General features: G+C 43.3%; 2 protein-coding genes and 3 pseudogenes across 3 annotated transcripts; 1 reads left to right on the top strand and 4 right to left on the bottom strand.

Moving 5' to 3' along the window:
- LOC133749123 (serine/threonine-protein phosphatase 4 regulatory subunit 2-like) overlaps positions 1 to 133 on the bottom strand; it is a 1406-nt pseudogene extending 1273 nt beyond the window's left edge.
- Positions 134 to 26670: 26537 nt separating this feature from the next.
- LOC133751650 (TATA box-binding protein-associated factor RNA polymerase I subunit D-like) lies at positions 26671 to 29683 on the bottom strand (annotated as a pseudogene).
- Positions 29684 to 42537: 12854 nt separating this feature from the next.
- On the top strand, positions 42538 to 69181 carry MFSD1 (major facilitator superfamily domain containing 1). Of its 2 annotated transcripts, XM_062212517.1 has the most exons (16): positions 42538 to 42794; positions 44519 to 44571; positions 45511 to 45623; positions 47775 to 47817; positions 48135 to 48202; positions 50483 to 50591; positions 54374 to 54476; positions 57066 to 57164; positions 57648 to 57759; positions 59495 to 59551; positions 59872 to 60028; positions 61546 to 61643; positions 62306 to 62418; positions 64639 to 64686; positions 65568 to 65625; positions 67468 to 69181. In XM_062212517.1, exons 1-16 carry the CDS (start codon positions 42632 to 42634, stop codon positions 67469 to 67471), a joined length of 1398 nt encoding a protein of 465 aa, XP_062068501.1. In that variant the 5' UTR covers positions 42538 to 42631; the 3' UTR covers positions 67472 to 69181. The 2 variants fall into 2 exon arrangements, with proteins under 2 accessions (XP_062068501.1, XP_062068506.1); XM_062212522.1 differs by lacking the exon at positions 67468 to 69181 and having other exon boundaries at positions 65568 to 65629.
- Positions 69182 to 80522: 11341 nt separating this feature from the next.
- Positions 80523 to 92762, bottom strand: LOC133751643 (proteinase-activated receptor 4-like; annotated as a pseudogene).
- Positions 92696 to 94094, bottom strand: LOC133749118 (S-adenosylmethionine decarboxylase proenzyme-like). The gene has a single exon (XM_062178284.1). It carries the CDS (start codon positions 93774 to 93776, stop codon positions 92772 to 92774), a length of 1005 nt encoding a protein of 334 aa, XP_062034268.1. The 5' UTR covers positions 93777 to 94094; the 3' UTR covers positions 92696 to 92771.
- Positions 94095 to 144179: the final 50085 nt, after the last annotated feature.

Below are 144179 nucleotides of genomic sequence, written 5' to 3'. Positions count from 1 at the left end.
CATTAAATGCAGCGACAATTTTCAGCATTCTTTCCTTCATTTCATCAAAGGGAATATACTCGACATCAGGGTTGGGAGGACCTCTTGGTTCAGGAGCTGAAGTTCTGAAGTCATCCATCACTATCTTCAGTTTGAAAATAAAATAGCCTTTAAATTGGGACCAGTGAATCCTTCCTAAATAGTCCAAACCCCAGGAGATCCAAGAGTCAGAATGTCAGCCGACTCCCCAGGCAGGCAGTACACCATCTGTGACAATAGGTGGTATACATAGAGATTGAATTGTTTCCCCAGTCTTGGCTACACGACAAAGAAACTGATGCAGGACAGGACAAACTTCCTTTTTACCCCCCTTCTCAAAATCTTTCAGCGCCTCCTGCCTCCTCTCCACGTTCCTGGCTTTCCTGAGTCCCTCGCAGCCTCCACCTCCCTCCGTGAGCCTCCCTGGGCCTGGAGAGCCTTCCCCCTACCCCCGACGCCCTCCCCATCCCTCGCACACACTCTGGCTTGCCGCGACCCGGGGAGAGGAGGTCGCCACCAAAAGGGAGCTGGGGAAGCCAGCGAGAGAGCAGCACCTTTCTGAGCCGCTACCAGGAGCCCTCCAACATCCGAAAACTTTTAAAATTTAGGCTTGATACATTGAGTACTAAATAAAATACAAATAACCATGAATGTTCTTTTCTCTGGGGAACCTCTTAGAAATAAAAAAAAGTAATTGTGTCTCTGTGTGTGTGCTGGAGATATGTGGAAGTACTGAGTGAATTACGGTCTCAAAAGCGGGAATATAAGCTTTTCAGATCTCAACCTTCACATTTCCTGCTTTCTGGAGGGTCAGGGCTTTGGCCCAGGATGGTTGTGTGGGCATCGTCTCCAAGGCAATGTCTCTGTCTGCAGTCCATGGAGAGTAGGCTGTTTGGTTTGATGAAGAAGGAGCAGTACTCATTTTTGAGGACTTTCACGTTGATGTCAGTTGCTGACAACTGGGGCTCCCGGTTGAAAGGGCAATTGGAAGTTTTCAATAAAAAAGTCTAGTTATCTAGTGAGGGAAGGGAAGAGTGATAAAGCAGTGGCAGGAAGAAGCCAAGAGAGGATAGGAGAAGCCAGGCACCTTCAACCTGGGACAGTGACCGTGAATGGCAACCTTGGCCTAGAGGCAACCTCAAATGGGTCACTTCCTAGGAGGCAAGATGGATTGCAGTGCTGGCCAGGATGATCCAGGATTTACATTATGGGGATTTTACATTTTGCACTACTCGGGAGTCCAGAGGACCACTGCTACTGAAAGGGAAATTGGACACTGGCTGTGTCAGCTACTGTGCTTTAGACAGTGTTTCCTCTGGCAGAGCAAGTTTATCTGTACTGATTTTTTTTCTTCTTTTTTTTTTCTTAAAGATTTATTCATTTATTTATTTGAAAATCAGTGTTACACAGAGAGAGAAGGAGAGACAGAGAGAAAGAGAAGTCTTCCATCCACTAGTTCACTTCCCGATGGCTGCAATGGCAAAGGTGCGTTGAAACGAAGCCAGGAGCCAGGAGCTTCCTCTGGGTCTCCCACATGGATGCAGGGGCCCAAGCACTTGGGCCATCTTCTACTGCTCTCCCAGGCCATAGCAGGGAGCTGGATTGGAAGTGGAGCAGCTGAAACTCGAACCGGCGCCCACATGGGATGCCGGCAAAACAGGTGGCGGCTTAACCTGCCACACCACAGCGCCGGCTCCTGTACTGCTTTTTTTCAAAGTTATCTTTTCCATGACAACCCTGTGGAAAGCTGAGAAGGAAAAAAGACTTTAAGTGAAGTAATGAAAGCAGAAGGGACATCGTACAAGTCAGCCACAGAGGCAGCCTTGTGAAGAGTGAGGAGTATGTGACAATGGCAGCCCGGGGGCCTTCATTTCCCAGTTGGGGGGAGGGATGTCACATGACAAGTGAGGAGGGGACTTTTCTTTGCCTACTAGAAGCAATAAGTATTGAGCTGGAATCTGACTCAATTTCTGAAGCAGGGAGAGAATCTCCGGCAGCAGAACACTTTAGGAAGCCCAGTTATCTTGACGTTCCGCTGCTCTTTAAACTGTCTGGTTGTGGTAGCTGAGTTCCCTTTAGGACTTTAAGTCTATGGTTATTTGTTTCCTTTTTGGAGAGCAGAGATGCATGGATTGAAGTAATCCAAATACTGATGAGTGCTAGGGAGTATGATACAAGAGTAAACATTTACAGTCCTTGGGATAGAATTTTGCAGGCTAATTATATCTTATCCCAGAGTGGTAGGAGTGAGCTCAAATCTTACTTTCCTAAAGGATGGTCGATGTTATACTACTTGTTCGTGTGTCAAGTATTTATGGGGAGACTGTGATGCACCTGTGTTGGGCATTTCTGTTAGGCGAGCCAAACAGACATGGGCCTTGGAGACATGGAGATCCCAGCATGGTGGGGGAGGAAGACATGACTCAGGTCATTAGTGCATTATTATATATTGTAGATTCTTGAGGGAGAGGCATTCGGTTCTAGGAGAGGTAACCTATGGGGCAGGAAGTCAATGAGGAGCAGACCTTGAAGCTGAGATGGGCTGTGTCATCTGAGGGGTGAGACAGGGCAAAGGGGAGGGGAGGAAAGAGACCTCTGCATAGTGGGAACCACCAGGGCAGAGCCCATGGTGGGAAAGTGTCCATTTCAAATGCTTGAGAAGCTCCTAGAAGGCCAATGTGGCAGGGGCAGGAAGTGGAAGATGAAGGTGGGGGAACAGGATGATCTGAATGTTAGTGTCATCCCAATTCAAATGTTGGAACCCAATCCCCAATGCACATAGTATTGGGAGGGGGTCTTTATGGAGCCTTCATGGGTGGAATTAGCTTCTTTTTAAAATTTTTTTAAAGATTTATTTATTTATTTCAAAGGCAGAGAGTTACAGAGAGGCAGAGACAGAGAGAGAGAGAGAGAAGTCCTCCATCTGCTGGTTTATTCCCCAAATGGTCACAACAACTGGAGCTAGGCTGATACGAAGCCTGGAGCCAGGAGCTTCTTCCAGGTCTCCACATGGGTGCAGGGGCCCCAAGGACTTGAGACATCTTCTATGGTTTCCTAGGCCATAGCAGAGAGCTGGATCAGAAGTTGAACAGCGCGGGCTCAAACTGGTGCCCATATGGGATGGGCAGGCAGAGGCTTTACCTGTTACGCCACAGCCTGCCCTAGGTATTAGCTTCTGTATAGAAGACACCTGCAGGAGCTTGTTTGGCCCCTCTGCCACATGAGGTTATAGTGGAAAGACTTTGTCTGTAAGAAGGGAGGCCCTTCCCGCTCAATCCGCTGGCGCCTTCGTCCAGGAATTCCTAGTCTACAGAACTGAAAGCAAAAATTTCTGCTTGTTTGTAAGTCACCCAGTCTCAGGTGTTTTCTCATAGCAGCCCACAGGGACCAACACAGATACCAAGTCCTGAACACCCTCTGAGGATTAGGCCTTTGTTCTAAGAGTAATGCGAGGTCATTTAAACACTCAGGCAGAGGCATGGTGTGGTCACACTGCGCTCTAAGACTTGCAGTGAGCATTTGGGAACTGGCAGAGTGGATGCTGGAAGCTCAGTGAGGAGAGAGGACGGAGGACTGTTGTCCTTGGTGCTGTCAGGATGGCTTTCCCTTGTCCCATGCAGTCCACAGCACAGAGGGCACTGGAATACGTGATGTTTGTGAAAATGACCTTGTTCATCATCTCAGTGGGCTGGGGCCTTGGCAGGGCTTTGAGGGGAGTCTAAGGTTTCAAAAGCTCCCAGAAGTGTTAGATATTGTTCTTATTTATTGATTCAGGAGGGTATGGCCTAAATAACAACCACCATGTGCTGCTACACCCTGCAGGCTTTTGGGCAGTGTCCTGTTTGAGTGCTCTCCAACCCTAACTCCACTTTGCCTGAGAACTTGATCCTACAGAACCCAAGGGGATATGGCTTTGGGCCATGTATTGAGCAATTTTAATACTTTGGGAAATTCACTCTATTTCCTCTTTACTGACATGAAGAACTGTTACTTACATCATTTAGGGATTAGCAATGTATTTTTTGGAGATGTCCAGGTAAACTGACAGGCTGTCTTTAAACCTTAGTGGTGAGAAGTAAAATTATTTTTCTTGGGTAGGATCATTAGTGGAACTATTTATTACAAGTAACATGGGACCAAACTCTGGAAAATACAGCTAGTTTTATGAAATCTAAGTAAGATTTAGGATTACGTTTATTCTCACATCTTGGGTTCACCCACTGAAGCAGTTTATTGTGGGATAAAAGGCAGTTTGTTTTCGCACTAGAGAGGGATTCTTATCCTATCAAAAGATATCAAATTCACACTTTCTGCTATCTTGGAACCTGTGGAGGCCTGCTGGGAACTAAATGGCAAATATGTTTGCAAGGCCATGGTCCAAGGCCACTTTTACTTGCTTTAAGTGTGATCTCTGAAACCAGAGGGAGCATACGGTTACTGAAATTGAAAGTCTTTATGCCTTAGGTAAAAAGGAATTCTGTTTGAGCAAGAGACATGTTTATGTATGCAAAGAACAGCGCAGAAGTTCCTGGCAGCAAACAGAACAAAGTCAGAATAATCTGGAAAGGTAACTTGTGCCTTGCACAGAGTGGCATGGCTCATGCCAAATTCTGAAGCTATCTTCTCACTAAGGTCATTGGGCATCGAATCTGTGTGATGCTGCATCCCTCAACTGTTTAAATTCACTGAGAAGTAAATAAATAAAATTATAGATTTGTTTCCTTGGTGGAGGTGATATACCAAATCCCTATGTGTTGGAAGGCCAAGCGGCGGATGTGCAGCTTTGAGGTAAGGACAACACAAGAGGGTGCTTCCTCCTCCTCCTCCTCCTTCTTTTTGAAAGGCAGAGTTAGACAGTGAGAGAGAGAGAGAGACAGAGACAGAGAGAAAGGTCTTCCTTCCGTTGGTTCACTCCCCAGATGGCCGCTATGGCTGGCGCTGTGCTGATCCGAAGCCAGGAGCCAGGTGCTTCCTCCTGGTCTCCCATGCAGGTGCAGGGGCCCAAGCACTTGGGCCATCCTCTACTGCCTTCCTGGGCCACAACAGAGAGCTGGACAGGAAGAGGAGCAACCAGGATAGAACTGGCACCCCAACCAGGACTAGAATCTGGAGTACTGGCGCCGGAGGCAGAGGATAAGCCTAGTGAGCTGCGGCGCCAGCAGGTCCTTCCTTCTGACCTGCCCTTTGCATCATGTAGGGCAGCCTCCCTGCAAGGCCCTTCCACCTACCAACTTCTCCACTTCCCCTGTGGGTCTCTGATGGGCTGCTCTGCCTTCTCCAGGCGAGCCCTCCCTGAGGGATCTTTTATGGGGGGTCCCATAGGTATCCATTGTGAGGTGATGTTCCTGGTAGAAGTAAGAGTCATCCTTGGAAAGAGAACAAACCAGTATGCTGAGCAGCTTGAAATTAAAACAGTGAGAGAAGTAGGTCCTGAATTTTATGAAGCAGTGTTAAAAGAGATAGGAGTATTTAATCCCCTGAAAGGAAGGTTAGGATAGGCTTGCTCTATTCTAGATATAGGAAGGATTAGTTTGAGATGAGATAAGGAGTAACAGGGTTGAACTAAGAGATCATAGCACCTTCAGCTAGGAACGAAGACTCCACTGAACATCCTCTGGATACCTCAGCGAGAACCAAGGGCCCAGTGTCAGCTCTCTGAGGTGGATTTTCAAGACTGATAGGAAGATGTTTGGAGAACATTCTGAGATCGCATCATTGTTGCCTCTGTAATCAACTGGAGGGTGACTGATGAAAGCTGGGGAACCTGGATGACTCTGGCACACGAGGAACCCTGAGAATGGAGGATTAACTTGCATCCTTGGGAAAGGCCCCACCTTCTTCCTCATTCTTGAGGTGTGGCCTCTGTTAGAAGAAAGGAGGCTGACTGGAAGGATTGTTGAAATGTGTGTATTGGGCTAAAAAGCAAATCTTTGGGCCCAAATGCTTGGAAATCCTTTATTTCCCTATTCAACTTTCCCTCTTTTTCTTCCTGGTGTCCACCTTAATATGCATCCTCCATATGCTTCGCAACTAACGTCTCCATTTTCACTTTGAGCAAACCACTATCTCTTGTCTAAATGTCAGAGAAACAACCAAGACCTTTTCCTGCCATCAAAATCACAAACTGACTTGCCCCTCCACGCTTTTCTCCTTTTGTTGTGATGGAAGGGGTGTCTCTCCTCCTCTCCAGGCTCAATCCCTGTGCGGGCACTCTGGCTCCTCTCTCATCTGGCTTTTCCAGTCTTCCCCCTTTCTAGAATTTTCTCTCTCACATATCTTTCCTGACCCTTTCTTCTGGCATAATTTGAAGCATATGTAAATGTTGCACACATCCAACCAACCAACCACCTCTGATGTGCAGAAACTGACGTGTTTATATCCTTTTAGCTTATATTGGTGCAAATTTTTCGAAAGCAATTTGGCAACATCTAACAAAATTTAAATGTGCATGTCCTTTGAGCCAATTCCATGTCTATGAGTAAATCTTAGAGGTGCACTTGCACATGGAGACATAGCCAAGAATGTTCACTGTAGCACTGTAACAAGCAGAGCAAAAACTGGAAGCCATCCATCAGCATGTGATTGGATTGCCATGCAGCTGTCAGATCAGAATGTACTGGAGCTGGATATTGCTGGTGTGTATCAGTCAGAGTTCTTCAGAGAAACACAACCAACAGGGGATTCATCTACCTCTCAATCAATAAATCATCTACTCATCAATCTGTCTATTATTTATCCTTACTGGAGCGTTCTAAGCAGAAGGGGGTCATCTTTCCCACCTTTGTCAGGAGGATCCCTGAAAAGGTTCTCTACACCTGAAGCTTTCTAATGCCACGTGAGTCCAACTACTTATACTGTTAATATAACATACTCAATAAAGGCGTAAAGCTTAGAAAACAACTGGAACATGTGCCTTACTGCTGAAGAGATCAGGTAGTATCGTCCTCTGGATGATCTGAACCTCAATGGGTTCCTGGAACCCGCCCAGCCTGAGGGGCTTCCATGGCTCTGCTTTCCTCCAGGACCCCAGGAGAGGGAATTCTTGTCATCCTGCAGGAGGTTCATCTCCACTCTAAGGCTTCCTTTCCACAAAAGCCCTCAGCCATGCCCTTGGCCTATCTTGCCTGCACTGGAATCTTGAAGTCCTTAGTAACAGAGAGTGCAGGGGGCTACCTCCTGAGCACGTCAGCCTGCATCCAGTGGGACCTGGCCGCAGTATAGCTTTTCCAGCTGGCAAGTGCCTTAGAAGCACACATACCATCTTGCTTTCCTCCCCGACTAAGTGAAACTGCACCATGAGATGCCTGTGATATTTGCACCAGCCTTTCATTTGACAACACCATAAATAACCCTAGGGCAGCATTGTCCAATCCATTTTTCTACAAGGATGCAAATGCTCTATGCTATCTGTGCTGCCTAGTGTGGTAGCCAACAGCCCTATGTGGCTATTAAGCGTTTGAGAAGTAGCAAATATGACTAAGGAACTGAGATTTAAATTTTATTTTACTTAAATTGATTAAAATGTGAATAACCACATGCAACTAGTAGCTGCTGAATTTACAGGGTTCCTCTGGGCCTTGACCAGACTGACTTGGTATTGGTTGAGCACCAGTCTTAGAATGTCAAAATGAAATGTGCTTAATATTTAAGTGGAGAGCTAGAATTTATCAGCTGTATTGCTTTTTTAAAAAAAAAATGTCTACTTATTTTGCTCAGTGTGTTTGAAACAGCAATAGAGAGAGGAGCAGTGGTGGTGGTGGTGAATCTTTTTTTTTTAAGATTTATTTATTTATTTTAAAGTCAGAGTTACACAGAGAGGAGAGGCAGAGAGAGAGAGAGAGAGAGAGAGAGAATCTTTCATTCTCTGGTTCACTCCTCAATTGGCCACAACAGCCAGAGCTGCACTGATCTGAAGCCAGGAGCCAGGAACTTCTTCCGGGTCTCTCATGTGGGCTCAGGGGCCCAAGGACTAGGACCATCTTCTACTGCTTCCCCAGGCCATAGCAGGAGCTGGATTGGAAGTGGAGCAGCCGGGACTTGAACCAGCGCCCATATGGGATGCCAGCACTGCAGGTGGCAGCTTTTACCCACTATGCCACAGCGCCAGTGCCACAGCGCCAGCCCCAGTGAATCTTCTAACTGCTGATTTACTATCCAGATGCCTGCAACCACTAGGGTGGGGCCAGTTTGGAGCCAGGAGCTTGGAACTCAATCTGAGTCTCTTGCATATATGACAGAGGTCCAAACACTTGAGCCATCATTTGTTGCCTCCCAGGCTGCATTTTTATTTTTATTTTTATTTTTGACAAGCAGAGTGGATAGTGAGAGAGAGACAGAGAGGAAGGTCTTCCTTTTTGCCGTTGGTTCACCCTCCAATGGCTGCTGTGGCCGGCACATCGCACTGATCCGAAGCCAGGAGCCAGGTGCTTCTCCTGGTCTCCCATGCGGGTGCAGGGCCCAAGCACTTGGGTCATCCTCCACTGCCTTCCTGGGCCATAGCAGAGAGCTGGCCTGGAAGAGGGGCAACCGGGATAGAATCCGGCACCCCAACCGGGACTAGAACCCGGTGTGCTGGCGCCGCAAGGCGGAGGATTAGCCTGTTAAGCCACAGCGCCGGCCCCAGGCTGCATTTTTAGGAAGCTGGATTGGAAACAGAGGTTCTTGGTCTTGAACTGGCACTCCAGTGGGGTGTCTGCAAGTGCCCCAAGCAGATTCACCCACTGAATCACAATGCCCACCTGGTGTATTATTTTTAAATGAAGCAATTAATCTACCAAACAATGTTCAACACCCCACCCCCGCATTGACTTTCTTAGCTTTCACACCATTTCTGTGCTGACGCCTTCTGAATCCCTGTCTACAGCCCAGATTGTGTTCTGAGCTCCAGACTCAAATACTCAGCCATCTGACAGACATCCGTCTATAGTTGTATGTCTTGCAAGTTCAGCTGAATAAATCGTCTTCCTGCCTTCCCCAACCTGCTCTTCTTCTGTGGGATCCGCTCAGAAAATGGCACCTCCCTTCTCCCACTCGCTTGTTCTAGAAGGCTGTGACTTGATTCTCACTGCCCCCTCCTCTCTCATTCACCACATCCACTCCTTCACAATCATCTGAATTCAGCCTGCTAACACATTCTGGAATTCTGCTTTATAATCTCCATGGACACTGTATTGGTTCAGATTACTCTCTGGTGTTCTTTAAATGCAAACCTGATCATGTCCCTCCCCTGCTTAAAATACCTCTGTGACCTCACCTAACATGATTCCATTGCTTCGCCCTCTTCTTCCCTTCCCCCTCCTCATCAGCAGCTGCTGTGTCCCCTCCAGGTTTACCCAAGCACATCGCAGCATCTCTCGCCATCTGGAGACCTGCTGCTCCACATGTGGGAATACTCTCCTTTACCACCGCTAGGTTTGATGATTCCTCATCATCTCTCAGGTGTCAGCTGGCAAAGGCTATTTTCTCTAGGGTTATCTGGGCCATGTCCTCCTGCTCATGCTCCCAGATGATCTTGAGACTTCCAGCTGTCAGCTCCTTGAAAGCAGAGATTTTGTCTGTGTTGGGTTCTACAGCCCTAGTAGGTACTCAGTGCTCTTAGAATCCTTCAGTGGAGCAGAGCTGGGTCAGGGTTTTGGGGGATTTTTTTTTGCCCTGTGAGATCTTCAGTTGCTTTCTGCTGGCCAAGAGATGTTCCAACACACCAGGGCATGCTAGAGAGCTATGTGGCTCATGGGAAATGGAGGCGGGAGCCCTGACCCCTTGGGCTTGGCCTCACAAAAGAGATTTGGAAAGAACAAAGAGAGAGGCCTTCTTCACCCCTACCTGAGACCCAGAGCCTCTAGGTTGAGCAGCAGAAGTTCCCAGGGCAAAAAAAGGAAGTGGAATCTATGGAATGGACTAGTGAATTTGAACAGAACACAAAACAGACCTCCCCAACATTTTCTCACATGGTGGTATGGTGGTATGGCTTATGGCCACTAGTTATAAAGTTTTTATATTTTCTTCACTTAGAAATATGTATCAAGGACTTCTGTGGGTCAGGCTCTCTGCTCTGGATGCAGGTGTTAAAACAGAGCACTCAACATACACACAAGCAACCAGGTCCTCAGAAGTAACTATCCCACAGGATGCAAGAGTCTTTGAAGATCCCGCTCCTCTTGTAGTTATCTTGTTTTCCACAGTCAGGGAGCTTTAAATGCCAAGGGCATGTGTTCTGATAAAAGGGAAATATTTACCAAACTGAAAGAGCATCACACCTCCTGGTGTCTGTACAACAGTAAATAAAATCAAAGTACTCAGGGCTAAAGATACCCATTTGGTCAAGAGTTACACTTTGAAGTCTGAACACATTCAGACAGAGGCTGGGGATTCTCCTGTCAGGTTATTCCTCCTAGAACAAGGACAGGCTGTTGTCACATGAATTGGGGGGGCAGCACAGGACCTGGTGGATCCCTGAGGCTATGGGAGTGAAGGTACAGAATTTCAGAACCAGAAAACACCCAGAAGGCACCCAGAGCTGTGAAGAGTTCCTCAGCTACTCCCGGGTAGTGGGCTAATCCTTATTGCAGAGGGTGGAAGAGCCCAAACAGGGAGAATCAATTGTCAGATTGACACCTGCAGTCCCCAGTAGGTGAGTTGCCCAGGCAGCTGGCAAGTGCCCCCCCCCCCACACACACACACACTGGGTAGGAGGGAAACAGAACTGGTATTTCTCTGCTTTAGAGCTAAAGTAGCAAGATAAACATAAGAATGCTTGTGGGAAGCCAACAAAATTTGTGCTTTGTTGACTTTGGTCAACAAAATGTCATTTGGTGTGACACTTCCTGTCTGCAAACCTCAGGGTAAATACAAGGCATGGGAAAGACTCTGAGGATTTGCAGCCAGTGATGGGAGACTCTCGCTCCTCCTGGCTGCCCCCATGCAGGGCTTGGGTTCAAGGCCTATGATTGCTCCTTCCTTTGCCCCACAGCTTGGCTGTTGGTGGTCACAAGTTTAAATTTCCTTTTATTCACAGATTGCTTCCCCAAATGGATTGTAGTATCTCTGAAGGCAGGGAGTGCCCTTGCATATTAGAGGTGCTCACTTCAGGCAAAGCAAAATACGCAATCGTCATTCAATTTCAGAATGAACCAGAAAGAAGTGTGAGAGTTGAACAGTGTGGCTCCCTACGCATTAAGCATTCAGTCAGGAGCTGTGAGAAATAACGGGCTTGTTTGTTGTTCTTTCATTCACTCACACATGTGGTGAGTGCCCGGCACTTTGGGTCAGGAGAGGTCACTCACAGTTCTTCACACTGGTAGGAAAAGCAGACGCAACGAGCCCAGGGAAGAGACCCTCGGCACCTACACCCCTGTATCCGCATCTGCTCGCTCTCCTTCCTATTTGTTATGCCACTTCTGGCTTAGGATAAAAAAGGAGGAACCAGTTCAAACGAAGTTCAGAAGTTCATCGTGTGTGTTTGTGTTTCCTTAGAGCGCACACTTGGCAATCCTCAAGGGAGGCCTTTGGCTGACCCTGATAAGCTGGAGGAAAGAATCACAAATGTCTGGTGCTTGTTGACCAGACAGCTCTCTGCGGTCTGGCAGATTTTACCATTTGCCACCCTGCTGGCCCCACTGGGAAAGTCAAGTCTCCCTTTCAACTGGCCCTGCTGCTGCTTCTGGGTGTGTCCTCCACATGTCTGAATGATACACATTGGGACTGACTCTGCAGATGTAGATGGACGCTCCTGATTTTGTCCTGTGAAGAACTTAGTTCCTCCCCTTTTTCAATGGAATTATATTAATGAAATTATGATGCTTTTATTAAATCAACACTCAAATTAACATTGTTGTGATTGTTGGAGATATTTTTTTCCCAGCTAAGGCATGCAGTGTACCCTGCCAATGTTTCCTTTGTTATTCAACTTTGCTTTCTCATCTTGGAGTTCAAAAACATCTTGTGTTTTGATGTACAGCTCTCCCTGATTCTCCTGTCACTCTTTGCCACAACTGCTGCTCTCCTCTTCGAAGAGTTCAAACACATCAGGTAACCTATTGATTTTTACATTTTATTTAATTAAAAATATTTTCAATTTATTTATTTGATAAGTGGAGGAGAGAAAGGGAGAGATCTCCCATCCTGTGCAAAGGAGCCAAAGCCAGGAGCCAAGAACTCGACAGAGGTTCTTCCACATAAGTGGCAGGAATCCAAACACTTGAGGCGTCACCACCACCTCCCAGGGGCTGCATTAACAGGAAGCTTGTAATCAGGAGCCAAAGGTGGGCATCAGACCCAGGTATGCTGATGTGGGTCACAGAAGTCTTACCTGGCATTTAACCACCAGGCCAAATGCCTGCTCTGATTTTCTGTTTCTGACACACGTTCTCTGGAGCCCACTGGCTTCAGCCCTGATGTGTCATCCACCGATCTTTAGTGGGATCCCTGTTTCTTGACTCATATCTTTTTCCTGGTTTGCTCATTTATTTTCATAAAGTTTTTCTTCACTATCTTTTCAATAAAACATGCTTGGAATCTACTGGATTCCTTTTCCTGTTTTTTAAAATTTTTGTATCTGAGAGCTCAATTTTGCTCTATGAACAGTTTGATCCTTTTCATGGGCGTGGTTATAGTCAATTACCTTGCTGAAGATGTTTATTATGGCTTTCCCAAAAGTGTATGGTGTTCCTGAGCCATCCTGGTTGCCTCAAACGTCTATGTGTGACTATGATCTCTAGTGGTCTTTAGCCATGAGTTTTTTTCTCTGAGGAGCTCAGTTTCCTTGACAGGAAAGGCCCAGCCTGGTGACCCTAGGTCTCAGCTGGGCCTCCAGGACCTCAGATGCTACAGTGCCAGGTTGCAGGTGCTTCCTGCCACTGCACAGGCTGACCTGCCCTTCATCCCTTCTCCAGGACATCTGTTGAATGAGAGAGATGCCTGGCTCGGGGGATGGAGATGTGCTCTAGGGTCCTGCCTCCTTTTAGAACAGCCTTTTAACCAACTCCCCAGCTGCTGAGCAGTTCCTGGAGCCTCCAGTGCTGTGGGGCCAACCTGTTAGCTTCCTGCAGCAAGCCAGGCCTCTGTGTCGCTCATCACTTGCCATTTTGTTCACAGTGCTCCCTCTCTCCATTCTTGTTGCTCTTTCAGCTGTGTCCTCGAGGGATTTTTCTTTGTTTTTGGCTTTTGCCTGCAACAATTTTCCTGCACTGTAGTGAATTTTGGGTAGGGAATGGAGTCACAAAAGGGCATTCAGTCCACCATATTTACTTGGCAGATTATGCCGTTGTACAATGGAGAAAAGAAAAGAGAAGCACTTGACATGGATTCACCCAGTTTGAAAGTGTTGCTGTCTCGAGGGCTGGCTCACAAGCCTCACTGCACTGGAGTCGCCCTGTGAAGGTGAGCCGTTGCTGCTGTGGATCCCCTGATTGAATACAGAAACCAAGCGCTCACTGCCGTGCTGTCCATGACCTGGCAGCTAAAGGGCAGTGGGAGAGCACCATGGGCTTAGTGAGCTCCAGGGCAGTGGTTCTTGTTCTGGCTGCAAGTGAGGATCATCTGAGGATCTTCCAGAATTCCAGGTACCTGTAAGTTGTCCCAAAACTAACTGAATCCTAATCGCAGGTACTAGGTCCTGGAGTGTCTGAATTTTTCTGAAGCAATGGCCCACCTTCTCACATGAGAGAAAGAATCCTGTAAGGCTTGTCACTGTTGATTGTATTTTTTGTTGCTTGCAGCTCAAAGCATTCCTGACTGATCTGCGTGGGGCTCATCACAGCCCAAGCAAGACATCGAGGCAGGAAAGGTAGGCATGGGGCAGGGGATGGGCTAGACAAATAGCCACAAGAACATGCAGCCAGCTGAGGCCTCTTGGGGCAGCAATGGGGGTCCAGGCGCTTTCCCGGCTTCTGGAGCCACCTGCTCCGCTCCACAGGCCCCTCCTAACTCCTCCCCGATCCAGCCCAACAAACCCTCCCAGGTCTCAAGGCAGGCATTGGGGTGGGGCTCTCTGGCAACTCCTAGAGGCTCTGTCCTTGCTTCATGTTAACTCTGTACATTATGCTCCAAAGCTCACTTTTGGATTCACAAAGTTTTTTTTTGGAGTCACCGAGATCAACACTGATGATCTTAGATCCTTTTTCAGTTCCTTCTTGGGCCACTGCATAGGGAAGTGGACAGAAAAGTCCCACAGATTAGACTCTCAAGATAATAGCTTGTTACAGCGATTCACACACCCACATTCAGCCCCAGCCAGTGCAGAACACAGATTCACTCCTGGAATCTACTGGAGGCAGCTGATGTGAACCTGGGGGAGAATGCAGGGCTGCGGAACTTCCTGGTGAGGGAGCCCAGGAGTAGAGGCAGGCCAGACTGGCTCCACCTTGCAGCCCCTCTCCAGCACATGCTGCAGCTCCTTCCTAGTAGATACACATTTAACAAAATGGGATGGAAGCCCAGCTCAACAAATATTTGCCAACAGACAACAGGATTTAGGTTCAGCAGAAACAAGTTAGAAAAGGCTCCATTAGCACTGCCCCTGCCTTCACAGCAGCTGGGGTATAACCACTGCATTTGTTCTTTGGAGATAACATGCTAAAGACATGCAAATACCCCCAGACTTCGAGAGCTCAGCGGCTTGGTCTCGCTCTTCCTACCAACCTCTCTGATCGTACTGTTCGGAGCTTCTCTTTTCCTTAAATAAAACGTCACTACTTCTACTCTTGCCATTGTGTCCATTCTCATAAGTCTTCAACACCACCAGGACAGGAACTCATTGCACCAATTTTCCTTTAACCCTGGGGATAAGGAATAGCATAGCCGGGAATGTTTCTCTTGTCTTGGGGGAGGAAGCGCCAAAGCCCCGTGGAAGAGAAGCAGCGAGAGGGAGAGCAGCCAGGAGACCATGTGGATGGGGGCACAGAAAGGAGTGCACAGGTGATCCCTGAGCAGCTCTTTGTACTGAAGAAGTCACAAAGGCCAGCCCTCTCTCAGAGAGAAGGCTGATGGACCACACACACCCCCAATCTGAGGCGGGGGGAAGGGAGACAGTCCTCTTATCTGCTGGTTCACTTCTCAAATGCCCACAACAGCCAGGAATGGATTGAGTGGGAGCCAAGAGCCAGGAACTCAATCCAGTCTCCCTTTGAAGGGCAGGAACCCAATCACTTGAGACATCACAGCTGTCCCCCAGGGTCTGCACTAGCAGGAAACTTGAGCCAGTGGCCAAAGGTGAGTATCCAACCCAAATGCTCCTATGTGAGATGCAGGAGTCTTAACCGCTAGGCTAAATCCCTACCCTAGACTCCACCTCTAAATGAGGAAGCAGCAAGGTTTGGGATGGGTGTGTGGAATCAGAAATACTGTGTGGCCGTTTTTGGAAAAATATATCACACCACAGCAGATGCCCTCCTTTAAACGCCCAAGAGTGGGTTATCAGACTCTCCCGGGGCAATGTGAGATTCCCATCTAGGGACCAGCTGAAGGGAAGGGCTGGATCTGACTAGGGTTAAAAGATGTACGTGGGGGGTAGGAGAGATCAGGGTGGCGACACCTGGGGTGCAGGAGGGTTGAAGCGGAAGTGATGTTGTGCCTTGACATGGAGGCTGCTTACCCTCGTGGTCACTGGTTTCTTTGTGGTGAGCCCTGCTCCACCTCACACAAGCTCCTTTCTCAGACCCACACTTCTCTCTGCTTGCACATTCCTGTCATCTGCTACCTCTCACTCATTTCCACCCTGCTTCCAAGTGACAAGGTGCTCCCTTTGGGGCCCCACAGTGCCCTGAGCACCGCTCGTTGGGTCTATTTGCCTGCACTGTAATAGTTTGGCTCCTTTTCCTTCTCTAGCATCAGGGCTGTGAGCTCCTTGAGAGTAGGACCTGCAGTTTTGATCTCTATATCCTACGTGTCTAACCAAGTGAGAGGCCTACAATGATGTTTGTTGAATGAATGCGTGAGTGAGTTTTCCAGCACTCATTAAGTGCTGGGTCTATCTAACACAGTTCCTTCCATCAAAGGCCAGCAGTGGCCATGCTGGCTCCTCGCTGCTCTGCTGCCCAGGAAGAAACTCTCAGTGTTCTTGAAGCTGAGGATATTCTCTTCTCTCTTCTAAAGCACCTGCTCACTTGGCTTCACGCTGAATAGCTTGAACATCTGAACTTATTCTGCTACTGAGAGACACGATCTGTGTGATAAGCTGTCTTTTCACAACCATCCAGTTCTTGTCTTCCTGTTTTTCATTTCGCCGATGACAAGGTGCTAGCAAGAGAGAAGACTAAGAGTTGGAAGCAGGTGAACCAGCCCTGAGTCCCTGCTTATCCACTAGCAGTGCGACCCCAAGAGCAGACCCTCCCAGCCTGCGCTCTAGGCGTGTACCCCACTCTGTCAGTTCTTCCCTCTTGACATGCTCAGTTGTGCTCTCCTTGTTGGCTCCTTTCTCTTATAGCATAATTAACTGTGAACAGCTCTTATTTTAACTGACTTCTGTCCATTGACTGAAAGTTCCTTTCTAAACATTGCTCTGCTTTCCTTTCATACCCAGGTCTCTTAGGAAGCACCAGTCTCTTTCTCATGGACACTGTGCCTGGTTGTCTTCCTTCTACTCTCTCCCGTGTACCTGTGAGTGGCCGTCTGCTCCCCTGGGTGACACATTTCTTTCTAGGGATGCATGCATTCAAGTCTACTTGGCTTGAGAACCATTCATTTTTTTTTAAAGGATTTATTTAGTTATTTGAAAGAGTTGCAGAGAGAGAGGGTGAGGGAGAGGGAGAGAGATCTTCCATCTGCTGGCTCACTCCCCAGATGGCTGAAATACCCAGGGCTGAGCCAGACCAAAGCCAGGAGCCAGGCGCTTCATCTGGGTCTCTCACATTGGTATCAGGGGCCCAAATACTTGGGGCATCCTCTGCTGCTTTTCGCAGCTCATTAAGTAGGGAGATAGATTGGAAGTGGAGCAGCCAGGACATGAAATGGTGCCCTTACGGGATGCAGGCGTCCCAGGTTGGGGCTTAACCCACTATGTCACAATGCTGGCTCCACCATTCTGTTCCAATGTGGCAGGTGTTATTTTTCCAGATTGGCAGTGGGATAGGGATCATTTGGTTTACACAGATGCAGATTTTTGGCTCCTCTATGGTATGCTCATACACTCGTGCACTAGCTGAATGGAGTCGAGCCACAAGAGGTGAGGGTGGAAGACTGAGTAACCTGGCAGCTGGAGAATGGGGAACACTTGATTACCACTTCGCCAACACCTTTGCTCTCCCCCACTTTCTGGAGCAGCGATATTACTTGAATATTAAGTCGCAGGCTTGAGTACTGCATCATTCCCTTTTCACCAACGCTGGGTGAAATCAACCAAACCTCCAATAAGCAGTAGGATTACTGGAAGCTAGAATGATTTCGTTTCCCCTAGTTAAGGAGTGGCTGAAGGCCAGCTTTAATATAAATGCTGCTTTGTCACTCAGCAATGGTATAGGCAAGTATTAGGGGTGCTATTGCATCTTTCCACTGTTCGTAGCCTGTTGTCCATTGATTCTTCCCATGTCCTTCCTCAGATGAAGGTGTGGTATCTGCCTGTTGGACTTGGGCACAGTGTGGCTTTTAACACACAGGTTCTTGCTCTGAAACCACCAGAGTGGTAAATCTCAAGCAAACAGTGCTAAGTATTATTGTCCTTTAGGCACTGAACATTTGGAACGTACTGCCAACCCAGACACTTTGAAGAGAAGATTCATAAGTGGCATTTCCTGTATTTACAAATTACTTTTTTCCACTTCACAGGAAAATGTTTTCCTTTATTCAGCCTGAGAAAATTACATGGCGTTTGTTACATGATAGTTGTTTTGGCTGAAACTTCTAATTAACTGGGAAGCAAGAATGTGACACCTCACTGTTCCTTTCAAATGTGTATTTGCTTCTCCTTTTCATTTTCTAGGTCATGCATGAAATATTTGAATTAATCATGCCATATTGTTTTTCCAAAATGCTCAATATCCTTGGGTGTTTTTATTGTCTGAAGTGAGACAGTGAAAGAAATATTCTTGTTTTTAACAAAATCCCCCCTGCGATCACCAAGGAAACAAATAAGATTCCAACACCCAACATTAGTATGTCTGTGTCCCCAAAATACTTCCTGTTCATAAGCAAATCACCATTCTGCCCAGCCAAGGGCATCTCATATGTGGCTCTGCAGTGGTTCAAGCAAGGAGTAATCAGGTCCGAAAACCCGAGCTGGTAATTAGAGGGAGGTGAGTTAAGGAGCACAGCGTGAGACCACAGCCAGAAACTATACTTTTCCAGAAGTCTTTGCTCTCCCTGGTGCCCTCACTGAAGGATAAAAGTGCTATTTTATTTTTTTTTCTTTGGACAGGCAGAGTTAGACAGTGAGAGAGACAGAGAGAAAGATCTTCCTTTTTCTGTTGTTTCACCCCAAAAGTGGCCGCCACGGCTGGCGCGTTGAGCTGATCCAAAGCCAGGAACCAGGTGCTTCTTCCTGATCTCCCATGTGGGTGCAGGGCCCAAGGACCTGGGCCATCCTCCACTGCCTTCCCAGGCCACAGCAGAGAGCTGGACTGGAAGAGGAGCAACCGGGACAGAATCTGGTGCGCCGACCGGGACTAGAACCCAGTGTGCCGGCGCCGCAAGCAGAGGATTAGCCTATTGAGCTGCAGTGCCAGCCAAAAGTGCTATTTAAAATCAGAATGACTGCTTTTGTCTCTTAGGAGATGGCTATAATTTATTTGGCGGTATGTAATATAGCACTTAAACTTTTTCTGAAGTTTTGGGAATGGCTGGATATCAGCTTTTTAAGTCCCCTTTGGCCAAAGAGGAGGAAAAGTGGGGGACAGTTCCACCCAGATTGTTGAATTGGAAATTTCAGGGGGAAGTGCCCAGGAAAGGAGAAGAAATGCAGAGATGAACAGAGAGATGAAGGGGGCGGGGCAAGGGAGGTCAGTGGGAGTCCCCCCCAGGGCAGGGGTGGCCAAGGGCTTCTTAAGAACAAGGATTCCCAGTTTTCAGTTTTAGATCGTTTCCCTTTTGTTGTTGTCCTGGAAACTTCATGGAGATTCTTGTGTCTGGCAAATTTGTAGAGGTGGATTTGGGGTTTGGATAGAAGGAATGTGAAATGAAAACACAAGGCAGGGATACCACTGGGGCCATCGTACACAGCTGCCCCCACCAGCCTGGGGCTCTTGATGGGATCTTGGCTCTTCCCACACAGCCTCATCACCCTTCTGTGTCTCCTCAGAATGGATCCTTTCCCCTCTTACCCCTTCTAGCTGCATTCAGTCTTTCGCATCCCTTTCCCAAGACATTTGCACCTGCCATTTCCATTTTCTCTTCACTCATCTTTTTAAGTTATCTTCCAATTTAATTTCATCGGATCATTTCCAGTGTTGTTACATAGAAGCACAAAAAGCTGCGTTTTTCTTTTAAAAGAGTTGTATTTTATGGGGTTGGCATTTGGAGCAGTGATTAAGATGCTGCTTGGGACACTGCCGCCCACATTGAAGGGCCTGGGTCTAAGCTCTGCCTCTACCTCCAATCCAGCATTCTGCTAACCTGCACATTGGGAGCCAACAGGTGATGGCTCAAGTACTTGGGTCCCTGACACCCATATGGGAGACCCAAATTGAGTTCTGGGACCCTGGCTTTAGCCTGGTCCATCTCTCATTGTGGCAGGCACTTGGGCAAAAGAACCAGTGGATGGAAGATGTCTATATACCTGTATTTGTCTCGTAAGAACTCAGAGACAGGGTGATTTGAAGACTGGTGAAGGGTTTAATGTTCATCTTTAAGGCCCAAGCTCACCTTCTTTTAACTACCATTCTTGGTATACTGGCTTTCATCCACAGCTTTGTCTCCTCATAGTTGTAAGCTGACTACCATAACTCCAGACATCAGGCGTTATAAAACTATGTCAAAAGGTGGAGCCAATGGTAGCTTTTTCTCATGTAGTCTTTTTAATCAAGTAGGAAAGCATTTCTTTTTTTTTGTTTTTTAAGCTTTATTTGGTTGAAAGTCAGAGTTACACAGAGAGAGAAGGAGAGGCAGAGGCAGAGAGAATGAGAGGTCTTCCATCCGCTGGTTCACTTCCCAGTTGGCTGCAACGGCCGGAGCAGTGCTGATCTGAAGCCAGGAGCCAGGAGCTTCTCCTGGGTCTCCCACAAAGGTGCAGGGGCCCAAGGACTTGGACCATCTTCTACTGCTTTCTCAGGGTATAGCAGAGAGCAGGATCGGAAGTGGAGCAGCTGGGTCTCAAACCAGCTTCCATATGGGAGGTGGCACTTCAGGTGGTGGCCTAACCTGCTATGCCACAGCACTGGCCCCGGAAAGCATTTCAAAAAAGCTTCTTATCAACCTTCCATGAGACCATTATCAAGATTAGTTTAGATGTCCTGGCTGCAGAGGAGGCTGGGAAAATGAGTGTGTATTATTTTAATTCTTTTTAGTAAAATATGTCAGCAAGGAGCTGGGCATTACCTTTGACTCCTCCCCTTTTCTTACCCTCGGTTATCACACTGATTGTCTATCTTCTAAAGCCACCTCCTCCATCCTCACGTCCTCCCTGCCTCTTGCCCACGGCTGAGCCACTAACAGTGCTTTACACAAAGCAGTAACTCAATTTGCCCAACGAATGAATGAGCACTACTCACAGAAAACACACATCTTAAGGTAAACAAAGACTACCCTCTTGCCATACAAACTAGTGCTTTTCTGATGCTCAGGGACCCACCTGGCTTTGATCTGGGAGGCTGCGGGAGGGGTATGCAGTGAAGCCTGTTATAAAGGATATAAAGTGTTTCTACTCTGTGGGTCCTACAATAGCCAGTGTGTCTCTCCTTGTGCTCGGCTAGAGGAAGACACAGAGGATGCTGCCCTGGAGGTCTGAATAACTGCAGGGAGAGAAGCTCTGAGAGCCAATTTTTGATTCCCAGGTGGATTGGCCATCTAGAGTTTCCAGTGGACTTGATGAATCAGAGCAATGCAAAAAAGCAGGACTTCCAGTCCCTGGTTTTATAGTGCCTATAAAAAATGCTTTACAGTTTCTGCTCAATTTTATGCTGTTAAACTAAACATTTGACATCATATGGCACTTTAAGCACATTGATTTATGGTAAGTCAGCAATTGCATCTGTAATAAAAAGTCCAAAGTATGGGTTTTAAAAGTAATCTACTGTATTTATTATTGACATAAACAGTTACCTGCAGTCCATTTGAACATCATCTTAGATTTAACTCATGTATTAAAGATATTATGTTTCCCACTCAGCAAGGTCATCACCAAGGTGAAAACTGTATGTGGTTGAAAATGAAAAAGATCAAACATATAATGATAAATATTTTAAAAATAAATGATATATAGGAGTTCATCTTTGTACATTCTGGATTAATAACCACATTCTGTATATTTGAGTTTTTTATGCCCACCCCTCCCCCAGCCTCCAACCGAGGTAACCACTAATCTCTTTCCCATCTCTGTGACTTTGCTATTTCAAGGGTTTTATGTAAATAGACTCATGTGCCTGCAACCTTTTGAGATTGGCTCTTTTTTCCTTCCCCCCTCAGCATAATTCCTCTGAGATCTGTTTAGTTTTACATGGATTGTCTTGTGCTTGTTTGAACAGGGTAGTTAATAGCAAGAGTGGTGTAATTCACCTAATTTGAGAACTACTTCAAGAGAAACTAAAAAGGTAGTCTTTAGACCATATTACAGCAAGTTTGTACAAAAAATGAATTTAGCTAATACATGTGGTGGTCGGCAGCATTTAAATTATTTTTAAAATAAAAAAACAATATTTCCCTAATACTAACTTAAGAGATGATTTAGTTGACTACTAGGAAAAAATGGTGAAAACAAGTGGAAAAGGATTCAGGTTTATTTATTTTGCATGAGCAGTATTTTTGCATGTTTAGATCAGCCTATGTGTATCCAGTCAGCTTGAAAGTCACAGGAATATGAAATCTGCATTGCCCTAAGACACAATTTGGATCGTCTTCTTTGCCTTGTCACTGTATTCTTTCTACTTTTTTTTTTTTAAGATTTATTTATTTATTTGAAAGAGATACACACAGAGAGAAGGAGTGGCAGAGAGAGAGGTCTTCCATTCATTGGTTCACTCCTCAAATAGCTGCAACAGCTGATGCTGCACCAATCCGAAGCCAGGAGCCAGGAGCCAGGAGATTCTTCCAGGTCTCCCATGTGGGTGCAAGGACCCAAGGACTTGGGCCATCTTCTATTGCTTTCCCAGGCCATAGCAGAGAGCTGGATCAGAAGTGGAGCAGCCAGGATTTGAACTGGCACCCATATGGGATGCCAGCACTGCAAGTGGCAGCTTTGCCCACTAAGCCACAGTGCAGGCCCCTCTACTGTTCTCAGTTGAAATCTGGAGGGGGCCACATTCAAGCTTCTAAGAGCTTGTGGAGTCTCAGAGGACATCCTTAACTCTCCCGGCACTAAGTGTGATATCAGGTGTGAATTGTTGCCGGCCAGACAAGCTCATCAGTGATGGGGCCTGGGTTTGGACTGGGGCTCATCACAGGTGGTACTTGTTGTCAAGAACCTACCCCAAAAGCAGGTGTTCAGCATAAACACTATTGTTTTTAATCAACAGTTTTGGTGCAGGGAGCCCCTCATAAGGCTGAGAGCACTCCTGAAATCTAAGTTCCCAGATGCCAGCCAAGGGCCAGCCTTGCAAGGCTTTTGCAGGCCTTTTCCAGGATAGTGCCCCGGCTGCTGTAAAGTCTTTTCTGTACATAGCCTACTCGGTGTAAAGCCTCAGCCTATCAGTTTGAGCTTCGCCTCCCTGACACCTGTGTTTTAGAGCCAGGTGATTATTAGTAGCTAACTAACATGGCAGAGACAAATGACAAGTTAACTGACTACACAGACTTGCCTCTTTCTCTCAGCATGACAATGACAACAAACACAACTATAAAACCCAATGAATAAAATCCAATACTTAGTGTTTTCCAGGGGCTGGCATTGTGGCATAGCACGTTACTGCTCCTCTGCTTATGATCCAGCTTCCTGCGAATGTCCCCGGGGAGTGAACAGTAGATGATAGCCCAAGTACCTGGGCCTCTGTCACCCATGTGGGAGACCCGTGTGGAATTCCTGGGTCTTGGCTTAGGCCTGGCCCAGACCTGACTGCTGTAGCCATTTAGGGAGTGAATCAGTAGATAGAAGATTTATGTCTCTCAGTCGCCCTCTCTCTAGCTCTGCCTATTGAATAAAGAAATAAAATAAAATATATTTTTTTCATTTTCATTATTTTTTAAAAGCTTTATTTGGAAGTCAGAGTTATAGAGAGAGGGAGAGCCAGAGAGATCTTCCAGCTGCTGGTTCATTCCCCGAATGACCACAACAGCCAGAGTTTGGCCAGGCTGAAACCAGGAGCCAGGAACTTCATCCAGGTCTCCTATGTGGGTGCAGTGGCCCAAACACTTGAGTCAACTGGACCCCACATGAGATGCTAGTGTTGCAGATGGTAGTCTTATCTGCTATGCTACAGTACTGGCTCCAAAAGAAATCTTTATTTTTTTAAGAATACTGTCTGAAAGATGAATTTGCATTTACTATTCTTTTTTTTTTCCTGAGATTTATTTTATTTATTTTAAAGACAGAGTTACAGAGAGAGGTAGAGGAAGAGAGAGAGGTCTTCCATCCCCTGGTTCACTCCCCAGATGGCCGCAACACTGGTGCACCGATCCGAAGCCAGGAGCCAGGCGACTCCTCCGGGTCTCCCACGCTGGTGCAGGGGCCCAAGCACTTGGGCCATCCTCCATGCTATCCCAGGCCATAGCAGAGAGCTGGATCGGAAGAGGAGCAGCCGGGACTAGAACCAGCACCCATATGGGATGCTGGCGCTTCAGGCCAGGGTGTTAATCTGCTGCGCCACAGCGCCGACCCCTGCATTTACTATTCTTAGTGAAGTCTGCATTGTGGCTTAAGATGATAATGATGTATGGAACATCCCAATTGGCAAAGACATTTAAAATATTGCTGATTTCCCTTTAAACTTTCACCTTTGAAAATTCTCTTTTGCAGGTGTGTGTGTGTGTGTGTGTTTGGTCATTACCATAAAGCACCAGTTCTTTGTTACATGTATATACTTGGAAACCAAATAAATATACCTATAGTAGGGCTGTGTGCTCAAAATAGTTTTACAAACAGGAAATTACTACTGTGGGTTATACAATTATTACTACGTGGGTTATACAATTTTAAAACTGGAAGGAATCACAGAGACCTCAGTAAACTCTTAAAATATTTAAATAAGGAAATTGAAGTCAGGGAGGTAAAACTGAGCTGTGCAAGGTGACACAGAAATGAGCCGTCGGGTCAGGCTGGCACTTGGGCCCCCTTGACCCAGGCAGGAGTGTTGGGCAGATCTGGGGGTGAGAGCCACAGTTCTTTCGGGGAAGACATGACTGGGCTACCTTCCTCGTGGCTTTCGTTTCTGCAGAACCCGTTTCCCCGACACCCTCTCTCTTCTCCCCGCCACAGCTTCCTCGACTGGAGAGGGCAGAGAGAGATTTATGCCCTGTTCTCTCTCTGGTGGGATTTTCACCTTGGTGGGTACCTGAGACATTGCTGGTCGGACACTGGCAGGCAGTGCCATCACTCAGAGCTGAGGCATCCATGCAGAGTTATTCGGTGTCTTACTCCTTTCCAAGTTGGGAGGTTGGAGTTGGAGAGAAATGAGCTTGGGGCATCAGCACTCTAATAATCATGTGTGTATTCACAAGGCTTCCCTGGTTTTAAGCATTTCCATGGTCTCCATATTTATTATTTGAAAACCATTAGATTTTGGGGTCATTTTGTAACCAGAAAATAATGGATGACGTTACTTATTCCGTTTACAGCTGGAGAAATCAAGGTTTGGGGATGATAAGTGGCAGAAGTGAGTCCCTAACAAAGGGCTTCCGAGTGTTTTTCCCACTGGAACAGGACACGCCTATGACTCCGCAGTGTTATTCAGTCCTCGCAAAAGGGATGGCGGCTTGATTTCAGGTTAGTGATTTTATATTAATCCCATCTCTATTTCAGTTTTCTTATTTAAAAATTTTAAAACTTCATTGACATTTCTATGATTCCTTCCAGTTTTAAAACTTTACAACCCGCAGGTAGTAAGTGCCTATTGGTGAACCAGTTTGAGCACACAGTCCTAATCTAGGTGTATCCATTTAGTTTCCCAGTATATACATTGTACACACATTGTAGAACTGGTGCTATATAGCATAGATATGCACGCTCACAAAAGAAAATTTTCAAAGGTGAAATTTTAAAATGAAATAAGGAATATTTTAAGTGTATATTAAATATGCAATGTTTACTATTTTAATTGGGATCTTATATATATCATTATCAATAGCTTAAGCTACAATGTAGACTTCGATAAGGAGAGTGAATGCAAATCCATTTTTCGGATAGCATTCTATGTGTGCATGTGTGTATATATGTGTGTTTTAAAGATTTATTTATTTATTTGAAAGGCAGAGTTATAGACAGGCAGTCAGAGAGAGAGAGAGAGAGAGAGAGAGAGAGAGAGAGAGAGAATCTTCCATCCATTGGTTCACTCCCCAAATGACCACAACAGTGAGGTTTGTTCTGGGCCAGGTGGATGCTGGGAGCCAGTAGCTCCAGCCGATGAGGACCACTGGCCTGGCATTTTGCGCACTGCCCACGGCCTTCACCAACATGGGAGGATGATGGCCTGGGTTTTATTCCCACCGGGGAGCCCTTGCCCCCCAGGAGTTCTTCTGAAGCTACCGCCTGGCCCGGTGCAGGACACGCACCAGTTCTATTCCTTGAACATGAAGTCTTTCTTCTCTCTGCTCCCGAGTCCTGGTCACCAAAGGCCAAGCTTCTTTTACAGTTCTTTTGTTTTATCCACTTGAGAAGGTACTTCAAAAAGTTTGTGAAAAAATGAAATGAAAAGATACGCTTATTTTGAAAACAGTGGATAGTATTTTCATTACATACATTTTCCTTTCCTTTCCTTTATTTTTTTTTAAAGATTTATTTATTTGTCTGAAAGGCAGAGTTATAAAGAGGCAGAGGCAGAAGCAGAGGCAGAAAGAGAGACAGATCTTCAGGGACCGGTGCTATGGCATAGAGGGTAAAGCTGCCGCATGCAATGCTGGCATCCCATATGGGCGCCGGTTTGAGTCTTGGCTGCTCCACTTCAGATCCAGCTCCCCACTAATGCGTCTGGGAAGCAGTGGAAGATGGCCCAAGTCCTTGGGCACCTGCACCCATGTGGGAGACCCAGAAGAAGCTCCGGACTCCTGCCTTCGGATCGGCTCAGCTCTGGCCACTGTGGCCATCTGGGGAGCTTTTGATTTTCTATAAACCAGTGCAGCTTATTGTTTATACTGTATAACATAAGGCAAAATTATTTAAAGTTAATAATAAATTTTATTTAAGGAAGTTCCCATGTTGCAGTTCCTTCCACTGTCCAAAGTCACCTAGTTAGCTCTTTTAAATCTTCAAGCCCTTTTGAACAAACTGATGCTTAATTCACGGTGTCGTATCAACCCTGATTCTTGACACACACACGTGTGAATGGCTGTACTTTTTTCCTAAGCCATCACTCAAAAATAAAACTTATTTAAAAATGTGTCGGGGTATCCCGATACATTAAGATGCACCTTCAACTCCAGACTTGTTCAAGACAAAAGCCTTCGTTGAGTTTCTTGTTGCTGTCTCCTTTTCTGTGCAGTGTTTTTGATCTTTGAGGCTCTCTTTTTACATGAAACAGCTTCTTTCACATTCTTTTGTTCTGAATTCACATTCATCAGTTTTGGGAATTCAGAATATATGATGAAACAACTACTGTCTACCAATTTGATATCACATTCCTCCTGTTCAGGGTGTGCTGCTTCCTCATCCTTTGCTACTGGTTCTTCAATAGGAGATACAGATCCATCATCATCCAAATACTTGTATCTACAACTATCAAGATCTTCTTTTTCTAAATCATCACCAACATCCATTTGTTTCAGAGATTCTTTCAGGTGATATTCATACTTCAATTTTTCAATGTAATTAAAAAATCCTCTTGCAACAGCTTGCTCAAAGGTTAAAATTTTCCTGCAAGTTGATGGTTGAGTTCCATTCTCTGATTCTAAAAATGAGAACCTAGGTCCTTTGTCTTTAAATTGGTTTTTAACTACATGTAATATTTTATTGTTTTTCTGTCCTTTAGGTCTGCCTACTGGCCTTCCTGTTGCCTTCTATTTCTGTTTTCTTCTTTTACGTTTTTTTTTTTCTTAAATTTTTCAATAACTGCTTCATGGAAATCTTCATGGAAGATTTCTCTCTCTTTTTCTCTGCCTCTCTGTAACTGTGCTTTTGAAATGGATAAACAAATCTTTAAAGAGAGAGAGAGAGAGAGAGAGAGAGAGAGGTCTTCCATTTGCTGGTTCACTCCCCAAATGGTCTCAGTGGCTAGAACTGGGCTGGTTGGAAGCCAGGAGCCAGAAACTTCTTCCAGGTGGATTGGAAGTGGAGCAGCTGGAATTCAAACTGGTGCCCATATGGGATGCCGGCGCCACAGGTAGTGGCTTTACCTACTACGCCACAGGCCAGCCCCTCTAATATGCATTTTCCATGAACTTTTTGAAGTGCTTTAATCCTAAGTCAGTATAAATGGCAGGGTCAGTAGGAGGCGTCCTTTCCCAGAGTGGGCTATTAGGACAGATTGCTCCTCCCTCTGGCCACACACCGAAGGGCACCTGGGCATTATGTGGGTCCCTCTGGGCTACTCTACCCAGCCTGCTCTTGATAGAGTTCCTACATTTCCCAGATCTCTAGCTCATAGTTGTTTTTCCTTTTTTCACTTTCATAGCTAGAAAATCATTATCTGTAACATGATGGTTTCTATGAGGATTATATTATGTAATATTAGGAAAGTGATTGAAGCAATGTCTGGCACAGAGTTAAGACTCAATAGTGTTAATTATTATTTCTGCCTATAAGGGTACTACTAAAAGTTCATGGAAAAGTGGAATTAAAAGTCTAGGGGCCAGGCCGGCGCCGTGGCTTAACAGGCTAATCCTCCGCCTTGTGGCGCCGGCACACTGGGTTCTAGTCCCGGTTGGGGCGCCGGATTCTATCCCGGTTGCCCCTCTTCCAGGCCAGCTCTCTGCTATGGCCCGGGAAGGCAGTGGAGGATGGCCCAAGTGCTTGGGCCCTGCACCCGCATGGGAGACCAGGAGAAGCACCTGGCTCCTGGCTTCGGATTAGCGCGGTGCGCCGGCCGCAGTGGCCATTGGAGGGTGAACCAACGGCAAAAAGGAAGACCTTCCTCTCTGTCTCTATCTCACTATCCACTCTGCCTGTCAAAAAAAAAAAAAAAAAAAAAAAAAAAGGTCTAGGGGCCAGCACTGTAGTGTAATGGGTTAAGCCTCTTCTTGCAATGCTGGCATACCATATAGGTGCTGGTTCAAGTCCTAGCTGCTCCACTTCTGATCTAGCTCCCAGCTAATGGGCCAAAGAATGCAACAAATGATGGCTTTAAGTGCTTGGGCCCCTGTACCCGCATGGGAGACCCAGACAAAGCTACTGGCTCTTGGTTTCAATCTGGCTCAGCCCTTGTTGTGCCATTTGGGGAGTGACTCAGTGGATGAAACATCACTCTCTTCTCTCTCTCTCTCTCTCATTTTGCTTTTCAATAAATAAATCTTAAAAAAAAGATAAGTTTAGAGGTGAACACTTGGCCTGGTGGTTAAGATTATTATATCCCACATCAAAGTACCAACGTGGCTCAGGGTCCTGACTCCGGCTTCCTGCTTTAGCCTCAGGAAGCGGTGGTGATGCCTCAAGTAATTATTTCCTGCCATCCATGGGGGAGACAGGATTGAGCTCCTGGTTCCCAGTGTTGGCCTTGGCCTGGCCTTACCCACCGGATGCAATTGGGAAGTGAACCAGCAGATGGGAGCTCTGTCTCTCTCTTTCTCTGTTTCTCAAATAAATAAACTTAACAAATTTATTTTGGTACAAAAGAGTTTGACATACATGTGTAGCGGTTTCATAATACACATTTTCCACAAACTTTTAAAGCACCTCATTGTGGATAATCCGTATAATGGCAATAGATCCTTCGGAACCCTTAGCTGATTTTTAGTTTTAGTTTTTGAAAAATTATTTAATATTCTAGGCAAAACCACTATTCCTTGGGATGAGTTATGAGTGATTCGCCTATATGGTCAACTCAGACATTCAAGGTAGGTAGACAGACTTAGGGGAATGAAAGGCAAAGATGCAATAATTCAATGTCTTCTTCTACTCTCCATACAGTTTATTCTTTCCTTTAAAAACTCTGTAAATCCAAGATTTACAGAGACTTCAATTACAGAGAGGCAAAGGCTGGAAAGTTAAAAAAGCTCAAATGAAACATACATTAACCACAGGGCCTCGCCAACACGGTGAGGCAGGAGAGCCCTGTGGCCATGGGCCATTTAGTAGTGGAAGGAAGAGGCCACTTCTAGGAACTCCGTCAGGAAGTCCACTCTTCTGGCGACCTTGGATCAAGGGGATAAGCAGCAACTCAAAGCTCTTTAGCAACTGGAGCGAGGGCCGTAAGCCGCAGCAGTCTGTGACAGCAGATGATGACGTGTGGTAGAACTTCCGCAGTGAGAGAGGATGCTTCAGAATGGAGATGGTTTCGTAGCCACACATGGCTAAGGGTTGCCGTAAGGAGAAAGCTAACTGTGCTATCAGAACTCACTGTCTACCATTTGTCATCGACGTTATTAGGCCTGCTTGTGTTTACTGGATATTGAGCTTATTCCAATGGGAAATTTGGTTATTCTCAGCTAATCTGTTTTGGACTTTATCAAGGCTCTTATAGCTTTTTTTGACAAATCCTAATAACATTTTTCTTCTGTGGCTCTACTGATAAATTATCTACTTAAAAGTCTCATCTAGGGGCCGGCACTGTGCCGTAGTGGGTAAAGCCACCGCCTGCAGTGCCAGCATCCCATATGGGTGCTGGTTCGAGTCCTGGCTGCTCTGCTTCTGAAACAGCTCTCTGCTATGGCCTGGGAAAGCAGTAGAAGATGGCCCAAGTCCTTGGGCCCCTGCACCTGTGTGGGAGACCTGGAAGAAGCTCCTGGCACCGGATCAGCACAGCTCCGGCCGTTGCGGCCAATTAGAGAGTGAACCTGTGGATGGAAGACCTCTCTCTCTCTCTCTCTCTACCTCTACCTTTCCTTCTCTCTCTGTGTAACTCTGACTTTAAAATAAATAAATAAATAACTCTTAAAAAAAAAAAAGACTATCATCTAGTGGGGCTGGCGCTGCGGCATAGTGTATTAAGCTGTGGCCTGCAGTGCCAACATCCCATGTGGGCACCAGTTCGAGTCCCAGCTGTTCCACTTCCAATTCAGCTCCCTGTTAATGGCCTAGGAAAGCTGTGGAAGATGACCCAAGTGCTTGGGCCCCTTCACCCGTGGGGGAAACCTGGAAGAAGCTCCTGGCTCCTGGCTCCTGGCTTTGGCCTGGCCTAGCTCTGGCAGTTGTGGTCATTTGGAGGGTGAACCAGTGGTTGGAAGATCTCTTTCTTTCTCTCTCTCTCTCTGTCTTCCCTTGTCTCTCTGTAACTCTGTAAAAAAAAAGTATCATTTAAATAATATTTTATTAATTTTAATAACAAACATCATGCCTGATATCAATGACAACACAGTTGTAATCTGTAAATTTAACATTTTCTTTCTTTTTGATTTGATAATTACCTGCTTTTTGAAATAATGAAAATTAAATATATATGGGTTAATACCCTAGTTACTAAGGTTTCTGGTTCCCTTTAATCCGCAAGATAATTGTCTGGCCCTTAAGGTCATCTTCACCTCTTTTTCTCTTAAAGCATCAGTGCTCTATACATTCATTTAAAGATTAGTGAGAGCGAGAGAGCGAGTGAGAGAGAATGAGAATATCTACTATTTGCTGGTTCATTCTCCAAATTCCTGCCAGAGCCAGGGCTGAGGCAGGCTGAAGCAGTGGCCACAAAGTTTTCCATTTGTATGTCAGGACCCAGCTACCTGAGCGTCATCACCAGCTGCGTCCCTGGGTGTACATTAGCAGTAAGACTGAGTGGGAGCAAAGCCAGAACTTAAACCTAGACGTACTGCAGGAGTCCTAGCCCCTACACCAAATAGTCACCACTGGAGTGGACTTCTGGGGAGAGTTATTGTCCTAAAATAAATAAACTGAGGGAGAAATGCTAGAATCTATCTCTTCAAGTAACACTAGAGTGACATCCACTGGTCAAACAGCTGTAGTGGCTGCATGACAGAGAGGTCTCTGATCAGAGTGCCACTAGAAAATTTGGGACAGGTGCTCTATTAGAGCATAGCTAAACACAGCCATCCAAAAAGCAAATGACTTCTACCTTTAAACATTTATATCCATTATTGTAGACAGTTCTCTATGCTATTTCTGGAGATCTACACCACATATGCCAGTTTCGATTGGCAGACATTCAAAAACTTGGCAATACATGCTCTTGGTGAGGCTGCGGGAAAACAAGTATTTTCATAATGCAAAATGTGACAGCCCCTCCATAGGGAAATTTGGCTATACTTAAGAAAACTGCATGAGAGTACTTCTTTTTTTTTATTAAACTTTTATTTAATGAATATAAATTTCCAAAGTACAGCTCATGGGTTACAATGGCTTCCCCCTCCCAAAACTTCCCTCCCACCCACAACCCTCCCCTTTCCCGCTCCCTCTCCCCTTCCAATCACATCATGATTCATTTTCAATTCTCTTTATATACAAAAGATCAGTTTAGTATAAATTAGGTAACGATTTCAACAGTTTGCCCCCATATAGCAACACAAAGTGAAAAAAAAAATACTGTTGGAGTACTAGTTATAGCATTAAATAAGAGTGTACAGCACATTAAAGGCAGAGATCCTACATAATATTTTTTAAAAAATTAATTAATTTTCTATGCCATTTCCAATTTAACACCAGGTTTTTTTTTTTCATTTCCAATTCTCTTTATATACAGAAGATCGATTCAGTATATAATTAGTAAAGATCTCATCAGTTTGTACCCACGCAGAAACACAAAGTGTAAAAATACTGTTTCAGTACTAGTTATAGCATCACTGCACATTAGACAACACATTAAGGACAGATCCCACATGGGATGTAAGTACACAGTGACTCCTGTTGCTGACTTAACAATTTGACACTCCTGTTCATGGCTTCAGTAATCTCCCTAGGCTCTAGTCATGAGTTGCCAGGGCTATGGAAGCCTTTAGGGTTCGCTGACTTTGATCTTATTCTGATAGGGTCACAGTCAAAGTGGAAGTTCTCTCCTCCCTTCAGAGAAAGGTACCTCCTTCTTTGATGGCCCCGTTCTTTCCACTGGGATCTCACTCACAGAGATCTTTCATTTAGGTCTTCTTCTTTTTTTCTTTTCCATGGTATCTTGGCTTTCCATGCCTACAATACTCTCATGGGCTCTTCAGCCAGATCTGAATGCCTTAAGGGCTGATTCTGAGGCCAGAGTGTTGTTTAGGACATCTGCCATTCTATGAGTCTGCTGTGTATCCCACTTCCCATGCTGGATCTTTCTCTCCCTTTTTGATTCTAGCAGTTAGTATTAGCAGACACTTGTCTTGTTTGTGTGATCCCTTTGTTCCTTAGACCTCTCCAAGCCATCGAATGTGAACTGAAATTGATCACTTGGACTAGTGAGATGGCATTGGTACATGCCACCTTGATGGGATTGTATTGGAATCCCCTGGCACATTTCTAACTCCATCATTTGGGGCAAGACTGATTGTGCATGTCCCAAACTGTGCATCTCCTCCCTCTCTTTTTCCACTCTGAAATTTAACAGGGATCACTTTTACATGAGAGTACTTCTAAAAAGTTCATGGAAAATTACAAAAAAGTGCGTGGATTTAAAAAATATTTTGCAGCAAAATAAATATGTTTTAATTCCATTTGAAACCCCCTGTATATGCATTTATCATTTGACCCACTAATCCCCCCTTCTCACTCTCTTTCTGTCACACACACACACACACATAAGATTTATTTATTTATTTGAAGTCAGAGTTACACACACACACACACATACACACACATGGCGGGGGGATATCTTTCATCCATCCACTGCTTCACTCCCCCAATGGCTACAGTGGCCAGGGTTGGGCCAGGCTTGAAACCAGGAGCCAGGAGTTTCTTCCGGGTCTCCCACATGGGTGGCAGGGACCTAAGTACTTGGTACATCTGTTTATTCCAAAATGGGAAATTTGGTTATTCTCAACTAATCTGTTTTGGTCTGCTGCTTTCTCAGGCCATTAGCAGGGAGCTGGAAGGGAAGCAGAGCAGCCAGGACTCGGACCAGTGCCCATATTGGATGCCAGTATCATAGGTGGTGGCTTTACCTGCTATCCCACAATGCCAGCACCCAGTACTCCCACTTAAGCTTGAAGACACACTTCCAACAACATAAAAATACATAAATAACATTGTTTCTTGCAACATGACATGTAGTCATAAAATATTATACTACCCAAATATAAAAGAGTGGCTGGAGAGACTGTAGTGCATACACAATGAAGTCCTGTGCAGGTTCAAAAAACTAAGAAAGAGCTATACGGATGGGTATGAAATGTTTCTCAGGACATATTGTTAGGCAGAAAGAAACAACTTTAAAAACTGACATCCATATCAATGCTGTCTTTTGACGTAACCCAAGACACGACCTGAATTTTTGGTAGTTGATGTTTGAGATGGCAGATATGGGTGGGAGGCATTTCCAAGACCTGAGGCCCAGTCCTCCCGAGGCCCAGTCCTCCCGACAAGTCACCGAAGCAATCTATTTGGGGCAGGTCACTTCTCGTAATGGGTAGATTTAGATAAACACATGTCCCGAGCAGGTAACAAACACGTGTAGATGGGTGTACATGTGTGGACTGAACTAGACATTGACTGGGGCACCTTGCAATCTTCTTAGACAAATCAGGCAGGGTGGATGGCAGCAGCCAACCGAGGTCTGGGAGATCACTCACATCAAGATTTTATGCTGTTTGTTGACGTATGTGTTCCTTTAAATTTCTGCCTCATTTCTAGTAGTGCCTCTTTTTAAATTATTTGTTTGTTATGTATTTATTTCAATTTATGAGGCAGAGCATTCCCATCTGCTGGTTCACTCCCCCAAATGCTGCAGAGGCAAGGTTGGGTGAGGCCAGGTGCTAGGAACTCAACCCAGGTCTCCCTGGCTGGTGGCAGGAACCTAATTGCTTGAGCCATCAGTGCTGTTTTCCGTGGTCTGCATTAGCAGGAAGCTGGAATCAGGAGCGGGGATAGAACTTTTATGGGATACAGGTGTGTTAACCATTAGGCTAACCACCTGCTCCTAGGAGCCCTCTTTTCTGTGAAAAGATGAGTTGGCATGAGGTGCACGTGGTGTGCGTGTTGGGGGGATCTTACTACTTCCCAATTATAAAACGTTTCCGTAGAGGCGTGAGCACATTTCCGTTCTCATCGCTAAGATAACATCGGGTTCTTTGTTTTTATGTTAGTTTCTCAACTCGTCCTCTTTCCTCTTTAGACTTTGAATTTCGGAGGGACGTTTTGTCTTAGCGTTGTATGATAGTACTCATTTTATGTACTCATTTCTCCTACTAAGTTGCAGCCCTTTTAAAATTTTAGAAACATTCAGCGGCCGGTGTGGCAGAAGCCGCGTGCGCTGCTGAGACCCCCTCGGAGGGTTGACGAACTCTCCCGTCTGGAGACGTCTCTCCTGCGCCATCTACCGACAAAGCTGGACATCGCGCTACCTGGCCAGGAAGTCGCTGATAAGGGATCAACCAGGAGCTGAGACGGTTGTAAACCAATATCCGCTTGAGGATGTCCATTTGTGGGGTCTCATGGCTGTTCCTCCAACACGTCAGTTAACATTTTAAAAAGTTTTTTGCTCATCCTTTGGATTTTTGATGCTCGACATGTAATTATTACATTTGTACACTTTTTTTTAATTGCCTAGTTTATACTTTTTCTTCTACCAAGCTGGAGGAGCCCTTTAAAATTTTCCAATTCGGAAAATGTAACATTACCTGTTCTTTCCTGACTCCCTGCAGCTCAGTCTATTTTTGAGATTGGTGTGTAAGACAGGTAAATGTATGTATAGGTAGACTTACGGGTAACTGCATAGTTGGAGTCATTCAAAAAGAGAAAGAAAAGAATTGGACATAGATTGAAGGAAGAATGCATACACAGGTAAAAGCCATTCATAAAAGCGAGACATACTTTTATCAAAATTCAAGTCTTTAGGGAACAAATTTAATCACCAGTGTTAGGAATTGGGGCAATTTAGGATGGCATTTCAGGCTAGGCATAGTACCTGTCTCTGCTCACATCACGCCGGCCATTCTTCTCCTTGCTCACCAATTTATCTTTGGGAGTAGACCACTTCTCTTTATTTAGCTACTTTTCTCTTTTTAATATTAAGGTTAAGATATATTGACATATAAGAATTGTGCAAGGCTGTAGTTAAGTCCTTACATACTTAACATTGCTTCTAATTTATCATAGGAATTACTTCCCCAAAATGTTAATCACAGATGGATTGAAAGTATTTGGGCAATGCGTTTATGTAAGGATACTACCTTATCTGTGTACTGGAGACCCAAAAGGGTTTATTTTTGTGGAATTTGAAACCCAAGAACAAGCAGCAAAAGCTATTGAGGTAGGTCCAGATCCTAAAATGAAAGAGAGTAAAAAATTTAGCAAATGTTATAAATAGTAAAATTTACTTGGAATCATTTCAGTTTCTTTTTCTAAAGATTGATTTATTTGAGAGGCTGAGTTACATAGAGAGAGAGGGAGAGAGAGAGAGGTCTTCCATCCACTGGTTCACTTCCCAAATGGCTACAACAGCTGGAGCTGGGCCAATCTGAAGCCAGGAGCCAGGAGCTTCTTCTGGGTTTCCCACATGGGAAACCAAAGCACTTGGTACATCTGCTGCTGCTTTTCCCAGAGCATAGCAGAGAGCTGGATTGAAGAGGAGCAGCCGGGACATGAACTGGCTGCTCATATGGGATGCGGCGCTGCAGGTGGAGGCTTAGCGCACTGCGCCAGAGCACCAGCCCCTCATTTCAGTTTCTTAACAACCCACCGGAAGAAACACCAAGAAAACCTGGCGTATTGGCAAGAACAGCAAAAGAGAAGCCCATTCTGGCCCTAAGAGTATCTGGTAAGTGTTTCCTTGATATTTAAAAGGAGGCGTGAAAAAAAAAATACAACTAATGATAGCATTGTTGCAGCAGAAGAGAAAAAGGAAAAGACGAAGAAAGGACGCATGAAGGAGGATAATGTCCAGACCAAAGTGTCAGCACAGGCCCAAGCATGGAGAACACAGTGAAAGGCTTGAGGGCTACATCCAAGGGATCTGAAGTAGAAACTGCTGAACCCCAGAAGCAACCCTCATTGAAAAAGGAAAAAAAACAAAACAAAACAAAACAAAAACAAACAGGATAGAGTTGAAACGTGCAGCCTGCCTGAAGTTAGAACAGAGAGGAGAAAGAGAAGTAGCTCTGAAGGTGTGAAGCCTAGTTCCCAAGTCAGAAGTAAAGAAAATGGCCCAGAAGTTTCAAGGAAAGCAGAGGTGTCACTTTGGTATAAGCCTAAGGTTGCATTTCACTACTTTCACAATGAATGCCTTGACGGAGTTTCTGATTTCTCTAGATTTAGGATTCTTCGCAGAAGAGGAAAAGGATACCAGAGACATTAAAGATGGTTCTCCCTTAAAAATGAAAAGGAAACGCAAGGAAAAGCACTAACAGAGACACAAAATGGGAGAAGAGGTAATGCCCTTGAGAGTACCATCGAAATAACTATGTGGTATAAATTCTATCGTTAGACACTGAAATCAGTCCCTATGTAGCCACTTTTCAAAACAGAGAAAAAAAAAAAAAAAGAGAGAGATTTACCACGCCTAACCTGGGAGTGTCACCTTTGGCTCAGACCACACCCATCTCAAGCCTCTAAGGCTCCATCAAAAGCAGACAGCCCACTTAATCTAGACTCATAGTATAACAAGAAAAAACACCACAGTGAAGAAACCAAATATCTCCAACATGCTAAGCAACAAACACAAAAACTGAGGTAACAAGAACAAGGACGACACTATGACGCCCCCAAATGAAAAAGACACCCCAATTCAAGATTATGAAGATGATGAGATCGAAGAAATGCAAGAAGCAGAACTCAAAAAATTCATAAGAACATTAAGAAGTTCTCAAAAACAAATTCTTGAACTACAGAAATCCTTAATGTACAAGCTAGAAAATCTCTCTCGTGAAAATGAAATATTAAGGAGGAATCAAAATGAAATGAAACAACTAGTAGAACAAAAAACTGTGATAGTGACGAGAAATCATAATGAAATGAAGAATTCAATAGATCAAATGACAAACACATTAGAGAGCCTTAAAAACAGAATGGGCGAAGCAGAAGAGAGAATATCGGAATTAGAAGACAGAGAACAGGAAAGGAAACAATCAAATCAAAGAAAAGAAGAAGAAATCAGAAATCTAAAAAATACTGTCAGTAATCTACAGGATACTATTAAAAAACCCAACATCCGGGTTCTAGGAGTTCCTGAAGGCATGGAGAGGGAGAAAGGATTAGAAGGCCTTTTTAGAGAGATACTTGCAGAGAATTTCCTGGGTCTGGAGAAGGACAGAGACATGCTAGTACAGGAAACTCATAGAACCCCTAGTAAACTTGACCAAAAGAGATCCTCACCACGACATCTTGTAATCAAACTCACCAGAGTGAAACATAAAGAAAAGATTCTAAAATGTGTAAGAGAGAAACGTCAGATTACTCTCAGAGGATCTCCAATTAGACTCACAGCAGACTTCTCATCAGAAACCTTACAAGCTAGAAGGGAATGGCAAGACATAGCCCAGGTACTAAGAGAGAAAAACTGCCAGCCCAGAATATTATATCCTGCAAAGCTCTCATTTGTGAATGAAGGTGAAATAAAGACTTTTCATAGCAAACAGAAATTGAAAGAATTTGTCGCCACTCATCCTGCCCTGCAAAAGATGCTTAAAGATGTGTTACACACAGAAACACAGAAACCTGATCATCAATATGAAAGAAGGTAAAGGAAGGAAACCTCACAAAAGATCACAGGAAGCTCAATTTCTCTTTGACATAGAATTAAACTCTGATGCTCTGTTAAAGCAATGTGTTAATCTATTATGTTCTCTTGATGTCTGTTAAATTCTAATTGTTCAAAAACAATTTTTATTAAGAGCTATGGGTTCTTTAAATATGTGCTCATTTTCAAAGATTTGAAATAATCACCTTGTAACAATGATCAAATTTGGGTCTATATTATGTCATGATTTTAAGGAATCTTATTTCAACCAGATATTTTGGATTTTGAGCCTTCTTGGCATTCTTGACAGGCATTCAAAAAATCAAAGTCTCAATCAATCTGGACTCTAAAATTTCCAGTAAATCTTGGACTTTGGTTGTTCCAGTTTGGGCCCAACTGAAAAAATCGAAGGACCTATGTCTCTCATCTTATAGAGACACCAACTAATCAGGCTATTTGGATTATATTAGAAGTACTGTCAAGATGTGACGTGGTACTCAATTTTAAGTTTCTATCATGGAAAATGCTATTAATACAAATGTTTGAGAATTAAAAAGTCTAATGATCTTGTGTTACTAGACATGATAGTTATCTTAATGAGAAATCCCCAGAGGCCTAAAGGGTTAAATACTTGTAAAATCCTACAGGTGCTTTCAAAAATACTGTGAAGTAAGCAAGTGCCTCTTGTTGGTTGATGAGTTTATAATTTTAAACATGGCGACTAAAAGTCTTTTGTCATCCACAGTTATATATGATTTGCTGCTCATAAAACTAAAGCGTTGTTGGTTCTGTGTTTAGCTGTCCTCCTATAGGTTCCTATGGACTTTTTCCAGCCACTTCTATTGTATTCAGTCCTTTGGGATGGCTCTGTAAACAGATGAAGCCAATAATGTATTAACAGTACCAACTGAGAGAAAGTATGGTTAACTGAGGTTACTAAAAACAAAAAGCAATTCAAATCAATTGGCAATTTACAGAAAGAGTTAAAGATTTTAAAAGCTATTATTAAAATTGCTATATTGGTCTATTATGTTATGTTATATGTGTGTACATATTGTATGTCCACATGGGGAAATTTTATTAAGAGTTTTATTTTAATTGGCTTATAGATAAGATTGTCCATAAATTTAAGCTGCTAAAATCAATCAAAGATACATTTTAATTCGTGTGACCTGCATCTCTGCATCATATGTTTTATACTTGTTGGTAGAAAGAAACTAAAAACATTTTATATGGTTGTGCTTAAGTTTACTGGTTAAACAAACTACACCATGTTAGATATTTAAGAGGTGTTTCCAAATACATGATTCTTAAAATTTATAGAAGGCATTGGACCTTCTAGTAAATGTTTTCTTAAGTTATTATCTAATGGTTGAAACTGTTTGCTAAGTATTCATGTGACGTTGCTATTGTCAGCAAGCGATCTAGGACTTGCTCCCTCATTTCTCTATTCTTAGCCCAACTTGTTCTTTCATTTCTCTATTCTCTTCAAGGTAGGAAACTAATTCTATTATGAAGGAAACTGTAGGACACACAATTTAATCTTTAAACCTTATAAAAGAGATGGCTAACATTTTTCTGCAATAGCATAGCCAAAATAAGAACGTAAATAATAATCTCACAGCTAGATTCACTTCACCATCAGCGAAGTATACAGTAAGTAGAAAAAACCTCCCTTTCAGACCAAAGGGAAAGAAAGTTTTAAAGTGAGAATATAATTTTCCTCATGGGCATTGTCTACCTTAGAAAAACTACTACAGAACATGCCTGTGACTATAGACTTGTAGTTCAGGCCACCGAAGATTAGAGATGGGACACGGGCACTCCCTTGACTTGCATCCTCTGGTCTGCTTTAACACAAACCAGGAGGAAAAGAAATCTAGGCATCAGAAGCAATGGGTGGCAGGCCTATTAATGGCTGATCTGTACAGTGATCTGCCCTCAAGGAGACCCAACAGGCCAGTCCACTGCAGTGGCTTTCAATGTGGTAAGCCTGGGCTTCAGCAGAAGTCAGCTTGTGAAGAGCCCTGGCAGCTCTGCCAAGAGTTGGATCACTGGAAATGGACCTGCCCTGGAGTCGAAGGATGCCCAGGTCAGAGCCACAGATCTTATTGGCTCTAAGCTGAAAAGCTCTTCACTCAGCCCAGCTTCCAAAGTGACCACTGAAGCTGAGGGGACGGCCAAGTAGGGTCAGCAACATTGAAGGCAGAACTGTAAATTTCTTGTTAGAGATGCCACCTGCCTTTACCTGGCCAGCTCTCCTCCCAGGCCAGCTAAGTAATGAAAGTCAACAGAGTGCCTTCCCCTAGGAGGTTCACACCTCCCTTAGGATGTAGCCCATGTGAAGAGATAGATAGGTCTGGGCCTCTTAACTTACAAGGCCTAAAGCCCACCAGATTATTATCAAGCCCCTTCTGTCAGGTTCTATTTGCCTCTCAATCAGAAAACTTAATTGTAGCTCAGACAGCACCTTTCTTAGCTCCTCTAATAATGACTCTGTTCTTTGTTCTAGACCCTGTCTAGCGCACTTGGGCCTCATTCCTTTGTAATCATAACCTCTACTCTACCACCAATGGCTTTACTCCCAACCTGTGTGTTCTGATGGTCCTTTTCCCCATTTAATGCTGTATAATTGTTCAGACCTGGTTAATGCCACTCTTAGGAACATTGGTTACTATCCTCACCCTGTCTTTTATGACCTTGTCTAAATATGATCAGAGTCGGCGAACTTGGAAGGCTTCCATAGCCTTGGCAACTCATGACGACAGCCTAGGATGGTTACTGGCACCATAAACTAGAGTGTCAATTTGTTGGGTCAACAACAAGAGTCACTGTGCACTTGCTCCTCATGTGGGATCTCTGTCCTTGATGTGCTGTACATTTTGATTTAATGCTATAACTAGTACTCAAACAGTATGTTTCACTTTGTGTTTCCATGTGGGTGCAAACTGTTGAAATCTTTACTTAATATATACTAAATTGATCTTCTGTATATAAAGAGAATTGAAAATGAATCTTGATGTGAATGGAAGGGGAGACGGAGCGGGAGAGGGGAGGGTTGCAGGTGGGAGGGAAGTTATGGGAGGGGGAAGCCATTGTAATCCATAAGCTGTACTTTGGAAATTTATATTCATGAAATAAAAGTTAAAAAAATAGAAGGACAATACTATATTCCTTAAGTAAGTGTTTTTCCTCTAAAACTGGCCTCATTAAGATAGAATACATAGAATTTGCATTCCTGTGATTATACAAGCTTGACCAGAGAGTATAAAATATTTTCATGAGTGTATACATGGAAGTGAAAACTAGACTTAAAACCAGCCCTATAATTCAAAATCAATCTAATCGTTTTCCCCAGACTTTCATTGCATATCTATGTAGAGCTGAAAGACGTGAAAATGGCAAGTTGGTAGGATTCTGTACCATTTTTGTAAACATTTCTATACAATGTTGCTTTTACCTAAAATGCCCTTACTTCCCCTTAACCCCAGCTCACTTCCCACTCTTTGAGTTCATTTATCATCACTTCTGGGCTCCCAACCAGAACCAAAGGCTCCTTCTCATCCCCTGTGAGAAACTTGCACTGCGGGTGGGGAGAGTGGGGTGGAGCTGGACTAGGGAGAGAAAGGCAGGCATTGAAGATGGCTGTGAGCTCTTCAGCTTGCCTTTGGAAAAGGATGGAGATAAAGGGAATGTTCTGATCCATGCAGTACTTAGGAGGCGTGGGAGGAATTAAAGACAACTGAAGCCCGAACCCAGAACTTACATATTGAGAGTAACCCTACCCTTTTTTCTGTCTGTGCAGATAATTTTGCTCTGAAGGCTACAGTCACCCCCATGTCATTGAAACCAGGTTGGTTATTCAGATGACAAGCAGGTTGTGCCCCACATGCAACATCTATACCTGTACCCTGATTTGTCCTTGTTTTTCTTTCCATCACTCAGTATTTATAGACTAAGGGCAATTTTCTCAGATAATAGATCACTGAAAAAGTGGCGTTTGGTGCATTGGTTAAGTAGCTGCTTGGGACACCCACATCCCATATACCAGAGCATATTCACATGCTGGGGAGAGCCGTGCTGTGCGGAGAGGGGGCGGCCCGAGCTTTGGGGTCCCGAGAGCAGGTGGGTTCTCTCAGGAAGAGTCTAGGGTCCGCCTGAGCGGGAGGCCCAAGAACTTTGTCCCGAAATGAAAGGGGAGGAAAACAAAGGCACAAGGCCATCAACGGTGGCAGGCTGGGTGCAGACGCCTAGGGGACTGACCCCGAGGAGACCATTTCCTTAGACCGCAGACCTTAGTTCACTTTCTCCCCGGCTCCGCCCCACGTGACCACGGCCGCTCACGTGAGCGTAGCCCTGCGTGACCTGCCTGGGAGTCACGTGAGCGCCCGTGGGCACGTGATCGCGGTCCGCGCCGGCCTCTGGCGGCTGCGCTTGCTGCGGGTTTCGGAGTCTCCACCGCCATTGCCTCTCGGTCTGCCGCGAGGCCCATGGACGAGGAGGATGAGGAAGCGAGGGCGCTGCTGGCGGGCGGCGCCGACGAGGCCGCCCCAGGGGCCCCCGCCGCCTCGCGGGCGCTGCCGGCCCTCTGCGACCCCAGTCGCCTGGCGCACCGGCTGTTGGTGCTGCTGCTGATGTGCTTCCTGGGCTTTGGTGAGCCGGCTGGGGTGGGGCTGCTAATGCAGGAGTTCCCGACTTTCTGTCGGAGGCAGATCCGCAGCGAGCTCGCCCGTGCCACGGGGCCTCAGCACAGCTCTGGCTTCAGCTCCTGCCTGTCCTCTGTTTTCCCTGGGTGGCCGCATCCCGGCCAGTGGGACGTCGCTAGTTATTCCGCGTCCCGAACGTGGGGCTGAGTTGCAAGAGCGTTGACCCGCGCCCTTCCCCTCCAAGGCCCCGAGGCCAGCGCCTCGCCCCTGGGGCCATCGATGTGATGGCAACCGCCGATCTTCCAGTCTCCTCTCCTGGCGCAGTGTGCTCAGCGGAGTTCAAAAAACACGACCTGCTCCCCCTCATCGCCCCCCAACCCGAAATGACCTTCCTTAGCTTTTCTTACTGAAATGAACCATTGAGTTGGCAGTCTTTGATGTCTCTGGGAAACGCCTGCCTGGTGTCTTGCTGAAAGCCCTCGTGGGTGGGTAGATGCGTTCTTTTCATCTTCCGCTCTGCCACTGTGAAGCAATCGTACTGGACCAGGCTTGCGGTGGTTTTGGGGCTGCTCGGTTTCCCTTACGAAATCCGATGACTCCGAAAAAAAGAACTTTCCTTCCTTTCTACAGTTTTTTAATTTACTCAAGTATTCCAGTGTTAGTAGTAATTAGCTGTGAAAGGCTGGCTAGAACGTGGGTAAGCTGCGGGCTTAGGACCCTTGTGGTGGTTCACTTTAAGCTGTTGCTGAATACATAAATAGGCGTGAAGGATGCTTTGGAGTTTGGTTTCTTTGTGACTTTTTGTCCCTCCCCCCGACCCTGTTTTTCAAGACATGATGCCCATCGTTAGCTTGAATACGGGGACAGTGGATTCCTTTCTTGCAAACTGTTAAAGCAGAAACCAGAAATTAAACAAAAAAATAAAACAAAAAAACCGCAAGAAAATCCTTTAGAAAATCGTTCCTAGGGAAGCAGATTGTTTTTGGTAAACTGTGGCTATCAGCTTGAGTTTCAGGAGCCAGCTTCATACTTAAGGACAACTTTCCATCCTTTGAAGCTGCAGCTTCGAGTGTTTGCAAAGTCAGTGGGGAAATGGAGGCAATGTTGTGGCCTACCGAGACTCTCAGTTGTTTTACCTTGTAAGTGAATCGGAGTGTGTGAATCTCATCTCTCCACACCTTCCTTTTTCTAAACCCCCAATAGACAATATGACGTTTTATTATTTTTTTACTCCTGTCAGTGCATTTGCTGAATTATTTGAGGTCGAGTATCCTGTTGGTAGAGCTAGAACTTGTTTCAAATATTGGTTTAGTTAGACTAGTTAAACTCCATTGCTCTGCCCTCAGCATAAAAGGTGAGCTCAGCTGACATTATTAGCAAACTGCTGGAGTTGTTTGTAAAATTTTTAGAGTATGTTGGTAGCTTTAAGTAAAGAAAATATAACTGTTTGATGATGATGCTAATAAAATACTAATGCGTGAAGCGTGATCAAAGTAAAATGGGAAGACAGCTGATTGCTGCTTCTTGACTCCTTAATTTGGGTTGCCAGTATTTTCTGCATTCGCACACTGCTAATTTGAGAAAGTTATTTGGCTACATTTCAGAAAATACTGGTGGCTAAGAAGGTGATCCCCCTCAATTTCTATAGTGTCAGTCCTTGAGCCCATAGTGCATATACACTTGAAACTTTTATATGGACAATATTATTAAATATAAAATTCTTTTTCCTAGGCAGTTATTTTTGCTATGATAATCCTGCTGCCCTTCAGACTCAGGTTAAACAGGTAAGTTGGTTTTTCACTTGTTTCTTTTGTTTGCTTTGAGGCAAGTGTAGCTGCTGAGACATCAACTCTCAGGTTGCCTAAAGTGTGCACCAAATTCATTTTAACATCTGTGGTCACTACAGCAGCAAGCAGTACTCTTAAGTTGAAGTGAGTTGACACAGGGGATTCATTTATAGCATCTCTGTGACTTGAAATTGTTTCATACCTTAAATAGTTGTATGCTCTTTCCTCAGGATTGCCAGAATACTAGTAAATTTTTGTTTTGTTTCATTTGCTCATTGCTTAATCATCTGAATGACCAATGATTTTGTTGAATACTTTTTTGCCTTTGTCAGTATTTTGTTGTTGATGGTGTTATTTTGTATTTAAGGTGTGGATACTGATTCCAGAGGATTGTCTGTGTTAATATTTTTTGTCTGGTTTTGTATTGAAGAAATGTATTTGATGTTTATGGTTTCTTGGGGATCTACATAGTCATTTTTCTTTTATGTTTTTTACCTTTGGGTAGGAAAAATGCATAGATTGACCCTTTACCTGCTAGAATGAGAGGGAAGGAGGTGGGAGTTGGGAGGGGTGGAAAGAGTGGACTAGACAGGGGTAGGCTGGGAGTGTCCTTTGCTATGTGTGAGGAGTCCTCACCGCAGGAAGCACTGAGGGGACAGGAATATGTAAGATAGACAGGGGCAGTGTCAGTGGCATGGGCCCTGGAATCCATTAAGTCCCTGAACTATGTGTGGACTCAGTAAGTTCCCCGGCTTCCTAGGTGTGACCATTTTTGTGGGGCAGAGTGCCATGGCTTCCATGAGATTTCCAGGGAAGTTAGTGACTTGTTGATAACAGGAGGAATAATGTACTCATGTTCTATTTAGACCGTTAAATTTTAATTTGTTGTTAAGCATCAACTGTTTGGGAAAATAATTTTATTTTCTTTCCATGTAGGATATGCAGGTGAATACCACGAAATTCATGCTGCTGTATGCCTGGTATTCTTGGCCCAATGTAGTTTTGTGTTTCTTTGGTGGCTTTTTGATAGACCGAGTATTTGGAATACGGTAAGCCTGAAAAAACCCTCACTTATTGTTAGGAAAATACAGAGCTGGATTAAGATGTTTCTAGGAAGAACTGAATAAAACTTTTGTATTGAAGATGATAATCTGAATGAGGGATTTTTAAAAAAAAATTTGTCTCAGTTTTTTTTTTAAAGATTTGTTTGTTTATTTGAAAGGCAGAGGTACAGAGAGCCAGAGGCAGAGGCAGAAAGAGAAATCTTCCATCCGCTGTTTCACTCCCCAAATGGCTGCAACGGCCAGAGCTGGGCCGATCTGAAGCCAGGAGCAAGGAGCTTCTTCCAAGTCTCCCACGTGGGTGCAGGGGCCCAAGGACTTGGGCCATCTTCTACTGCTTTCGCAGGCCACAGCACAGAGCTGGATCGGAAGTGGAGCGGCCAAGTCAGCACCAATATAGGATGCCGGCACTACAGGCAGCAGCTTTACCTGCCATGTCATAGCAGTGGCCTTCAGATGGGGTTTTGAAATTTGATTGCTATCTCAGTTAAGGTTGAACTAGTAAATCCTGCTGATAGAATAAGGTAACTCAGCTATCTAAGGTAAACTTTGCTCACACTTTGGGTCAGACGAACCAGAGTCTGAATCTGATTGCTGTCATTTGCTTAGCTTCCTGAGCTTCCGTTTCTTCACTGGTAAAATAAGGATTCTGATTCCTGTCTTGCAAAGTGGTCATGAGGCCAGTAAAGGTTACGTGTACGTGGTGAGTGTACAGAATTTGGCACAAAAGTGGTATGTGCTTCCCGAGCCCAGTGAGATTTTCTGTTTCTTCTTTATGTGAACCTCAAGCTTTTTGTGACCACTTCTTTTTGGTGCTGAGGAAGCTGTAACACTATCAGCTTTGTCACTTTTCATCCTCATGATTATGTGTGTGTTGTGAGTAGAGATGTGAGAGACAGACAGACATTGGGAATACTTTGAGAAAACAGGCACCAAGGTGATGAAGGGTCTGCAGACCCTGTCTGGTGGTGGGTGGGGGTAGAAGAAGCTGTAGGTGTTTAGACTTGGGGATTAACTTTAAAAAAAACTTATTTCTTTATTTGAGAGAGGGAGGTGGGGAGGTGGGGGGGAGGGGAAGTTGGGGGAGAGAGAATGAATATGAGAGAGAGAGTGAGAACTCCCATCTGCTGGTTCATTGCTCATGCACCTGTAAAATGGCCAGAAGTAGGCCGAGTTGAAGTTGGAAACTGGAAACTCAAATCAGGTCTGCCGTGTGGGTGCTACAAATCCAGTTATTTGAGCTGTTGCTGCTGCCTGCCAGCATCTTTATTAGCAGGAAGCTGGAATCAGGACCCAGAGCCAGAAATGAAATTAAGGTACGCCCGTGTGGGCATCTTAACCACCAGGCTAAATACCTGCCATTTAGGGATTAACTTCTAAAAATTTGGGAGAATTAGAATATGAAAGAAGAATTCTATGAATTTTTCTTGGTCTCAAGGGATAGAATTAGCTTAACTTCAGAGGAACAGATTCTGCATGGTTTGCTTGTTGGGTTGACTGGGGGGTGAGGTAAGTTGTCTTGGGACCCTGTGAGATTCCAGTGTTGGAGAACATTTACAGAATGTGTATGGCCATTTCACAAGGCTCTCGAGAGGAAGTAAGCTTCAGGTGTGCGGTTTACTCATGACTTCTCTTCTGATCCTGGCATTGTATTACTCAGGGGCGACATTAATCAGATATTCAGTCTGTACAATATTAGATTTGTAATCGTATTAATAGGGTTGGTATGATATATTTGACTTCAAATGTAGTTTTGGTTATCATGAATTATAGCCACTTAAAATTACTTAGCATAGAATTCCTTGGAATTAATCCTAAACTCATAAGTTTTAAAATTCCATTTGTGAAGAGTTTTGGCACTGGAATCTTCTTGTAGATTATTTAATAAGTTTTAGCAATTTTTGAAATTAACAAATCCTCTCAAATGCTCTGAAAAGTCTAGGCTTCTGTAGATTAGCTCTGAGCCTAGGAAAGCTGCTGACTTGAGGGGCAGATGAGCTCTTTATTTGTCTTTCCTTGGAGGCAGTGCAGAGGGGGCAAAGAAAACCAAAGTGAATTGTTACTAAAGGACTTGGTACTTACTAATGATGATGAAAAAAGAAATTAAGAACTTTTTATCCTTCTCTCCCTCTCGAACAGGTGGGGCACAATAATTTTTAGCTGCTTTGTTTGCATTGGACAGGTAAGGGAGACCAAAGCCGTCATTGATTATTTGATAGTGACTATTGAAGTCTTGTCTAATTAATTCTGTTGGCAGAGATGTGGTTAATGACTGCATAGCTTACATAAGCAGAGTCTATAAATGCTTATTTTATTTAACATGTAGTCTATTTTAAGCCTTGAATTAGATGAACAGTATTGTTTTAATTCCATGGACTTACTAAGTAGGAATATTAAAACCCTGGTAGGAGTTATCATTTATCATAGGTTACTAATTGTTTGTCTTGAATACCTTGAATTTACTTTCTTACTGAATCATCAATAAATTCTACTTTGTAGGTTATCTTTGCTCTGGGGGGAATATTTAATGCTTTTTGGCTGATGGAATTTGGAAGGTTTGTGTTTGGGTAAGTTGTACATAATTTCATTTAACCTGTTATTATTTTAGTTAAAGATTTGAAGAATAATTTATTGTATCTTCTGAAGAATTTTTTCAAAGCCTTTAAATGTAGCTATAGTATATGGAGCTATTTCTTAGTTATCTTAATTTTCTTGTAAAATAAGCAACAATTTTGAATAATCATAGTTAGCTAAAATAGTTTTCTAGAAGTGTTCTTCAAAATTTATTGTGTGTGTGTGTTTGTGAGAGAGAGAGAGAGAGAGAGAGAGAGAAAGAGAAAGTGCTCTCATCATTGGTTCACGCCCCAAAAGCCTGCAATGGCCAGGGCTGGACTGGGGCCGAAGCTGGGAGCTGGGAATACAATTAAGGTCTCCCATGTAGGTGGCAGGAGCCCAATTACATAAGCCGTTACCTCTGCCTCCCATGGTCTGCATTAGCAGCAAAATGGAATCTGGAGCCAGAACCAGGAATTAACCCTGATATTCCTATACGAGATGTGGGCATCTTAACCAGTATCTTAACCACTAGGCCAAAGCCCATCCCCTTGTTCAAAAGTCCTTAAAGCATGATTGATACCTCTAGACTGACTGCCCTGTGTCTCATCTGTAAGGTGTTTCTGAGTCCACCCTTGGGCTTCTTATTCTAAGGGACATAGATGAGATAACTTTTTTTTTTTTTTAAGATTTATTTATTTACTTTTGAAAGGCAGAGTTACAGAATGGAGAGAGAGAGAGAGAGACAGAGAGATTTTCCATCTGCTGATTCACTCCCCTAATGGCCACAGTGGCTGAAGCTGAGCCAGGAGCTTCTTCTGGGTCTCCCACATGGGTGCAGGGGCCCAAGCAGTTGGGCCATCTTCTGCTGCTTTCCCAGGTGCATTAGCAGGGAGCTGGATTGCAAGTGGAGCAGCCGGGACTTGAACCCATGCCCATATGGGATGTTGGTGCTGCAGGAGGTGGCTTAACCTGCTATGCCATAGTGCTGGCCTCCAGAACTTAGTCTTAAAAACATCACTTCATTCATGTTCTTTTCATAGACACCAGGGACATGTAAACCTATGACATCCCCCAAAAGCGCTCTAAGTAAAAGAGAAGAACACAAATGTACATGAAGGTATAAAAGGGATCAGAGACCGAAATGTGGTCAGAAATGGCCTCGTGCACAAAGTGGCCCTTGCCAGCAGGGTTAGATCTGCAGCAGTGGAAGAGCAAGAACATCTTTGGATGAGGACAGAGCGGTGAGGAGGGCTGTACTAGGATAGGGAGGAGAGAAAGTGCCTAGCCGAAGGCCTTGAGTGGGAATGGTAAGTATGTAGAACTTGCTGACAGAAAAGTAAAGCCCAGGGAGTAGGAGAATGTTAAACATGGAAAATGCACTGGGGCATTGATTGGCAGAAGAGTGTGAGTCTTTGTGATTTCACAGATCTGGACCCTGCAACACTGTAGGCAGCATGGATGGTGATGTGCTAATGCAGACTCCCCCTGTTGCCTGTCACGGTTGAGTGTAGCCTCTCAAATGACTCCAAGATGTAGAAGTGTGGAACAACTGCTTCATGATGCAGCTGGACTTTCTGGGTCAGGAATATGGGCTGGAGCTTCATTTGGAAACATTCATGGAAGGCTGGGGCAGGAAGCATCCAGAAGCTCCTTGACTCACATGTCTGATGCCTGGGTTTAGACATCTCAGAAGGGCAGCTGTCTGGAACACTGTGTGACTTGCTTTCTCCCTCTTTTTTTTTTTTTTTTTTTAAAGATTTATTTATTTATTTATTTGAAAGACAGAGTTACACAGAGAGAGAAGGAGAGGCAGAGAGATAAAGAGGGAGAGAGATCTTTCATCTGCTGGTTCATTCCCCAATTGGCCACAACAGCTGGAGCTGCGCTGATCCGAAACCAGGAGCCAGGAGCTTCTTCCGGATCTCCCGCATGGGTGCAGGGGCCCAAGTACTTGGGTCATCTTCCACTGCCTTCCCAGGCTATAGCAGAGAACTGGATCGGAAGTGGAGCAGCCAGGTCTTGAACTGGCACCCATATGTGGGATGCTTGCACTATAGGCAGCGGCTTTATCCCCTACACCAGCCCTGCAACTTGCCTTCTCATGTCCACAGTTGGTCTTCTTGCAAAGTGGCTCACATGAACATTAGCGGGACAAGCAGATGCCACCTGTTATGACCCAGAAGCAGTCACAAGCCCACCTAGATTCAAGGGGAGGGAGCAGATAAGAGGAATGTCTAAGTTGATAAATATGGTATTTAAAAACTAACTTTTCTTCCTTTTCCTATTTTCAGGATTGGTGGGGAGTCTTTAGCTGTTGCCCAGAATACATATGCTGTGAGTTGGTTTAAAGGCAAAGAACTAAACCTGGTGTTTGGGCTTCAACTTAGCATGGCTAGAATTGTAAGTATGATGACAGCCTGAAACCAAAAAAGAAGCAGAGGATTGGATTGTGTAGTCTTAAGAATCACAGGATGTTTGTGTGTGGTGAATTAGATGTTGATTTTGATTTCACTAGAACATAGTACAGCATTTATTTTAAGTAATGCATTTCCAATGTTAGTAAAAAGTAGCTAAATGAACATTCAGTAATTCAAAGAGTGCAACTTAGGGAAGGACCTTGTGAGTTGCGGTGCCTGGTTTGTTATCCATTGCTGGCATCCCTGCTCTGCAAGTCTGCACACAGGCTCTGCCTGCACACTCCTGGTGCTGCACAGCTCACTGTGTGACGGGGCAGCCCACCTACTCCTTTAACTTTATGAAAGCTGGCCTCATGTGGTGATGACACATACCTCCCTTCACAAGTTTCTTTAACTGATTGCTCTGACTTTTGCCCTCTGTGGTTAATGTTTACCTCTGCTGTGTGACAGCATTTGCTCGTTTGAGGTCAGCTCTTAAGTTCTTGGTCAGGTATGCTCATTTCCTGTGTTGTCTCAGCCACACGAGCTGGGCCCCAGCTCCTTCACTGTGGGGTTCATGCCTCTCTGGACTTGTCTCAGTGAGCTAGTGCTCTTCCTGGTATTTTGTATCTCAGAATGATCATGGTGTTTCAGGTCTGATGGCAGCCATGCAATGGAACAGCATTATGTTTTTATTATGGCATCCTAATAATTTTTCTAATTCTAATAGAGAATTTAAAAAAATCCTTGCTATTAAAAATTAGGTTTTCAAAGACTAATGCATGTGATGAAGATGTAACATATCTTTAGGAAGAAGAAATCCAGTGTGAAGAGTTTTTGATGTAATAGTCCCTCCTGGGTATTTCTAGGTTTCTATACATGAAGGTTCTTTTCAGTTTTCACTATTACCCATACTGCTGTAAGTCTAACACACACTATAAATCTTGTCTGCATCTCTGATTGTTTCTTTAGGCGAGGTGGCTAGGGATGGAATTAGTGAGGCAGAGGGTTTGTTAGGGTCTCTGAGGACTGTTGAGATATATTTTCACTTTGTCCTCTTGGGGTGTTTGCATCCCTGTCCATGGGATAAGAGAGGATCCATTTTATCATAGCTTTGATAATTATAGGCTATTAATTAAAGAAGTTCACTTTATCAATTTGATTCAAAATAGCTAAATATTTCAATTAGTAATTCGTTGGTAATTTCAGAAAACTAGTGTGTTTCTTTGTGTTTTCTAAATCTTACCTGCAAGGATTATTCCAAGAGGTTTTGTTATGTGTCTGTCCTAAGTCAGGATGTGTCTGTGGCAGTTAGTGGGTCAGTGTCTAATAACTTGTGGTACAAAGCTGTTGGGGATGGTGTGGACGGAGTCCTTCTGCACTTTTGCTCCCTGTGCATCCTCCAGGATGGTCACAGAAGTTCTGGGTTTAGCTCCCCATGAGTTTTTCGGTTTCCTGGGCTATGAGCTTGTCTGAGTTTACACATGTGGACTGCGATCACATACCTCCTTCTAGTGAAGAGACCAACAGACCTCTCATTTTTCTTAAAATCCCTGTGTTAGCCAGGGATTGGAAGCCCAGCACCCTTTTGGCTTTCCTTAGCAATTTGTTACTTTTAAGCGAATTCTTTCAAGTATCACTGTGATGTTTGCCAAGCCAGGTCATCAGGCATTTAGAGGGAAAGGAGTGTTAAGGCAACATTCCTATCTTTGAAAAGCTCGCTTTCAGTGCTACTGGAGGAAGTTTCCAGTAGGTCTGTTTAATCTTACTGCTGATTTGAGTAATGTCGTTGGTAAGCATTTTGTAAGGAAGAGCCGTGTGAGATGCGCTGCTGTCTTTGCTGTGAGAATATTGTGGAGGACATGTTCATTTCTCTGTCTTCACTAGAGTCTGAGCCATCAACAGCATTTAACACAATGGATTCTCCCTTGTCCCTGACTTCTTGTCTTGGGTTCCAGCCTACTACAGTCTCAGGGTTTTCCTCTTGCCTTTCTGTCTGCCCTTTCTCTACCTCTTTAGTTGGTTCTCTCTCGCTGTTCTCAGCCTATAAATATGGAAGAGCCCCAGGGCTTAGTCATTGGCCACCTTCCCTTTTCTGATTGATCACAGCTTCTGTGATCCTGTCTGGTTTTGCAATTTTAAATAGCATTTCCTCGCTTCTGAATTTATATCATGTGTCCAGCCCTTTCTGCTGAACTCCACACCCACATATGCAGCTGCCTACTTGACATTTCCACTCGGCTGTCTAGTAGGCGTATCATGCCCCTCTCGCGCTCCAGATTCAGCATTTGACATTCTAACCACCATCTCCCAAACCGCCTCCTGCTGTGGTTTTCTCATCCTCCATAAGGGCAACTTCTTTCTTCCACTGGCTCAGGAAAAAAACTTTGGTGTTATCCTGAGCTCCTCTTTCTCCCCTCACATATTTTCTGCTAGCAGATCCTATCAGATCCCCCATAAAAATGTGTCTGTATTCTGATCACATCTCACTGGCCCACCTTGTCTGAGACCTGGTACTTCTGTGTGGGTAATTGCTGAAGCCCCCTAACCAGAGCCCTTGGGGAAGCCTTTGTTCCCTCCTCGAGTCGTTTTGAATACAGGGATACTTCAAAAGTTCACAGAAGATGGAATGTAAAGATAAGTTTGTTTGGGGGCAAAATTTTATTGAGATCCACACATATTTTTCATAGTACACATTTTACATGAACTTTTTTAAGACTACACACACATGGATTTCAAAATTTTTTTGTGACGAAATAAACTTACTTTTTAGTTCCATTGTCCACAAACCTTTTGAAGTACTCTTGTCATCCAGAGTGAGTGTGTCAGAGGCAAAGTGGACCGGGTGCCTTCTCTCCTCACAACGCCACTGGCTTCCCATCTCACATGGCATAAAAGCTGAAAGTCCTCAGTATCGCCTGTAGCCCCCTTCCCCAACACTGCCTCTTTGGGGACCTTGCCTTCAGCTTTCTCTTCTTCCTTTATGCTGTCTGGCCTCTGCGCTCCTTACTGTTCCCTGAGTGTGTCAGGCAGCCTGCCTCTCCGGGTCTCCGTGTTGGTTGTTGTTCTTCCTGGAGTTCTTCCCCAAGATACCCTCACAGCTCCATTCCGAGTCATGTTTGCAGCAAGGGTTCCACTCCTGGTTTTATATTCTTCTTCTGTCCTCTCTTGTTTTCCCGACTTTTGAAAGCACTTAGCATTATTTAATATATTAATTAATATATATTATTAAATGCATTTGATGTGTAAGCTTTTTGAAAGTTGGATATTTTTCAGTTTTGTTCTTCATTATATTCTCAACAGCTGAAACAGTGGTCGAAACATCATAGGGGCTAATTGCTAGTAAATGAATAAGTGTCATGTCATGTTCATTGTCCTCTTTATGGATATTTAAAGGAAGGATTTTTTCCTTCAGATTTTAGTACCAGGAGAAACTTTATTTTTTTCTGAGCTACTGTATATTTTTGTCTTAGGTACTCTGTGAATGTTCTAATTCATACTTCCTTAGTGCTTTTGCTGCTTGGAAGTTCTAAATGTTCTATGCTATTTTGAATAGTAGCATTTTCTAATAAATAGGTATTTTTTTTGGTGTAGTAACCTTATCCATGACTTTAGCTTTGTGTTTTAGTTGTTTCCTTCTAGTTTTTTTTTTTTTTTTTAATTATGTCTTGCTTACTCTGGATTCTAACCATACTTATTTCTTGAAGCCATGCAATCCTTTTTTCCTGAACAAGAGCTATAAATCATTGAAAATTCTGTTGATTCCCTCCCCCCCTTCTCTTTTAGGGCAGTACAGTAAACATGAACCTCATGGGCTGGCTGTATTCTAAGGTTGAAGCTTCATTGGGTTCTGCTGGTCATACAACCCTTGGGGTGACACTTATAATTGGTGAGTGAATCCTGATTCCTGCTTCTTGTCTCTGAGTGCTTGTCACAGGACATCTGGTGGCAGAGTGCTTTGATTATAGTTTTACCTCCACAGTTTGCTTGCTTTTTGACCTAACTGTAAATAGCCAATCATTTAGCTGCAGTTTGCGTTTTAATTTCTACTTTCCTGAACTGGAGGCTCTTACTCCTCTTTGTCTGCTTCCCTGTTGTCATTTGTATCATGTCTACAAAGAGCTAGTGTCTATGGAGATGTCTTGAGAACAGTCTGGGAAACTGCATATGAGGCTTTGGTAGTCTGTAGCAGCAGGAAGAGTTGTTTCCCTTTGATCAGATTCAGCCAGTGCACCCAGAGAGCCCAGATTTTGTAGTAGTCATACATGTAAAATGGTTGAAATCCTCCAAGCTGGGAGTCAGGAGCCTGCATTCTAGTGCTGGCTCCAATTAGTTCTGTCATCTTAGACAAGAAAGCTAACCTCTTGAGTCTCAGTTTTCTTTTGTGTAAAATTGCTGGTGTTTAACCAAAACTTCATTCCCTCCTGTGGTGCTAATTGGTCTGTGGGTCCCTGAGAAGTGGGTGTGGCCCTATGGGTTCCCTCTGAGCAGTGGCTTGTCTAACTAAGGTCTGATGTGCATGTAGCTGCTTGCAGGGCTCTGGAGATACCTGTGCTATGGTGGGGTCAAAACTCTGTGCCCAAGATTTGCATACCTTATTCTATATAGTTCCTTGGTAGTAAAAAAAAGAGGACAGTGGGGAGGGAACCATAAACAGGCAACTGTATCTAAAAACTTCTTCCAAATCTTCCCTCTCAAATCCTTTGCCTTATTTAAAACCTCTTTCTGGAGTTGTTTGGTCTAGCAGTCAAAATGCCTATTAGGAAGCCCACATCCCACCGCAGAGTGCCCGAATTCAAGTCCTGTCTCTTCTTCCTCGCTCCAGCTTCCTGCTAATTGGAGCAGGTAAAGGCTCTAGTACTTGGGTCCCTGCTACCCATATGGAAACTGGAATGGGAGCTCTGTCTGTCTGTTTCTTTGTTTCCGTCTCTTTGTATCTCTCTGCCTCTCAAATAAAACAGCAGCAAAAACAAATCCTTCTTACTCTCCAGTGTTTCTCGTATCTGGCTGGCTTCCTCCACAGTAGAGATTTTAGAGCCAGAGAAGGCCTGTGCCATCACCAGGTCAAAACCTCCTGTTTTACAGATGGGGACATTGAAGCCCAGAGGTTTAGCTTTGTGCCCAAGATCATTCAGCTTGTTAGAATGAGCACTAGAACCCTGTCTAGTGACTCTCATTTCAACACATTTTTTTTTTTTTCAGTTGGATCATACCATGTCAGCCAATGAAAGATTCATGGAGACAAAGAGACAGAGAGCTTTTCTTCTACTGGTTTCCTCCCCAGGTGCCCACAACAGCCAGGCTAGAAGCTGGGAGCTTGAAAATCAATCTGGTCTCTTGTGGGTGATAGGGATATAACCACTTGAGACATCATCACTACCTACCAGGGTACATTAGAAGGAAGCTGTAATTGGAAGCAGAGCTGGGACTTGAACCCAGGCTTTCTGATATGGGATGCAGGTATCCCAAGCAGGGGCTTAAATACTATGTCAAATGCCCACTCCCAGATCCATTCATTTTTACTAAGCTTCTTTAGAAAATTATTCTTGAGTTGTGGGAAGTGTAAACTGTAGTTACTCTTTATTCTTATTTGTTTTGATGGTAGAGAATCAGCAGTAGTGAGAAATGCTGAGCCCATAGGAAAGAGCTTCTGGGAGCTGTGCTTTGAGAAGGTGGAGCCCTTTGGGCTGCTGAAGGGCAGGGACATAGATTGCAGAATTCAGGAAGGCATTAAAAGGACCATGAAGCAACTGCAGAATCAAACTACTTTTCTTATTTTCCCCCTTGCATCTAACAGCAGTTGGTGCCTAGACTGAATTAAATGAGGACTGATTTACTAATTTATCATCCCTTTTCTTAACCTGTATTCTGCACTCCAAGACTGCACTAGTTTGTTCTAGTCTTTTTCTTCTCTGCACCCTTCTACCAAGAAATAATATGGTAAAGGTGACTGTTTGTTGAGTGTTGATCTTCTTCTGTCTTGAGTTTTCTTATTCATGGCAGTAAGTGTCTTCCCTGTCAGCAGTTGCTTTATTTTCTGCTCTTTATATGATGTGTTACCTTTTCTTTCTTTTTATCTTTTCTCTCTCTCTCTCTCCTCTTTCTTTCTAATTATTTGTTTATTTGAAAGTCAGATTACACAGAGAGGGAGAGACAGACAGAGGGAGATGTTCCAGCCACTGGTTCACTCCCAGGTGGTTGCAAGGGCCAGCTCTGGCCCAGGCCGAAGTCGGGAGCTTCTCCAGCTCTCCCATGAGGGTAGCAGGGGCCCAAGCACTTGGGCCATCTTCTGCTGCTCTTCTCAGGCCATTAGCAGGGAGCTGGATTGGAAGTGGAGCAGCTGGGACAAGAACCAGCACCCATATGGGATGCTGGCATTGCAAGCCGCAGCTAAACCCACTGTGCCATCCCGAGTGTGCTGCCTTTTTGAGTCTTTTGTCTGATTTTCTTTTTAAAAAATTTTTTCTCTTTTACATAGGGGGCTTAACGTGTGTTCTTTCCCTAATCTGTGCCTTGGCTCTTGCCTATTTGGATCAGAGAGCAGAGAGAATCCTTCATAAAGAGCAAGGGAAAACAGGTGAGTCTAAGTGAAAATACAGTGGCACTATGGGGAATTTTGACCTTTTGGAGATAATTTATAATGAGATAAGTTCCTAATACAGTATTGTAAACTCAGTGGCTTAACACATATTTTTTTATCTTTTACTTCCATATCTGTTTCTGCTTGTCGAAATTTTTGGATACATTATTTTCCCCTTAAACAGTTTGGTAAAGTTTACCTTCTCAGTTGTGCTTTGTATATTTGCAAAATTATCGTGATTTCTGGAAGGAAGCAGAAAGGTGGATAACAGACTTAGGTTCTGCTTTTTCTTCTGTTTTTGTAAGTCATCCCAGAAATGTCACTTGCTTATTATACTAGCAAAATATCCTTTAAAACTGAATTGCAAAGGTTAATCACTTGATTAAAAAAATAACACTGGCCATGGTGGGAAGCTTGTTGGGGTGGGAAGCTTGTTGGGGTGCGCGCCATGCTGATGATGGCCTCCCTTTCTGCTCTCAGGGGAGGTTATCAAATTAACAGATGTGAAGGACTTCTCCTTGCCGCTGTGGCTCATCTTTGTCATCTGTGTCTGCTATTATGTCGTGGTCTTCCCTTTCATTGGACTTGGAAAGTGAGTATTTCTTAACATTCCATTTTTCCTGGGTAAATTATTATTATTTTTAATTTTTATTTATTTTTATTTTTGACAGGCAGAGTGGACAGTGAGAGAGACAGACAGAGAGGAAGGTCTTCCTTTGCCGTTGGTTCACCCTCCAATGGCCGCTGAGGCTGGTGCACCGCGCTGATCCGAAGGCAGGAGCCAGGTGCTTCTCCTGGTCTCCCGTGGGGTACAGGGCCCAATCACTTGGGCCATCCTCCACTGCCCTCCCGGGCCACAGCAGAGAGCTGGCCTGGAAGAGGGGCAACTGGGACAGAATCTGGAGCCCCGACCGGGACTAGAACCCGGTGTGCTGGTGCCGCAAGGCGGAGGATTAGCCTATTGAGCTGCAGCGCCAGCCGCTGGCTAAATTATAATGACAGCTCAATTATATAAATGTAGCAGTATATTTTACTTCTCTGGTTATGGTTCATATTTATATAAGAATTATTTTATGGGATACAACTGCTTTTCTTAGTCTTTTAAGGGAATACCTAATAACAGTTTTTGAATCATAATATTGATTTGTTTTAATACTTCATTTTTGGACTAGTATTCTTTTATTAATTTTTATTTGAGAGGCAGAGAGAGAGAGCGAGAGTGAGAGCAAGAGCGAGCTGGAGCTCCTATCCACTGCTTCACTTCCCAAATGCCTCCAACAGCCAGAACTGGGTCAGGCTGAAGCCAGGAGCCAGGAGTTCAGTACGGGTCTAGCACATGGGAGGCAGGGATCTAACTGCCTGAGCCATCACAGCTGCTTCCCTGGGTCTGCATTAGCGGGAAACTGGAGTCAGGATCCCAGCTGGGAACAGAACTTAGGCATTCTGACATGGAATGTGGGCGTCTTAACCGCCAGACCTAACACCTGCCTCTGCTATTCTTATTTATTTCCCCATTGATTCCTTGATTAAGTGGTTTCTTACTGAGCATGCATCTCCACTTACCAGGGCTCTAATTTTGCCAGACTTAAATACAGGATTCAAAACAAATTCATTTTTGTTTTATCTTCTGCTTCTCATAGAGCCATGCATGAATGTGTTTTTATAACCTGTAAATTCAGGCTGTTGTTTTAAGTAATTTGAAACAAGAGCCCTATTTATTATTTAGCAGAGAATCTGTTAGTACTGCTTTTAAGGAAGGGAAGCAGCCTTATTCCCTGTAGCAGTATTTGGCTTTCTGAAGATTCATGTGTGCTGCTTGCTGTGTATGGACAAGGGGAAAAATAGGCATTATATCTTATTCAGTTACTGAATTATTTATATGAACACTTAAGCTTTAGCAGATTGCTTGAAGATAAATATTAAATAAAGTGGTAGGACAGGTGTTGCAATGCAGCAGGTTAAGCCACTGACTGCTTGGGGTGCCCTCATCCCAGGTCCAGAGTGCCTGGATTGAGTCTGGCTACCCGGGGCTTCCTATCCTGGCTTTGGCCAGGCCCAGCACTGGATGTTACAGGCATCTGGAGGTGAACCAACAGATAGAAGACCTCTCTCTCTCTCTCTCTGTCTCTCTCTGTCTCTCTCTGTCTCTCTCTGTCTCATCTCTTTTCTCTATTGCTCTTGCAAATAAATAAATCTACAAAATACATGAGATAAGGTGAAGAAAGGCAAGTTTATGAAGTTATCCTTACTCGTGTTTATTTTGCCTTTAGTTTTTGAAAGCAGAGTTCTCCCCAGTGTGCTCATTTCTCTATCTTTTTTAATTTTAGAGTTTTCTTTACAGAGAAATTTGGATTTTCTTCCCAGGCAGCAAGTGCAATTAACAGGTATTTAATTAATTCTGTAAATGCTTAATGCATGTGAAGTGTGGGTCTTAAATTATAACCTGATGTTGTAGGAGGCAAAAAAGATGTATGTAACCTAATATCCATAGTGTGAAACGAAGACTGTAGTGGGACTTGAATCCCAAGTGGCCATCTTTGCGTGAATGGAAAAGCAAAGAAGTCTTGGGCTACTCTTTATATTTCTATTTTCTGATGACTATTTTAGAAGAATGTTAAATAAGTTAGGCATTGTTAGGGACATCTTTAATGTTTACTTTTAGCTCTGATGCATTTCATTAAATTTCTTGTGTGTCCCTGGGCAGTATCGTGTATGTCATATCAGCGCCCATGTCTCCAGTGTTCGGGCTCCTAGTGGATAAAACAGGCAAGAACATCATCTGGGTCCTGTGTGCGGTAGCGGCTACTCTTGTGTCCCACATGATGCTGGCCTTTACGATGTGGAACCCGTGGATTGCCATGGTAATGTCTGTGTAACCCCTGGGCTGGGGTCAGGGACTCAGCGAGGACTCCGTCCGGTCTGTGTCCGCTGTCGCTCAGCAGACACATGGTTGTGCCTGTGACAGCAGAGAAACAGTGTCTTGGCTTCAATTTCCTCAGGATAATTTTTTAAAAGGATAATTTAAATTATTCATAAGGTGTTTTTATGTCATTTGGCTTATTTAGCAGGGAAGGCTCACAGTGGAAGTAGAATTTGAAATAGAATAGCCTTGTGAAAACCAGAATGTCTATTTGTTTCACTGATGGAAGACCTCTCTCTCTGTCTCTACCTCTCTGCAAATTTGTCTTTCAAATAAATAAATAAATCTTTAAAAAAAAATAAGACCACAGGCTGAAGTGCTGCGTTTCTTACTGTACACTTGGTAGGAATTTCCTTCCTTAGAAATCTTCCTGCAGGTTTAGTTCAGATTCTGAGAAGTGAGAACCCTGCGGCAGAAGCTTTGCACGATTACCATCTTGATAGAGATGATGGAGCTTTTCTAGTAACTTTGTACCTGTTTATAACTGCACCGATAGTATACTGACGTGTCTATCGCTTAGTATTCTTTCCAGTAGTGAGCATTGGCAGTATTGTAAATTCGGCCAATCTGGTAGGTGTGGGTGGTTCTTACATTTAATCATTAGGTTTCTTTTGTAATGGAAGGAAGAGTCGGCATTGGGTGATGCTTCACAGACAGTGGTGGCAGGTGCTGGGTTTGGTGCTGTGCTCTCCAGCAGGGTGTTGAGGACCCAGAGGCAGGATCGTGGTCTGTTGGCATGATGTTGCCTTGGTTGCCTACTTTGCAGTTCCTAATAAAAACTGGAAAAGTAGCTTATCTGAAACCTTGGTTAAGAACTTTTTGCATATTAGCCTTATATTATCTTTCTTGGTCTTGAATACACTCTGGGCCACTTATGCATGTATATAATGTGATGACAAGTGAAAATGATTAAGTCAGAGTGTATTTTTTTTCTTTTTTTGACAGGCAGAGTTAGAGAGAGAGTCAGAGAGAAAGGTCTTCCTTTTCTGTTGGTTCACCCCCCAAATGGTTGCTACGGCTGGCGCACTGTGGCCGGTGCACTGCACCGATCCGAAGCCAGGAGCCACGTGCTTCCTCCTGGTCTCCCATGTGGGTGCAGGGCCCAAGGACCTGAGACATCCTCCACTGCACTCCTGGGCCACAGCAGAGAGCTGGCCTGGAAGAGGTGCAACCGGGACAGAATCCGGCGCCCCGACCGGGACTAGAACCCGGGGTGCCAGCACCACAGGTGGAGGATTAGCCAAGTGAGCCACAGCGTGGGCCAAGTCAGTGTGTATCTTGACCGTGGAGGGATACTGTGAGAGAGGGCCAGGATAGATTTTTATATTCTGAAGATGAGTTTTAGTGTAATCACAATAAAAGTTGCTCAAATATTCATATATGAGCTACTACGTAGAAGGAAACGTCCCTCTTTGTTAATGTCGGACTTTTTACCTCTCTGCATATTGCTTTGTGTAGTGCCTGCTGGGACTGTCGTATTCGCTGCTGGCCTGTGCGCTGTGGCCCATGGTGGCATTTGTAGTTCCTGAGCATCAGCTGGGAACTGCATATGGCTTGTAAGTATGCATGCTGTCCCTCATGTATGAGAGCACTTCAGAAGTTCATGGAAAAATGGAATTAAACGATGTTTTGATGATTTTTTTCCATGAACTTTTTGAGGAGCTCTTATATGCATGAATTTTAAGGCATTTTGCAGCAAAATGAATCTACCTTTTACTTCTGTACCCCTGAAGTTTTTGAATAGCTCTCTCCTCTGCCTCCCTCTGCTCTATCAATTTTTTGGTCACACAAAACTCCAGGCCTCTGAGTCTGATTGTCTTCAGGCTCTGGGAGAGCTCTGACCCTGGAAATACTGGAAAAATCAGTCTAAGATATTGTTGTAGCGAAAAATGAGCTCCATGCCTGCAGCAAGGGAGTGCGGGTAGGCTAACTCCTAAGGGGCGATTGCTGACATCACTGTTGATCTGAGGGCAGCTCAGTGAGAAGCTGAGTCCCAGAAAGGTAAAAGAGGGAAGCGGCATCATGGTGGGTGTTCACGGAGCCCATGCTTCCTTTCAGCAGCAAGGTGGGAGTGTGCACTGCACGTAATGAGGCTGCTCTCTCACCTTTGACCTGACAGTCCCAACACTGATAGTATGTTGTTTGTAGATACTGACATTTATGCCGAAGTGTTAGTCGAGGTATGAATGAAATGTGTTTGTGTATTCTTCAATGGCAGCATGCAGTCCATTCAGAATCTCGGGCTGGCGGTCATCTCCATCATTGCTGGCATGATACTGGATACTCGGGGATACTTGTTTTTAGAAGTTTTCTTCATAGCCTGTGTTTCTTGTGAGTACCCCATGTGGCAGCGTTTCATTTCTTTGAACACGCTGCAGAATGCTCTCATTTTTACTTTGAGGTTTGTTGTTATTGTTCTTTCCCCACCCCCTTCTGAAACCAAATCCCTAGAATTTCCCCAATTCCTGCTTAGCCTGTGTTCCAGTTTTACAGCTGGAGACTTTCTAGCTCTCTGACAATTTACAAGCATTTTCCAGGAGGTCCTGTCCTTCCTGCAGAAGTGGAATCTGTTCATACTCTGTGTTAAATGTTTATGATTCTGGGGACTGGCATTCTAGTGTGGTGGTTAAGCTGCTGCTTGTGAAGCCAGCATTCCATATCGGAGCCCTGGTTAGTCTTGGCTAATCTGCTGCTGATCCAGCTTCCTGCTAATGTGCCTGGGAAAGCGATAGAAGATGGCCCAAGTGCTTGGGTCCTTGCCACACACGGGAGACCCAGAAGGAATTCCAGGTCCCTGGCTTCGGCTTAGACCAGCCCTTTCTGTGTGGCCATTTGGGGAGTGAACCAGCGGATGGATGATAGTCTGTCTCTCTCCCTCTCCTTCTCCCTTTCTCTATTGCTCTCTACTTTTCAAAAAAATTATAGTTTTTGAAAAACATTTAACATGTTCCACCTTAAAAGATCGTGAATGTGTTCCTAGAGTGGATTTGTGGACACTGGTGTGATTTAGATGTGAATGCTTGTAAATTATTCATCAATTTTTAATTTTTTTAAATTTTCAGTCTGTCATTTAATTTTTACCTGTAATCATTTATTAGTTAAAATTAGGAAGCATTAGGAAACAGTTGAAAAACTCAGTCAACATTTTTTATAATCTTTACCAAATACATAAATTGTGTTTATCAAAAAATATTCTGCTATACCATATTGATGTCTTTTATGCTTCAGTTCATTTTTTTTAAAAATACTTATTTGAAAGTCAGAGTTACACACACACACACACACACCCACACACACCCACACACCCAGAGGAGAGGCAGAGAGGTTTTTCATCCGCTGGTTCATTCCTCAGATGGCCGCAACAGCCTGAGCTGGGCTGATCCGAAGCCAGGAGCCAGAAGCTTTTTTCTGGTCTCCCATGTGGTTGCAGGGGCCCAAGCACGTGGGCCATCTTCCACTGCTTTCCCAGGAACATTAGTAAGAAACTGGATTGGAAGTGGAGCAGCTGGGACTCAAACTGGTACTCGTATGGGATGCAGGCTCCACTACACCATAGTGCCGGTGCCAATTCAGTTCAATTTTTATCATCTCAGTTTAAGAAACAAGTGCATCTTGGGAAGATTCCAATGGATAAATTATTTTTTTATCATGTTTCATAGCTTTTCTGTTATTTAAAAGGAAGTTATAGCTATGCAAATATTTGTGTAGGCGTGTGTATGGTTGAAGTTTACCTGTAATACTTATATTGAAAAGATTCTATGTTTATGTTTGTTTTAGGAGGGAACCTAAATTTAAAAAATACTTAGTTATTTAACTATAAAATAGACATATGTTTTTCAGACTTAAGCCCCCCAAAGACTGCTTCTCTTTGGCTTTCTGTAAGATGAGAAACAGCCCAGGGACTGGCAAGGGTGGTTGGGAAGTGCTGGGCAGAACCAGCCCTTAGGAAGGGAGACGCAAGGCTGGTGGGCTGGCTCCCTCTCCTCCTGCAGCAGTCTCAGCATCTTCTTTCCTTTTTAAAATTGCTTTCTTTTCATTTTATTTGAAAGGCACAGAGACAGGGAGCTTTTCCATCATGTGGTTCACTCCCCAAATACCTGCAACAGTTGGGATTGGGCCAGGCTGCAGTCAGGAATCCAGAACTCACTCCGAGTCTCCCATGGCGGTGGCCAGTACCCCACTACCCAGGCCATCACTGGCTGCCTCCCAGGGTGCATATCAGCAGGAAGCCAGAATCGGAAGCAGCCGGGATTTGAACCCAGGCACTCCTATAGGAGATATGGGTGTCCCAAGGGGCCTGTTACCTGCTGCAACAAATACCTGCTCATTTTTCCCTTTGTGGCCTGGCAGTTCCAGGGCTGAGTAGCCTGTGGAGAAAATGCTCTGTAACTTATTTTCAGTACTTTTAGAAAAAAAAAAACTGAATAGTGTTTTAAATGCCAGTTGATTAAGGGTTGATTGTATCTAAGATTTACTTTGTAATTATGATTACATAGGAATCATGAAGAAGAAATATGTATTTTTAAGAGCCCTGTGTTTCTTCACTCCTAGTGTCACTTTTATCTGTGGTCTTACTCTATTTGGTGGATCGTGCCCGAGGTGAGTACAAGGGCTGATATTTTCTTGTCAAACTCTGTTGAATTCTCTGGTAGGGTCTCTGGATTGACTGCATATCTTTTAAGGGTTAGTATATGTAATAAAGACCCTGCCCATAGTGATAGAAACACATATTGATTATATAATATTGAATTACATATTCTTGACGTTCACATTTATTAAAATTGCTGTCATTCTGTTATCCTCTAGGGAGATTAGTTTGTCTTGTAATATAAACGTTGAGATGTTATCTTCAATATTAGCAGAAACAATTATGGCATTAAAAAGAGGAAACCTTACTCCATATCCTATGTTGTTATCCTATATATTTTTTAAAAATAAGCAAATGTATAGCTGCAGTTTATATTTTAAAATTAAAAGTGTTAAAGTCTTTGGTTTAGAATTAGAAATTATAGATTCTTTTTGCTGATATTTACAAGTGTATGCATTCGTGCTTTTTTGTTTTTTATAAAATTTTGATGTTGCCTTTATAATTTTTTTTACTGCTTACTGCCAAAGTCTGTTAGATATTTAGCAAAATGTAATACTGTTTAATTTTTGGTTATTTCCTTTATTTTTTCTGTATTGCTGTTGTTACTGAATATTAATATGGTGTCCCAGTTAACAAAACTTGAAGTGATACATAAGTCCAAATTGAAAAAACAAAAAGCTGAAATTAAGAAGTGATTATTTGTATCTTTTGAGAATTCCATTTATTTCTCTTGGGAAGATTCCAATGGATAAACTATTTTATCATCTTTCATATAAACTATATATTTAAAAGGGAGTTATATCTGTGCAAATGCTTGTGTAGGTGTGTGTATGGTTGAAGTTTACCTGTAATACTTACATTGAAAAGATTCTATGTTTATTTTTTGCTTTAGGAGGGAATCTAAATTATTCTGCAAGACAAAGGGAAGAAATGAAAATGTCCCATACTGAGTAAGTGTTAAAAGGGAGAAAAGTTACCTTTATTTTGGAAATCTTAAATATTAGCATTTTTCTTAAAGATTTATGTATTTATTTGAAAGTCAGAGTTACACAGAGAGAGGAGAGGCAGAGAGAGAGAGAGAGAGAGAGAGAGGTCTTCCATCCTCTGGTTCACTCCCCAGTTAGCTGCAACGGCTGGAGCTGAGCTGATCCGAAGCCAGGAGCCAGGAGCTTCTTCTGGGTCTCCCATGAAGGTGCAGGGGCCCAAGCACTTGGGCCATCCTCTATTGCTTTCCCTGGCCATAGCAGAGAGCTGGATCGGAAATGCAGCAGCCAGGTCCTGAACCAGCACCCTTATGGGATGCTGGCGCTTCAGGCCAGGGCATTAACCCACTGCGCCACAGCACGGCTCCAAATATTAGCATTTTGTTTCAAGGTATTAGATTTAGACCAATTTTTAAAAGATTTATTTTATTTATTTGGAAGAGTGATAGAGAGGGAGAAATAGAGGGAGAAATAGGTGGCTTATCCTATGGTTCACTCCCCAGATGCCTGCAGTGGCCTTGGCTGAACCTGAAGCCAGGAGCCTGGAACTCAATCCGGGTCTCCCACATGAGTGGGAGGAACCTAACCACTTGAGGCATCACCACTGCTTCAAAGGGTCTATGTTAGCAGGAAGCTGAAATTGGGAATGGGTACTGGGTATTGAATCTAGGTACTCCAGGAGGGACGCAGGCATCTGTACAGGCTGTGTCTTAATTGCAAGGCGAAGTGCCTGCCCCATAGAAGGATTTTTAATTCCCAGATATTTAACATACTATGTTAAAGAAAAAAATATAAAAATGCAAATATAATATCCTAACTTTACTCAAGGTAAAGTATGCAGCATAGATATGTCTTAAACTCAGTTACTTGCGTATAATATGAAAAACATACTGAAAGAAATAACTCCAAAGTATTGATAACTATCTGAATGGAAAGGTTATAAGGATTTTTTTCTTGCTTTTCATATTGCCTAAGTGTTCTACATTGATTCCCTATTACTTGTATGATCTTGAAGAGTTATACAGGTGCCAGCATCATGGCACAGTGGATTAAGCCACCACCTGAATGCTGGCATCCTATATGAGCACCAGTTTGAGTCCTAGCTGCTCTGCTTCCAATCCAGCTCCCTGCTAATGTGTGTGGAAAGCAGTCCTAGAACGTGGGCCCCTGCCAGCTGTGTGGGAGATCTGTATAGAGTTCCTGGCTCCTGGCTTAGGCCTGTCCCCCAGCCCTGGAGTGAACCATTTGGGGAGTGAACCGGTGGGTGGAAGATCTTTCTCTCTCTCTTTCTGTAACTCTGCCTTTCAAATAAATAAATGCACCTGTTTTTTTTAAAAGATGTATTTATTTATTTGAAAAGCAGAATTACAGAGAGGGAAAGACAGACCTCCCATCTGTTGATTCACTCCCTAAATGGCTGCAATGGCCAGATCTGGGCTGATCTGAAGCCAGGAGCTTCTTCTGGGTCTCCTTTGTAGCTTCAGGGGCTCAAACACTTGGGCCATCTTCTGCGGCTTTCCCAGGTGCATTAGGAAGCTGGATTGAAAATGGAGCAGCCAAGACTCTACTGGTGCCCATATGGGATACTGGCACTGCAGATGGTGGTTTTACCTGCTGTGCCACAGTGCCGGGCCCAAATAAATCCTTAAAACAAAAGATGATATACAATTATCCAGAATAATGTGTAACTTTTAACGTTTGACCCTACATGTCTTGTAATACTTACAGTTTTTTTCATTCTCTAAGCCAGGTAGTACTTAATGTTTTTGTCTTCCACTTTTTGATAATTTACTGCATTTTGTTTTGCAGATGAGAAATTTAAAGGACTGTGTTGTCAGAATGGATTGCACACATCTTTGGTTTTAAAACCTCCTTTTTTTTTTTTTTTTTTTTAAAGTTAGAGCTTAGTCATTAGGAAAAATGATGGATTGGCAAGATATATTTCCGATGTACCTATTGCAAAGTGAATCTGCTGGCTGTGTGCTTTGTGCTGTCTGCTGCTGAAGAATTCGCCTTTAGAGCAGGCTGACGACAGGGAACACTTTGGAAAACTGCTTTGCAACATCCCAGGGAACTTCAGGAAGTAAATGATGGAAAATACCGGGATTTTCATTAGATACCTTTGGGATGCGATCTTTCCTCTATCTTACAGCAGGAAAGAAAACTTCTGAGGGGGACAGCAAGGCCGGTTTGCACGGTCTTGTAACAAGCGTTCCCTTTTGCGATGGGGAATGTGAGCAAGTCATTTTTCTGAAGCCTCTCCCCCACCATCACTTGCAGATGGCGCCCTGCTCTCCGTTGGGTTTGAAGGCTGCTGAGCTCTGACCCTTTTGGGTTTCTTACCTGTTACTGAGATCCTGCTCACTAAGGGACATAATTTTATAGTACAAACTTTCTGTAGCTCTTCCTCATGCTCTAACAACTCAAAAGTGTTCATTTATGGTGATGATTTCTTATCTAGATGGATAAATAAAACTACTGCAAAAAAGGAATACCTGATATCTTTTAACTTTTGGTTTTTAAAATATACTGAAACACCGATTGTAATTATTCATGTGAAAGATTATCTGTAAGAAAACCCAAGTTGGCATAAAGAAAACTTGCCTGTTACTGTCCCTGAAAAGTCACAAGTAGCTTTTTCTCCAGTGTAGGACTTTTAAGTTACCATTTTGTTGATTTTATTAAATAAAACGGGACTATGACGCTTCTCTGAGAGACCTTAAGACTTTGCACATTATTAATGAAAGTCAAGGACTTTTCCATGTGTTTTGCTCTCTGTGGGCTTCTTTTAGGCGGCATATACGAAATCACTGTGTTTAGCTGAGTGTCTTATGTAAGATGTGTGGCATGACATTGTTATGCTTGGAAATGCATTCCTTATGCAGGGTGACTTCATGGACATCACGTTTTCCTGACTTAGAGTTTCTGGTGTCATTATTCATGCGTATGTTCTATGGGCTCTGTGCTAACATGGCAGCTACACCAGCGAGCCAGAGTGCAGGCAGTGGGCGCTGCTGTTGCATGGCTCGTGTGGCCTAGCCCCTGCCTCACTCCACTGCCTCTGTGCTGCAGCCACAGGGAGCTGCTTCCATGTTTTCAAGTAGCCTCTCAGGGGCTTTGTCCAAGCTGTTCCCTTTGTTTAGAAGGTTTTTCTCTAGGGTTCTCTACAACCTGATGGCATCTGATTTACAACAGAAAACCTTAGCCCCAGCCCAGAACCATTGTTCTTTGTGGAAACTCTTCCAGACCCTTCAGGTTAAGTGAGGTTCTTATAAATGTCCCGCGGTCTTTGAAAAACCCTGTACTTCTCCTTTTTGGCTTACCTCAGTTTATAATAAAGAATTTATGATGGTGCGAGTATCTCTGTCTTCCTTAGATTGTAAGCTCCATGAGGGCAGGGGCTGTGTCTGTTTTATTAATAATGGTTGTATCCATTGTGCCTAGCATAAAAAGGCGCAAAATAAATATTTTTGAATAATGCATAAATGAAAAAGAGTGAATTTTTGAGAGATAAGTTGGCAATATGAATAAAAAGACTTGGAATGGTGGTGGGCTGCATGCCTTTTGGCTTAGCAATTCCATTTCTAAGAATTTGTCCTAAGAAAACTATCAGACAAATATACCTATAAGTATGTTTTAAGAAAGTGTCTTCATTGCAAGATTTTATCATAGCCTAGAATAGGAAACCACTCACATTTGTAAGAATAGATTTGTTAATTACATTGTATCACGTGCTTTAGGTGAGATGTTTTGCTCAAGCACATACAAATGTAGAATAATTAATACGGATGCCATTTTTGTCTAGAGGATTCTAGTGCTGCCAATTTTGTACAAGCACAAACTGTACCTGAAGGATGTGTACCCCTTTGTCTCTGGGTGATGACTGATGACTTTCTTTTGACTTATTTATATTTTCTAATTTTCCCACAATAAACATCTATCATGGATGCATGTTTTAAAAACTCACAACAGAATTCGATGCAAGTCTGCAGGCTGCTCTTAGAAGAATGTGGTAGTTCGGAGGAGAGGAAGGTAGTAAGTAGTGTTTTCCAAAGACTGCGAATAACTGCATTGGCAGGAAGAAAGTTGTGTCTGAGGAGAGTCATAGGAGACAAACAGGATGGAGCTTAGGGTAATGAATATGGGAAATTATGAGAGTGCGCACTGATTTTTGGTCATCGTGCCTAATGGTAGCAAAAAATAGCTCCACCTTGCCCGCGACCTCTGTATTTCTAGACTGCCTCAGCCTCAGCCGCAAACCCTTGGCCTCTTTCATTTGCATGTTCTTTTTTTTTTATTTTATTTTTATTTTTTTAATTTTTTTTTCTTTGACAGGCAGAGTGGACAGTGAGAGAGAGACAGAGAGAAAGGTCTTCCTTTAGCCGTTGGTTCACCCTCCAATGGCCGCCGCGGTAGGGCGCTGCGGCCGGCGCACCGCGCTGTTCCGATGGCAGGAGCCAGGTGCTTCTCCTGGTCTCCCATGGGGTGCAGGGCCCAAGCACTTGGGCCATCCTCCACTGTACTCCCTGGCCACAGCAGAGAGCTGGCCTGGAAGAGGGGCACCCGGGACAGGATCGGTGCCCCGACCGGGACTAGAACCCGGTGTGCCGGCGCCGCAAGGCGGAGGATTAGCCTGTTGAGCCACAGCGCCGGCCCCATTTGCATGTTCTTGAGCATTAGAGTGGGGGTTTGGGTGTAGGCCCTGAGCAGTAGCTTGGCGCTGGAAGATGGTTGGGAAAACTTTGAGGTTTTGTAAGAAATACTAACAAGCCCTGATATGATGCGGGCCAGGCAGCCAAGCGTTTTACAAACTTTTAGCATTTATCCTGCTCGGGTGTGTTGTATATACGGTCATGTCCTCCTGTGCACATGTCTTTCCTTTTTATTTTTTGACAGGCAGAGTGGACAGAGAGAGGTCTTCCTTTTCAGTTGGTTCACCCCTCAATGGCCGCTGCGGCCTGCGCGCTGCAGCCGGCGCACTGCGCTGATCTGAAGCCAGAAGCCAGGTGCTTCTCCTGGTCTCCCATGCGGGGGCAGGGCCCAAGCACTTGGGTCATCCTCCACTGCCTTCCCGGGCCATAGCAGAGAGCTGGCCTGGAAGAGGGGCAACCGGGACAGAATGCATGTCTTTCTTAATGCATCTTTGTCAGTCCCAATTCTTGGCAGCTACCCTGCCTGAAATTTTTTGCCTTCACACATTTGACTGCAAATCATCGATGTAATCAAGTCAGTGGGGCTTCAGAGTATTTTCATTTGGGGTTACCATGTACTTATGAGTGGGTTATTTTGTCTTCTTGAAGCGGATCACCTTTTTTTTTTTTTTTTTTTTTTTTTTGACAGGCAGAGTGGACAGTGAGAGAGAGACAGAGAGAAAGGTCTTCCTTTTGCCGTTGGTTCACCCTCCAATGGCCGCCGCGGTAGCGCGCTGCGGCCGGCGCACCGCGCTGTTCCGATGGCAGGAGCCAGGTGCTTCTCCTGGTCTCCCATGGGGTGCAGAGCCCAAACACTTGGGCCATCCTCCACTGCACTCCCTGGCCACAGCAGAGAGCTGGCCTGGAAGAGGGGCAACCGGGACAGGATCGGTGCCCCGACCGGGACTAGAACCCGGTGTGCCGGCGCCGCAAGGCGGAGGATTAGCCTGTTGAGCCATGGCGCCGGCCGCGGATCACCTTTGGTGCATGTCTTCCACGATTTGCTGAGTGTAGGCAGCTTTCCATGCTTCCATTTCCTGATCATCAGTTCCTTCTACCACTCTTAGTCACATATTTATGAGGCCTAAGATATGGCTAATGGTCACATGTCAGATGTGTGTTCATTGGTGCATGACCTCAAGCATTGTGTACAAACATCTCTGTGTACAGTGTGTTTAGTTACCAGGTGGGGCGAGCCAGGCCTTCCAGCATTGCATTCACATCTCTGAGCACCCTGGCAAGTGAACGAAGCACCCTGGCGAGGCAACAAGGGTGCTCTCCAGAATTTCTAGGACCTAGTAGGTAGTTTCCAAACAGCAGAAATTGTGAGCTAATGATACTCCCCCTCCAGTAATGAGACTTTTTCAGTTTTCCAGGGAACTCTGCTGATTATTTCAGAGTTAAGTATCTTACAATGTGCAGGCACTTTTTAACCCTTTGAAACAGGCTTTACCCTGGGGAAGAGGTAAATAAGAAATCTGGGGAACTCCTCTATCCCTGCTCCAGAAGAGCTCAGATTTCACACTGTAAAGTGGACAAGAGATGGCCAGGCAGTCATGGAGTGAGGTGAGGTGGGAGGAAGATGGATGGCTGCACTTGAGTTGACAACCATAGGCCTCAAGAACTGAGATGTGGAGAATTGGGCTGGAGGGAGAGCAAGGCTCCGTGTTAGCAGGAAGGGTGTGCCGGGCATGTGGAAGTGTGAGAAGGTAGGCCTGGAGACAGGGCATCCCAGGGTTTTAGAGTTCTCCCTCATGAAATGGAGTGAGTGTGAAAGGTCACAGTCCACTCTGGGTTTTATGGGGTCCCTAGAGGTGGAGTCCAGGCTTGAGAGATGGGAGAGTTCAGAGAAGTAAGGGCACAGGCAGTGTTCAGTGGATATTTAAAGATGTCTTCCATGACTTCAGGTTTTTTTCACAATTGTATAAATTTGAATAGATGTAGTTTTATGTTACAGCCACCACAATCAGGATGCAAAACATAGTTCTTAGTGAACAATCAAAGGAAAGACATAGTTTGTCTTTTAATCACATACTCTTCTAATAGTCTACATTCCCTTCTTAGGTTATCTTAGGAGGTTTTATTTCCAGCACATGCTTTCCTATTCTAGTTACTGAGTACATGGAGGTTTTAATGATCATAATATTAAATGTCATGTTTTTAAAAAGATTTATGTATTTGAAAGATTGACAGGAAGGGACCACTGCACCCCCCCACTCCCCAACACACACGCACAGTGTTGTCTTCTATCCACTGATTCACTCCCCAAGTGCCTGAAATAGCCAGGGCTGGGCCAGGTGGAGGGGGAGCCCAAAACTCGACCTGGTCTCCCACGTGGGTGGCAAGGCTCAAGCACTAGAGACCATCCGCTATATGTATTAGCAAGAAGCTGGATTGGAATTGCAACAGCTGGGATTTGAACAGTAGCTTAACTTGCTGCACCACAATGTTTGCCGTTGTCATTTTATAGACTCCAATTTTTTACTTTTTTAAAAAGATGTATTTATTAATATGAGTTACAGAGAAGGAGAGGCAGAGGCAGAGAGAACCTTTCATCCACTGGTTCCCTCTGCAAATGACCACAGTGGCTAGGGCTGGGCCAGGCCAAAGCCAGGGGCTAGGAACTTCCTCCGGGTTTCCCACGTGGGTGTAGGGGCCCAAGAATTTGGGCCGTCTTCCACTGCTTTCCCAGGTGCATTTGTAGGAAGCTGGATAAGAAGTGGAGCAGCTGGGACTCAAACAAGCACCCACGTAGGATGTCGGATAGCAGATGGTGGCTTAACCCACTGTGCCACAATGCCAGTCCCTGATTGTTCACTTTTAATTCTATGAAATTGGGCTGCATCTTACTTTGATATCATGATTCAAGGAAATGTGGAGGATAAAGAACAATGATGATGCTTGTAATGATGCAATGTTTGCTTACTGGTGTAAGATGTGTGTGGACTTCTGTGTCATCATTTGCTCTGGCCTCACGGAACCTAAGGCTCTTTATCAGAGCTAGTGATTTAGAGATAAGGAAAATGGGCCCTACCTTCCTTGTGGGTCACATTGACGGGAGGGGAGACAGGCACAGAATCAGTGATTAAGTAACTGGTACAGTGTACTGAGGACTATTGTACAACAGTGACTGGGGATTAAGCAAGGTATAAGGATTAAGCAAGAACCCAGCATGTGTCCATGACTCAGTGGAGATGGTCTTTGGGCTGCGTGGTAAAACATGGGTAGGATGGTTCCTTAATCAGAGAAGGAGGGGGTGAGAATGAGGAGGCAAGGTTTCAGGGCTAGTTGTGGGAGAGCCTGTTAATGAAAATGGAGTGGTTGAAAACGTCAAGGCACATTGTCAAAGGTCTTTTATTCTATATTTGGGATTATGGTCATAAAATTTTGTGCTTTGAGAAGATTTTTATTTTCAGGATTATCAAAATTTTTTTTGATAATTTGCATTTTAGAAAGATGATCCTGGAAGTAGTAGAAAGGGAATGAGTTGGGGACTGAGGGGAGCAAATCTAGGGGCAGGAGAAGTGTTTAATGGTCAGAGCAGTGAAGCTGGGAATGATGGCTCCTGAACCAAGGCAGTGGTAGTGAGGATGGAAAGAGGGCACAGGTTCTAGAGTTACAAGTAACAGGAGGTGGTCATTTCCTGGAAATAAAATAGGGGAGAAACCAGAATTAAGGGTAACTTCCCATATTTCTGGCTTGTATGAATGATGGTAACATCTCACTGGTGAGAACTCAGGTGAGAAGCTGTAGGTTTGGGAAGAAAAGCTTGCAATGACCAACAGACTTGTATGGACAGAAACATGGCTTTGAAATGTTAGAGAAGACTGCCCTAGAGAGAAGTCTGGGAGCCATCAGGGAGCCAACGAGCTGGCCAAGAAGTATTTGGGGTGAACAGAGGAGTGCAAAGGACCTAGTGGTGGGACATGCCCAACTATAGTAGTGAGCAGGAAGAGGTGCAGTAGAAGGTCAGGCAGGGTAGTAGGTGACAGTGGCAAATGCAGTGGAAGGTCAGGCAGGAGTGGGGCTGACAGTGCACCTTTGGCTTGTAACTGGTGAGTCATTGGTGCATTGTTGAGGACAATTTCCAAGGGATGTGATGGCAGGGCAGACGGCAGCCAGGTTTAATGACTTGGAGTATGAACTGAAGGTAGAAGCTGCAATAAAAAGTGTAGCCTACCCTGGCAAGAAACGAGGCTATAAAAAAGAGAGCAGAAGCAGTCCTCAGTGGCTGCTCCTTTGCTTGCCGGGTTAATGCTTTAGAAAGGGCTCTCTGTTAATGTGCTCTTCTGCTTGCAGAGTGGAACATTCTCAGACTCTGTGATACTTTAATTTCCTTGAAGTAGCACTTTTTGGGTTTTGTTCATGATTTAACCACTGTAAAAATGCACAGCTAAGGCTTGCTGAAAGAATGTAAGTTTTGCTTCTTATCATGGAATTTTTCTTGAAGCCATTACCTTTGTAGTTGATATATTAAGAAAAACCCCAATGAAACAAAAAGTTGGGAAATTGAAATACTAAAGAGATGTATTTCGTCTATAAGAGAAAAGATAATGAGAATATATAACTTTGTAAGATCAGGTTACATTTAATTGCAAGTGATGTTGTGAAAAAATTTCTGCCTTTTTATTGTCTTTGAAATATGGGCTGAAAAGAAAAAGTGAGAATGCATGCAGGTAATGTGTGTTCTGGAATTGCTTTGAATTGGAGTTGGTGGGTGGTAAAACAAATGAACAACTGCTGATGTCGTTTTATGAGCACACATTCATAAATTGGGTTTAGCAGTCATTCCAGAAAAGCATACACAAGAGAATCGTTTGCTGTGTATTCATCTACTTCACAAAGATTTAGTGAGTACGTGTCGTTCAAGCCTCTGCTGGATCCTGGAGGTGGGGAGCCAAGAGGGTTTAAATGACTGTGTTGGTAGAAGGGGAGATGTTCCTTAACAGAGACATGCGTGATGGTTCAGAAGAGGGAGAGGGTCTTCTGATGGCTGATCAGGGGTAGCTTCTTGGAAGAGGTGACATTTGAGCTGTTGGCTGAGAGACAATTATTCATTCTGTTTCACTAATCTATTTCCATGTAACACCCTTGACTACTCTTTTTTCCCTTTCTTAATGAAAAACTATTTATTAGGCATATGGAGAGAAAGAGGGGTTGACCTCATATCTGCTGGTTCACTCAAATGCTCAGAACAGCTGAAACTGGGCCAGGCCAAAGTCAGGAGTTGGGAACTCAGTCCAGGTCCTCCATGTGGGTTGCAGAGATTCAACTACTTGAGCCAACCAATAGTTACACCAGCAGGAAGGTGGAATTGAGTGGGAGCTGGGTATTGAACTCAGGTACCCTGGGGACATGGGTGTCTTAACTTCTGTGCTAGACGCCCACTCCCTGCTCTCCAGAACCTGTTCACTAATTTGATGTCAAGTGCTTTGTACCCCACAGCTGTTCCTATCCCTAACTCTTGGTCAAAAATCTGTATGGTTCCTGTGTATCCTAGGTCTTCCGTTCTGTTCTTTTCCTTCACTTCTCCCTTAGAGAAACCATTTGCCAATGCAGCTCTGACTATCTACACAGGCAACTCTGAACCCAGAGCTCGGGCCCAAGGTGACCCTGAACTCATATATTTCCAATTTGAAGTCTCTCCAGCAGCTCATGTGTAACTTGTCTGGAGCTGAACTTACCACAGTGCACAGTCCCTCTTCCCTTCCTCCCTCCGTTTGTCCTCACCCACTGAGGGTCTACCTTGGGCTAGTTTATCGTTCTTTTGATTCCTCTGGGTCAGAATCTCAGAGTCATTTTTGTTACATCTCCCTACCAATAGTGTCTAAGTAGTCATTTATTTCTCTCCTTTCCTTTCAGTTATATTAAGCTGCGGTTCCATGTATGCCACCTAATTTCCATCCACTATCTCTGTGTGCGTACCACTGCAGTGCTTTTCTGAGCTCTGATCCTCCTCCTCTTCACTGCCTAGGTCTACTGTGGTGGGAATGTTGCTAGGATGCTGAATTCAATAGTTGGAACACAGATAACGAGGGAGTGAAGCAGATCTCAGCAGGAAAGGAGCCCACTGGACAACTCCGGGGGCGGCCAGCCTGTGAGTCGGCAGTGCAGGCTGGGATCAGAGGCAGCAGGAGAAAGCAGATCCCGGAAAGATGCCGGGTTCTACAGGTCCCATGCCGAGTTTCCATTTACGTGACATTTGGAAAAGGCAGAACTACAGGGACAGAGAACAGAACACTGGTGGCCCGGGGCTACAGCTAAGCAGTTAGGGTCGCAAGGCATTTTTAGGGTAATTGGGAATGTCTTATATCTTGACTGTGGTGACATTTGCCTGAATGCCATTTGTTAACACAGAGCTGTACAGGAAAAAGATGAATTTCAGTGGATATAAAGCATTTCTCAATAAAGTATAAATCTGAAAAAACAAAGTAGACCCTGAGGGCTGGAGATGAGAACCTAGGCAGGTGGAGGCTTTGTCTGGGGGACATGCAGAGTGCCAGAAGGTGGGTCCAGGTAACTGTGAATCCTACATGCTGTGGAGGGAGAGCTGTAGGTGACCGTGCTTACCTGGGACTGTGCTGTAATGGGCCTGGCAGCACTTATGGGCCCTTTCCCCAAAGGGAATAGTGAAATAATTATCTCTGGTACCTTGAGGTAACTGTCCCCAAATATCTAAGACACAATGTCAACTAAGTTAAACTTCTTTGAGCCAAACTTCCCAGAAATAAGTAAAATATGGTTGCTTTTACTTTGCTGCTAAGCAGGTCAAAACAACAGGAGAAGCAAAATTAGCTTTATGTGGTAGAGCAGAGAAATAATTGCAAGCACATAGTTAGCCAAGACTTAAAGGCAGGAAGGCATTGGCTGGAAGCTTTTAGATTAAGGGGGTGCATCCTGAGGACCCTAGATAGTTTTCTTCCCATGTCTAGGGTAGGCATTAGAAGTAGTGGCCTGGTGGGCTGTAGGATGGCTCAGGACTTTGGGGGAGCCTGGCTCAGCGGTTGTCCAGTACTGTGAAACCTTATTTTTTTTTTTTATTTGACAGATAGAGTTAGACAGTGAGAGAGAGAGACAGAGAGAAAAGTCTTCCTTCTGTTGGTTCACCCCCAAAATGGCCGCTACGGCTGGAACTATGCCAATCCGAAGCCAGGAGCCAGATGCTTCCTCCTGGTCTCGCTTGCGGGTGCAGGGCCCAAGCATTTGGGCCATCCTCCACTGCCTTCCCGGGCCACAGCAGAGAGCTAGACTGGAAGAGGAACAGCTGGGACTAGAACCCAGCGCCCAAATGGGATGCTGGCGCCACAGGCGGAGGATTAACTAAGTCAGCCATGGTGCCAGCCCCAACCTTATTGATTTGTAAAGCTGAAACTTCCCTGTATGTTATGCAAAGAAAGCGACAGGAATTCATGTCATAAGCAAGAGAGGTGAGACAATGTTCAGAAGAGCAAACCATTTTATGCTCTCTCAGCTTTTGTAGAAACACTTATTTATGTGGAAACAGCTGACCTGCTAATTAGAAAACATCATTGCCTAGTCATTAAGCCAATTATCCTGAGGAATTCTGCCAAGCAACACTTCATCTAGTTCTAATTATTGTGTGGCCCTGAAAGCAATAAACTGTACTTTTGGAATAAAATTTTGTAATTTAGACATATACATTTCCTATAGATAGAGTGGGACAGTAATGAGGTGTTTTACAAAACGATTTATCTACCTTATCTTCATAGGGAGATTATAGTGAACTAGATAATATATGCTTAGATCTGAGAAGTCCTTGGAAAATATAGTAACTTTCTTTGTTTTATAGCAATATTGATGGGCTCTTCACTTCCAGTTCTGGTCTGTTTAAGTTGGTAAAAAATAAAACACTGTAGATTGCTTGAATAACAGCAGATTCCAACTCTGTCAACAGCAACATTTCTAAAACAATTATATTCATAATGCCTCTCTATATAACATGAACAACTGTAATTTTTTTTTTTTTGACAGGCAGAGTGGACAGTGAGAGAGAGAGAGACAGAGAGAAAAGTCTTCCTTTACCGTTGCTTCACCCTCCAATGGCCGCTGCGGCCAGTGTGCTGCGGCTGGCGCACGGTGCTGATCCGAAGCCAGGAGCCAGGTGCTTCTCCTGGTCTCCCATGCGGGTGCAGGGCCCAAGCACTTGGGCCATCCTCCACTGCCTTCCTGGGCCATAGCAGAGAGCTGGCCTGGAAGAGGGGCAGCCGGGATAGAATCCGGCGCCCCAACCGAGACTAGAACCCGGTGTGCTGGCACCGCAAGGTGGAGGATTAGCCTGTTAAGCCATGGCGCCAGCCTAGATAATTCTTTTTCTAAAGATATATTTATTTACTTATTCAAAAGGCAAAGAGAGGGAGGGGGAGGGGGAGGGGATGGGGGAGGGGAGAGGGAAAGGGGGAGAGAGGGGGAGCGGGTGGGGGAAGAGGTGAGGAGAGGGAGAGGGGGAGGGGGAGAGGGAGAGGGGGAGGGGAGAGGGAGAGGGAGAGGGGGAGAGGGAGAGGGAGAGGGAGGGGGAGAGGGAGGGGGAGGGGGAGAGAGAAGGAGAGGGATCGGGAGAGGTCTTCCAGGGATGGTCCAGGCTGCAGCTTGGAGGCAGAAACTCCATCCTGATCTCCCATGTGGGTGGCAGGGGTCCAAGCATTTGGGCCATTACCTGCTACTTCCCATCCTATGTGGGAAGCTTGACTGGAAGTGGAGCAGTCAGGACTTGAATTCCGATAAGGGATGTAGGCTTCACAAGCACAAGCAGCAGCTTAATGCACTGTGCCACAAAGCTGGCCCATAAATAGTTCTTTTTTTAAAATATTTATTTATTTATTTGAAAGAGTTATACATAGAGAGAAAGAGAGGCAGAGAGATGTCTTCCATCTGCTGGTTCACTCCCCAAATGGCCACAATGGCTGGAGCTGTGCCAATCCAAAGCCAGGAGCCAGGAGCTTCTTCTGGGTCTCCAACATGGGTACAGGGGTCCAAGGACTTGGGCCATCTTCTACTGCTTTCCCAGGCTAAGCAGAGTGCTGGATTGGAAGTGGAGCAGCCAGGACTTGAACTGGCACCCATATGGAAAGCTGGTACTGCAGGCAGCGGCTTTACCCGCTACGCCACAGAGCCGGCCCCCATAAATAGTTCTTTAAAATTTTCTTTTAGGGAGTAGACATCATTATGACTTAGGAAAGCTTTTCCAGGTCACAAAGGGAGACAGCGGACCTAAATAAAAATAAGGGGCCTCCTTTCTCATGCATCTTTCACCTTATCCTGCAGCACTTTTCCCTGATTACGAAATGTAGTCAAGGAGCCCCCAGGGTGTGTCAGTGGGTCTGCAGATAGGCACCTGTGTGGCTAAGCGAGCCACGGAGGTAAAGTGACAAGGGAGGACTTGGCTGGTGCTTGGCCGCTGTGTGGATGAGACCCACTTGCTTCAAGCTCAGGAGCATGTGCCTCAGAGGCACTGCTTGGCTTCAAAGCTTCCACTCAGCGCTATGTTCTGGGCATCCTCAGGTGGCTGAGCTTCAGTGAGGTGTTTAGAGGTGTGTGCTTCAGTCTCCTTCACTATAAATGGGGCTAACAATTGCACTCACCTCTAAGGGCTATTGTGAAGATTAAACGTTACTCCGCACGAAGTGCTCCCACCACGGGGCTTCGCTAACTCATCCGTCCATTCACGGGTTCGTTATTCATGACTAGAGCCTACATTTCTTTTGCACTTGCCATGTGCCAGGCCCTGCTGGGGAGACCCTGCTGTGAAGGATGGTGTTAGGGGTTCAGTGATAGGATGGCGTCCCTGTCATAGTCAGCCTGTATTCCGGTGGGAAGATGTAGATCACAAATGAATAAGTGCATTAACTAGTCCAGGTAGTAATACATGATAACATGGTAGTTAGGGAAATAAGAATGATTGCGTTATGGGGAGAGAGGTCAGCCTTAGCTAGGGCAGGCAGAAGTGGTTCTGAGAGGGTGATATTTGAGCTGAGAGGCGAGTGACAAGAGATCCATGTCACCTTTGATAAATGAAGTTTTCCTTTGTGTTGGTAGCTCCCTTCATATTCTCACTTTAAGCTCTCTTAGCATCAATATTAAATCCTTTCCAGTTGACACTTGCAGGAAGCCCTGAGAATCTGTTGCTAGCACTCCGTTTGTACAAGCCAATCATCATCAACATGGTTGGGCCTGTTTTCCCCAAACTTCACTTTGGCAGCACCCAGATCTGCCCACCCCGGGACATCTCTCCCTTGCCTGCGGCTGGCTGCTCAGCCACTTTGTTCTGCCTCAGTTTCTGGAGAAGCCTGACTCTGTTACTGCTCCCCAACAGGAAGTACAGGATGGGGTTGAGGCAGGTGCTCATGCTCAGCAGAGGCCTCCACATCTTGTAGGCCATGCTGGCTGCCTTTATGAGCTGGCAGTCCTGGGCAGTCAGGAAGCTGACAATGAGGTAGAAGGTGCGGGCAACATGGAAGGGCACAAAACAGAGGGCAAAGAGGCCGCATATGAGCAGGATGGTCCTGATGGACTTGGCCTGGGCTGCCTGGCCTGCCCTTGTGAGGCTCTCCTCTGACCTGGTCAGGCTCCTGACCATCAGCGAGTAGCATAGCAAAATGACCAAGGAGGGGAAGACAAAGCCAGACAAGGTCAGAGCCATGGCATAGGCAAAAAACTGATCAAAGTTCTCTGGGCTGGTCGTATCATAGCAGATCACCTGGCCTTCGATATAGGCCGTTTGGGAGAAGACCAGTGTGGGCAGCACTTGGAGGAACACCAGGGCCCATGTGGTGACAGCACCCAACCAGGCATGCCGGTGGGTCCGGTAGGGCATTGAACGCAGCGGGTGGCACACACCTAGGAAGCGGTGAACAGAGATGCAGGTCAGCAGCAGGATGCTTCCATAGAGGTTGGCATAGAACAGGAATCTCACCAGCCTGCAGAGCAGCTCCCCAAAGATCCAGCTGTCATGCAGGAAGTAGGTGATGATTAAGAAGGGCAGGGTTAGCACAAAGAGCAGGTCGGCCACCATCAGGTTCACCAAGTAGATGGTGGCACAGCTCCAGCGCTTGGTTTGCCGCCAGGAGGACCACAAGACAGTGCCATTCAAGGGCAACCCTAGGACAAATACCACACTGTAGGTCAGGGAGAGGTAGAGTTTGTTCTCTGAGAAATGGCAGACACTTTCTTCCTTGGAGGCATTCATGTCCAATTTCTCCGTCTCTCGGAAGGCTCTGCGGAGGAGCGGAGCTCTGCCACAGCTCTCACTTCTTCCCCTGGGAGGGAACAAAATAGACAGCCTAGTGTCATGACTCCAGCCGGGTGTTAGCCTCTGCCTTGACCTGGCATGCAACTCTGGGCTCTCAAAGTCTAGTTAGCATCATTGTTTAAGAGAGACAACTCCCAGGAAAAACGTTAAACCCAAGGATAGGGCGGCTTGTAGACTTACCGGGTCCGAAGGGCCGCCTTGCCTTGACGTGTGTGCTCTTGCTTTCAGCTGGGTTGTGATAGGAAGGTCAAGTACACAGGATAGTGGGAAAATGCTGCTGTCATTTGAAGAGAACACAGCTCTGTAAATAACTGCTGTTGTTGGAATCCTTTGCATAGGGCCAGGAAGTCTCTCAGGAGAGAGATTCCAGCTGCAGAAGCTGGTGTGTTCCCAAGGGTGGTGCTGCTCACAGCCTGTGCCTAACCACACAGACCATGATGGAATAGAAAATCATCCTCTGGAGGGCCTTGGGAGGATTAGGGAAAGCAGAGACTTTGCCTACAGGCTCCACTGGAAGGCTGGGATTTGTGTCTCTGCAGATTTATGAGTTGCATATTTGAATACCGGGGCTGATTTGCTTATTAATCATCTCAGCATCCTGACCACACAAGAAAACAAAGCTGAGCCATGAAGCCAGGTGCAGCTTCTTTATTTCCATCCCTGCTGAGAAAGCAGTTCCACCAGGTGGGCCTCAGTTGCAGCGGAAGGTGTGCGTAGAGCTTGAAGATTCCTGTGGCATTAGGAAAGCCAGCATGCCCACCCGCATGGGGTCCATGGGAATTGAAAGACGTTGAATTCTAGGGTTTGATTTTAGGGACCAAGTGTTTAGAAAGACAAGGTAAAACAAGGGAAGAGAGAAAAGTGGAAGGTGGGTAGTTTTAGGAGAAATTGTTGGCTGTAAAATACCATATTGAAATTTACTTGCAATAAAAGGAACACAGATTTCATTCATTCTGCCAATTAACAAACGTGTGTCGAGTGAGGCCCTGGGGATACGGAGGGAGTAAGACACAACCCTAGCCCGCCAGGATCTCATGGTCTGGCAGGGCAGACTGGGGTGGATGCTGCTGATTGCAATGATGTGAGGGGTAGTCAACAACATTCTCTGAAATTAGCACCATATTCCCAGCTCTCGCCTGGGCGGAGTGAATGAAGGCGTCTTAGAAGGGGTGACTTTGGAACAGCTTGGAAGAACAATCGGGAGCTTACTAAGCAGAAAACGGTCTGGGGTGTGGGGTAGGGGCAATGACCCCTGCAAGGGGGCAGAAGGGCAGAGCACACTACGGGGATGGCAGGAGACTCAGCGTTATTGATGTCACCACGAGCAGGACAGAGCTGTGCTGGTTCCTCTGAGGTGTTGACTTGGCCTGGGTTGGGGATACACAGACAGATGGCAGAGCATTCCTGAGGTGTATCCAGGAGAGATGGGCACTGGGGGCAGTGGCTCAGTGAAGGAGATCCGCCCCCTCACCTAGAGTGGGTGGGCACCATCCAAACCGCCCAGGCAAGGACAGACTGAGAAGGAATAGAAAGGCGAATTGGCCCTCCAGTGGAGCCGAGACATAGCCTCTCCTGTGCTGGGACAGCAGAACTCCAGACTCCGGGACTGGCACCTGCAGCCCCCAGGATTCTCAGGATTTCAGATTCAGCCTGAGGGAACCAACCTGCTCCCCTGGCTCTCCAGAGACACCGCAGATGCCAATTCCCATAATAACACCCCACCTGCCTCCTTAGTGGTTTGCTCTCTGCGGAGGCCTGGCTAACACAGCTGTGCTGAGGAAGATAGTAGCAGCGTGGCCTCTGCGCCCGAGGCAGGGAGAGGCCAAGTTAGGGTGAAGCCCTTGTCCTAACTCGGAGCAAGGAAATATTGAGGTTGATGACATCATGCGGATTTCATTAATCCTTATTATTGATGTCAGCACATCCTCTTGGCCATGGGAGGACATTGATATAAATCTGACAGTTGATTTTAATAGTTAATATGTATCTGGAAAAAATTTTTAAAATATATTTTAATTTTTTATTTGAAAGACATCTTCCATCTGCTGGTTCACTCCCCAAATAGCACACAGCCAGGGCTGGGTCAGGGTGAAGCCAGGAGCCAAGAACCCAGTCTGGGTCTACCATATGGGTATCAAGGGCCTAAGTACTGTCATCGTCTCCTGCCTCCCAGGGTGTGCCTTAGTGGGAAGCTGGATTGGCAATGGAGTAGAGTGGTCTTGAACCAGATGCCCCACAGGGGATGTGGGTGTCCCAAGCAGGGACTTAGCTGCTGAGCCAAATGCTTGCCCCTGGAGAACTTTTGTGAATGAATGAAACCATTTAGTGGGGTCTCATAAACACCCTCTCACAGTAAAAGTTATTTTTTGTGTATGTGAAAGACTTGATTATACAATTCTTAGAAAGATGAACTGTTAGGTAGGAAGTCAGATATGAGCTTATGTGTGTGTAACAATGGCCAGCATATGCATCTGCATCTCAAAGCCATCCTGATGTTTCATGGGCAGCCTGGTATTTGCATCCTGCCCTGCCCCCTTCTACCTGATAACCTGCCAGGTGGGGGTCCACCCCTTCTGCCTGACAAATCTTCCACAATCTCCCAGAATTACCCTGCTCTGGATCCCCACTCTCCAGGGGATCTTGCTCACCCTTCCTCTAAACTCAGGATGGTGCCAGCTAGCCTTCCTCCTGTCTGATACCTTCAGGGGAAAACTCAGATAGAAGTTTTTCTATTTACACCCAAAAAGCCCTTTGTTCCAAGAGGAGCAGAGATGGGAAAGCAAGACCCATCTCCTTAACCCCCCCCCCCCCCCCCAGCCTCAACCGGACAGCATGCTCAGCCCTCTGCCTCTATGCTGAGCCGCCCACCTGCCTGGCCAGGTGTAATCTCTCTCCACTCAACCATGTAACCTCGCCACCCCCCCCCCCCCCCCCCCCCAGTCAGAGCGACTGCACTCTCTCTCCGAGGTCCTGCCTGGAGAGGTGCCCATCCGTTCTTACGGATGTCCCTTCCCTAATAAACTTTGCTACTTTTACTTTCCACTACTCTGTCTCACGCCTGAATTCTTTCTTGCGTGAAGAACCTTGCATTTCTCTGGTAACAGAACTAAGGGCTTATACATGTCACAGCACAATTATTTGATTTTTAATGGGTTTCTTTAAATGGGGTCCCCAGGTACATTTAATTAGGTGGTGGATTAAAGTAGCAGGTGGTTTACTTTGAATTTCCTAAAATGTTTCAAATCAAAGAATAATTTGGTGTTATTTGAATGACTGACCACCGGGTGGCAATGAAGACCAACAGACAGGTTACAACCCCCTCTATGCCATCCCCATAGAAGCTGGAATTGGAGTTGCGCTTTCATCCTGGCATAGCAGCTGTGGGTGAAGTAGCATTCACTAAGGACGTAGAGAAAAAAAAAATCCTAATCCCTGAGCCTTCTCCTATTGGTGTGCCCCCTACAGTTACCTTGTTAGGTTTCCGCGATGAAGTGGAGTTTGCCAGCCGAACCTGCCTGAGGATTCTACATAAAGACCACGTGATGTAGGCAGCTGACGAAGCAAGTGCAGAGCGTAAGTGGGGGTCATGTCTGTGGTTTGGGGACACCCGTGTTGCTTTTACAAAGCAGACTCAGGAAATTCTCAGATTTCCTGGGCATCTTTTTTTTTTTTTTTAATCTCCCTGTCCCTTCACCACTACTCCTCATCTTCATCACCACCCCGCCCCCCAAAGAAAGATACGGAAATGAAATAGTAACTCACCCCTCAAATCACAGATGTAGTATCCTTGTTATAGATGACCTAACCTGGCTTCGAAGCCACATTGCGAGGCAATGGCAAAGAGATAACAGAATACAGTAGTCCTCTCTTGTCTTCAGTTTCACTTACTGTGGTCTAAATTACCCATAGTTAACTATGGTCTGAAAATATTAAATTAAAATTTTCAGAAACAACTCAAGTTTTAAATTATACACTGGTCTGTGTAGCATGATGAAGTCAGTGTCCCTCTCTGTCCTTCCTGGGTTGTGAATCCTAGCCTTGTCCAGGGAATACACAGAGTATGCTACCTACCTGTCAGCTGGCAGCCATCTTGGTTTTCAGACTGACTGTCACAATAACTCAGTGCTTGTGTCCAAGTTGTCCTTTTCTAATTTTGTTTTTACATTTTATTTTATTTTTTATTTTTATTTTTTTGAGACAGGCAGAGTGGATAGTGAGAGAGAGAGACAGAGAGAAAGGTCTTCCTTTTTGCCGTTGGTTCACCCTCCAATGGCCACTGCAGCCTGCGCATCGTGCTGATCCGAAGGCAGGAGCCAGGTGCTTCTCCCGGTCTCCCATGCGGGTGCAGGGCCCAAGCACTTGGGCCATCCTCCACTGCCTTCCTGGGCCATAGCAGAGAGCTGGCCTGGAAGAGGGGCAACCGGGATAGAATCTGGCACCCCAACCGGGACTAGAACCTGGTGTGCTGGCGCCGCAAGGCAGAGGATTAGCCTGTTAAGCCATGGCGCCAGCCACATTTTGTTTTTTTAATAAAATCTTAATGAATGCAAATTTCATAGGTACAACTTTAGGAAGATAGTTGTCAAGTTATCCTTATTTTACTTAAACTCCAGGTGTAAGCTTTTATTAGGGTATATTGTAACTGTTAATTTCATTATTGGTTATTATTGCATTGTGCCTAGTTTATAAACTTTATCAGAGGCATGTACATATAGGAAAAAACATGGTATATAGGGTTTGGTACTATCTGGTTTCAGTGGAGGCCTTGGGACATATTCCCCAAGGATAAGGAGGGTATACTGTATTGAGAACTGAAAAAAAATTTGCCAAAATTGAGTTCCACATGATAGCCCTCTACCCAGTTTTAAAATACACATTGAGTCTCCAGATAAGAGAGGCTGATGTTAGGTAGGAAGTTAAAAATGAGCCAATGCGTGTGTGACAAGGGTCTGAAGAAACCAGCATCCGCTTTGGAAGCCCCAGAAGCCGGACATTTTGCACTTTAAAGTCCTGCTCAGACCCTGGTGACTTCCAGGTGGTGCCTGCAGGGAAAGCTCCCAGGAGAATTCTCTCCTCTGCACTAACTGGGTTACCCGACCTGATAACAAGGGGCAATAAAACCTTCACAGCCGCCCTAAGGGAAGCCCCTCCACTCTACCCAGCTGCCAGCAAATGTGGGAAGGAATTTGCTAGTTTTCACCCAACAAACCCTTTCACCAGAGCTCCTCATCCTTTGTCCTGGAGGAGAAGGGGGAGGGGGAAAAGAGACTGCCTTAAAAAAGGGGAGTCCAAACAAGACCAAGACCTAGGCTCTGCTCTCTGCTGAGCCGCCCGCCTTGCCTGCCCAGGTGTGTTCTCTCCATTCAACCCTGTAACCTCGCTCTCCCCCTGGCTGAGTGACTGGGCGCTCTCTATCCGTCCCTTCCATTCTGACGGATGCCCCATCCCCAACAAAACCTTAGTACTTTACTCTGTGTCTCATGCCTGGATTCTTTCTTGTGTGAAGACAAGAACCCCACGGTTTCCACGGCTCCTTTCTCTGGTGACAGTGTTAGTGTTCTACTGGTTCTGTGTTAGATTTTCACAGTGTAGGCCTGCTCTGTTCCTGGACCCCTCTTCTGTGCTTGGATTGTCCTGAAATATGGGAGCCCGAGGGCTTTTATTTTTCTTCCACAATGCAAGCAAATTGGATTCCTTAAATAATGTAGAAGACTGTCCAAATACAGCAAATACTTAATTTCAATAATTAATTTCTATAGCAGCTTGCACATTTCTGTTTTCTGTTGACAAGGATCTGACATAATTGGCAGCTTCAACACTGTCTAAACACGGCAGTGATTGGGAAACTTTGCGTTGTCACAACAAAGTAGGTTCTGAAACTGATGTTAGTCTGTCTGGAAAAATAATTACTCTCCTACTCGTGTTAGTCCATCTGTCCAAATGTGTGATCCTCCCAAACAGACTCTGAAATCAGATTTTTAAACTTCAGTTAATGATGCACTGAAAGTAAGCACAAGGATACTGTCCTGTGGCTGCTGAAGCCCATCACGGCCTCTGGACTTCCAAGCCTGAAAGCAGATTGTGAAGAAACCTTTTACCTTTTCCTTTCACTTGGCATCAAAGATCTTAAAAGCATTGAGACTGAGTCTTTCCTTGTGCATTGCCTGTGAAGAAGCGTAGAGGCTGGTTGACTTGGGGCAGGGGAGGAGATCAATGGCAGAGCCTGGGGCACTCATAGTCACAACAAAGTTGCCCAATGCATGAACAAAAGACTGCTATCTCAGGACCTCTCTTCCCATCCCATCTCACCCTCAGGCAGCCAGTGCCCCTCACAGTTCCCTGGCAATGGTGATTACCCCATAACAAGCTTGTCCCTGTCCATACTTGGAAGGTGCCAGTTGCTAGGGAGTTGCTGGGGTGAGGGTGGGTGGTGTTGGGAAGGATCCACAGTGGCTCTGGACACCCAAAGCATTGGAAAGGAGAGAGGATGGGGCCGTCTTACCAGGTTTTCTTTTATGGTTCATGATTTTTGTATCTGGCTTAAAATCTTTCCTACCTGAATATAGATTAGAAATCGATAAACAATATAGATATCTTCTGTATTAGCATATAAAAGCCTTTCCCCCTTTGATCCGGTTGATTTTGTTCCACTATAGGGTTTGACGTTTCTGTGTGTGTCTCACTAGCTGTGAGTGTGTACTCATGTGGCTGTATAAGAAACTTAGACAAATGTGATCTGATTTGCATTTTGAGAAGATCACTCTGCTATTTGGAGAGTAGAGAGTGGGGTGCCTTGGGAAATAAGTCAGGAGGCTGTTACTTTGGGAGAGAGATGAGGAATGGGCAGATTCAATGGATCTGTAGGAGGTAAATGAACATGACTTGGTGATGAATTACATGCAAGGCTGAGAGGGGCTTAGGACTACCTCAAGTGACTTCCTTCTGCTGCTACCGACAGATGTCTTTACCCCTCTTTGGTTGCTGTATTTCTCTCCTCCATTGCTTCCCTCTATTCACTTTCCACATCCTACTTCCTTCTGCAAACTCCCTTCTTCCCTCTGGGCATCTTCTGGCTGCTGCCCCTGTTGTACATGGTTAATTCTGAACATAGAGCCAAGAAGTTTTACCAAGGCATTTTGATTGGTCCACCCTTATTCCTATTTGGGTAGGACAGTGACACGCCCGTCACATGCTATGGGTTACACACATTGGTTGGCTGTGTGGCCTCTTTTATTATGGCTAGCATATATGGTGTGATGGGGCCCATGGAGTTATGAGCCGGCCTACACTTGGTGGGTAGACATTTAGCATTGCTGCATCTGCAGGGTCTTTAATAAACAGAAGGGGGCTGTGAGCAGCTGGCGCCTGGCATGTCCTATGTGTGCAGAGGAGCACATGCATGAGAAGACACAGTTAAGGGAACAGATTTTCTTTCTCACCCCATTTCTCTTTAATAGTGTCTAAGTTATGCACTTGTTTTCTAAAACACACTTATGAGAGAAATTTCTCATAAAACAAATCTGGACCACAATATAATTTTTGAAGCTGGCCTCCCATCCAGAGTTCCGTTTTTTAATAATACATCAGTCAGAACTTTGACTTTGAGATATTTTGTTCATGCTTAGCCCATAAATTTGAATTGACAGTCCTGTTAATGATGGAATGCAGTTATGTGTGTTTATGGTAAAAGGACAAAGTGGATATTTTTGAACTTGGTTATATATAAGATGGATTACAAACAGTAGTCCTAGAGAATGAAAATAGGCCTTGATTTCACATTCAGTAGAAGATGTCAGAGGTGGGTTCCTTGAAAATCCTACAGTGAAATATGAGGGGAAGGTGTGGAGTTGCAAGGGGTTTCATTTAAACACATGGCTCATGTATTAATATTTTCATTGATTTATTTCCATGCCAATATGTTCTGACATAAATATGGTGATCTATAATGTATTGACCATAAAAGTCAACATTATTTTAAAAGCTGACTCAGGGAAATAAAAACCTCATTGTTAGTGCTGATATATACGGTATGTTACCCTGTTGAAAAATTAACCTCTCTTATTCTGCTCCCAACTGAGCTAAATAAGATAGATGCATTTTAATGGCTGCGACCTTTTGTGTATGTTTCACTTCATAGCCAGAGCAAAAATTGCACAGGCCTGGGTCAGGGTGTGAACACAAAGAACAACCCTCCTCAGAAGGGGCTCTGCTAAGGATGAGCGTGAAACCTTTGACCTTTGCCTTTTAGGATCAAAAGATCTGGGATACTCTCCTGGAAGCCCATAACTTGGGTCTTTGGTCAACAGTGAGAATAATGCCAAGAGCCAAAGTGGCTCTGGTTCTCTGTGCAAGGCTCCTTCTCTTCCACAGTGTCGATGAGTGATCATGACTGATGATCCCCATGTATGGAGAGTGTTCCCCACAACATGCATGTCAGATTTCGCAGCCCCAGTCATGCTGCCACTGATCTTGTGCAGGCTCCATGAGGACCCCACGTTGCTGAATTTTGCAGAAACTTTGGTGACTCAGCGTGGGCCTCTGATCAGCATATGCACAGTTGCGCACTCCTTGAGACAATCTCGTCTTTTGCCTGCTTCATTTGTTAGAACTTCCTTGCTGTTGAGACAGACCCCTGTCAAAGGTTCCTGGTTCATGTGATTAAATGGTCCTGGTGAGGCTGGCTTTGGGTGTGGTCTGGCGAAGGAACACTTATGGTAGTTCAGGAGTGACATTTGTTTCTTCCTTGGCTCCACTTTCCCATTCTCACAGAACTCTATTCTTCCCTGCCTGTGACAAGATGGTTGCCGTAGAATCTACTCTTTGATTTACTGATGTGCAAACCAGCAAGAAACATTTTACCCCAGCCACAAAGTCTTTGGATTGGTACTGACTTGTTCTATTATCTTTTCCTAGGCTTTGTGTCCATCCTTAAAGCAAACAATGTGCAAAGGGGGATGGAAAGGATTGATTGTCCAAGACCTTAGATGAATCTTCCACCCCTAGGATGTAAGGGGTGGGGTTGAGGGAGGGAAGGGTGGTTCTGCTAATACTCATTTAGAATTTTGTTATCACAAGGAGGGCTCTAAATTCAGGGCAGCAAAAGCAGCAAGTGCCCTTGATGGCTTTGATGACGTTGCGTTTTCCTGCTATGCCTCCTACTCACTCCTCTCAGTCTTGCTCATGGTATCATCCCCACCCCATGTGGCCTGTGCCGTTGGAGTTCCTCAGTGCTCAACTGCAGGCTTTCTTCTCTTCCAGGACTATGCTTGTCCTCAAGGTGATTTCTGCGAAGGCGTTGTGAACAGAGAAGACCATTGGAACCCAAAGCACTTTGGGTCAACCTAACACTGTAGTTGAAATTATAGACTATGGCATTTATTTTTAATTATTTATTAGAGAGAGCACATGAGTGTGCATGTACAAGTGCTCCCAACTGCTGGTTTACTCCGTAAATGCCTGCAGTGTCTGGAGCTGGACTTGGCTGAAACTGGGAGCTGGGAGCTCAATCCAGGTCCTCCGTGTAGATGTCAGGGATCCAACTACTAGAACCTTCACCTGGTACCTCCCAGGATCTGCACTGGCAGGAAGCTGACATCAGGAACTGGAGCAAGGCACTGAACATTGGCACTCTAACATGGGACATAGACATCTTAAGTGGCATCTTGACTGCTAGGCCAAATGCCTGCCCTGTAGGACATGGGATTTAATGAGGAATGGTATTTAATGAGATATCTTGAGAGGAAGTAAGACTGATGATACAGGTGTCTTTGAGAATGCAAAGCACCAAGATATTCTTTATTCTTTACTCCAAAGATAGGGGACAGGTTGAAGACTGTTAACAGTTACCACAAAGGGCAGGGTGTCAGTGGAAAGTCCTGATAAGGTTAGATCCCTATATACTTGCTGTCTCATTGTGAAATTGAATTTCTGGCTGGTTTGTTTGCTAAGAAGGTAAAGAAATCGCCTGGAATATTTCCCTTCTTTACTATAGAGGTTTATTTTAATCAGGTAAGAAATATAATCTTTAACCCCAAGGCTATGATTCTTGCAAAGATTGTTTTACATACTTGTTGTGGGGAATTGCCTTTATTCACTTTATATGTATAATAAGAAACTGTATAATATGTCTGGTAGGGGTTGGCGCTGTGGCGCAGCGGGTTAACGCCCTGGCCTGAAGCGCTGGCATCCCATATAGGCACCACCGGTTTGAGACCTGGCTGCTCCACTTCCAATCCAGCTCTCTGCTATGGCCTGGGAAAGCAGTAGAAGATGGCCCAAGACTTTGGGCCCCCGCACCTGCGTGGGAGACCCAGAAGAAACTCCTGGCTCCTGGCTTTGGATCGGCACAGCTCCAGCCATTGCGGCCAACCAGGGAGTGAACCAGTGGATGGAAGACCTCTCTCTCTGCCTCTCCTCTCTCTGTGTAACTCTGACTTTCGAATAAATAATCTTTTTTTTTTTGACAGTGTATTGCTTTATTTGGGGGGTTTAGGGCAGACACCATGGTGAGGGAAGAAATCAATTAAAATACAAATGCAAGGAGCAATAATGTTAAAATAGAAATACACAAAATGAGTAACTGCAATCATTTTCTTAAGAGGAATCAACTCATGAAGAAAAACTTTAATTGCTGTTGCAAAAAAACATCTGTATGAAGTAGAAATTGGTTTCCATAACATTAGTAGAGAATATGTTCTAGAAAGTGGAGGTAACTGGACATAAAATCCTGGCAGCCATAGAACAGTCCCAGATGGTTAGGCTGAGGCCAACACCTAATGAGGACGAAAGCCTTGTCTGTGGGGAATTTTGGACGATACCTGCAGAAATATTATACTGCGCATAAACCAAATTGAATTGTTTTCACAAGTGTTGTAAAGTTTCATATAGTAAAAGTTTTTTTCTACATGCACTTCAATTTCACAGCAAGAGTGGCATAGAATACCTAAACACAGAAGAGAGCATTCATGCAAGATATCTAACTCCTTGATATAATAATGCATACAATTCAAAATGATTCCACTATTATTACATCTAGGGCTCTGTGCAACTACAGAGTGGTGGTTACGGAAAACACGGCCCCCAGTGTCAACATCTAGAAAGCGGCCACCACCTTCTATGTGTGTTCTCTTTTTGCGTTTTTTCTTCATGTTTCTTAATCAACTCTGCTGTTGTTGCTGCTTCTTAGCAAAACTGGCAAAAACAAAATTGTAATCGTTGAACATAGCACTCTGGCAATCAAGACGTTTAAAGCCTTCAATCTTCTGGGGCGAAGAAAGCACTGTGCGACATTTAGAACTCTGATTAACAAACAAGGTGGTCACAAATTTTCCTGGCTTGAAGACTTCCACAACTTTCCTGATCAGGTCATCATAGGAGGTCTGACTTAAGTTTGTTTCAAAGCTAACATAAGAAAATTCTGGTTCCGGAGTGATGTGAATAGTCCAATAAGTTCCATCTGATTTCATTCCATTCATTGAATACCCACAAGGATTGAATAGTGTGGCATCAATGACAGAACCTGGTATCAGGTCACGAATTCCACTCTCACGAGTGACGTCCTTTGCAGTAACACCATCTTTCATGTAGAACTGGTCCATGACTGCTGGGTCAAGCTCACTCATCAGAATCTCCAGGGTTTGATCTGGCTGGCTGATTACCCGACTCTCTGGAAAATCCAGAGTATACAGGTACCAACAGTCAGAATTCATACGTCCCATACAATATGCTGCTCCATTTGGGAAAATCGCATTAAGAAACTCTATTTCTTCCTGGAAATTCCGGTGTGGGTACCCTTGGTGAGAAGGCTTCATGAAATTCTTACGAGAATAAAAGAAGCTTTGAATTGAGTCAAACCCACTGTAGTCCCTAGCAAGCTTCAGCAGGGGAACCAGCGCTTTCAGCAAGAGGGTGGTACCACATGTCTTCAAAATGAAACATCTCTTGGAGACAAACATGCTACTCTCACTGAGTACATAAGCTTCCTGCTTGTCAGTTTTTGTCACACTTATGATTGAACATTGCACATCCTTCAAAAGTATGTTCCACTCAGATCTCGGGATAGTACGAAGATCCCCAGATCCTTGGTTGGCGTCGGGTTGCTGCCGGGAGAGCCAAACCTCCAGCAACTTCTCGGTCCCTTCGAAAAAATGTGCAGCTTCCATCACCGTGAGACTAGCGAACAACCAACAACCACAGAAAATCAACTAAATTAAATCTCTTCTCCCGCCGCCGCCGCCGCCGCTGCGGATTGTTCCAGCTGTGTTAGTAAAGTTCAGGTTCCTTTTTTTTTTTTTTTTTTGCTATATTTTATATTAACTTTTTTTAAAAAAAGGATTAATAAAATTTTTCGCGGCTTTTTTTTTTTTTTTATGAGCGCAAGTTGAACGTGAGTCTGTTGGAAAAAAGAGGCAGATACAGTTCAGTCTCTTGTAGTCCGCTGCTTCCCCGTTAGAGAGAGTTGAGCGAGCGCTAGCTAATGTCGCCGGCCATACTGTGTAAGCCATCAATAATCTTTTTTAAAAAAGAAGAATGTCTCGTAGGAGACTGGATTTCTGCACCTAATCTGTCATGTGCCCACCAACACAGCTAATGATCTCACTAATTTCATTCTCTTCTATGTAAATTCATAAAGCCAAGTTCTGGTCAGAAGCCGTTAAGGACCTCTATCTTGGTTTTTTTTTTTATTATAGGTTTGTTTGAGAAAAATACATTTATTTCCAGTAGGATAATTTTGAAATCTATTATTTTAACAATTTTTATTTGAAAGATAGATTGAGTGAGAGCAAGAGTGAGAGAGCGAGAGTGCACACACACACACACACCTGAGAAAGAGAGAGCTCTTCTACCTCTGGTTTACTTCCTTAATGCCTAAAACAGCTAGAGCTGGGCCAGGCCAAAGCCAGAAGCCTGGAACTCAATCCAGATATCTCATGTGGATTACAGGGACCCAAGTACTGTGCATTATCAGGAAGCTGGATCAGGAAGTAGATCAGGGATCCAGACAATCTGAAATGGGATGTGGGCATCCCAAGTGACACCTTAGCTGCTACACCAAATACCTGCTGTGAAGCATCTTTCCTTCATACCATCTATTTCTTGAGAACCCTATGGTTCATGTCCTTATCTCTATCTGTCTTATGAGCTCTAGATTCTTACAGCAAACTGTGTGGCACAAACTGGACATTTTACAGATTCACCAACCTAATATGGCTTAAAGTGAAAATTTTGTCTCACCAACTTTGCCTCTATTCAACATCCTTCATCATTTCAGTAAATGGCACTGTTACTTATTCAGACATTCAAGCAAAAGCCCTAGAACTTGTTCTCCATTCCCCTCTTCCATATCAGTTGTTCACTGATTGTGTCAAATATGAGTCAAAGTACCCACTTCTGTGCACTCATTGCCTCCACCCTGGTCTTTGCCACTGGTCTCTTGCCTGGCCCACTTCACCTGTGTCCCTCACTGATCTCCATGCCTCTCTCTACCCCACTTTAGGCATAGCAGAACGGCTGTCTGAATAAAGCAAAAGTCAGATCATGTGCCCTTCTAAAAAGTTTCCACTGTTTTCCTATTCTTCAGAATAGAATTCAAATGTCTTGTTATGGACTCCACGGCGTGGTCTTGTGCTTATCCCTCACTCCGGTGTCATTTAACTCACTCTAATTCTCCGCTTTGGGACCAGAGCCGTACTGACTGTCTGCTGCATGTCAGGGAGTTTGTGGTTTGGAAACAAGAGAACGCACACATACTGCATACCCTCCTTGTTGTAGTCAAGGCCCAGAAACCTTTGATAAAAAGGGTAGCCACAGAGGTTAGGAGAAGATGCTGCATATTTTAATAGGGCTTTTTCAATATTGCTGGTTCCACACTGAGTTGTCCACATGGCAGAATTGAGTCTTGCTTCTTCCAAGAAAACAGCCAGGCTTTAGCTATAGCATGTCTTCTAGTCATAGAACTCACACCAAGACCTAACATTCTGTGCGCTGTGGCTGGTTTGTACCTCGTGCTGTTTCAGCAAAGCCACATCCTCATTGGATGAGAGTCTTTACTCAATTATGCCTAGAAAATATGGCTAAATTTCTGACATTTCTGGAGAGACTGCTTCTCTGTGGTCTACTGTGTTGTTCTGATTCAGCCCAGGCTATTGTGGTGCTGAGCTTGGCCCTAGAACTGAAATCACAAGTCCATTTCCCTGAGAAACAACCTGTTCCCTGAATATGTCATGACCTTCATGCCCCATAGTCTTTGCAATTCCTGCTCCCACTACTTGGAACATTTCCCCCAGCTCTTTCTCTGTATGGCTGGATTAGTCTTATCCTTCAATGCTAATTAAAACATCATGTTTTATTATGTCATGTTTTATTATCTTAACAGCAATTTTGCTATACATTTTTTGTTATAGTTCTTGTGTACCTAGCATATTTTTTCACAAAGTCTACTACTATTTTGCTTGACTTTTTTTCTGTCTTCCCCACTGAAATATAAATTGAGATCAGGGACCTTGTCTGTGTCATTCTTTATGTTCTTGGGCCTAGTGGGACCTGCACACTTAGGCATTCAGTGGATATTAGCTGAATGAGGTGTAATCCTGCTGACTGGGGAGGAAGATGAGTGGCTTCCTCTGCTGAGGGCCATCCTGCCTGCCTTCCCACCCCAGCAGTGTGGACCGGGTGTTAGGCTTCATACAGGTGATGACTGGATGGCCTCTGAGACAGTGGTTGTTGGTGATTGCCATCATGGATGGGCATAAAGAAAAGTAGCTTGGGCCTTCAGCCCTTAACGTCTTGGATTTTGGTTTCTTGGGCTTCTTTGTTACTCCGATTCAGCTTCCTTTCCAGGATCCAAGTGTACTTATGAGGTGGTGTTAAGATAGAATATGTCAATTTCATGCTCATTGACTTCTTTATATGAGATGTATTTTCTTGAGAAGGATAAGTGAAAAGCATCTGCTAATGATCCCACAACCAACTTTTCACACGCTGCTCTTGGGAAGAACAGTCTGTACAAAGTGGGAATGAAAACATCAAAGAAAAAATGATTCGATTATGGCTTATCTTCTTCAAAACTAGTGTATTAGGTTGGTCTCTTATAGTTTTATACAAATTGGTTTTGATGACCAATCAAGAATTTTTGTTGTTATTGGGAATTTTCTCTGTGTGCTTTTAACAAAGAACCTGGGGCTGGCATTGTTGTGTAGTGGTTAAAGCTGTTGCCTGCGATGTGTCCTGGTTGCTCCACTTCTGATACAGCTCCCTGCTAATGGCCTGGGAAAAGCAGTGAATGATGGTGCAGGTGATTGGGCCTCTGCCACCCACATGGGAGACCTGTAGGAATCTCTTGGCTTCTGGCTTTGGCCTGTCCCAGTCCTTGCCATTGCAAGCATTGGAAAGTGAACCAGTGGATGGAAGATCTCTCTCTCTTTCTCTGTGACTCTGTAACTCTTTCAAATAAGTAAAAACCTAAAAAAAGAAAAATCAAGAAAAAGGGCAAAGAACCCTAAATACCAAATATTTTATTTATTTATAAGGCAGAGTTAGAGAGAGGGAGCGATCTTCCATTCCCTGTTCGTTTACCAAATAGCTACAATGGCCAGGTCTGGGTCAGGCTGAAGCCAGGAGCCTGGAATCCATCCAGGTCTTCTATGTGGGTGACCAGGGCCTATGTACTTGGACCATCTTTTGCTGCTTTCCCAGGCTCATTAGCAGGGAGCTGGATCAAAAGTGAAGCAGCCAGGATTCCAACTGGGATATTGGTGGGATATTGGTGTCGCATTAACTCACTGTGCCACAACACCAGCCCCTTGAACCCTAAAATCTTAGTGACTCACAAAAGCAAATGTTTCTTTCCCATTCACAATATTGTCAGTTATGAGTTAGTTTCAGTTTTTCTCCGTGTTTCTTGTTCATTCCAGCACTCATGTTGCAGGATTAGTTCCTGTTTTATGGCAAAAGAGGGAAGAGAAAGAGAGTGAGGAAACACACAATGCCCTTTTTCTTAGAAGAGCCATGGTTTACTTCCAATCTTACGTCATTGGCTAATCCAAGTCACCTGGTCAAGCATGATGTCCATGGCACAGTGTAGCCCTCTTACAGGGAGGCAGGGCAGACAACTGAGGATCTGAATCTAGTCTTCTACAGGAGCTTTCCAATGAAGATCTAAAGTCCTGGTGCTGAAAAGCTTTAGCAACTTCTAATATGTGAAAGTTAGGAAAAATGATGAATATTTTATATTCCCATGTGTTGACTTCAAGGACAAGCTACACAATACAGGATCCATTGCAGGGGATGGAGGATTTGGAGTATCTGTATGCCAGTAGCTGACTGTGTGAGCGTGGACATTTATTATTGCTGGGTTCTTGTTTTTGCAAAAGAAAGTTTAAATTTGATGATCTCCAAGTTCCTTATAAATCAAAGATGTCTGTGTTCTCTGCTCCCAGGTACATGCTGGATGGTGTGTCTGAGTGACAGCAGAGACAGTACTGTGGGTCCCATTTGCAGGGCCTCTTAGGGTTGTTAGAAAGCATTGCTGTGTGCTTTGTAGGCTGGTGGGGAGATCTAAGGCCTTTTGCCATAGTTGACATTGGAAGGGATGGATCCTGTACTTAATTTCTTTCCACTGAAGCCTTGCCACTCACCCACATGGGACTGCTGTTCAGTTTTGAAGGATTTTTCATTTTCAGTTCACTTAGCCAAAGGGCAAGTTCTGACAAGGGGGCTTTTGGAGTGTTGTCAATGAGTGAGAATGAAAACAGCAGCAGTAAGATGTTAATGAAAAAAAACCTGACCCAGCCTGGCCCTAAACAGTTAGTCTTTGGAAATTTTTTTTTAAAAAGCAGACATTGCAAATCTCATCCATCTGTAGCTAATTCTGTGTGAATTTTGATGTTGGATGAGCTTCAGGGGTTTGGGAAACTTGTGCAGTGAGGTGCTAACCTGAACCTGTCAAGATTTGTTTCTTCCTCTTTGTCTGTTCTCGTTTCCCCTTGCTGTTGAGGTCTACTTGGCATATATCTTAAATTAGAAACACTCAGCTTTTTCAACTAGATTTTCAGCTTAGATCAGACCCTGCCACACTTCAGTCAATGAATCAAAAACTTGACCAAGTTCTTGTTGGCTTCTACATGTTCATTCTTTTCAATTTAAATGATTTCATATCTTCTCAAATATGAATTTGGAAAATTGTGGTTTATAATTGTTTGCTGTGACCTGATCAGATAATTGTCATTATCATCACTCTGAGCAATTAAAACATTAACTCAATTTAGTAGACTGCTTTCCTTCAATGTGTTAGAACATCTTATGTAGATATTATTCCTCAGGGAAGCTCCACAAGGATGCTCACTGCAGTATTCAGAATTAAAAAGGGGGGAGTGCCTAATATCCACCAGAAGGAGCGTTGATATATTATGGTGTAATCATACAGTATTCACACAGTGGTTAAAATGAATAGACCAATATGACTGTATCTCAAGAACATGCTACCTTAAAAAACACGTTGTGAAATTACACATACAGTGTGAAATCTCTTAAAGTATAAATTCATAAAAACTATATATTATATAGATACAAGTATGCATGGGTTTCAAATATTTTACACCAAGATAAACTTACTTTTTAATTCTATTTTTCATAACCTTTTTGAAGTACCCTTGTATACCAATTCATAGTAAAAATAATAAAATAAGAAGGAATTCCAAGGGTTTTCTAGCAATGGTTACATCTAGGGATGGAGGGGGAAATGCACAGGGCACCACTTCACGTCTCTAATGTTTTATTTCTCGGAAAAGAAAAATTATAAAATGACCTTGGCTAAATAGGCGGTAGGCGTAGAGTATTTGTTATTGTTTCTTCCACCTTTGTGGCGTGTGGGAAATACTTAACAATAGAGCAGCCCATCCTTTCCCATGATCCCACGTTTTCTCATAAGCTCTGAGAGAGGTAGGATCCTTGCCTGTGAAAAACAACCTCTGGAAGGCCGGGTTTATTTCATGTGCCTCTGAGAAGGTGACCTCTTCTTTCTTTCTAATTTAAAAACATTGCCTCAAACTCAGATGCGAAATAGGTTTCAAAAAAGAGCTGGACTCTTAGGACATTTTCATTTATAAGCATTTCTGTCTCACATTCCTGAGGACCTTCCAAGCTGCAGGCACCCTCAAGCTTGAAGCCCTCCTGTGGCCTCGTGCGGTCTTCAGAATAAAAACCTTGGGCCCCTGGTGGCTGGCAGCCCTGTAGCTCCAGCCCCGGGCTCCTTACTTTCCTTGTTGTCTCCGTGGGAGCGAGTGTAGGATATCTTCACAGGTCAGGGCCTCTGCCTGGCTTACTCTCACCCTACCTGCCCTTCACCTCTAAGCTGTGGATGCCCCCAAGGATGTTTTCTTTGAACCCCTTACCATGGTCTGTGTTGGTCTCATTCTCTGCAGTATCCTGAGAGCCAGCACAGACCCTAGGATGTGGGGTCAACATTTATTAACCTACACTACCTAATCTCCAGTTAGAGTTACAGAGATGAAATGAAGCCAGATCATCCTCCAGCAGCCTCTTACCTCTCTTGGTGAATGGCAGTCTGTCTATGTATTCTTGCTTCATTTTTTCTGTACATTAAACAATTATTGGGATTTATCTTGCCACATGAATAGAAATTCCTCCCATATATTTAATTTTTCATGTGAGTCAGAGCCACCTAATATAGAGGGCATATTGCCTCCAAAGTTCACTATTATTAGTTATTTTAAGTTGGTTGCCTGGAAAATAGATTCTCCCTCACCCCATTCAGGAGTGTGCATTGTTGAAAAACATTTCTAGGAATTATCACTGAGTTCAATGTCAGTATCAGCAAGCACTGCATGGGAAGGAAATCGTTGTAACACATTCTGATAAAGCAGAAACCTATCTAAAGCAGGCCTGTTTTGAACCAAAGAGTTTAAAATGAGAGACAGTTTTTTGATAATTTCATTGTATTCGGCAGTTTCTTGGAACAGACTTATGGGGTAGTGTTAGAATCCTCTGCACTTAATAGCACAGGCGAAAATCTATGTAGTGTCTCTCTCGCTTTTGTGTAAGAGGCTGAAAGTCTGCAAATCTTACTAGGGTATATCTAATAACATGTTAATAACTCACACGTTGCTGGCTTTGGACTACAGACCTTGAATGAAAGGGCATTCATAAATTATACATGTCTGACAAATAGGTGAGACATTTTTCAAATCACATAAGCTCTTCAGAATCAAGTCTGCTCCATGGAGATAATTAAAGAAAATCAATGTGTGTTGACTGATAGATATTTGATTCAAAAACGCTCTCTCCACCCTGCCTCAGACAATAGGGCGCCCAAGCTTCAAGACCACTGTTCCCCAAAGACAGAATGAGGGCCTAGGGTGGAGGGCTGAGTGTGCTGGGGGTGCTCCTCCTCTTAGTTCTGACCCAGAGCCTCACTCATAGAGATGAGGGCAGCTGCGGTGACCTCCCCATCTCTGTCTCCTTCCCTGGGTCAAGGGATACCATTCTGCTGCAGTCTCCCTGGGACTGTGGGAGGCTTCATCCATCCATGGTGGTAAAGTGCTAGGATATGAGAAGTGCTGTGCCCATTCTAAGCAACATTATTGATTCAGTTTTTTTCCTTGTGGTTAATATAAAATTCTCCACATATCAGATAATGGCTCAGCATTGCATAAATAGCCAAGAATCGCTGGCAGGAGAGATTTGGCCTGTGTTTTTCCCTGGGAAAATTGGTGTCTGCAAAATACTTTCAGTTTCTATGAAAAAAATTATTGCGTGATTTAAATTGATTATGTTGTTATTGTATTTTTATTTTATATGTTATCGAAGTATTTTATTTGTTTTCCAGTAGCTATCTGAAATGATGTTGAGTCCAATAAATCCTTCCTGTTAAGGAAATCCCAGGTTGATAAACATCTTGCTAATCCATTCTGGGCAATGCTGTCCACTAAATAATAGTGGGATCCAAAGATGTGTGTATATGTATGTGTGTGGTATGTGGGTGCATCTCTATGTGTGTATAATATTGGTGAATATTATTCATAATGCAGAAACCTGCATTATAACCTGCAAATAACAGGGGTGTTGGCATATACATACATAGACACATTTATCATATTAATATGCATATATACGTGTCTATATACACACTCCAGGGATACTTCTAAAAGTTAATGGAAAAGATGGAATAAAAAATGTTTTGGTACAAATGTATTTTATTGAAATAATGTAGCATAATAGCCACTAGTTATGACATTTAGTTAATTTACCACTCCTAAATTATTTTAGAAATTGCATTCTTCAAATTGCTTTCAATAGGTTTTTTTGTTTTTTAAGATTTATTTATTAATTTGAAAGTCAGAGCTACACAGAGAAGGAGAGGCAGAGAGAGAGCGAGGTCTTCCATCTGCTGGTTCACTCCCCAATTGGCTGCAATGGCTGGAGCTGTGCCGATCCAAAGCCAGGAGCTTCTTCCGGGACTGCCACGTGGGTGCAGGGGCCCAAGGATGTGGGCCATCTTCTAATGCTTTCCCAGGCCACAGCAGAGAGCTGGATTGCAAGTGGAGCAGCTGGGTTTTGAACCGGTACCCATATGGGATGCCACCACTGCAGGCGGCGGCTTTACCCAATGTGCCACAGTGCTGGCCCCCAATAGGCTTTTTTTTAAGCATCTGAACTTTAAACCAATTATTTTATCATTATTGCTTTTAAAAAATCTGACTTGGCATAATACACTGACCATCTATCTTAGTGCTCATCAAACTGGGTTCTGGGTCACATTTTCATGTTTCCAAATTCTAACACACCTGTAAGAGATGGACATTTCAACACCATTGATTATTATTATTATTATTGACAGGCAGAGTTCAACAGTGAGAGAAAGAGAGACAGAGAGAAAGGTCTTCCTTTTCCTTTGGTTCACCCCTCAAATGGCTACTACGGCCGGCGCACTGTGGCCAGCGCACTGCTCCGATCTGAAGCCAGGAGCCAGGTGCTTCCTCTTGGTCTCCCATGAGGGTGCAGGGCCCAATGACCTGGGCCATCCTCCACTGCACTCCCGGGCCACAACAGAGAGCTGGACTGGAAGAGGGGCAACCAGGACAGAATCCAGCACCCCAACTGGGACTAGAACCCAGGGTGCTGGCGCCACAGGTGGAGGATTAGCCAGGTGAGCCATGGCGCTGGCTCAACACCATTGATTACTGTCAGAAAGGGCAGTTTGTCAAAATAAGGTCTGTTTGTTAAGACAGCTGGACAGACAAGCAAACAAGTCTGTCTCTAGTAGATTTTACGATGTCATTTAAACAGTCCTTCTCCCCAAAGAAATCAGTTTCATTATCTCACAGTCACACTATTTTTGTGTAGTTCAGCCATGAAGATAAATCCACATATTTGTAAAGATTTTAAGAATTTGCCTATATTGTTATTCATCAGTTCTTTTCCTACATCATTACTGGCTGCTTGGTGTGTAAGAGATGCCATGAAGCACATCACTCGGCAGGAAGCTGTGCTCTAGCTGAGTCAAAGGAAGTGTTCTAGGAACGAGAGGTTGAGATGGCTGTGATGGACAGAGGCTCAGGACAGCTGTCCTTCAACATCTGCTCCCCCTTCATCCTCAGTAACAGAATTCTCCATTTTTAGCTTGGCACATGGCAGACTTGAATAAAGACACATTTCCCAGCCTTCTGTGCGTCTTGGGGTGGCCAGTGCTCAAGTCTGGGGGATGCTGTGGAGGGAATGTTCTGGGGGAGCAGTTGCAAGTCTCCCTTAAGTGCCAGCTGTGCCTCTACTGACCCTCCTTTTTTGTGTCTTCTTCCAGCTCGCTGGATGCCGGTGGAGCTGCAGCTCCCGTGGCCATGTTGGATCATGAGGGTGAGGCCATTACTTAGGAATGGAAGGGTGGAGCCGGGCAGGACCTGGGACCGTGAATTCATGGACCTGCCATGCTACCCTGCGCAGCCTACCCCTGGACTGCAGGAGTGATAAACTGATCAGTCAGCTACTTTGGGTGCTGCTACTTTCAGCCAAGTATAATCCTGATAGGCACTATAGTCCTACAAGGTGTGTACTTTAAGCATGGAGGGGGCAATAGGTGGAGAGATGATCCGAATGAACAAGTGCAGTAAGGGAGGGCCTTCTGCAAGAATGAGCTCGCTGGTTGTGGCTCTTCTCTTCTCTCTGGCCCATCCTTTCCTTCTCACCATTTCCCAAATGTGGAAATTTTCTCTCCTCCTTGCCTTTGCTCCTGCAATTCCTTCTGCAGTTTGCTCTCTGGTTGGAATTCCTGTCTGGTTAATTTTGTAATTGTGTTAAATTATACCATCCACATAGGCATTCAACACAGGTAATTAGACTGTGCAAACATGGGTACACTTAGCTGTTACCCACATCATGAGTATTAGGCGGCCCCAGTTTTGCTTCTTTTCTGAAAATTTCCTTTTAATACTTTCCTCCTGTGGTACTGCCTGGTCCTTCCACCAAGTACTCCAGACCAGACACTTTTAAAATATCTCACTCACAGCAGCCCTAGAAGTGCTCAGGAAATTTTGGCTGAACTGAGCCATATTGGACCAAGGGACCTGTCATCTGTTGGCGGGGAGTGACTCTAGCTATCTGTGTAGCTGCTACTGGAGGAGTGGAGGCGCAGGAAGAATGGGGCCCTGCAACTTCTGTCCTATCCCCAGCTGCTTCTCTTCCTTCAGCTTGCTGTTCGCGTAGTTGCGCCTAAGAAGGAAGGTCGGAGCAACATATCTTCCGCCTTTATTTAGCCTGGCTCCTGAACCCACGGCTTTGTGGACATAAATTTTAACTCCTGCTTTTTGGGGGTTAGAGGAGTGGAGTTAGACAAAGATGAGAGGGTAGAGCTGGGAGCTGTCAAAGCCATGTTTGCAAGGTGACAGCACCTCCTTTTTTGATAGCCATAGGACTGGCCTTTAGAAAACAACCTTTTCTTTTACAAATTTTTAATTTATTTGAAAGACACACATACACATACCTCCAGTGTGCTGGTTCACTCCCCAAATGCTGCCAAGAATCAAAGAGTTGGAGGCTGGTGCTGTGGCATAGGGTGTAAAGCCGCTACCTGCAGTGCCGGCATCCCATGTGGGCGCCAGTTCAAGTCCTGGCTGCTCCACTTCCGATCCAGCTCTCTGCTATGGCCTGGGAAAGGAGTGGAGGATGGCCCAAGTCCTTGGGCCCCTGCGCCCTCATGGGAGATCTGGAAGAAGCTGCTGGCTCCAGATCAGCACAGCTCTGGCCATTGTGGCCAGCTAGGGAGTGAAGCAGTGGATGGAAGACTCTCTCTCTTTCTCTCTCTCTTAGCTGTTACCCACATCATGAGTATTGGGCAGAAGACTCTCTCTCTCTCTCTCTCTCTCTCTCTCTCTCTCTGTCTCTCTGCCTCTCCTTCTCTCTGTGTATCTCTGACTTTCAAATAAAAAAATAAATAATTTTTTTTTAAAAGCTAAGATCCAGGAACTCAATCAAAGTCTCCCATGTGAGTAGCAGGGATTCAACTAATTGAACCATCACCTACTGCCTCCCAGGTACATTAGCAAGAAGCTGGAATCAGAAGCAGAGCAATGACTTGAACCAGACACTCTGATATGAGATGTAGACATCTGTGGTGTTGTCTTTTTTTGCTTGGCCAAATGCCCACCCCTAGAGCTGCTTTTCTAATAGCACTGTACTGCTGGTAGGTTTCCGCTGGATGGGTTGCTGTGCCAAGATGGCCAGTGTGTGGGCCTGTATCTCAGATGTTCTCCTTTACTGTCCTCCCTCCAGTCTGTCCTGTTGCTGTCCCATGTGCTCATGGCATTGTCACGAAGGTGTCCAGGCCACCGACCATGGGAGGTATGAGCAGGCATTATTCTGATATCTCAGTTGGATTTATACAGATACTTCTTGATCTTTCAGACACTACAAAAATCACCTGTCAAGAATAATGGAGGACTTGACATGGAAGTGTGGAGGCAGATTTCACTCCAGATAGTGATCTTTGGAAAAGAAGCTGGCACTGTTAGATTTAGGATGTTAGTGATTGAGAAAGGACTGATTTTGGCAATCATTTCCATAGTCCTGGCTCCATTTTCTGGCCTTAGCTCTGGAGAACTGAGTGAAGATGTTTGGGGTCAGTATTGTGGCACGGGGAGGTTAAGACAAGCATTTTACATTGGAGCACTGGTTCAAGTCGCAGATACTCTGCTTCTGATCCAGCAGCAGCAGATGGCCCAAGTATGTGGTTACTTGCCACCCACGTGGGTGACCAAGATGGAGTTTCAGGCTCCTGATTTTGATCTAGCCCAGTCCTGACCATTGCAGTTGTTTGGAGGGTGAAGCAGCAGATAGAGGTTCTCCCTCCCTCCCTCCCTTCATCCCTCCCTCCCTCCCTCCCTCTCCTTCTCTCTCTCTTTCTCTCTCTCTCTCTCCCCTTCCCCATTTTCCCTGATTTCCCTCTCTGTGTCACTACGCCTTTCAAATAAATAAAATGAATCTTAAAAAAATGTCCATCCAACTTTCTCCCATTGGTGCTAACACTGCATTGGTTGGATTTTAGTGTGACATTCCTACAATGACACGTCTTAGGCCAGGGTACACAGAGATCATATTTCATTGTAGCTGCCTATTTTATTCTGGCCCTTTCAATCATGCCTACTTTACCTGATAGGGCAAATTCTTTACCAGCTTTTTCCTGATAATAGGTAACTCCAATATGGCCCCTCATCCAAACCTGTGCACCCCATTATTCTCACAGAGCAAAATTCCCTAGTTGAATATTGGTCATCTTTTTTGAAAATGACATTAAAAATGGTTGTTACCTTCTCACTGTGATTTGCTTTTTCCCCATCTGCTTCCTGCCTAGAGACAGCAGAGCTTGCAAAATGGCAGCTGTAGAATGGCCCGTGACCCAGAGTCTTGTTTCATTAGGCATTCAGGGGCCTCCTGGGTAAGAGGTGGGAGGTTTCACAAAGCAGCCCAGATTGTATACTTCTCCTGAAAAGTCAGTTTTCACTTCATGACAGCTAGTGCTGGGCAGTGGCTGTCTCTCGTGGCCAGGACATTTGCTCACCAGCTCACCACACTCACATTTGTCCGGTTCCTTTCATTATCTGCTTAGTCCTGGAAGGTGTTTCAGCTTGAGGCCATCAGCAGAGCCCTCTCCTCCAGCCCCCACACTGTTCAGTGTCCCTTTGCTGCTCCTTCTGTCTCAGAATTTTCTTCCAGTGAGCCTTCTCCTCCCAGGGCCACTGTGACAGACCCTGTGCAGTGGACCTCCGCTGTTTTCCCGAGGACAAGCTCTGTGCTTCATTTCCCCGAAGACTTAGTTACAGGTTAAGGATCGGGAAGCTGAGTGCTGACCTCCAGGTAGTTAGCAGAGAATGCTGCTGGCCAAGTGTTGTTTTGAGTGCCCTGGACACGTGGCTCTGGTACTGTACCCTCTTGCCCTTTCCTGAGCTTCCTGGAGGTGAGCTTGGTTGCAGCCTAAAATTAGGGGCAGAACAGCCTGGGGCATCATTTTTATTCTCTTGGAGAAATGTGGGCCTTCCTTAAAATGAAAGCTATAATAATAACAACATAGTTGCTTTAACCTGCCTTCTTGTAAATTATTCCTTTTAACTCCACCATGAAGTGAGTGTGATGTCTGCCTCTATTTTGCTGATGAGCCATAGAAGAGGTCCAGAGCATCTGTCCAAGATCTCATAGTCATTCAGTCCACAAGGGCCTCAGATGTCCATGTTTTTTATTTTCAAATTAAATTTTTAAAAAATGTCCTTGAAAGACACTGTTACAAACTGAGATATTCTGAGATGGGATGCAGGGGTCCCATGAGGTGTCTTAACCACTCTGCCAAGTGTTTGTTTCTATGATTTTTTTAGGCCATCACATTGCACACCGCATAGCCACAACTTTAGACGTGTATGCTTTTCTGTGTCTGTACCTGCCCATAGACAGATTGACACTCAGGAACATCAGGGATACTGGTTACATTTACCCTGACACTATAACTGAATAGGCCATTGACAGAACCCAAAGAGGAAAAATCTCCAGTACTACATATGACAGCAGATTTCTCAGTTTAAACTTTCTGCATTCTGAACTATAAATATTAACAATAAATATACTTTTAGAAACAAAAAGGCATTAGCATTTCTAAATATTCAGAAACTTATAAACCATTACTCTGTTGACTTTATCTATATACTATTGTGTCCTTAAATTTGAACTCAAATTTAAACTGACACATGTTCAAAAATGTAGTCACACTTACAAAACCATAAAATGTAGAAAAAGCATTCAGTCAAATTCTGTGTCCCTTCATGATAAAAACCCTCAACAATTAGTTCCAGAAGGAAAATCATTCAACACAATAAAGTCTGCATATGGCAAAAACCACAGCCAGCAGAATATAAATAGGGGAAAAGCTGAAAGCATTTTCTCTAAGAGCTAGCACAGGATAAGGATGTCTACCTTAATACATTTATTCAATGCAATACTGAAACTCTTAGCTAGAGAAATTAGGCAAGAGAAAGAAATAAAGGGCATCCAAATGGGAAAAGAGGAGGCCAAATTATCCTTGTTTGCAGAAGTTTTTATGTATAGAAAAACACCTAAAATCTTCATCAAAAACTGTTAGAATTGGTAAACCAATTCAGTGCAGTTTTAAGATACAAAGTCAACATTCAAAAATAAGTAGTATTTTTAAACGCCATTAACAAATTTCAGAGAAAGAAATCCAGAAAGCAATCCTATTTCACAATAGTCTTACACACGCACAAAACCAATCAATACATTGGGCAAAGGAAGTAGATGATTTCTACAATGAAAATCATGAAACTCTGAAGAAAGCAAAGAGAACAGACATAAAAATGGAAAGACATCCCACGTTAATTGGTCAGAAGAATTAATATTTTTAAAGCATCCCTTCTATCCAAGGTGATTTATAGATTCAGTGCAATCCCCATTATATTAGCAATGGCATTCTTTGCATCAGTGGCATTCTTCGTAGGAAAAATAATCCTAAAATTCATATGGAACAATAAAAAGCCCCAGGCGGTGCCGTGGCACACTATATTAATCCTCTGCCTGCAGCACCGGCATCCCATGTGGGCACCGGTTTCTAGTCCCGATTGCTCCTCTTCCAGTCCAGTTCTCTGCTGTGGCCCGGGAGGGCAGTAGAGGATAGCCCAAGTGCTTGGGCGCCTGCACCTGCGTGGGAGACCAGGAGGAGGCAGCTGGCTCCTGGCTTCAAATCGGCGTAGCTCTGGCCCTTGTGGCCATTTGGGGAGTGAACCAACAGAAGGAAGACCTTTCTCTCTGTCTCTCTCTCACTGTCTGTAACTCTTCCTGTCAAATACATAAATAAAATCTTTAAAAAGAAAAAAAAAAGAAGGCCCAAACAGCCAAAGCAATTTTGAGCAAAAGGACATAAGTATGGAAATATGTGATCTAAAAACATATTCAAACTACAAAACAATAGCAACCAAAGCAGCATGGTACTGGTATAAAATTGGACATAGAGACCAATGGTACAGAATAAGAACCTAGAAATAAACCATCATGCATCTACAGCCAATTGAACTTCAAAAAAAGGCGCAAGAAATGTTTATTGGAGAAATGATGGTATCTTCAATAAATAGCTCTTGGAAAGCTGTACATCCATAAACAGAACAATGAAATGAAATCCTTATCTGTCATTATATATAAAAATCGAAATGAATCAAAGACCTAAATGTAAGATCTGAAACTATGAAACTGTTATAAGAAAATCTAAAACCTTCAAAGCATAGATAATAAAAGCAAAAATATATGGATTATATCAAACTGAAACTATGCATAGCAAAGGAAATAATCAACAGAGTGATGAAATAACTTGAGGACCAAGACAAGGTATTTACAAACTGTTTACCTGAAAAGGGACTAATATCCAGAACATAGAAGGAACTGAGAAAATTTCAATGGTAAGAAATAAAAGATCTGATTTAAAAATGGGCAAATGATCTGAACAGATATTTCTCATGAGAGATATAAAGATGGCCAACAAGTATATAAAAGAATTCTCAACATCATTCATCGTCAGCTAAATGCAAACCAGTGTGCTGCAATGAAATACCACTTCATCCTAGTTAAAATGACTGTTACTAAAAAGACAAAAAGATGACACACACTGGTTAAGATATTGAGAAAGGGGAACTCTTTTTTTTTTTTTTTTTTTTTATTAAACTTTTATTTAATGAATATAAATTTCCAAAGTATAGCTTATGGGTTACAATGGCTTCCCCCCTCCCATAACTTCCCTCCCGCCCGCTACCCTCCCCTTTCCCGCTCCCTTTCCCCTTCCATTCATGTAAAGATTCATTTTCAATTCTCTTTGTATACAGAAGATCAGTTTAGTATATATTAGGTAAAGATTTCAACTTTTTGCCCATATAGCAACATCAAGTGAAAAAACTACCATTGGATTACTAATTATAGCATTAAATAGCAATGTACAGCACATTAAAGACAGAGATCCTACATAAATTTTTTTTTTCAAATTAATTAATTTTCTATGCCATTTCCATTTTAACACCAGGTTGTTTTTTTTTTTTTCATTTCCAATTCTCTTTATATACAGAAGATCACTTCAGTATATAATTAGCAAAGACCTCATCAGTCTGCGCCCACACAGAAACGCAAAGTATAAAAATACCGTTTCAGTACCAGTCATAGCATCACTTGGCTTTAGACGACACATTAGGGACAGATCCCACATGGGGTGTAAGTACACAGTGACTCCTGTTGCTGATTTAACAATTTGACACTCCTGTTCATGGCGTCAGTAATCTCCCTAGGCTCTAGTCATGAGTTGCCAGGGCTATGGAAGCCTTTAGAGTTCGCTGACTTTGATCTTATTCCGATAGGGTCATAGTCAAAGTGGAGGTTCTCTCCTCCCTTCGGAGAAGGGTACCTCCTTCTTTGATGGCCGAGAAAGGGGAACTCTTATACATTGTCAGTGGGATCATGAATTAATACAGGCATTATGGAAAATAGTAGGAAGGTTCTTCAAAAAACAAAAAATAGAGCTACCGTATAGTCTGGCTTTCCTACTACTGGGTGTATAGCCAAAGGGAATGAAATCATTTTATTAAAGAGATGTTTCTATTCCTGTGTTTGTTGTAGCACAATTCAAAATAGCCAAGAGGTTGCATCAGTCAAGGTGTCCATCAGTAGATAAATATATAAAAATGTGGGTAATATACACAATGGAATATTATTTAGCCATAAAAATGAAATTCTGTCATTTGCAGCAAAATAGACTAGAGGACATTATATTAAGTGAAATAAGTCAGGCACAGAAAGACAAATAACACATGTTCTCTTACATATGTAAAAGTTAACAATTTGATTTCATAGAAATAAAGAACAGGACAAGGGTTACCAGAGGTTAGGAAGGGTAGGGGGTGAGGGAATAGAAAGACATTGGTTATCAGATACAAAGATATAGTTAGGGAAGAAGAATAAGTTCTGGTGTTCCATAACATGATAGGGTGAGGATAATCAACAGTAATTTACTGTATATTTCAAAATAACTAGAAGAAAGGATTTTGAATGTTCCCCAGGCAAAGAAATGACAAATATTTGATATGATAGAAGTGATAATTGCCCTGACTTGATTCCTACACATTGTACATATATATTGAAATACCAAATTATACCTCATAAATATTACAATTATGTGCCATTAAAATTAGGTCACATTTTAAATAATAAGCATAAAAGTTTTATATGCTAATTATTCATGTTATATATAAATAAATGTATATATTTGATTTTTTTTGAGAGGCTAAGAGAGACTCATAGAAAGCTTCTATCTGATGGTTCGCGCCCCATTTACCTAGAGTGACTGACTCTGGGCCAGGCTGAAGCCTGGAACTCTACCCAGGATTCCCACATGTATGGCAGAAACCAAACTACTTGAACCATTAACGTTTCCCACAGTCTGCATTAGCCTGAAGCTCGAGTCAGGAGCTAGAGTGAGGTATCAAACCAGTGTACTAGATTCTGGGATGTGGGCATTGCGTCTGGTGTCTTAACTGCTAGGCTAAATACGCACCTCAACTAGCTATATGTTTTAAACGTCTATGAGAATAAATATGTAGCTCTTTTGTTTTAAAATTTGTCTGTTATCATATTTAGACAAGGTCATAAAAGACAGGGTGAGGATAGTAACCAATGATCCTAAGAGTGGCATTAACCAGGTCTAGGTTTTTATCTAGGATTTTGACACACATGCCAGCCTTTGGGAAACTGTTCTGATAAAAAAAGCCATGCAAATTGCACCTCTGTATTTTTGTGTCACAAGTGAGCGTCCCTGGCTCAGTATTGTAAATGTGTGATGTATAGTACAGCAGACATGGAATAAAGTCTTCTATGGGCACTGGGCCACATCTTTGCAGTTGTAATGATTGGTTAGGTCTTCCTAGGTGTTTGAGTGATGGTGAGTGGGGCTGGTGAGTTGGTAGATGCAGGCTGTGCTAAGCGTACTTGAAGGCTCTTGGCCTTCAAGAGCCATTTCTTTATAGTGATCTTTCTGCAGGGCTGGGGAGCAGAACATTTCACTAGGCTGTGTGGAGAACTGAACTTGATCCCTGGCTGAAAATCTCCATTCCCAAGAGCTCACAGTAAAAATTATCACATGGATGTACATTTTCTCTAATCCAGGTCTAGAATGTTAACTGGATTGGTCCAAATATGGTAGGGATACAAGGTATTACATTTACATGTAGATTTATAGCACTATTTTATTTTATATACTTAGACTTTGAGCCTTTTGAACTCAAGCAAATTTATTCACTTCATAAGATTGTTTTTAATGTGAAAAGATCCCTATCCAATCCTTTTTAAAAATATTGACTTCAAGTACTAAAAAAATAAGAAAAATTATCTAGATTTATTTATTTACTTGCAATGTAGAGTTAGATGGAGGGAGGGAGGAGGAGAGAGGGAGAGAGAATGAATATCTTCTATTTGCTGGTTCACTCCCCAAATGGCGTCAACGGCTGGGCTGGGCCAGGCTGAAGCCAGGAGCCAGGAATCTCCTTTGGGTCTCCTATGTGGGTGTAGGGGTCCAAGCACTTGGGGCATCCTCTGCTGCCTTTCCAGGCACGTTAGCAGACAACTGGAGTGGAAGTGGAGCAGCCGGGACTTGAACTGGCACCTATATGGGATTCTGGCTCTGCAGGTGGTGGCTCTACCCATTATGCCATAGCTCCAGCCCCTGGGAATAATTTTTATGTATTTTAAAAAATTTGTGCAGTGAAAGCAACACTAAGAGCTAAAGGAATTCTTGCAGTTTATGTGTTAGAAATCCTTGTTGCCTGGATCCCGGTTTTTTTCAGGCACTGAACTATGCAGATGGTTCATATTGATTGGGGAGGATGGGGCCTCCTTATAAGAATCAGATCTGGGGAAATAAGAGTTGCATATTAAACTAGTTGGAGACAAAAAGAATCATTCAACCTGTTGTATGGATTAGCTTGGCCCTTTGAGGAGCAGCAGAATGATCACTGAATGATGGTGCTTGACACGCTTTTAGAAAGCTTGTAGTATTGATTAGATAGATTTACTTATTCAAATGGCCATAATGATCTTACGAAAAATAATTTGTAATATGGAAGTGATTATAGTTTTAAAATGTGTGCATTTGAGAATAGTTCTCAGAGGATGTGCTGCGTATACAAATACCAAGCTGCAGACAAGGCTGGAGTAATTGACCACAGAGGGCTATTTTTATGGAGAGTTTAAGTGTATATGATTGTTTTTCCTGAATTGTATTAGTAGTAATAACTTACCCATGTCCGCCACCATGCATATGACATTTTACTGTTCTACAGAGTGCTGTAGCATATATCATCCTATTTGTCTCTCTCACCAACCCTGGGAGTAAGTTAGGATATTTGTAAGTATCAACACTGAAGTCTTTTGCTTGAAATAAAGTCTCATGCATGACAAGAAAAAGATGCAGTGGACACACACGTATTCTTTTTCCAATATTTTTGATCAGTGTCATAGCAAGTGTTCAAATTGGGTTAGGACATATCCTTCCCTGCAGAGGGACCATATCTCATTTCTTCCACCTACCAGGAAGAAGAAAGAGCAAATTATGTGAGTACAGTCTCAGAGGAGAACATACAAGATTAAAAGTTAAAACCACCTCTCATTTCACAGCAATTAATAGCCAACTCTTGGGTTTCTTATTGAACATATTTCTCTATACCTTTTCTGCAAAAACACACCATTCGTGCATGTAGAGATAGTTGCAGTAAACAGACTATTTTGTTAATAGTGATTAACCTGGATTATACTTTATGGAATATTTTGGACTTTCCTGTTTTACCAACAGCAGTGTTGGAAAGCACAGACAAAAAGCTACACAGTATAGTACATAGCTAAACTGGAAAAGTGAAACTAGGACTCCAGAATCCTGGATCCTGTGCAGAGAAATAATCAAATAATTTATTGTAATGATTATTTCTACAGGATGCAACTCTAGGACTAAATGCTAATTTTATTTGACTTACATAAAGGGAAATTATTACTGCAGTTACTTTTAAAGATCTCCCTGGGTTTCCTGGGAGTATCTGAATTAACAGTAAATTGCGTCCCATTACATATTAATGGGTCCAGCTGATTTATTGGTGGTATATCTGGCAATTAGCCATTCTGCATAGGATCTTCTGTTTGGCCATTACTTTTTCACTATTGAGTGCAAGCTCAGGAATGAATGCTTGAACCAATGGGGAGGTTTGCCTGTAAACCTAATAGCACCTTGCATCATCTTAATGGTGAGTTATGATCTGTCTTGAAGGATATTTGGACACAATATCTTTTGGATGACAACCATTGGAGGCATAAATGAAAGTACATGTTGTCATTGAACCACTAAAAATCTTTACCCAGTCACCAGGTAGCCATTATGTTACATGAATCTCTTTGGATATTTCTTTTATTTTTTTAAATTATACAATTGCTTTTAGCTTCTGTGGCACTTATAGAATGAATTGCTGTGAATGGGCTGTAGTACAGCGAGTTATGGCCAACAGTGACTCTTCAAAGACTCTTTGGGGTGCCTAATTTGTCCTCAAGAGAAATATTTTTTTGCTCAGCCTGCAAAATGTTGTAATAAAAACTGATGATTGATGTTGATTATAAGATTAAGTGGTGGGGCTATAGTGGTCAATTTCATCAATCAAAGGAGCCTGAAGTTGTAATTGGCCACTAGAGAAAGTTTTTAGGTTTTTTTTTTTTTTCTAAATGAGTCAATGTATTTCAAGTCTTTGTAATATTGACTTATAAAATTTATTGAAACTGCATTTAAAACATCATTCTACAGTGTTTTTAATATGTTTCTAACACAATTTGTTTTTGCTTACCTAAGCATTCTATTTCAGAAGAAAATACATGAACATTCCCTTCTTAGAGACAAAGCAGTTTAAGAGTTGGTGAGAGCATGGGAGTTGCTAAATCCAAGGTGATTGCCTGATAATTGCTCAGAGTTCATTTCTCCTCCCTAACAACTTTTTCGTGGGAGGGAAGCCTTCCCCATTATCTGTAGTCTGGCACCATTCTTCCCAGTCCAAGGGGCTAGCCCTTGAGACAACATAGCCAAATGGATGTCCCTCTCTGGAATTTGACTCTTGAGTAGATAAACACTAGAAGTTTGGAGTTCCTCATTTCCAGATTTATAAAATTGTTTTTACCACTCCCATTTCCTGGCCATCTGAGTAACAGTTGTTTTCTAAGCCTGTTTCTCCTGCTTTTGGGAATTTTGCTAACCCCCGATAGGATCCCAAAAAATGCCCCTTTGATAACCAAGCTAGCTGTGCCTTCTCTTTCCTGAAATAAAAGACCATACTGTGTAAATTCAGAATTTGTGAACCCACAAACAGGATTGGGACTATGAACATTCATTTATTCATCAAGTGTTTATTGAGCACCTACTATGTGGTAAGTACTGTTCTTTAAGATTTATTTATTTTATTTAAAAGGGAGAGTTAGAAAAAGGAAGAGAAAGAATATCTCCTATCTGTCGGTTCACTCCCCAAATGGCTGTGATGTCTGGGGCTGGGCCAGGCTGAAGCTGGGAGCCAGGAACTTCTTCCAGCTCTTCCACGTGGATGGCAGCAGTCCAGAAACTTGACCATCTTCCGCTGCTTTTCCAGGAACATTAGCAGGAAGCTGGATTGGAAATGGAATAGATAGAAGTTGGACAAGCACCCATATGGGATGTTTGCATCACAGACTATGCTGCAATGCTGGCCCCTTGGTGCTCTTCATAACACTTGAGAGTTAAATAGTGAATGGTGAATAAAATAGTGAATAAAACAGAAATCTGTGGTTTTATGAAATTTGTATTCTAATGAAGTGAAATTGACAAGCAATATGTTATATAAATATGATTTAAATGCATCATATACATGTTTGTTAGGTGATAATATGTACTGCACATTTTTGAAATATTTCTCTTATTGATTCTTTCCTTTTTGATGTTCCTTGGATCAGATAAGCCCGTCTTTGGGAGTGAGAAAGGTGATGGAATGATGGAGACAGGGCTCTGAGACATTTCTGCACAGATCTCAAAGGGATTTCAGTTGAGGCCTGAGTCAGAAGCAAAGTATCCCATTGAAAGAGGATGAGTAGCTGCTCAAAGTGGAGATCTGGAGAATGGGAGCTTGAGTTATGGGAGCTTGGAAATAGCAGGAGGTAAACCAGACTGTCATCTTGCTGGGGAGAGATTGCCCCACTGGGGGTCTGCCTAGCCCAAATGGTTAGGTAGAGCAGCAGTAAAACTGAGATTTGGATAGATTACTTGGAGCAAGGATAGAAAATTACCTGTGCTAGGGGTCTCCCTATTGAGGTCAGAAGAGAAGGAAGCCTCGTGGGATGTGTGATAAAACTGGGTAGCAGTTCTTAGAACTAGTCAGGGACAGTGCAGGTGATGAGAGATTTCTACTGTTAACCATGGGGATCTCGGAAGGGATGAAAACCTAGAAAAGAAATCAGACTCCATTGAGAAGAACAGGGGTTTGGGAGGTCAAATGGAGTATTTGTATTTTTGCCTGGAATGAGATCTAGTATTGAGGACACTCTACACTGATGTACATACTTGAGGACAAACTGAAGGAGTCTAGTGAGCAATGCTAGCAAGTAGTTAAGCTAAGCAGCTAAATTAAGTATGGAAAGCAGAGGATATGACAGAGGAGAAAGATAAGGCAGGGAACTTCATGCCACTCCTAAAGACCCCGATGGTTGTTCTAGTCACCTACAGAAGGGGCTGGGTGGTATCCACAAGAGCAGATGCCCACAAGTACAGACCTCAAGCATCTGTTAATCATCTGCCATCTGCTTGGGATGAAGAGAAAAGGCATGGTGTTTGGTGACTTCCTGTTAATGGGAGAGTAGGAACACAGCAGGTAGAACTTGACAGATTTGGTTGGGAAATTTGTGCATCAAATTATTTTCTGAAATATACTCACTCATTCTTGGTGATTTTCTATGAGAACAAATAACACCCTTTGAAGAGTACATGGAGACGTTTTTAAGGATTATGGAAACGTGGCTTCATGTACATGGCTTAGGTACGTGGAGCATTGTTTTGACTATATTGGTATACAAAACTAAATTGTTTAAAACTATTATTTAATCCAGTCTGACTTCAACATGTGGTTCTTTATTTCGTTTTGACTATATTGGTATACAAAACTAAATTGTTTAAAACTATTATTTAATCCACTCTGACTTCAACATGTGGTTCTTTATTTAAAAATCACTTATTTGGTGGGGTGGAGAGATATCTCCCATCCTCTTGTTCATTCCCCAAGCGGCTGTAATAGCCAGGCCTAGACCAGGCTGAAGCCAGGAGCTGAACCTGGGTCTCCCATGTGGATGACAGGAACCCAACTTCTTGAGCTATCACTTGCTGCTTCCCAAGGAGTGCATTAGAAATCTGGAATCTGGAGTTGAATCAGGACTCAAACCTGCATACTCCAGTGTGGGATGTGGTTGTCCCAAGAGGTATTTTAACCATGATTTTTTTTTTAGTAAGGGTGCCCAGCATTGTGCTACAGCAGGTTAAGCCATAGCCTGCGAAGTTGGTATTCCAAATGAGCACCTGTTAAAGTCCTGGCTGCTCCTCCCCTTCCTTCCTCCTTCCTCCTTCCTTCTTCTTTCTTCTTCTTCTTCTTCTTCTTCTTCTTCTTCTTCTTCTTCTTCTTCATTTATTTATTTGAGGTCAAGAGTCCAGGTGATGGTGCTCTACCAGCTAAGGATGGGAGGTGGAGAGGGGGCATTCAAGGGCTTGTCAACCCTTCTGTGATTTGATCCTATTAATAAGCAGCAGAAATGACAACATGGCACAAGTAGCACAAGGCTCAAAGACTCTAAACACAGAGAGCTAATTTCTTCACTTTTGATTCATGATTATCAATCTTTGTTTAGTAGAACTCTGGTTTTGAAAATACTAACCTCTTATAGCTACTTCTCCAATCCACTCTTGATGTACATTGTTTAAAAAAAGTTTTATGTATTTGAAAGGCAGAGTTAGAGAGAGGGAGAGAGAGGTCTTGCATCTGTTGGTTCATTCCCCAAATGGCTACAACAGCCAGGGCTTGGCCAGACCAAAACCAGGAGCCCAGAATTTCATCCAGATGTCCCATGTGGGTAGCAGGGGATCAAGCAGCTGGACCATCTTCCACTTCCTTTCCAGGTGCATCAGTTGGCAGCTGGATTGGAAGTGGAGTAGTTGGGACTTGACCCAGTACTTACATGGGATGCTGTCTTTGCAGGTGGCTGCTTAACACACTGCACCACACGCTGGCCCTTTGGTGTAGATTTGGATATGCTTATTGGCCATATTTTTATTTATTTTAAGTCATTTATTTACTTGAGAGGGAGAGACATACAGAGATCTTCCATCCACTGGTTTATTCCTTAATGCCTGCAATAATCAGGGCTGGGCCAGGCTGAAGCCAGGAGCTAAGAACTCAATCTGGGTCTCCCATGTGGGTGCAGGGATCCAACTATTTGAGCCATCACCTGCTGCTTCCCAGGTGCACTTTAGCAGGAAGCTGGAATCAAGTGTTCCACAGAGACTCAAACCCAGGCACTTGGATTTGGAATGCAGGTGTCCCTAGTGATGTCTTAACCACTGCCCCAAATGCCAGCCCCTTGGCCGTGAATTTTAGGTAAGCATGGTTCTAAAAGTTCTTGAAATTACATGTTGCAGCACTTTTGACTGCTTCAACTTAGTGAATTATTTCATTAACTGTTTTTGTTTTTATTTTTAAAGATGTATTTATTTTATTTGAAAGGCAGAGTTAGAGAGGGAGAGGCAGAGAGCTTCCATCTGCTGATTCACTTTCCAAATTGCTGCAGTGGGCATGGCTGGACCATGAAGCAAGAAGCCTGGAACTCCACTTGTGTCTCCCATGTGAGCATAGGGCCCAAGGATTTGGGCCATATTCCACTGCTTTCCTAAGCGCATTATCGGGGAGCCGGATCAGAAGTGGAGCAGCCAGAACTGGAAGCAGCACTCACATGTGATGCTAGTGTTATAATAGGTGGCAGCTTAACCTGCTGTGCCACAATGCCAGCCACCATAACTGTTTGAGTATATCCTGAGCTGAAGCCATTCTTTCATAATTCTAATTTAACTCTCTTTATAGTTTTCTTTCTGTTTCTTACTGAAGCCAAATGGACAGGTAACACAGCAGTGCTGGCTCCCTGGTCTCTGTCTTTCCTAGTTACCATATATCCCAATTAGTGGGAGAATTTTCTAATCTGTTTTTTTTTCTCAGACAAAAGAGGATTTCTCCTCCTCTCTGTCTTTCCTGGTGCTGCTGGAAGTTTGCAGATAATTTGAGTACAATTTTCAGTGCATTCATTAACAACTTCACTGAAGCTCAAACCTGTGAGCATGGTTGAGAGCACAAACAACTTTCTATTATAGGGGCCATATCTCTATTATAGGGGCTGGTAACAAATCCACCCTTAACCAGCATGTATATTTCCAAAACATGTCCAGTGGAATTTAAAAGGTTGTAAGAACCAAACTATAAAAGAGGCTTCACCTCAAGATGTTATTTTCCCAGATTACATTCTTGTCTTGTACCAGGAGCCCTTGAGGATTGAGTGCAAAGCAATAAACAATGGGGTGATTTTCTGGAATTTGGAAGGAATATAAAAGAAAATGTCAATGGTGAGAGTTCTGTTGCCCTTCAAATGCCACTTTGGGCTTGTTTACCGACATCTAGGTCTTACTTAGAACCAAAATATTAACAAAATAAAAATAATGCTCCTCATTTTCTTGAATCAAGCAAGATAAAGCCACCAAAAATGGTCCTGTGATTCTAGGAAGATAATTGGATGAGTATGAGTAACAAAGCCATTCTTTGCTTAGATTTTGTCAATAGGACATTGCATTTAAATTTAAGTACATTTATCTTTCTGTGGTTGAGAACAAGTAAGACTACAAGCTGCTGAGAAGAGCTTTTATGCTTAATTAGGTGAGAATGCCATGCAGGTGAATTTGTTCAGCACTGACAAGTTCTGGTTTTGTGCAATGGGTGTTAGGTGCATGTGAAGGTGAGGCAACCAGGCTGATCTTAAGCAGCTTTATTCCTCCTGAACCTGGTGACAGTGAGAGGAAGATCTTGGTGGTCAGAGCAGTAGCCCCTCTCTGCATTAGAATAAGTCAATGTAATTTGAGGCTTTGGTCTTAATGGAATGCACTATCAGGATTGTGACATCTTTGGCCTGACCAGCAAACTGAACTAGGCTTTCACTTAGCTTTGCACATGGTTTGTTCCAATGCAGTAATTGTTCACTGTGATTCATGTATCGTTTTGACAAGTTGGCAAATGGAAAATGTGGAAAGTAATTAAAATAAGTGTGTGGTTTCAATTATTGTAATCTATTGCCCTAGTCTGAATGCCATTATCAGAAAGAACCCAGAGAAAGGCTTCATTAAGGCATGGAGGACAAGTGGTTTCTTGGCATGTCTTCTATATAAAAAACTTAACTTGGGGAAATGGACTGAAGAAAGAGATGATCAAGGCTTAAGTTGGCAGTTCATTTTTAGAACTTAAAGATTCTATGTCACTGGGTTTGATCAGATTTTTAGGGCACTTGGATATATATGTGTGTATATATACACACATATATATATGTATGTATATAAACTGATCAGAAAGGGTCTATTTGATTTTTTTAAAATTCATTTGACAGGTAGAGTTATAGATAGTGAGAGAGATAGAGAGAGAAAGGTCTTCTTTCCGTTGGTATACCCCCCAAATGGCCACTACGGCCGGCACTGCACCGATCCGAAGCCAGGAGCCAGGTGCCTCCTCCTGGTCTCCCATGTGGGTGCAGGTGCCCAAGCACTTGGGCCATCTTTTCCTGCCTTCCTGGGCCACAGCAGAGAGCTGGCCTGGAAGAGGAGCAACCGGGACAGAATCCGGCGCCCATATGGGATGCCAGTGCTGCAGGCGGAGGATTAACCAAGTGAGCCATGGCGCTGGCCCTTTGTCTCTTTTAAGTTTTTGTCATAAAGTCTATTTTGTCGGATGTGAATATTGCTACTCCTGCTTGTTTCTGACCTTCATTTGCATGGAATATCTTTATATCACTTCACTTTCAGTTTGTGTGTATGCTATTGGTGAAGTGCATTTCTTGAAGGCAGCACATAGATGGGTCTTATTTCTTTATCCACTCAGCCAGTCAATATCTTTTAATTGGAAAATTTAGTCTACTTACAATCAAAGTTATTATTCATAAGTAATGACTTGGTTCTGCCACTTTCCCATGGATATTCCTATTGTCTATGTTTGATCTCCTTTGTTCTGTTACTAGGAGGTTTGCTGCCTTCACAATCTTTCATGATGCAGACTATATTTCTCTGTTTCTGTGTATAGCACATTCTTAAATATTGTTTGTAAGACTGGCCAGGCAGTGACAATTTTTTTTCCAATTTTTGCTTGTCTTCACAGGTCTTTATTTCATCTTGGTCTATAAATGAGAACTTCACTGGTTAAAGTATTGTAAGCTGATGGATTTTCCATTCAGGACTTGGACTATATCCCTCCATTCTGTCCAAGCCTGTAGGACTTCTATGGAGAAATCTGTTAATCCGATAGAGATTCTATATAGGTGGTCTGGCATTTTTCTCTCACATTTTTTAGTATATTCTCTTTACGTTTTATTTTTGAAAGCTTGAATATGATTTTTCAAGGTGAGGATCTTTTCTGATAATGCCTATTTGGGCATCTATGTGCTTTCTGTTTTGGATGTCTGTAACTTTCTCTAAATTTGGGGAAATTATCTGGTATTATTTCACTGAATACGTTTTCTAAGCCATCTTTTTTTTTTTCTATTCCTTCAGGAACTCTCAAAATGCATATATTTGTTCATTTGATGGTATCCCATAAATCCCATAAACCCTTAACATTGTTTTTGGTTTTTTTTTTTTTTTTTGCCTAAGAAACTTCAAAAAAGAACCTGTCTTCTAGATTCTAGAGCGGATATTCTTTCTTCTGCTTTGCCAAGTCTATTGTTAAGGCTTTACACTGTATTTTTAGTTTGACTTATTGAATACTTCATTTCTAATATTTGTTTTTTTAACTTTTATTTAGTAAATATAAATTTCCAAAGTACAGTTTATGGATTACAATGGCTTTTTCCCGCCCCCAAAACTTCCCTCCCACCCGCAATCTTCCCATCTCCCGCTCCCTCTCCCATTCCATTCACATAAAGATTCATTTTCAATTATCTTTATATACAGAAGATCGATTTAGTATATATTAAGTAAAGATTTCATCAGTTTGCACCCACACATAACATTAAGTGTAAAATACTGTTTGAGTACTAGTTATAGCATTAATTCACATTGGACAACTCATTAAGGACAGAGATCCTACATGAGGAGTAAGTACACGGTGACTCCTGTTGTTGACTTAACAATTTGACACTCTTGTTTATGGCGTCAGTAATCACCCTAGGCTCTAGTCATGAGTTGCCAAGGCTATGGAAGCCTTTTGAGTTCACTGACTTTGATCTTATTTAGACAAGGTCATAGTCAAGTCAAAGTGGAAGTTCTCTCCTCCCTTCAGAGAAAGGTACCTCCTTTGATGGCCCATTCATTCTACTGGGATCTCACTCGCAGAGATCTTTCATTTGGTGTTTTTTTTTTTTTTTTTTTTTCTGCCAGAGTGTCTTGGCTTTCCATACCTAAAATACTCTCAATCTCTTCAATTTTATTTAGCTCTGTAGAATTTGTCATCCATTTCATGTACAGATTTTCCTGTTTCATGTAGCTGTTTCTCTGTGTTCTTGAGTAACCTTACAGTCATTCTGTGGAATTCTTTTTCAGGCATTTTGCCAATCTCCCCTACTTCACAGTCCAATATAAATGCATTGTTGTGTTCCTTTTGGGAGTCATATTGCCTTCCTTGTTCATGCTTCTTGAGCTTCTATGTTGGTTTTTACTCATCTGGGGAATCACTTGCTATCTCCTCTGGAGGATGTTCCCCCCCCCCCCCCCCCGATTTAAGGCTTTATTCTGGTTAATGTGCTTTTCTGAGTTGGAGGAATACCTAAAACTTGTGCTGACATTCCAGGAGTGTGTGCTAGATGGGCCACCATTTGTTGGGGGTGGGGAGGGGTTAAGAGTTCAGAATGACACCCAAGTTGGACATGGTGGACCACCTACGGCTACAGTCAGTAGAGGGGTTGATGTGGAGCTAGCTAGTGTATTCCGTCTCAGCCCTTGTCTGTGCTGAGGTGAACTGGTGTGCTGATTCATGGCCTACAGTGAGCTCACGGCGCCCGCACACTGTACGCACCCAGGCACTGGCAGCATAGAGAACACTGACCCAGTTTGTGGTGTTCCCTGAGGCCTCTGCAAGATCTGTCCTCAGCATGCCAGGAACCCTGAGTTTCTGCCATCTGACTGCACGGTACACAGGAAATCACCCACAACCTGTGTCCCTCCTGGCTCTGCAGCCTGTGCCCAGAACCCTCACAGTCACAGGGTGCAGGGCGTCCTGTCTCTTCCCTTCCCCGTGAGCTGCCCTGTCCCTGGTACAAGATGCCTACCATTCCCGGAGTCAGGTCAGGGAGAGAAGCAATGTGGTCTCCCTTCACAGAATATAGTAGTTGCTCAGCCCCTGCCAGTTCCCCAGGCCAGACACAATGCCAGTGAGGACCATGGAATTTTCCCTTAGTCAGAGCCACCAGTGGTGTAGGCTGTGGCAGCCTCCTCACTTTGCCTGGGAAGATGGCACTGCCCAGCTAGATGCTGACCGTGAGTATGAAGGAGTCATTGATGTGCACAGCCAGCATCTGTGTGTTGTCCTCTCTCCTCATTGCTCCACGGAGTCTCACATAGTTGGTCTTATAACTATACACCTCTGAAATCATTTTCTTTTTTTTTTCATTTATTAAACTTTTATTTAATGAATATAAATTTCCAAAGTACAGCTTATGGGTTACAATGGCTTCCCCCTCCCAAAACTTCCCTCCCACCCACAACCCTCCCCTTTCCCGCTCCCTCTCCCCTTCCAATCACATCATGATTCATTTTCAATTCTCTTTATATACAGAAGATCAGTTTAGTATATATTAGGTAATGGTTTCAACAGTTTGCCCCCATATAGCAACACAAAGTGAAAAAAAAATACTGTTGGAGTACTAGTTATAGCATTAAATAAGAGTGTACAGCACATTAAAGACAGAGATCCTACATAATATTTTTTTAAAAATTAATTAATTTTCTATGCCATCTCCAATTTAACACCAGGTTTTTTTTTTTTTCATTTCCAATTCTCTTTATATACAGAAGATCGATTCAGTATATAATTAGTAAAGATCTCATCAGTTTGCACCCACACAGAAACACAAAGTGTGAAAATACTGTTTCAGTACTAGTTATAGCATCACTGCGCATTAGACAACACATTAGGGACAGATCCCACATGGGATGTAAGTACACAGTGACTCCTGTTGCTGACTTAACAATTTGACACTCCTGTTCATGGCGTCAGTAATCTCCCTAGGCTCTAGTCATGAGTTGCCATGGCTATGGAAGCCTTTAGAGTTCGCTGACTTTGATCTTATTCCAATAGGGTCATAGTCAAAGTGGAAGTTCTCTCCTCCCTTCAGAGAAAGGTACCTCCTTCTTTGATGGCCCCGTTCTTTCCACTGGGATCTCACTCACAGAGATCTCTGAAATCATTTTCCACAGATGAAATATTTGGGAAGCCAAATTGTTTGCCCATTATGAAGGTCTTAAAAGTAATTCATAATAAATAAAATATTTGTTATAAATTTAGTACTGTTCATCACATTTATCACAGAGAACAGATAAAGCTTTTTTTAAAAGATGTATTTGTTTGAAAGACAGAGTTACAGAGAGAGGTAGAGATGCAGAGAGAGGTCCTCCATCCACTGGTTTACTCCCCAGATGGCCGCAATGGCTGGAGCTGTGCCTATCTGAAGCCAAAGCCTCCTCCAGGTCTCCTACATGGGTGCAGGGGCCCAAGGACTTGGGCCCTCTTCCACTACTAGCCTGGGCCATAGCAGAGAGCCAGATCAGAAGAGGAGCAGCCATGACCAGAACCAGCGCCAGTGCCCACATGGGATGCTGGCACTTCAGGCCAGGGTTTTAACCCGCTGGGCCACAGTGCCAGCCCCAAGAACAGATAAAACTTTAAAGATGCGAGAAAACTTTTCATTCCCACTAGTCTGAGTTAATCTTTGTAAACCCTTTTTTAAAGAAGCATATATTTGTGTCTCTGTGTCCACATAATTAATTTTAGTCTTCAGTATTTTGTATCATGATTTTTCTCATTTTCTATTTCATTGGAATTTCCAATAATGTTTATTTTTAATGATTGAATAATATTTGATTTTGTTCTGGGCCATGACATTCAACCTATATGTATTGTTAGGGCATGGCTTACTTTAGTGAACTGTTATATAAAAAATGGTAGTATAGCAAAAAATGGTAACTGATTTCTGATTGATGTCATATTTTCATAATAGACACTTTGTTTTGAAGTTACAAGTGGCATGCTTCTTAACTAACTCGAAGATTAACTGGTAAAGTTTTCCAAATCTACTTAAATGCATAAAGAATAAGTAAAATGCACAATATTACAAATATTCTTTTTAGGTAATTCCTGTAATAAACTCACTTTATGGGCAAGGAGCAAAGCCATTTAAAGAAAAAGAGATGTCGGTATATAGAGGTTAAAATGTGGCATTTTTACCCTTAGGAAAGAGGAATGACGGCATGAGAAAAGAAATACTAAAAATGGACCTCTAGTTCTCAGTCTATAGATTTCCTAATCACTTGACAGAGCTTGTTCTTTAAACTATACTTGAAGTCAAATGCTATAAATACTGAGTTCCTAAGTGCAGAATGAAATGACTTAGAATCATGTCTCAGTCACTCTGGATTATTATAACCCAAGTCCCATAGCCTGGGAAACTTGAAGAAAAGAAGTATATTTCTCACTGTTCTGGAGCCTGGGATGTCCAAAATCAGAGAGCTGGCCAACTCAGTTCCTGATGAGGGTCTTCTTTCTGGTCATATAATGACGACTTATTGGAAGTATTCTCACATGGCAGGGAGAAGGGGAGCCCTGCTCCCTTCATCTAATTAAAATGCATGAGTCTTCTCACGGGGCTCCATGCTCATGACCTCATCTAATTACCTTCCAAAGGCCCCATCTCTACAAACTGTCATCTTGTGGACAGAGCTTCAACCTATGATACTCTGGAGATACAGAAACTGTCTACAGAAATTTAGTATTTTTTAATTTGAAAATAGACCTTATTTTTTAGTATACTTAAATGTGATGAACACTCCTTCAGAAATATGGTGTGTATTTTTCCCTGGCCAGACCAGTCAGAATTTGTGATTTCACAGGGCAGGTTGAATGTAAAGAATTACTGTTTATAACAGAAGATTGGGGTAATGAGGAGCTGGTTAGCAAGAACTTCAAAAGGTTTGTGGGCAACAGAGTTAAAAGGTATATTCACACAGTCTTCACATGTTTGGATGAAACAACCTTATATTTCTCTCTAACAAGATGCAACTGTCCATACAAGTGAAGGAGTGTTCAGCTTCTTCCCTAAATAAAGAGAAACACAGTCCCAAGAGTCATTGTATCTGTCACTGGCTATACTCATTACTCAAAAAATCCTGTCAAAGACTTAAAGAATATTTTGTTAGCTCCAAGATAAATTGTGAAGTTAACCTCCAAAAACTTGAATATAAAATACAAATCTGAAGGAGATACAAGGAAAAAATTGCTGGTACATTAAGGGAAACACATCCAAGAGAGCTTTTAATAGTTCATGGAAAAACAGAATTAAGATAATGCAGGAGTAGGCATTTAGCATCATGATTAAGATGCCCGTGTCCCACATTGGAATACCTGGGTTCAATTCCCAACTCCAGCTTCTGATTCCAGTGTCTTGCTGAAGCAGATGCTGGGAGGCAGTGTTGATGGCTCAGCGGGTTTCTGTAGACACTTAGGTTGTGGACCAGTAGGTGGGTGCTCTTTTGTTGTCTGCCTCTTTCTCTGATTCTCAAATAGAATGTTTTTAAAAAGTTAACACATACTTACACAAGCTTTTTCAAGCTCCCTCACATAAAGCAAGCAAGGAGAAAATATGCAAAGCTGCTTATGACATTCTCTAATTGTTCACAGTTGACATCTGATGTCCATGGCTTCCTTCTTTCACTGCCCTTATCATATTTCCTCTGCCTTCCAGCCAGAACCTCATACAGTTGGTGTTCTTTACCTGCTGGAGTAACCCAAGCCTTCCTGCAGGATCTGAGTCCTCAGTGGCCCTGCCCCGCCCCCTTTTTTTGGTTGCTGTGGTTTTCCATTAGCCTTTGTTGTATTATTATTTGGAGGACCAAGAGGTGCCCTAAAGAATCCCCTGTGTCGCATAAGTGGTTCTCCTTGTCCTCATTTTTGCAATCTAGTTTCCCATTGGTAATAGCCATCATTTTTTCTAGCCCAAACAGTAACCTTTCCCCCCTTGTCTGTTGGTTCAGTGGCATGGGCCCCAAATGGCCAACTTACAGTCTCTTCTTGCAGTTCAGCGGAACTACTGCTGTGCCCTGTGATTTATTCTCTCCTTGGGAACCAAGATCCCCCAACTGGCTGAGCTCTTAAGCACTTGCTGGGACAGGAAGCATAAATTCTGAGGGTGAGTTATTAGGTATCATAATGAGAGCAGCCACTCTCATTTCCAGTTTGTGTTTCCTAAAACTGTGTTTTCTGGCTACGGGAGAGACAGCAGTGTATCACAGCTTGTGATACATAGCATATACTGCATTGTGTAAGACAGAATCCCATTTTGGGATGCAAGGTCCCAACTGGTAATCATAATGGAGACTTCAATAAGCCATTCTACCTTTCAATTAGCCAGTTTATTTCAAGGGTATGAGGCCATTGCTGCACTTCATTCTCTGTGAAATGAGTTCACTGATCAGAAGCAATACTATCAAGAATACCATAATAATAAAGCATTCTATGTGTCTACCGATGGTACTGCTCGACTCTTACCTTCTCTTTTAGCAGCAAAGGCAAATCAGTATCTACAAAATATGCCCGTTGCGGAGAAGAAAACTTATTCATGTTGGAAAGAGTATAATGTATTAAAAGGAAAAATCCCCTAGACCAATTAAATTTGGTATAGTTTATTTGTGCAAATAAAAGCAAAACAAAATAGAGCAAACATGATTGGCAAATTAGATGGTTTCCAGACCCAGAAAAGTTTCTGAGAACTCCCATCAACAACAGGATCTGAAAGGATTTACAGAAAATAGAAGTGCGAATACAGACAACTTAATTGGGTACAGTTTAATTGGTTACAGAGCCTCTGGCAATTAACTAAAGCTCAGCTACTGTGATTAAGCTATATTGCTTTGGTCTAATAGCCTAGTCTAAGTCAATGGCCTCTTATCAAATTTATTTAACAAATGTAATGAATGCATTACCAGGTGATGGTACGTGCTCCCAGGAAATAGTGCCATATCTGGGGATCAGCATTCGTATTAACTGCGATTAACTGTTAATCACTGTTAAACTACTTCTTGAAGTATGTGTTGTTAAGCCCATGTGTAGCCTCCACTCCTGCTCTGTGGCCACTTTGTTCATGGCCCATTAAGAAAGCACTGGGGTGACTGAGAAAGATAATGACACCTACAGAGTGCATTTTTTGACCATCTGGTTATCAACAGGCTTCTGTGCAGTGGAAAATTATGGGAGTTCACGAGGGTTATAAGGAAGCCATTGGCATGGACCGGAAGAGAGGAGAAGATGCAACAGGAGTTCTGTTAAAGAAATTGGAGTGACCTGCTCATGCGTTTCTCAGACCTTCCAGACTATTTGATCATAGCCTTTCACCTCTGCTTTCTGACAGGCTGCCTCTGCACATACCTAGCCTGTGTCTTGATAACACCCATTTTGTGATGGGACACTCAGGCCTAGTCACCTGGTATCTCATAGGCATTCGGACTCTTTCAAGTCCCAAAGGCAAACCAGAGAGGTTTATCAAAAGGAAAACAGTTGTCTGCAGGAGAGAGTGTACGTTATCTTAGCGGTCTCAGAGGTCTGCCTTGTGAGTCTCCTTTGATTCTTGCCTGAGGTTCCAGACACCATTCCTGTTTGCCATGGAGATTTCATATCTCATTGATCTGCAGGAAAATAAGGATCAAATGGTAGACAGGCTTGTACTGCCACCTGAACCTCTTTTTAAATTTTTTAAATTTAAATTTTAATTTATTTTTAACATATTCGATCTGATATGTAGATACAAGTTTAAAAACACAATGACACACCCCTCTTCCTTCCTTATATCTTTCTTTCATTTTAGTTTTTGAAATAACAAATTTATGGGGCTGGCGTGGTGGTGCACTAGGTTAACCTTCCACCTGCAGTGCCTGCATCCCATATGAGTGCCGGATTCTGTCCCGGTTGCCCCTCTTCCAGTCCAGCTCTCTGCTGTGGCCCGGGAAGGCAGTGGAGGATGGCCCAAGTGCTTGGGCCCTGTACCCACATGGGAGACCAGGAGGAGGCACCTGGCTCCTGGCTTCCCATCGGCGCAGCTCTGGCTACTGTGACCATTTGGGGAGTGAACCAACGGAAGGAAAACCTTTCTCTCTGTCTCTTTCTCTGTTACTCTACCTGTCAAATAAATAAATAAAAATCTTTAAAAAAAGAAATAACAAATTTACATTATAGTAAAAAGTCTTAATGCTTAATAAGGGTCGGCGCCGTGGCTCACTAGGCTAATCCTCTGCCTGCGGTGCCGGCACACCGGGTTCTAGTCCCGGTCAGGGTGCCGGATTCTGTCCCGATTGCCCCTCGTCCAGGCCGTCTCTCTGCTGTGGCCCGGGAGTGCAGTGGAGGATGGCCCAAGTGCTTGGGGCCTGCACCCGCATGGGAGACCAGGAGAAGCACCTGGCTCCTGGCTTCGGATCAGCGTGATGCGCCGGCCGCAGAACTCCAGCTGCGGCGGCCATTGGTGGGTGAACCAATGGCAAAAAGGAAGACCTTTCTCTCTGTCTCTCTCACTGTCCACTCTGCCTGTCAAAAAAAAAAAAAAAAAAAAAAGAAAGAAAGAAAGAAAGAAAAAAATACTTAATAAGAACTTTAACAAGTAAAAATCAAAAAGACCCTTGTTTAGTGGGGACATAGACAATGGTTATAAACAATAATTGATTGTATAAATGACCATTTCACACATATACAGTTTTTTGTCAACTACTTATTCATAATTTCTTTCATTGATATGTAGCCAATGGCAATATAACATATAAATAATTCCAGTGTGGTTATAAGATATTAATTAAGTTCAATTTAACTCATTTCATTCTAACAGTTTATGCACAGGGATAATTTTATGCAGATTGCAATGCAAATAATTTACCTTTTTGGTACTCTGTTAGTTACTGCAGATCAAGGAAAACATGAATTTGTCCTTGTGGGACTGGCTTATTTCATGAAGTATAATGATTTCCAATAGCATACATTTTGTTGCAAAAGATGAGATTTCGTTCTTTTTTATGGCTGAGTAATATTCCATAGTACATCTGTGCTACATTTTCTTACTCTAGTCATTAGTTGATGAGCATCTAGGTTGATTGCATATCTTAGCTATTGTGAATTGAGCTGTAATAAACATGGGGGTATAGATAACTCTTCACATGCTGATTTCATTTCCCTTGGGTAAACTCTCAGCAGTGGGATGGGTGGCTCATATGTTAGATCTATTTTCAGCTTTCTGAGGAATCTCCATACTGTCTTCTACAATGGCTGTCCTATCTAACATTCCCACCAATAGTAGATTAGGGATCCTTATTTCCTACATCCTGGCCAACATTTATTCTTTGTTGATTTCTGTATGAGAGCCCTTCTAACTGGGTGAGGTGAAACCTCATTGTGGTTTTTAGTTGCATTTCCCTTATGGCTAGTGGTCCTGAGCATTTTTCATGTGTCTGTTTCCATTTGAATTTTCTCTCATGGAAAATGCCTGTTCAAGTCCTTTGCCCATTTCTTAACTGGGTTGTTTATTTTGTTGCTGTTGAGTTTCTTGATCTCTTTATAGATTCTGCATATTAATCCTTTATCAGTTGCACAGTTTGCAAATATTTTCTCTCATTTTGTTGGTTAACTCTTAACATTGCTAAGTGTTTACTTTGCAGTACAGAAACTTCTCAGCTTAATTTAATTCTACTTGTCTATTTTTGCTTTGATTACCTGTTCTTCTTGGGTCTTTTCCAAGAAGTCTTTCCCTATTCCAATGTCTTATAGTTTCCCTAATGTTCTCCTCTCGTAGTTTGATGGTATCAGGTTGTAGATTTAGATCTTTGATACATTTTGAGTTGACTTTTGTATAAGGTGTAATACAGGGAGTCTTGTATCATACTTCTGCATGCAGAGATTCAGTTTTCCCAGTACCAGTTGTTGAAGATACTATCCTTTTTTCCAGGGATTGATTTTACCTTGTTTGTCAAATATTAGTTGATTTTAGATGTGTGGATTGATTTCTTGGGATTCTATTTTGTTCTATTAGTCTATATGTCTATTTCTGTGCCAGTATTAGACTGCTTTGATTATAATTGCCCTGTTGTTTGTCTTGAAATCTGGGATCGTGATGCCTCTGGCATTGTGTTTGTTGTTTAAAGTTTTTTTAAAAAGCTATTTGTGGTTTCTGTGTTTTCATATGAATTTTGGCAACATTCTTTCTAGAGCTGGGAAGAATTTCATTGGTATTTTGGATAATGTTGAATTTGTAAATTGCTTTTGGTAGTATGGGCATTTTTGATGATATTAATTCTTCCAATCCACAAAATTAGAAGATTTTTCTTTTCATGTGTTCTATTTCTTTATTTAACATTTTCTAATTTTCATTGTAGAGATCTTTCATATCAATGACTAAATTTGTCTAATGGTATTTAAATTTCTTTTGTAGCTATTATGAATGGAACTGACCATATGAGTTCTTTCTCAGCCATGACATTGTCTGTGTATACAAAGGCTATTGATCTTGTGTGTTGATTTTTATATCCTGCAACTTTATCAAACTCTTATGAGTTCTAGTAGTCTCTTAATGGAGTCTTTTGGTTCCCTTATATATAGGATCATGTCATCTACAAACAGGGATGACTTGACTTCCTCCTCTCCAATTTGTAACTCTTTGTTTTCTTTTTCTTGCCTGATGGCTCTGGCTAAAACTTCGGGGACCATATTGAATAGCAGTGATGAAAGCGGGAATCCTTGTTTGGTTCCTGATCTTAGTGGACATGCTTCTAACTTTGCCCCATTCTGTAAGATGCTGGATGTGGGTTTGTTATATATTGCCTTGCTTGTGTTGAGGCATGTTCCTTCTAATCCCAGCAAGGTTTTAATCATAAAAGGATATTTTATTATATCAAATACTATCTCTACATCTATTGAGATAATCATATTTTTTTCTTCAGTTTTTTTTTGTGTTTATGGATTAGAACACTTAATGTTGTTAAGATATTAACACTACCAAAAGTGTTCCACAGAGTTAATGCAATTCTTTTTTTTTTGCATTCTTTTTTTAAACTTTTGTTTAATGAATATAAATTTCCAAAGTACAGCTTATGGATTACAATGACTTCCCCCCGCCATAACTTCCCTCACACACACAACCCTCCCCTTTCCTGCTCCCTCTCCCCTTCCATTCACATCAAGATTCATTTTCATTCTCTTTATATACAGAAGGTCAGTTTAGTATATATTAAGTAAAGATTTCAACAGTTTGCACCCACACAGAAACGCAAAGTGAAAAATACTGTTTGAGTACTAGTTATAGCATTAAATCACAATGTACAGCACATTAAGGACAGAGATCCTACATGAGGAATAAATGCACAGTGACTCCTGTTGTTGACTTAACAAATTGACACTCTTGTTTATGGCATCAGTAATCCTAACCCTAGGCTGTTGTCATGAGTTGCCAAGGCTATGGAAGCCTTTTGAGTTCATCGACTCTTATCATATTTAGACAAGGTCATAGTCAAAGTGGAAGTTCTCTCCTCCCTTCAGAGAAAAGTACCTCCTTCTTTGATGGCCCCGTTCTTTCCACTGAGATCTCACTCACAGAGATCTTTCATTTAGGTCATTTTTTTTTTTTTGACACAGTGTCTTGGCTTTTCATGCCTGAAATACTCTCATGGGCCTTTCAGCCAGATCCAAATGCCTTAAGGGCTGATTCTGAGGCCAGAGTGCTATTTAGGACATCTGCCATTCTATGAGTTTGCTGTGTATCCCGCTTCCCATGTTGGATCATTTTCTCCCTTTTTTGTTTTGTTGGTTAGTATTTTCAGACACTAGTCTTGTTAATGTGATTCCTTTGATTCTTAGTCCTATCATTATGATTAATTGTGAACAGAAATTGATCAAATGGATTAGTGAGATGGCATTGGTACATGCAACCTTGATGGGATTGAATTAGAATCCCCTGGTATGTTTCTTTCTTTCTTTCTTTCTTTCTTTCTTTCTTTCTTTCTTTCTTTCTTTCTTTCTTTCTTTCTTTCTTTCTTTCTTTCTTTCTTTTTTTGACAGGCAGAGTGGATAGTGAGAGAGAGAGACAGAGAAAGGTCTTCCTTTTTGCCGTTGGTTCACCCTCCAATGGCCGCTGTGGCCGGCGCATCTCGCTGATCCGAAGCCAGGAGCCAGGTGCTTCTCCTGGTCTCCCATGCGGGTGCAGGGCCCAAGGACTTGGGCCATCCTCCACTGCCTTCCTGGGCCACAGCAGAGAGCTGGCCTGGAAGAGGGGCAACTGGGATAGAATCCGGCGCCCCAACCGGGACTAGAACCTGGTGTGCTGGTGCCGCAAGGTGGAGGATTAGTCTGTTAAGCCACAGTGCCGGCCTTCCCCTGGTATGTTTCTAACTCTATCGTTTGGGTCAAGTCAGATTGAGCATGTCCCAAATTGTACATTTCTTCCCTCTCATTCCCATTCTTATATTTAACAGGGATCGTTTTTCAGTTAAGTTTCAACACTTAAGAATAACTGTGTATTAATTACAGAATTCAACCAATAGTATTAAGTAGAACAGACAAAAAATACTAAAAGGGATAAAGTATTAAGTTGTTCATAAACAGTCAGGGCAAGGGCTGATCAAGTCACCGTTTCTCATAGTGTCCATTTCACTTAACAGGTTTCCTTTTTGGTGCTCGGTTAGTTGTCACTGATCAGGGAAAACATATGATATTTGTCCCATTGGGACTGGCTTATTTCACTCAGCATATTGTTTTCAAGATTCCTCCATTTTGTTGCAAATGACTGGATTTCACTGTTTTTTTTACTGCTGTATAATGTACTATAGAGTACATATCCCATAATTTCTTTATCCAGTCTTCTGTTGATGGGCATTTAGATTGATTCTAGGTCTTAGCTATTGTGAATTGAGCAGCAATAAACATTAAGGTGCAGACCACTTTTTTGTTTGCCAATTTAATTTCCTTTGGGTAAATTCCAAGGAGTGGGATGGCTGGGTTGAATGGTAGGGTTATATTCAGGTTTCTGAGGAATCTCTAGAGTTCTTCAGTTTGTTAATGTGATGTATCACATTGATTGATTTGTGTATATCGAACCATCCCTGTATATCTGGGATAAATCCCACTTGGTCCTAGTGAATGGTCTTTCTTATGTATTGTTGCATTTGATTAAAGAGTATTTTGTTGAGGATTTTGGCCTATGGTTTTCTTTTTCTGGTTTTGGAATTAAGATGATGCTGGCCTAATAGAAGGAGTTTGGGAAAATTCCTTCCATTTCAGTTGTTTTGAATAGCTTGAGAAGAATTGGAATTAGTTTTTTAAATGTCTAGTAGAATTCAGCAGTGAAGCCATCTGGTCTTGGGGATTTTCTTTGTTTGTAGAGTCTCTATTACTGATTCCGTCTCCTCCTTGGTTATTGTCCTTTTAGGTTTTCAGTGTCTTCATGCCTCAATTTTGGCAGATGGTATGTGTCTTGGAATCTATTCATTTCTTCTAGTTTTTCCAGTTTGTTGGCATATATGGTTTGTGGTAATTCTGGTGATTCTTTTTTATTTCTGTGGTATCTGCTATTACATATCCATTTTCATCTCTGATTTTATTGATTTGGCTTTTTGCTCTCTTTTTTCAGTTTAGCCATGGTGTATTAATTTCATTCATTTTTTTCAAAAAACAGGTCTTCATTTCACTGATTTTTTTTTGTTCAATTTTGTTTATTCTATAATTCTTTCTTTCCTCTTATTAATTGTGGGTTTAGTTGTTTTTTTTTTAATGTCCTTGATATGCAGTTAACTCATTTATTTGATCCCTTTTCATTTTCATGAAGTAGGCACTAACTGCTATAAAATTTTCTCTCTGCTTTTGCTGTGTCATAACTTTTGATTTGTTGATCTGTCTTCTTTATTCATTTCCAGGAATTTTTTGATTTACCTTTGATTTATTCTATGGCTCATTGTTCATTTAGGAACATTTTGTTCAATCTCCATGTGTTTGCATATTTTCTAGAGATTATTAGGTTGGCAATCTACACAAAGAGTTAAAGATTTTAAAAGCTATTATTAAAATTGCTATATTGGTCTATTATGCTATGTTATATGTGTGTACATATTGTATGTCCACATGGGGAAATTTTATTAAGAGTTTTATTTTAAATGACTTATAAATAAGATTGTCCATAAATTTAAGCTGCTAAAATCAATCAAAGATACATTTTAATTTGTGTGACCTGAATCTGTGTACCATATGTTTTCAACTTGTTGGTAGAAAGAAACTAAAAACATTTTAGATGGTTGTGCTTAAGTTTACTGGTTAAACAAAGTACACCATGTTAGATATTTAAGAGGTGTTTTCAAATACATGATTCTTAAAATTTATAGAAGGCATTGGACCTGCTGGTAAATGTTTTCTTAAGTTGTTATCTAATGGTTGAAACTGTTTGCTAAGTATTCATGTGACATTGCTATTGTCAGCAAGCGATCTAGGACTTGCTCCCTCATTTCTCTATTCTAAGCCCAACTTGTTCTTTCATTTCTCTATTCTCTTCAAGGTAGGAAACTAATTCTATTATGAAGGAATCTGTAGGATGCACAATTTAATCTTTAGACCTTATAAAAGAGATGGCTAACGTTTTTCTATAATAGCACAGCCAAAATAAGAACTTAAATAATAATCTCATAGCTAGATTCACATCGCCATCAGCTAAGTATACAGTAAGTAGAAAAAAACCTCCCTTTCAGACAAAAGGGAAAGAAAGTTTTAAAGTGAGAATATAATTTTCCTCATGGGCATTGTCTACCTTAGAAAAACTACTACAGAACATGCCTGTGACTATAGACTTGTAGTTCAGGCCACCGAAGATTAGAGATGGGACTTGGGCGCTCCCTTGACTTGCATCCTCTGGTCTGCTTTAACACAAACCAGGAGGAAAAGAAAGCTCGGCATCAGAAGCAATGGGTGGCAGGCCTATTAATGGCTGATCTGTACAGTGATCTGCCCTCAAGCAGACCCAACAGGCCAGTCCACTGCAGTGGCTTTCAATGTGGTAAGCCTGGGCTTCAGCAGAAGTCAGCTTATGAAGAGCCCTGGCAGCTCTGCCAAGAGTTGGATCACTGGAAATGGACCTGCCCTGGAGTCGAAGGATGCCCAGGTCAGAGCCACAGATCTTATTGGCTCTAAGCTGAAAAGCCCTTCACTCAGCCCAACTTCCAAAGTGACCACTGCAGCTGAGGGTATGGTCAGTAGGGTCAACAACATTGCAGGCAGAACTGTAAATTTCTTGTTAGAGATGCCCCCTGCCTTGACTTGGCCAGCTCTCCTCCCAGGCCAGCCAAGTAATGAAAGTCAACAGAGTGCCTTCCCCTAGGAGGTTCACACCACCCTTAGGATATACCCCATGTGAAGAGATAGATAGGTCTGGGCCTCTTAATTTACAAGGCCTAAAGCCCACCAGATTATTATCAAGCCCCTTCTATCAGGTTCTATTTGCCTCTCAATCAGAAAAATTACTTGTAGCTTAGACAGCACCTTTCTTAGCTCCTCTAATAATGACTCTGTCCTTTGTTCTAGGCCCTGTCTAGTGCACTTGGGCCTCATTCCTTTGTAATCATAACCTCTACTCTACCACCAATGGCTCTACTCCCAACCTGTGTGTACTGATGGTCCTCTTCCCCACTTCATGCTGTATAATTGTTCACACCTGGTCAATGCCACTCTTAGGATCATTGGTTACTATCCTCACTCTGTCTTTTATGACCTTGTCTAAATATGATCAGAGTCGGCAAACTTGGAAGGCTTCCATAGCCTTGGCAACTCATGACGACAGCCTAGGATGGTTACTGGAGCCATAAACTAGAGTGTCAATTTGTTGGGTCAACAACAGGAGCCACTGTGCAGTTGCTCTTCATGTGGGATCTCTGTCCTTAATGTGCTGTACATTGTGATTTAATGCTATAACTAGTACTCAAACAGTATGTTTCACTTTGTGTTGCTATGTGGGTGCAAACTGTTGAAATCTTTATACTTAATTGATCTTCTGTATATAAAGAGAATTGAAAATGAATCTTGATGCAAATGGAAGGGGAGAGGGAGCGGGAGAGGGGAGGGTTGCGGGTGGGAGGGAAGTTATGGGAGGGGGAAGCCATTGTAATCCATAAGCTGTACACTGGAAATTTATATTCATTAAATAAAAGTTAAAAAAAATAAAAAAATTATAAACTCATCAACCAATAAGAGGCACTTGCTTACTTCACAGTATTTTTGAAAGCACCTGTAGGATTTTACAAGTTTTTAACCCTTTAGGCCTCTGGGGCTTTCTCATTAAGATAACTATCATGTCTAGTAACACAAAATCATTAGACTTTTTAATTCTCAAACATTTGTATTAATGGCATTTTCCATTATAGAAACTTAAAGTTTGGTACCACATCATATCTTGACAGTACTTCTAATATAATCCAAATAGCCTGATTAGTTGGTGTCTCTATAAGATGAGAGACATAGGTCCTTCGATTTTTTCAGTTGGGCCCAAACTGGAAAAACCAAAGTCCAGGATTTACTGGAAATTTTAGAGTCCAGATTGTTTGAGACTTTGATTTTTTGAATGCCTGTCAAGAATGCCAAGGAGGCTCAAAATCCGAAATATCTGGTTGAAATAAGATTCCTTAAAATCATGACATAACATAGACCAAATTTGATCATTGTTACAAGGTGATTATTCAAATCTTTGAAAATAAGCACATATTTAAATAACCCACAGCTCTTAATAAAAATTCAGCTGTTTTTGAACAATTAGAATTTAACAGACATCAAGAGAACATAATAGATTACTTTAACACATTGCTTTAACAGAGCATCAGAGTTTAATTCTATGTCAAAGAGAAATTGAGCTTCCTGTGATCTTTTGCTGTGAGGTTTCCTTCCTTTACTTTCTTTCATATGATGACCATGTTTCTGTGTTTCTGTGTGTAACACATCTTTAAGCATCTTTTGCAGGGCAGGATGAGTGGCAACAAATTCTTTCAGTTTCTGTTTGCTATGAAAAGTCTTAATTTCACCTTTATTCACAAATGAGAGCTTTGCAGGATATAATATTCTGGGCTGGCAGTTTTTCTCTCTTAGTACCTGGGCTATGTCTCGCCATTCCCTTCTAGCTTGTAGGGTTTCTGATGAGAAGTCTTCTGTGAGTCTAATTGGAGATCTTCTAAGAGTAATCTGACGTTTCTCTCTTGCACCTTTTAGAATCTTTTCTTTATGTTTCACTGTGGTGAGTTTGATTACAACATGTCGTGGTGAGGATCTCTTTTGGTCATGTTTATTAGGGGTTCTATGAGCTTCCTGTACTAAGATGCCTCTGTCCTCTCCAAACCTGGGAAATTTTCTGCTAGTATCTCAATGAAAATGCCTTCTAATCCTTTCTCCCTCTCCATGCCTTCAGGAACTCCTAGAACCCGAATGTTGGTTTTTTTAATAGTATCCTGTAGATTCCCGACAATATTTTTTAGATTTCTAATTTATTCTTCTTTTCTTTGGTGTGCCTGTTTCCTTTCCTGTTCTCTGTCTTCTAAGTCTGATATTCTCTCTTCTGCTTTGCCCATTCTGTTTTTAATGCTCTCTAATGTGTTTGTCACTTGATCTATTGAATTCTTCATTTCATTATGATTTCTTGTCACTATCACAGTTTCTTGTTCCACTAGTTGTTTCATTTCATTTTGATTCCTCCTTAATATTTCACTTTCACGAGAGAGATTTTCTATCTTGTCCATTAAGGATTTCTGTAGTTCAAGAATTTGTTTTTGAGAACTTCTTAATGTTCTTATCAATTTTTTGAGATCCGCTTCTTGCATTTCTTCGATCTCATCATCTTCATAATCTTGATTTGGGGTGTCTTTTTCATTTGGGGGTGTTATAGTGTCTTCCTTGTTCTTGTTAGCTTGGTTTTTGCGTTTGTTGTTTGGCATGTTGGAGATATTTGGTTTCTTCACTGTGGTGTTTTTTCTTGTTACACTATGGCTCTATATTAAGTGGACTGTCTGCTTTCAGTGGAGCCTTAGAGGCTTGACATGAGTGTGGCCTGAGAGCTGTGTTTTGTTCCTCAGAGTTGAGGGTGTGTTAAAGATGACACTCCCAGGTTAGGCGTGGTAAATCTCTCTCTCTTTTCTTTCTTTCTTTCTTTCTTTCTTTCTTTCTTTCTTTCTTTCTTTCTTTCTTTCTTTCTTTCCTTCCTTCCTTCCTTCCTTCCTTCCTTCCTTCCTTCCTTCCTTCCTTCCTCCCTCCCTCCCTCCCTCCCTTTCTTTCTTTCTTTCTTTCTTTCTTTCTTTCTTTCTTTCTTTCTTTCTTTCTTTCTTTCTTTCTTTCTTTCTTTCTTTCTTTCTTTCGATTCAAAAGGGAAGTAATTCCGCACAGCTGAACGTAATTGGAGGTAGTTAGCAGGCAAATGATATACCCACAGGACCCAGAGCTCGGAAGCTCTTTCCCAAGGACCACACAGGGAATCTGTGCTGCCTTCAGTGTGGGCTCCAATTCTCCTTGCAGTCTCCCACTGGGTTGCCAAGTTAGATGCTAATCTCCTGTTATTTCACCCCTCCCCCCAGAGTCAGGATTTTCTACTAGGCTCAAGGCCGGTGCAGACCTGAGGTCGCCCTGCTTATGATGTATGTCCAAAATGGCGCCTGCTCTTTGTCTTGCTAGCCTTTGAGGGGTGAGCGGAGAGAGAGAAACTCGTGTCCATATCGGTCACTTTTTTTTTTCCTCTCTCTCTCTTCTAGTTAGCCTGGTGAATTTTTCCCCATGGAGTTTCAAGCCTCGTTCCCTCTAGTCTCCTCTTTCTGCTTGCCCGCTGGTGTCTCAGGCTATTGAGGTTCGGCTCACCTCGCGTTCCAGCGCTGGTGTGTTGAGTCTGCCGCTGGTGTCCCGAACTTGGGCTCCCACGCTCTCCACGCAGGTCCACTGTGAATCACTAGTTCCGGAAGAGTTTCCTCTGCTGTTTCTTCCCCTACTCTTCCTTGACCCTGCAGTATTTCCACTTTTATTAACCTGTGTTTTGCCGAACTATCAATGTGCGCCCTTCCTATTCTACCATCTTGCCGCTCTCTCCCAAGATACCTATTGATAAGTAACAACTTGGCCCTGCCATTTTTCTGTAAATATTCTTGTTGATTGCTTTGGATTTCCTATATAATTTTACTAGGAGATTTTCAGCTTTCACATTCTTTCATAATGATGACTAGCTTTCTTTGTTTCTGTGACATATCCTTAAGTATAATCTATAAGACTGGGCATGTGGTGACAGATTCTTTCAATTTATGTTTGTTGAAATGTCTTTATTTTACCTTCATTCATAAATTAGAACTTTGCAGGGTACAATATTCTGAGTTGCCAGTTTTTTTCTCTTAAGACTTGGACTGTGTCTTGCCATTGTTTCCTAGCCCATAGGGTTTCTGATAAGTCAGCTGTGAGTCTGATTGAAGGTCCTCTGAAAGTGATTTGGCTTTTCTCTCATGCACATTGTAGAATCTTTTTTTTTTTGTTGAAACTTTGACTACCATGTGTTATGATGAAGATCTTTTTATGGTCATGTCTATTAGGAGTTCTATACGCTTTCTGTAGTTGGACATCTCTTTCTTTCACCAAATTGGGCAAGTTTTCTGTAATTATTTCACTAAATAGCCCTTCTAGTCCATTCTGTATTTCCCCACCTTCAGGAACTCCTAAGACCCGTATGTTGGGTTGTTTGGTAATATCCCCTAAATCTCCAATACTATTTTGAATTTCTTTTTTTTTTTTTTTGGTTTGACTGAAATATTTCCAAAGATTTGTCTTCTAGCTCAGATATTCTTTCTGCTGCCTCTCCAAGTCTGTTGTTAAGGTTTTACTCTGTATTTTTGGTTTGACATTTTGAATTGTTCACTTCTAATATTTCAGTTCAATTTCTCTTCAATATCTTTATCTCATGGGAAAATTTTTCTTTATGGATTTCATACTTGTATGAATGTATGAATCTATGGATTTCTTTAAGTCATGAAATTGCTTCTGAGGAATCCTGTGATCACTTTTGAATTCCTTTTTCAGGTATTTCATCAGTCTCTTAATTTTCACATTCTAATATGAAGTGGATTGTTGTATTCTTTTGGGGGAGTCATGGCATCTTTTTTGTTCTTGTTTCTTGTATAGCTGCATTTATTTTTCAGGTGTTTGTGGAAACACTTGTTGGTTTTCTCCACTGTCATGTTTTATTTTGAACTATGCCTCTGTGGCTTAGTGGAATGTCTGCTTCTTCAGTGAGTACCCAGAGGCATATGGTGGGTGTAGCCAAGGAGCTGTGGTTGGTGCTCAAGTTTGGGGCAAGAATCCAGGGCAACACTCAATTTGGTCATGGTAGATCTTCTCTATTGCCAGCAGGGGGGGATACAATCATACCTATTGATGTAATCACAACCTCATCTCCTCTCTTCCAAGGTGATCAATATCTGGGGTTAGCCCACAGTGGGTCCAACCCTCACGCATGCTGCCACATGAACCACACAAAGGATCCATGCAGTCCTCCCTCTCTGCAGTGACTCACCCTAGGTGGTCAGTGAACTCTGAGCCTCTGATGCCAGACAAAGTGATTGTCCAGAGATCCAGCTACATCCCATGCCCTATTGTGCAGTCACAGAGTTGCCACAGTTACAGTGCACAGACTTCCACAGTCACAAGGGGCAGAGGATCCCTTCTCTGCCTCATGAACCTGCCCTGCACATGGAGAGAGCAGAGTAGTTCCCAGAGCCAACTGCTGGTGGTTGCTCTGCCTCAGCTGTTTGAGCCCTGGAGCCTGCCATTATTTGACAGGATGGGGGCAGTTCACAATCCTAAGTTGACTGCCCCCTGCCAACTCTCCCAGCCAGACTCCAAGGCAGTGGGAAATGTGGATTTTCCCTCTGCTAAAATCCCTTGGTTGGGCAGAGCCGATGCTGCCTCTACTTCTGTTAAGATGGTGCCTTCTCTCTGATGGTTGCTGAGTGCTCTTATAGGGGAATGAGGGGAAAAAACATGCTTTTCTTTACTGGATTGGGGGTACTCTGCCCTCTGCTGGGGTGCTAGGCTGGACTCAAAGACAGTGCAATGTGCAAGGCTTTCCCTCAGGCAGTATCACCAGTGGTGCTACCTGTCTCAGTCTGCCCTGATCTTGTTCTCAGAACATGGTGTCTCTTCCAGTCTCCCGCTGTGATAGTCATGAATGGTGTCCCCACTCACTGCTGTGTGTCTGCACTTTCTGCACTGATCCACAGCTTTCCTCCTCTTTAGAATTTCCACTGCAAACTTCTCTCCAACTTTCCCCTGGGAATACGCTTCCTCCACTTTTTTCCTGCTACCTTCCCCTAGTCAGAATCAGCACTTCTTTACCCTATTCTGCCATCTTGGAATCCTCAGCCTGAATTTCTGAAAACCCTTCTCTTCCTCTAGTCCCCACTAAAAACTGATAGATTTAGGAATGGCTCTTTAGAGATGTTGGAGTAGCATGCTAAAATGTGGTATTTGTTGCCTCCAAATTCAAAAAGGCTTCCTGATCTTTGTGACTGTTAATTGGTGGTAAATGGCAGAAAATGAAGGAACTTCTCTTTAACCATGGAGGGAATATCTTGACTCACTCCAGGCATTTAAACTCCGGTAAACGTCACCAAGGTGGTTATTGTTGATGGGTTTGAAATTTGCATTGTTTTGTATATATCCCACCAAGACATTAAATACTTACCCCTTCCTGCTCCTTAGAGCTCATAAGCATAATGTTGTCGATGTTGTAGATCCAGGTGAAGTTAGTGGAGCATTAACATCTCCGTGTTTTTTTCTTTTTTTTTTAATAGCAGAGAGAGGTGGAACTCTGCTGCTGTGGGGGTGTACTGTTTTCCCTGCAAAGTGAGAGCACATTACTTCTGGTTTGCAAATTACCATTAAGCGAAAGGCATTACTTACATATCATGTTTATTTCCTCTAGCAATCGTAGTATACTGGAGTCATCAGCTGCTATTGTGGTTATCATTTGATTAAGACTATATAATCCATAGTCAGTCTCTAAAACATACCTGCTCTCTTCACGGGCCAATCGGTGAATTAAATGGTCCAATTGGTAATTAAATGGTGGATTAAATGGTACTTCTTTCTTTCATATTTTTTAAAGAAACATTTATTATTTGAAAGGCAGAATTACAAGGAGGGTAGGGAAAGGAATACTTCATCTACTATTTCATTCTGCAAGTGGCCACAATGGCCAGGGTTAGGCCAGGCTGAATCCAGAAGCCAGAAATTTTACCCAGGTCTCTCATGTGGGAGGCAGGGGCTCAAGCACTTAGACTATCTTTTGCTGATTTCCCAGGTGCATGAACAGGGAGTTGGATTGGAAGCAGAGCAGCAGGTTACGAACTGGTGCCCATGCAGGATGCTAGCATTGGAGGCGGTGACTTAATCTGCTATGCCACAATGTCAGCCCCCTTTTAAGGTGGCAGTGAT

This window comes from Lepus europaeus, chromosome 2 (assembly GCF_033115175.1).
Source record: "Lepus europaeus isolate LE1 chromosome 2, mLepTim1.pri, whole genome shotgun sequence".
Classification (NCBI taxonomy): domain Eukaryota; kingdom Metazoa; phylum Chordata; class Mammalia; order Lagomorpha; family Leporidae; genus Lepus; species Lepus europaeus.
This window is presented reverse-complemented; position numbering and strand designations above follow the sequence as displayed.

Excerpts from the sequence above, each read along its gene's own strand:
- MFSD1 (XM_062212517.1), top strand. The coding sequence starts at position 42,632 with ATGGACGAGGAGGATGAGGAAGCGAGGGCGCTGCTGGCGGGCGGCGCC. Across the intron at positions 50,592-54,373 it reads AACTTAGCATGGCTAGAATT|GGCAGTACAGTAAACATGAA; the intron begins GTAAGTATGATG and ends CTTCTCTTTTAG. Across the intron at positions 59,552-59,871 it reads GCAGCAAGTGCAATTAACAG|TATCGTGTATGTCATATCAG; the intron begins GTATTTAATTAA and ends GTCCCTGGGCAG.
- LOC133749118 (XM_062178284.1), bottom strand. The coding sequence starts at position 93,776 with ATGGAAGCTGCACATTTTTTCGAAGGGACCGAGAAGTTGCTGGAGGTT.